At 44.3% G+C, this 144,179-nt stretch overlaps 1 protein-coding gene across 8 annotated transcripts; it reads left to right on the top strand.

The window, feature by feature from the left end:
- Positions 1–44,008: 44,008 nt before the first annotated feature.
- Igf1 (insulin-like growth factor 1 (somatomedin C)) lies at positions 44,009–120,331 on the top strand. Of its 8 annotated transcripts, none has more exons than XM_013518808.1 (5): positions 44,011–44,317; positions 45,680–45,790; positions 49,407–49,563; positions 97,778–97,959; positions 113,901–120,331. In XM_013518808.1, the coding sequence occupies exons 3-5, from the start codon at positions 49,413–49,415 to the stop codon at positions 113,958–113,960; spliced, it is 393 nt and encodes a 130-aa protein (XP_013374262.1). In that variant the 5' UTR covers positions 44,011–44,317; positions 45,680–45,790; positions 49,407–49,412; the 3' UTR covers positions 113,961–120,331. The 8 variants fall into 8 exon arrangements, with proteins under 8 accessions (XP_005374628.1, XP_013374262.1, XP_013374270.1 ...); XM_013518811.1 differs by lacking the exon at positions 44,011–44,317 and adding an exon at positions 44,564–44,670; XM_005374571.2 differs by lacking the exon at positions 45,680–45,790 and having other exon boundaries at positions 44,009–44,317.
- The last annotated feature ends 23,848 nt before the right edge of the window (positions 120,332–144,179 follow it).

Here is a 144,179-nt window from a genome sequence, read left to right as displayed (position 1 = left end):
TCATATTCATCACGGGGAGTTGGTACAAGTGCATAATGCATCTCTTTACACCCCTTTCTCCTTCCCTCCCTTCTCTCCCACCTCCTCCTACCATCTCTTGGTTCTCTGCTGTTTTGCAAGAGATCTACCCCCTGTGAAATTTTTGGAAGAACAACTATCCTGTTTTCTGTAGGTGCAGCACCGTTACACATCCCACCAGAAACGTACAAGCAGTCCAATTTCTGGGCCTCCTTGTCAACACGTGTTATTTTCTGTTGTTTGTTTCTTGCATAATGCGGCTTGGTTTTCCTTTCAGGTGGGCAATTTCTCTTTTCCTGTGTGAAAAATTTCCCATTCACCCTACGTTTGTCTGCCAGGGGAGGGGCGGCCGCCTGTCCAGTTGCAGTCTTGTAAGCCCTTTGGTGAACACCACAGACCCAACAGGTTTGAGCTGGAAACTGAGGAGCTTTTCTAGAGCTCAGAAATTGTAGGAAATCTGCTTTTCCTGGGAAGTCTTAGAGGTGGAGGCTTTTTCCACTTTTGCTAAGATTTCCTTTAGGAGGCATCAATTAACATGCACAAATAACATGGGAAGCAGGAGAAAGGCAAGCTGTGCAGTTGGACCTCTGGGCACTTGGCTCCTCCTGTCCAGGTGCTGGTGCCTGTGCAGTCCTGGGCAGCTGCTGAGCTAACGCAGCCTCTGTTGCCTCCCAGTGAAAGTGAATAGTCACCCTTGTGACATGATGCTACATTTAGCCTACAGTTTCTTCTTATGTAGAACAACACACCCGTAATGTCTACAATAAATACATACACACCAAGGCATTTGCATACACATATTATGCACACATTTTGTTCCATAAATGCTTCCAGGTGATTGATTCAAACATATGAACCTTTTAACCTTTTAATTTTTTTTCTAACGTGGCCTCTTCTTTTATCCTTCCTCCCTGCTCGCAAACATCAGGCCCCTCGTAACCTACGCAGCCCCTGTGAACTATCGCCTAGATGCCTTTTCCTGCCCTCCCCCATGCTTGCAGAACCGTACTGGTGAAGGCATATTCACACACGTTTGGCAGGCTGGGAGAGCCCTTGTGAGCATGGGATGCTACCCATGCTGCTCTGCATCTTGGCTTTCTCACGCGACATTTCCTTGAGGAATTCCCTCCAAATCAACTGGCAGACTCTCAGGCAGTCTTTGTAATGGCTCAATCCGTGGTTTGCCTGTGCTGTAATTTATTCAGCCGCGTCCTCTTGGTGGCCCTTCAGTTTTCCTGACTCCACAGTGCAGTGGAGTGCGGCTCTCGCGTGGTGTGTCCCTGCTCAGGGCCTCCAGGAGGCCCTTTCTCACTCAGAATAAGACCCAAAGGCCTCATGCAGGCCTACAAAGCCCTGGACGATCTGACCTCCCTCCTCCACTGTTCTTTGTCCCAGGATTCTCTGGGGCACTTGTTCTGCTCCAGCCATGCTGGCTGGCCTCCTTGCTGTACCTCAAACCTGTCACTCATGCCTCTGCCTCAGGACTCTTGTACATGTTCCTCTCCCAGATCTAGAACATTCTTTACCCATATCCCCCTATGCCCTTCCCTCACCTCCTCCTGTGCTCTACCTCTGAAGTTCCTCTACCTTCCTAGTCTAAATAAGGGCTTTCCTTCCCTGCATTTCCTGTCTCCTTTCCTCCCCTTATTTTCTTCCTAGCACGTAGCACTCTTTTATTTGTGTATTACTTGACTCAGCAGAACAACACGCATCACACTGCACAATTCTGTGTCCTCAGTTTCTGCCATTGTGTCTGAGACTTAGCAGGGCTTGATAAGTATTCAGTATATGTTGGATAAACATTCAGTGAGGGAATCCATGAATTCACCAGGAAATGAATGAGCAAACCACCTCCACAGGCCCAAAGGAACATGAGACACCATGGGGCATAGAGGAAAGAACCAGAGGACAGAACAGACGCCATGTCCACGGCCATAGCAGGCTAACGTTTCTCCAAAGTCCTAGAGAGGAAATAGTGGCCATCACAATGGAACTTGTTACAAGCAAGCACAGATGCACACACCCTGAGCTACTCACTGAAGTGGAGATTGGACATTTCCACCTGATTTTTTTGTTAAACTCAGTCTCAGACCTGTCTGGTCCCATTACAGCGAGGGCTGGATCCAGTAGGCTGTAAATGCACAAATTGCATGAGAAGATGGCACAGGAGCAGAGGGCCCTGGCCACAGCTCTTTGTGAGTTCAGAGGAATTACTTAACCTGTGTCCCGGCTTCCTATGTGTCAAGTGACAATAAGAAGAGTGTTTATATCAAAAGTTTCTTATTACAGCAGACAAATGCATTAATACATATAAAACACTTAATGTAAAACAAAGGAACAAAGAGGTTAAGACAGCAAATTCTGAAGACGACTGCCTGGGGCCACATCCTGGCTCTGCTGCTTATGGCTTTGGCCAAGTTGATTGATCTCTGTGTGCCTCAGTTTTGTCATCTGCAAAATGGCGAGAATCACAGTCCCTCCTCCCAAGAACGTTGTGGAATTTGAGCATGCTGATCATGATAACCAGCTTCACACAGTCACTGTGGGGATAGGAGGATAGCAGGGATGGAAAAGGTATCACCCAGTGCCTGGCATGAGCAGTGGTGGAGAAGGGGAAGAGTCAGGAGCACAGAACACAGGCTCTGTGGGGGCCAAGATAGAAAGGAGAGCTCAGAGGACTGTAGTACACTGTGTTATCTGTTCCTCCCTTCGGGGGAAGATTAGACTTATTTGTTCCTAGAAACAAGCTTGGCTCGATAACCTCTTTGGCCAACGAAATGTGAACAAAGGGACATATGTGACCTCTGGAGCCAAGCTTTGAGAGTCAACCTGTGATGCCCCATGTTCTCTGTCCTTGTCTCTGTCCTGTGTAACTGACATGCAATTGACAGGTAGCACATACGAGACACAAAGGTGGTTTTAATCACTGTCTTAGTTACTTTTCTCTCCTTGCTGAGACAAAATACTCAACACCCAAAATTAAGGAAGGAAAGGTTTATTTAGTTCACAGTTGTGGAGGTTTTAGTCCATACTCAGCTGGCTCCAAGGCAGAGTGGCATGGCACAGGGGCAACAGTTTAAGGCAGCAGAAGACAGCAAAAGCAACAAGAGCAAAATGAGAGAGAGAGCAGGTTTTCTCTTATATCTTTTCCTCCCTTGCATTGTATGCAGGCTACCCACCCACACGATCTTCACGGCTCCTCTTGCACAGGCTCAGTGTATTTACAAAGTGAGGACCCTGGCCCCCTGCTGAATCACTTAGTTAAGCTTCTAAACTTCTCTATTCTCAAGTTGACACAAGGTATCTACCATTACAATCACTAAGAGCTGGAAGTCTTTTTTACTGCAGCACAACCTGACCTGACCTGACTGATTCCTTGTGGAGGGGTACCAAAACCTCCCTGGAGAGTTCAGGCCTCCCGCCTTGCAATATGACACACAGATGCAAAAGAAAGACAAAGAGAGAAAGTTCTGCAGAGGAGGAGCTCTGGGATGGCCAGTGTTCTCTGTGGAACAAAAGGCCTTGAGTCCAAAAGCTCATGGTTTCCATTGGTACAGTCAGGGAGTTGGTTGGGTTCCTGGAGGAATTCTAAGGAGGAGAAGCTTTGCATGCATGGCTGTAATGAGAAACAGAGCAATTTTGCACCCGGCACAGGGGCTTCCAATCAGCAATACAACAGATAGCTTGATGTATGCAGGGTTGGCATGTTTGCTGCCAGGAAGGTATAACTCTTTTTGAGTCCCTGGGCCTCCGCTGAGATGCTCTCTCATCCCTTAGCCCAGGAATCTCACAGGCTCTTGCTAGAGCCCCCATTCCAGCCATCAGCGAGGGTGGGGGATTGATTCTTGTCCATGTGCTGCAATGAGACATGTTGGCATCTTGGCTAGATTCAATCACATTCTTTTAGCCAATTAAGGAAACATCTGGTTCTATATAGGCAGTTCTGCATATCTCAGTGAATACGGTTGAAGTAAATGTCAGGGAAAGTTGGAAGCAAGGGGCTTCGCTTCTCAGGAGAGCACAGCTTGGTGGTCTCTGACAGAGGGCCTCTGCTGGTTACCACTCCTGGCCTCTCTTGGCACCTGCAGACAGTCTTCCTTGGGGCAGGCAGTAGCTAGCCCAGGTGGGCTAAGGAGGAAAGGACAGATATTGATGGCTCAGCTGCTAAGGAGAAATTCTCACTTATAGTCCATCCTCAGAGGACACATGCAGTCTTCTCTCCGCCATAAGAGCTGCATCTCCCACCAGGGGAGGCTCATCAGTACCAGTTTACTTCACATTAAATATGGCTGCAAATGACAGAACACAACAAATAACGGTGGTGGTGATGGTTAAGTGACTTGGGAACTGAGCAGATAGAAGTTTATTCTTTGTCTTACATCAGTGAAATTCCAAGATAGACAGTTCAAGAGCCTTTCCTGTCATTGTTCATCAGTGCTGATGTGTCCTACAACCCCAGGGTCTGAGATCGCTTTGTGAGTTCCAGGGATCACACCCACCTTCCAGTTAGCAGGAAACAGGAAGAAAATAAAGATGGACGTCTCTCTGAAGACACTTCTAGTACTTACACAAACTACCTAAATCCTGTTGTCCAGAGATTAATTGTAAAGTTATGCCCAGTTGCTTGTTCTTCTAACCCAACAAGCCCACTGGACAGTCATGAGAAATGTGGACCGCTCCTTTGATCTGCTTCTTACGTGGTTCTGTTATGATTTTAGTCTTGGAATTGGAAACACACTCATGAAAGAAATGTTATTTACTGAAGTTCAACACCAAGTCCAAAATCTATTTCTTGAAGCCCAAAACCTTCAACATTGCACAACAGACCAGTAAAGATGGTAAACTTTATATATCTGCCTCAACTGTGCTCTAGAAACAAGGTACCAATGAGCCCAAGAAACACATCCTACTTCCTACACCCACCCAAACACTGGAAAAATTACAGATAATGTGGGTATGAAAATAAGGGGATTTCTCATGTACAATATAAGCACCTTACATGAGCAGCATGCAGCAATTCTGAGAGATTGCTCTGAAAGGAGATAAATAGACAAACATGTTCTTATTCCTACCCATCAAATGCTAAGACCGAAGATGCCACCCCTGCATCCTCAAAGAGCAAGGAGCTGATTCACGAAAGCTTAAGCACACTGTAATTATTTTATTTTTTTAGTAAAATGAGGCCAGAGCCAACCAACTTAATACAAATCACCATAATTATTTTTTTTACAAAAATTATATCTCTTTAATGTTAGACCACAATGCTATCCATCACTCTTGTTTAAAGGCACACATTATTCAGGATAGATCATTGCTGCTGACAAAACACATTTAAAGAAGTAAGATTCCTTCCCTTATTCACAGAATGATTCACTTCATGTCACACACACTTCATTTTTGAATCATAAATTACGTCATAACAGGCTTTGTAAGACTTATAATTATTGAAGCTATTTTTGTGCTGCTATTCACTGCCTTTTTCTCGGTCTTTCTGCGTGGATAACCAGTTTTTCCTCTTTATTATTTAGTATTCAACCAAATAAAATGGGTGTCAGCCAATCAGCCTCTTAGATGATGACTCATTTGCATTCAAAAGTTTAAAAATATTGGGTCCTTATCAACAAAAATTAAGCCTGCTGTTACACGCTGAGCACAGAGCTGGGTCAGGGGAAATGGCAAAGAGGTTGTTCCTGCTGCAGCTCTGGCCAGCTCAAAACTTCGGTGTCAGATTACAAAGCCACTAAGATCCTTCCATCACAGAGACTTAGATTTTAATGCAAATTAATTACTGCCACTGGTTTTAAGGCTTACAAACTCCCTTCATTTTTACTTAGCTCATCTGAGCTATAACAGCAATCTCAGGTGAGCAGTTTCCCCTTTATTAGATCTGGAACCAGAGGTCCAAGTTAAAAAAAAAAAAAAAAAAAAAGCTTGTGCCTCTGACTTTTAATTCAAAACTGTCTTTAAAAATCCCACTCCATCCATTCCTCCATCTAGCATGCTTTCCAGAAAATCCAGAGAAGAGAATGGAGTGCTCTCCAAGAGCAGTGCCTACGTTTTCCTACATCAGAATCACCTGGGGGTTCTTGTTAAAGATGTAGTTCCTGGGTCCCTCCCAGACCCACAGATCAGAATCCAGGGAGGGGCCTAGCAAGGTGACAGGTTCTCAAGCTCTCTCTGCAGGTGATTCTCCAGCCCACTGAAAGTCTGAATTCCACAAGGACTTGCCCTCAGCAGGTGGCAAAGCAAGTGTCGAACATTCCAAGAAGGAAGAAATAAGCAAGAAAACTTGGGAGTCATGAATGTTCATGGCAGCAACTGGCCAGTGCATTGCATCCATTGCTAACCACTGAGCTGAGGTGCTGAGATGCTCTGGGGCCTTCCGTGCCTCAGATCTCTGCAACACCTTTGGCAGCCTCCGTCCGACGCTGCTTGCACAGGTGGGAGGTGAAGTGTCTTCCCCTCCTGAGAGGAGAAACACCGAATTTAATCCCAGACACAATCTTTCGCTGGCTGCAGAAACCTGCTTTCTTTCTGGGGTAAGATTTTTCTAGGTAAGTTACATCTGGTTCCTAGATAAATTGCATGCCATAATAATCAGCATCCCGGCATGAAAGCCAGGTGGCTTGGGTTTGAATTCTGGCTCAGCCATTGTGGCCATTGTATCTATATGTTGGTAAGCCACTAAGCTAGCTCAAGCAAACAGGGGGATTGCTTCCTTGTAAAGATCCAGGGTGCTGCACGGATCCCCAAGGTAGATCCAGCCTCTGGGAAGACTATTCCTTATTCTCTACCTCAATTAACACATCTGCCATTTTTCTCTCCTTAGCCAGAGTAGCTTTTACTGCTGCCCCTTTTATGAGGTGGGACATAGTGGCCCCTCTGTGCTCAGTCAAAATTGAGCACCCTAATATGAAAATCCAAAACATTCTAAAATGCAAAACTCCCTGAGCCACAAATGGAAATTCCACACCTGACCTCGTGTGACAACTTGCACACTAAAAATATTATAGAAAACTTCTCTCAGGCCATGTCTGTAAGGTGTATGTGAAACAAAAGTGAATTTTGTGTGGACTTGGCTCCAATTCTCAAGATATTATGTGCATGCAAATCAAATAAGACCTCAGTTCACAAATGTTTCTCTTTGTGAACAATTCAGTTTGTGAACAGAAGCATTCAGCAACATTTTCCTTCCATTAACAAATTCGTATTGGGCAACAAACATAACCACAGCCATCATCTCCAGAATCATGGAACAAGTTAAGTTTGTGAAACATGGTACCATTGTGTTCCAAGCTCCAAAAGAATTCTGGTCCCAAGCATTTCAGGTTAGCAATATTCAACCTGTAATAGCTAACAGACACTACCCACTTACTTGGGTCACGCTGCCCTAGACCCTGAGTGTTATTCTATTTAATCACCACAGCTTTGCAGAAAGATTGTTATACTTATTCCCCTTGGTACAAATAAGGAAACCGAGGCATGGATAAATAAGTAACTTGCTCAAGAACACATAGCTAGTTCTGCGATGGACTCAAGTGGGCTGAACTCACTGCTGGAGGGTCTGTGACATGCCTTAGATTCTTTGACATCACACACAAAGGTTTAATGGGTGTCTCTGTCTAATTGTATCTCTCAAAGTAGAACCATACTGTCCCAGCCATGGGGTTGAAATCACATAACACAAGTAGGAGTGAGAGGGTTGTGCTCGCAGAAGTGAAGTGAAGGCCTGGGGAAGCCAGCTTGCCTGCTACATGTAGCACTTTCCTATGAGAGGCCTCCATGGCTCCTCCGTCAGCCATCCACTCTCCATTTGGGGCGCCATATTGTCCCACCATAAAATGCAGGTGCTGGCCTGGCTTGGTGTTTCCCAGAGGTGTGATGTGAGACACTGCTCCTATGAGATGCTGAACTTGTAAGTAACTATGGGACAGGGAAGCGGCTTCCTCTGCCACCCTCTTGGACATGTACAGCAAATGTTTGACCATTAAAGCCTCTGAAAAATCTGGTGAAGAACATAACAGCTTACTTTAATGCAGTTTCCAAAATACATCCAACTCACCTTTCCTATAGAAACTGAGCCTCCTACACACAGACACCAAGAGTTCAAGAAAGAACACTGTCCACTTCTCGTCACGAATCCACTCACACTGGTGGCTCTCCTGTCCTCCTTTACTCTTCCTGAAACAGCAGAGCCACTCCTTGGTCCTCTAAGGCTCAGAGGTGCCTCTCCTCCTGCCTTAGGAGTCACCTTGCAAAGTCCATTTCCACTTCACTCTCCTGGATTCTCAAACCACCAACCTCGTCCCACTCCCACCACCATAAACCATTTAAACACAATCAAGTGCCTCCCCTAGAAGGAAAACTCTCTCTCGTGGTCATTTCTCCTCCCATCTCACTCCGTTCTTCTGTTTCCTCCCCAGGAAGTTTCCCCAAGAGGAATCTACTTTGTGTCCCACATCTTTCTCCACACATCAATCCTTTTTCAACCTGGTTTATATCCAGCACCCCTTACTTCCAAAGTAGTTCTTGCTGGGGTTGGCCATGGCCTCCCCCTCGCTAAATCCAGTGGGAAATCTTTTGGTCCTTACCTTCCATCTCCTCCTAATAGCTGATCAAGCCCCTTCTCAAGATGCTTGTGCCTCGCAGGGGTTAAGGAATGTACCCCTCATCTGGAGCTCCTCCTACTCCTCTGGCAGCTCTTTGCAAGACCCATGGTTCTGGGTCTCACTGTTGAGCATCAGGATCCCCCAAGATGAGATCTCGCCATGCTCACGGCTCTGCCTGCACCACTGTCTCCAATCCACCATGCTCCCCTGAGCCCCACACTTGCATCTGTTCCCTTCCCGTCCCTACCTGGATGTCTCACCCCAGCCTCAAACTCAACATATCCAGAACGCGATCTTCCTTCTGCAACTTGATCCTTCTCCACTGTTCCTGACGTAAGAAAACTGGAAGACCATGCATCATAGCCTCCCTTCTTCATCACCACCCCCACACTGGCTCCAGCACCAGATCCTAACTGGTTCAGCTCCTTAGTCGCACTGAAATAAATCCAGTTCTCCCTATTCCTACCTCCAGCACCCTAGCTGAAGTTGCCCTTAGTTCTCACCTGTTTTCCCCTAACAGCTCATCCTGCTGCTTCTCTCCTCTTCCTTCTCCATGCCAGCTTCAATTAGCCTTGACTCAGACCCCTTTGGTAGCTTACTGGTGATTTGGGGATGAGAACTGGACTCCTTAACATGGTCTACAAGATCCTGCCCTGTTCTTAGGGCTTAGGAGTTGGTTTCAGTGCATCCCTCAAGGGTTCATGCATTGGAGGCCTGCTCCCTATTGTAAAAGTGGGGCACAGGTGGTGTAAAAGGCAGGCCAAGTGGGAGGTCTTTATGTAAATTGAATAGCATTTTCAGAAGGGATTGTGGGTCCCAGTCTTCTTGGCTTCCTGTCTGGCAGTGTGATCTCTTTCTCACACATCTACTCACACCCTAGGGGACCCGCCATATGTGACACACCCAAAAGGGCCCACACAAGAGCTGAGCTAATGCTGGTGCTAGTTCCTGGAATGTCCAGAACCGTGAGCCGAGTAGACCTTTTTTTCTCATAACATTAGCCTGCCCCAAGTATTTCATCATAGTGACAGAAAACAGACCAATACAGCCACCTCCCAGACAATACAGTCTTCCTCCCAGCCATTCCCTTTTCCACATGACCCCTTGCTCTTGACACTGCATGGGTAGAAATAAAGATTGATGATAAACATTCTGTCATTCACAGGACATCCCCATATAGAACTTACTACCCCCAAATGCCAACAGTGTCAAGGCTGAAAAAGTCCAGACTGAAGCTAATAATCCCTTCTGCCTTGCTAATACTTGGTATTATGGTTTGGGTTTTGCAAAGGAGAACAATATAATACAGGACACATATTTTATAAGATTGTTTATCATTGTCACCCAAAGAATCATATACAAGAGAGTGTAGGAAATCTGTCCACACACTAAAGACCAAAGAATCTTGACCAGCTGAGGACCTGAATCCCACAATAATGTCCTGAATGAGCCCAGCTGAAGACCTAGAGCCCATGACAATGTCTCATGGAGGCTTGTTTCACAGATCTGTGGAGGAAAGGCCTAAAGGTCAGTGGTGGAGGCAAGGAGGTCTGTGCCAGTGGAATGAAGGATCTGTGCTAGCAGGCTGAGGGATCTGCACTGGAGCCAGGAAGTGACACTCAAAATAAGAACCAAAGCTCTCCTGAAAAGTACCACAACTCTCTGCAGCAACAGTGAGGTCCGATGATGAAGACAGCCAAGAGTTCCCATCAGGAAAGCCAAGGTGACAAGCTTCTCCAAAAGAACCAACACTCCTTATAGCTTCTACCAGCTCCAACAGCCTTTTCCTCCTTCTTCTCCAGTTCTGCCTCTTATGCTGCTGGCAACAGTCCTCAGGTGGGCCCCCACACCCAGCACCATGATTACTCAGTTCAGCTGGGTGTTATAAGTTGACCACTAGTTGTCAGTCCACCACACTTGGTTTAATATTCCAGGTCAAGCCAACAGCACAAGTTGTCCACCTGAACACTATTACCGGTCTAGGGGTGAGCACATGTCCTACACTGGCTCATTTGGACTACAAAGATAGAAATCTCATTCCATAGTTTGAGGAAAGGTTCTGTCCCCATCCTTGATTCTGCTAGCTGGAAATATAGACAAAGAGCTTAGAAAGAATACCCAGGATGATGGAGGACATGCACACAGAAACCCTGAGTTGTATGGCATCATGAGTTGCTGAATCAACCAAAGCTAAAGCCCACCTTACTGCTGAATGTCTAATCTTATGGGATAAATAAATGTCTCAGGCCTAAAAGTTAGTTTAACTCATGTTTTCTGTCACTTGAAATACTACCAGACTGACCTATGATTCCATTCACCCTCATATTCAGTGAGTCTATGATTTAAGGTATAGCAAAGATCCTTCTGGGCCCGGACACCTTCAGTGGAAAGGTGAATAAATCTTGAAGGTTCTGGAAGGATAGGGCAGAGCAGACTACATTTTACACAGTTTAAAGACTACTGCTTTTCTCGTTTCCTCCTTGGGCAACTCCACATTTTCTGTTCTTTTCTGATCTATCTCAGACACATTTAGGACATGATGGAAGGTAATTTACTTTACTGAGATGCTGACAGGTGTGTGTGTGACCCCATCAACCTTGCCTTCTGCCTTTTCCTCTGGTTCCAATCCCAAACAGCTGCTCCTTTTGCCTTCTGTGGCTGAGGACATTCGGAAACCAGCTAGCTACCATGCATCACCGTCCTTCACTGCCCGGACACGGCACCAGAGACATCGGCCCCCGAGACAGCTGCTGCCGTCACCTACGCGACTGCTAGGCACTGAGGACAAACTGGCACACCGCTGAGTTCTGTGCTGAAACATTTGAACAATACCGGCGGTGCTAGGATTTTGGGTGCGCGTGATAGCCAGAGCTTACTCTACACTCCTTATCACACTCTCTCCTCCCAGGCGCCCTTTGATGCAGGCGCTATTATAAACCCTGCTTTCCAGATGAGGTAATAGGCCAAAGGAGGTTAAAAAATTTGCCAAAGTCCACACAGCTGGTAAATGAATCCCTGTTTCCTGGATCATAGAGAATAAAGGTAGAGGGAATGAGGGCTGTGATTTGTTTTGCTTTAATTAAATCAGTCTTTTCTAAATGTTTCCATTAAAAAACAACAGATATGAAAGATAACTTAAGCAAATAATGTAGCGTGTAGTCAGCTGGGAAGCACAGATCTCCTTTTCCTGGCCATGTCTTTCTAGTTGTCCCTCCAGCTCTGCAAGATGCTTGCTGCTAAATGGTCTTGTAAAATTCTCTTTGAATGCGCAGAGAAGCATTTTCTCCCTTAAGCCGTCTTTTCCTTCCTCCTCCTTTGTCAAGGCGGCAGTGCCGGGAATCATTCTTTGCCTGGTTCCTGCCTCCTTCCCACATCCCCAGGGTTCTTTCTTAGAGGGCAGGAACTGCCTGTGGCTGACGTCCACATGGTCACCTTGGGGACAATCATGGGAGGTGAAAGAAAGCGGAGGTTTCCTGCAGTCTCTCTTGCAGTGCCATCCGGGAGTGGTCCCTTTCTCTCGCCCGAGTCAACACCATAAATCCACAAGCCCTGCCTCGCTGCTGAAATGTCAGGGTGAACCTTCAGCTGGACAGCTAAATAAACACACGAGGTCACTGGCAAGGACAGACATTCCCAAGAATCTGCATCCTGGAGCTCTCTGAGGAAAGACAGGCTTTCGTGTTAATTCAGGGTTTATCCTTTGTTCTGCTTTTACCATGTACCACTTAACTTTTATGGTTGAGTTCAAAAGCAGCCCTCTCAAAAGTGCCTAAGAAATAACCCCTACGCAGGTGCTTCCTGAGGCATGAGCTCTTCCAAATGCCCACTGTGTTTCTGGAGGCACTTGGTCCGTCCCATCCACTGCTAACCCAGCCCACTTTGCACCCCACCACAGCATGTGCCAATAGCCTCAGCATAAAGAGTGAGGAAGAAGCATGTAATCTTCATGAAAACAAGTGGAAAGCAGACATTGGGTTTTAGAGCTCTCTTGGGCCAACTCAATCCTGTTCTGGTCTCAGAAAGAAGCTAGGTATTGGCTCAAGTAAGTGGAAAGAGAGCCCCGCATGAAAACCCAGAGCAGTCCACAAATAGGCCCATCATCCACCCTGAGCCTAGGTAACTAGGTAACTAAATACAAAGCCCTAATCTATTTTTTCAGTGTCCATCCTCTCCACCCTGAAGTGGTCCAGCGGACAAGGCATCTGGTACACCCTGAGCTGCACCACAATTGCCCTCTTCTCCTGGCTTCAATCTAGTGTGCAGGACTAGAGGATCACTTTCTAACCCCAGGAAACCTTGCATGGGTTGATAGTGCCTGCTCAGTGGACTTCATGAAGATTCAACAGGGGAAGAAAAATGTTGTTTTGGTCACAAAATAACAATAAACACGATAGGCAAGTAAATTATACAACAGGAGAAGTACATGAAGAAAGCAGGACAATATACAAGGGTTAAAGAGATCAGGCATGATGAGGGGGTTAGATTTCCATTTAAAATAAAGGAGGATTAGTGGGAAAGTGAGCATGTGGGTGGCACCTTACCCTTCATGTGAATGATGACCTCGGATGCTCATGGGAGAGGAAGGCCAGGGCATGAGTGAAAGGAAACGGAGGTCAGAGCCTGCAAAATGCCAAGAGAGGCCTCTGCCCTGCCCGGCACCTTGTCCCGTGGTTTCCCAATTTTTTCATCACTCCTCAGCTCCCAGCCCAGGGGTCTCAGCAGGACAGATGAAATTGCACCACCCAGGTTTGGAACACCCACCGCTGGTAAATCAGCATCCTAATGACGGCGACTCATTCACAAGCGGACATTTGACCAACATGAAGCTTAGCATTCAATCTTAGATTTTTTACTTGGGTAAAGAAAAAGAGCTATGATTTTGCTGCTTGAGTGTCAGATTCATATAGTATAAATCCGGGGCTTTCAGCAGCAAACCTAGAGTCAAGTTATGAACCCGCAGCTTGCTTAAGAATGACGCCGACACAGAGGAATGCACAGCCCAGGAGTGGTGGCATACATTCCCGAGGACATCAACTGAGCACCTGCATTCAGCCCTACCGTAGCTAGAATCCCTAGCATTTTAGGTTAGGTGTTAATAGCTTCCTTTGTTTTCTTGATCTACTTTCTCTTCCTTGAATGAGAAAAGTCCTGGTTATAACAGTACTGAGTGTGAAGAGTCGCCTTTTACAGCCGTCTTTGCGTCTTACCTGTTGAGCTAAAGGAGTTATCGGTGGGAGTTAGAAGTCAAGGACTAACGTGAACTACACAGTGACCTGGAGGAGAATGCAGACCACACTCCTGCCCTTTAACTCTCCCAGTCAAGAACATTAAATTCCCACCCGCAAGCTCCTTCTCAGATCAGTCCATGCAAAGCTTTCCAGGCAAGTGTGCAAATGCTGGAGTCAAGGGCTGAAATGAAGAATCACATAACTCTTGCATCTAAGCCCTTCTAATCCTGGTTACCCTGCTCCCCGGCCACTGACCTGTGTCCTCCGCCCCTGATGCCTGAGTCCTTTCTGGCTCTGAAGGTACCAAGGACTTGATTTCCTCCTCCTGGACCTCAGTCTCCCTGTGTGGGCCTTGGTCCTATTCCCCACTCCCCAGAAATTGTATGCTTTCCAGGGAGAAAGATGCTTTTGTAGCCCTTAACTTTGTGTTTGACCTGGACTTTTGCCCTGGCCAAGTATGTGAGGGTGGAAATAACAGCATGCTGGTCACACCTTGCATATACCTACTTGCGTTTTGTGCTTTTGGTATCATCATATGACCACACATCGATTCCCCCTCTGCTCTCAGGAGGAAGAGGAAAGCCAGCCGCATGCTTCAGGTGAATTACCTCATCCAAACCAAAGAAATATGGTTGGAGATAGAGCTGCTCTGCTCCACACTGAACCTGCACCATAAATGACTATTACCTGAAGGTGCAGAATTTGGGGTGACTTGTTTACAACAATTGCAAACCAACACACTGACCTCTTGATACTAACCAGCAACAGCACCCCCATCCTATTCCTGGACATTCATGGACCATCTCCACCTCTCAGATGCCCTGGACACACTGGAATAAAATATTCAGGCTCTATACATCTAAGAGGAAAGACCTCTCTTTTTAGCACTTCCAGGTAAAATACAGGATACCCAGCTTGACCGACACTTCCAAGAAAATTTGGATGTCTATGATATGATGGCTCCAGCAATATTTCCAAATATTTATCCCAAATTCCAATTTAACTTGGCAGTCTGTATTCTTTTTTTATTTGCCAAAGATGGAAACTCTATTCCTCTATGACTCACTCTGATTGGAGGGAGAAAAATACCTCCCTACACTGAAGGTTTAGGATCATTTATTCTATCGCTACGCAGAAGAAGTACTTGGGATGCAAGTGGAGAGGACTTGCTTTTTGTCCATCTGTTTGAAGCGACTGCCCTATGAGTGCTCTCCCCAGATACCAAGCCACAGAGGTGAGAAATACAGATCTGTGGAGTTTTGACTCCCTGAATTCAGTTGACTAAATCAGCGACCACTCTGCTTCTCAGGAGCGATTATGAAAACTTGTCTGTTCTCAGCACACCAGGGGTGAGACCCAGAGTTAAGCAGCAGCAGTCCCGTGTGGAGATTGCAAAGGGCTGCTTATCATTCCGCAGTTCATGGAACGATCCTATCTTTTCTTGTCAATATGATGAAAGGCTTCAGCTTCAAAATAAAACTTGCATCCAAGGGGCTTTCATTTTTCCTTTGATAGACGGGCATAATTCGCTTTTCTTTAATGTTATTCCAAATAGCGCTGTGTTACAATGGGGTTTTTGTGATGCCCCGAAAACATTTTGGAAGCTGCCCTTATCTCTTCAGGCTCCTGCTACACCAACCGTGCTGCTGTCTCGGGCATAAGTGCACTTGCTGTAGCAGGGACTCAAGAAATAAGTTTATGGCCCCAGGTAGTTAGTTCACTTGGCTGGAGAAAGGGTTGCATATAAATTCTTTTTCACAAAAGGCTTTATTGAAGGGCTAGAACACAGTAATTACTGCGTAATGACTCAGTAATTCATGCCAGATCCTTTTTCCATCACCATGTTGTACGCACCTACTACGTACCCAGCGGCTCCTACACAAGTAGCTCTTGCCCTTGACTACATATTAGAGTCATGTAGGGATCTTTAGAAAACACTGCTCCCTGGCGTGGGGCACAGCCTGAGCATCAGCACTGTAAATGCGCCCTGAGTTCAGAGGTGGCAACAACGATAAGGGCCGCTGATGTGCACAGTTCCCTTTGTTCTTGCCAGCAATCCGACAAGGGCGGTGCGGGGACTCCCGCGAACATATGTATAATGTGTGAGCGTGGCTCACTCTAAGGCAATCTCTGTGACCTCCTCCCAGGCTGGGGCTTACTTTATGCTCAATTTTGTGTGGTGATGGTTCATGTCACTAGGGCAATAAGGATTTGGTTTTGTTTTGTTTTTCACCAAGTCTTCAAAAATGAGCATAAATGCACAGAGCATCTCAGAAAATTCAACTCAACCTATCAAAATGCAATCTATTTTAAACTCTCTGTGATAAACTGTTTGGCAAATCATAAGTAAAGGAACAAGATAATTGGCCCCGTTCTCTGACATCCGGCTTCAATAATTACACACATTTTCCTAGTCTTGTTTCCTCTCTAGCATCCAAGTCTCTTGCCCTTACTAGATTATTTTAAAGTAAATCTTTGGAATCATATCACCCACCTGTGGGCATCTGTACTACCTGAGGACCTTTTAAAGTTGGGATAAGCATAACATATAAGCTCGCATTTCCATTATATTTATGTGTATAGTTCAGGAGCATTCAGTATTTCACACTGTTATGCAGTCATCACCACCATCCATCTCTAAAACTGTGTTCATCTTCCCAAGATGAAATTCTGAAACTAGTAGATACTAACTTCCTACAGGCCTCCACCACTGGCTGTGAACCACCATGCTGCTTTCTGTTTATAGAGGTTCTTTTGGAAGGAGGGTAGAGTCAGGGTCTCGCTATGTAGTTCAGGCTGCCCTTGAACTCCCTATGTAGCCCAGGCTGCCTTCAAGCCACAGTGGTCCTCCTGCCTCAGCTGCCTCGTCCTGGGATTACAGGAGTGCACCACCATGCCTGGCTTTTTGTCTATGAATTTGACACTCCTGGGGACCTGTGTAAGTGGAATCACATGCATAGTATTTGCCCTACTCTGCCTGACTTCTTTTGCTTACCATAATGCCATCAGGGTTCACACATACTGAAATGCCTAAGGACATTTTTCTGTAGCAAAACCACAAATTTAATTATATTGTCTTAACATCCTCCGAGTCTGGGTTCATTTTCCTTTGGATGCCTCGAAACTTTCATTTTACATCTAGTTTGTTGAAATGAAGATTTCAACTGATTTTAGTTAAATGTCTCTTCATTTAGTTGAATGCACCTTCACCCAAAAGCCACATACATTTGTGTGCTAAAGAAACCTGGGCCATCCATCTTGTAGAATTGCACACACTTAGAACTGGTGGGTTGCATTCTTTGCCCTATGAGGTGCTCAGCATACACGTCCATCCTCACTACTTCCCAGAGGCACTAAATAGACCTAAAGGTTTGACCAGGCTGCTGTACAATGTTTTGTCAGTGCGACTTCCAGGGCAGCACTTGCTATTGTTCCCCCCAGGAGGCCCCACCTCTGGTTGTCCTACTTCACTAATAGAAGGTGGCCTAGGTGACAGCACCATGAGTCTGACAGAATTTCCACACTGAGAGCAGCATGAGTTCAAGCTTATGGCCACCTGCCCAACTTGGCCTCTTTGTTTAAGGGAGAAAAGATCCAGAAGAAAAGATCCTTCCACGTCGATTGTGTTTCAGTGCCTTGGGGAACTCCTGGGAGAACCTGAGGTTCTCTTATATAAAGTCTGAGGTCTTCTTATATAAAGTTTATTATTTTCTGTGTGTTCCTTTCTCTTTGTTTACTTTCCTTTCTGTTTTACTGAAAGCACACAGAACATTTCCCTTGTCCAAGTCATGCATCTTGGTGGTTTGCATGCATTTACACACTCACAGTGCCATCCCGGGTCCTTTTATGTCAGGCCCTGACCTGCTCCTTCTGAGCAACTTGAACCCAGACTGAACCAGAGGTGCTGGACCCTGAATAAGTGCTATTTCTAACATGGGGGTGTTTTCCTGGAAGTTAGACATCAAGTGTAAAAATAATATGAGGTTGACAAAATGAGAATGCCTGGCACAGAGTAGGACTTGGATGCCTGAGGAGGGTGAGCAATGGCCAGGCATCCATCTTGTCCTCAGCTTCACCTGTTCCAAGCAATAGGAAAGGGGCTGGAAGGTTTCTCCTCCACAGAGTGGTGTGGTCTCAGTCTTCATGTTTTCTTCTTCTTTGACTGTATTTATGGAGTTCCACGTTGTACAAGTGTATGTAATATATAAGGATCACACTGGAAAATTAGTATTTCCATCTTCTCTGATATCAGCTTTATGTGGGGAACCTTAAAACTCTTCTACTTGAATTATTCTGAAGTGTGTAATTAATTGTTGTGGACTACAGTGGCCCTATGGAGCTATAGAACATTAGAACTCCTTCCCCATCATCACCCAGCTGTGTCGTGGTGCCCTTTATTCACCCTCTCACTAGTCCCCTTACTCTTCCCTTCTCAGCCACTAGTGATCTCTTTTCTTCTTTGTTTCTATAAGGCCAGCTTTTCTAGCTCCCACAAAGGAGTAAAAACATGCAGCATTTGTGTTTCTATGTCTGACTTAATTCACTTAGCATGGTGTGCTCCAGTTCTACCCACCTTGCTACGCTGACAGGATTTCCTCCCTTTTCATGACAGAATAATACTCTGTTGTGTTACTAAACCATATTTTTATCCATTCATCTGTTACTGGACACTGGAGGGTTCCAAGTCCCAGCCACTATAAACAGTGGTGCAATGAATATGAGTAGGCAAGCTACTCTTCGATGGTTTCACTTTCCAGGAAGACATCTGTGTTAGAAATACCTCTAATTTAGACCCCAAAAACCATGGTTCAGTTCCTGGGTCTGCTTCTAATTAGCACCATGACCATCAGGGCCATTTCAGACTTTCTCAGAGTTCTGTTTCCTCAGTGGCAAAATGGGTATCCATACTCTATATTTAGGATGAAAGGAGTTGATCTACATGGCAAATGCCCTCGCAATGGACAGGTTTCCTTCATCCCTCCTTTTGTTATAAGCTTTTTAATTATTCTCAAGTTTCTCAGCAGCAGCCTTTCACTCTGCTGGAGTGGACCCTTGTACGAAGAGGGACAAGAGTCAGGCATGAGGTCCATAGATACCATATTAAAATCCTCGGTGTATCTTTAGTTCCTTCGATCCTTCTGGATGACTCTGACCCTGAATACCAATGTTTGCTTTCCTGTTTAATTTTCAGATGTATTACAAACACAGCAGTATCAAAGAGCAATATCCAATTCCAGCAGCCACATCAGACTTTTCCACTTCCTGAATTATTTGGCTAGTGTGGTCACTGGTCATCCCTAATTGTCACCAAAACACTCTTCTATCCTGTTAGAGGAAGTATAAATTGAGAACACTTTTTGTAAGACAATTTGACCAAAATAACACCCAAAATACATATAAATTATACCCTAGAAATTTACCATTAAGAATATCCGGTTAGAAAGTAGTCAGAAATCAAAATATCTGGCAGGGAAGTAATTCATTCAATGTTTGTTTATTTAAAAAATTCAGGGAGAGGGAAGGGATCCCTCAGTATCCAAACAGAGAGGTATGAGTGGATAAATCATGGCCATCCATACAGTGCAATCCAATCGAGCCACTACAAAGCTCATGCTAAAGTGAAAACCTCATGATGCTAAACTGGAGAATTTCATTCTGTTTCTGAGTGAATATAGTGAATGATAAAGCGTCATTATGCATTTTTTAAATGAAATATACTAAAAGTTTAACAGTAGCAATGTCTGCGAGAAGGAATTATTGGTGAATTTTGTCATCCTCTGTACCTTTCCATTTGGATTTTCCAAGTCTTCTGTCATCTGTTGAAAGTACTTACAATGTTTTCAAAATCTGTGGGAGAGATGGGAATGATCTTTGTATTTCTGAGTAATTAGTTTATAGTAGTTCTAAATAGCATAAGACTCTCAGAGAATAGGGCAGAGACACTAATGGTCATTGTTACATCATGGTTAGGAAGGTCTACGGTCAGCCTTGTCACTGTTTCCCTGTTCTGTATTGGTACATGTTTTCTGGCTACATATGGAAGATTCTGCAGTGAGGTGCCCTCAAGTCAGTGCGCAATAAAGAGGCCTGTCAGAGCAGGAAGCAAAGCCAGAAACTGTTCTGTTTACTCCTCTACCCACCCCTCTGCTTTCTTAGATGAGACAGAGCTAGTCATGTCCTTTATACAAGATGCTCTGCAGTCCATACATTGGGGTTCACAGGAGTGAGAAGAGAATATCAAAGATTGAGAAGACTCCTTGCAAAACCTATCCATTTGCCACAAGCTGGTGTGCACAAACACACACACACACACACATACACACACACACACACACACACACACACACACACAACTGTGAGAAGACAAAAACTATTTTCCAGTCTTGCCCACCATGCCCTTCAGGAGAGCACTGTTTGTTTTGAAGAACACTGTGAGCAGCCCACATAGAGTAGAAGTCAAAGCTCTAGGGCCACGAGGCAAAGATGCAAAGGCTACAGGGAAGGAACAGAACCCTCTGCATAAGAGGAGAGAGTCCTATTTGTTCCAGCAGAGTGGCACATGGGGAGAAAGGAAAGAGATGATGTGTGCTGATTATGAATGTGGTGAGCTGGTTGTTTTTGTGAGGTTCGTGACCAAATAACTGAATTCTGTGTCTAAACTGAGGCAATAAGGAGGCTGACCAGTGCAACCTAATTTGCCCGAGATGTTCCCAGTGTTGGTAGGGCTGGCCCTCTGCTCCAAGCACCTCTCAGTCCTGAGTAAACCAGACTCATTAGTCACCCTGGGACAACGTGGAGTTAGAGGCCTCACCTGACATCTGGGTTGCAAAATAAAATTTTAAAAGTCCAAGACACTGTCAAGTTTGCAAAAACATTGTTAGTTTTGCAACAGGTTAGATGAGCAAAATAAGAAAGAGAACATCTCTGCCCACAGCCAAAGACTGTGTAATTTTTCAAAAGCCACTGCTTAATCCCTGACAAGGCTTTGAATTCCTTATGAATGTGAAAACCCTGACTAGAAAGCTGCTCTCTTGCCCTTCCTGTGCTGTACTGATGAGCAGTTCACCAAGCCTCTGTGATATATGTGGAAATCACAGCTCCTAGAACTAAAACCAAACCATCATACATAAAATGAAGATGTAAATGTTACACTTCTTCCAAATACTGAGGTTTAAATAAATCCAAGTCTGTGATGATGACTTGAAAATGGTTTCTCTGGGCTTGCCTGGTTGGAGCTGCTGTTTGCTTTTCTGTTCTGTCTTCAAATCCTCTGCCGATGTGTTAATACTAAAAGCAGCAGATGTGTGAAGGTAAAACTCGATGATGGATGAGGGCCAGAAGTTGCTCCTCAGCCCCTAGAAGCTGCCAGCTTTTCCTTCCTAAGTTTTCTCACTCCTTCTCCTCTAGTTTCTTCAATTGCTTCTCTACAGTTCCAGAGCAAACTAAAGAACAAACTGGTGTATATAAATGAGCCGGGCCAAGTGTGGTGGTGCACACCTGTGTTCCTAGCACTTGGGAGGCTGAGGCAGGAGGATTGTTGCTAGTTCAAGGCCAGCCTGGGCTACACAGTGAGTTCAAGACTAGCCTGAACTGCATAGCAAGGGGCTACAAAGTGAGTTCAAGACCAGCCTGAACTGCATAGCAAGGCCCTATCTCAAAAAGATCAAAAAAGGAAAAAAAAAAAAAATAGAAAAAGAGCCAGGATTTGCTGAATGTGAAAACGAAGAGCTGTGGGGAAACCTAAGCTTTGTTAAAGCAAGGAGGTCTGAGCTGAAACTGCTGGCTGTGCAGAGCTGGAAGTGCGAGGGAGCCGGAAGTGCAGCCTCCAACCCTACAGGAGCCATCATGGCTGAGACTGTGTAGAGCAAAAATGAGCTATCCTCACTGAACCCTGTTTAGACCGCAAGTCTGTTACCCAAACAGCTGACAACTGTTTTTCCAGCCATTCATGTTGGAAGGGGTTATATAGCCACGGAACACTCAACAAATGGTAGCGCTCACAGATGAACACAGGCATTTAGGCTGCAGAATCCATATCTACGGTTGATATGGAATGGCACGTGGCCCAGATCCCCATTCATGACTGAAAGACTAAGCCCCTGCAACACCTATAACTACTGCCCACCAACAGCTCAGTTCTCAGGTCTGTAGAGAAATTGCCTCTGGTGAAAGAGAGCCACCTGGCTCAGAATCATGACCCTTCCCAGGGGGCACTGTGGACCCAAAGCCTGGTTGATGCAGGCACATAAACACTCAGCCTCTTGTTCCCGACTTGGGCCAACCCTGAAGGACTTCACCAGCTTCAGAGCTCTCTGTGGGGTCAGCTGAGGCCTCACAGCTCCTCCGCAGCCCAACTTCTCTCTTTTCCCAATCTGGTTCTTTCACTTCCTCCACAGGTGCCAATCCAGAGAGGAAGCCTCCAAAATTCCTCACAAAAATCTCCACTGCAGGCTTTTCCTTTAGGAACTCAGCCTGCAGCCCTCTTCTTAACCATGAACAGAACAGTGAAAGTGGAAGGAGACTGCTGTTCACAAAGTGGTAGAATGGAAGCATGCAGTAGGTGGTACTAGATGGGAAAAGGGAAGAGGGAATTTAATATATACGCATGACTTTTATTGAATGTGTACTGCACATTTTGAATAGAAAGGCAAGACACTAGAAAAGTTCACCATCTAATAAAGAATATAGGCAAGGAAACACAACAGTGCCATACAGTGGAATAAGCACTATACTAGGGAAGGATTTGAACAAGAAATGGGAACATAGATGATCAGCATTTCTGAGCTCGGAAATATAGGAGGTTGGCAGACATTGCTAAAAATATAGAAGTATGGGAAACAGTAAGCGATGTGGCTAGAAAAGTGGACAGAGTTATGAACCATGAAAGACTGAGTACCCCAGTTACTGGAATGTAGAAAATAGAGTACTTTATACAGGAAAATAGACTACTACTGACAGGTTTCAAGAAATGGATCATTAGAGCTATTTCCACCTTTTAGGAAAATCTCAGCGGCTACCTCTTGGACGATGGTATAAAAAGTGGCATGACTAGACACTTGGACAGCATTTAGAGTTGCTATTATAATAATCCAGATGAAAATCATGGTCTTTGTCATCATTATTCAGTGGCGTCAGCAAAAAGAATAGGAATTTTGCACCTCCAACCCTACTTCTTTCCAAAAATTATTCCATCTAATCTTGGCATTCTATGTTCAGTATGGCTGATGGTACTGATTAAATTGAGCAGTTAGCTGATTAACCCCATCTTCCATGCAGAGGCTGAGATAGCAGAAGAAACAGAAGGAGTCTACCAGCCTCAAAGGGGGAAGTTAGTTCCTCTACCGCCAGCACTGCAGAGAAAGCCCCAGCTCCTCAAAATGAAGACATGCTAATTAGGCACTTCTGTGCCACACCAGTGCCCAGCCAAAACCTGAGATATTCTGGACACCTTCATGGAGGGACTATCCTGCTCCAGGGACTTTCTTCAAAGATGAGAACATTTCTACTGGCAATATATTATGAAGAACATTTAGTCTGATTTGAGCCAGAATTTACTGATTGTGTTTGTATTGACATTTATCAGCCATCATGTTTTTGGGTCAAATGAAAGCAGAGACCTTTGACAAATGCAATAATGAAGAATTCTAGTAAAGGACACTTCCCCAAGTGGCTGACAATGGAATAATCACAACGCCCTGGTATCCAAGAGCTCCAAAATTGGCCATAGTCCTTTGGGATCCAATTCCCAAAGGTATCTAGGTGGGAAATGAAGGCAGAGGAAGAAGTTTTTATTTTGTTTTATAACTACAATCTGTACACACACATACAACAATTCCAATTCATTTAATATAGGTTATAAGTGAACGTGTTTTAGAAAATCAGATACTACAGAATATTACAGTAAAAATAAATGTTTTTCTTCCTCCTCAGCTGCCTTTTCTTCCATTCCAATTTCTATGTCAGAGGAGTTTCTAGTTTCTTGTATATCTGTCTAGGAATATTCTATGTTGTGAAAATATTATAAGAATCTAAGGAATTCAGTTATAGCAGCACAGAATGGACTGTGACAACTACTCACTCCCAAATCTTTGAGAGTAACTTCTGAGAAAGCCCAACTAAAAGGTACCCGTGGGGGTAATAATCTACACTTCCCCAGTGCTGTCTGTTCCCCATTCCTATCCCAATTCTATGCCTGCTATCACTGCTCATTCATTTATTCATATGTTCATTCATTCACTCCATATCTTCCATGCCAGACACTTTCTGGCTTCTGGATACAGTACAGGCATGGAGATCTGGTGAAATATCTCTATTACCTGAACTCCTTCAACCTTTAACACTTATCTTCATCCATTTTGTGTTGCTCTTACAAAATATCGGAGGATTGGTAATTTATAAAGAAAAGAGGCTTATACAGCTCACAGCTTCAGACACTGAAAGTCCAAGAATGAATGTCCCCATCTTGTCAGCCTCTGGCAAGGGCTGACGGCATCACACAGTGAGAACGTGTGTGTGGGAGATCATGTGGCAAGAAGAAGTAAGAAGGGAAGGAAAGAAAACCTAACTCATGTGTGACAACCTGCTCTCCCAGTAGCTGACCCAGTTCCTTGAGACCTAACCTCATCTCGCCAGACTGGCATTAATCCCTTCCAAATGTGGGGCCTCCAAGATCTGATCACCTCCACCTCTTAAAGAGTCCATCACCTCTCAATACACCTTGGGGCCCAAGCTTCCAGCACAGGAGCCTGTGGGGATGGAGCTGTACAACCACACCAACATCTAAACTTCTTCTCTGGAAACAAAGTCCAACGCCAGAGCACAGCTGGAACAAAAGCATTCAAAGTCCATAATCTTGATGAAAGTGACACATGAATGAGGGATTCCAGCACTCCAGGCTCCGCAGTAACAGTACCACTAGGCCCTGGCCAGGTTTTCTAAGAGCTGGGAGTGAAGGGAAAAGGAGATGCCAGACTCCCGAGGTGGGTCTTCACTTCAGAGATTTTGCGTGTTGATCTAAACTAGAATCTGGTCCAAGACAAAAAGAAACTGCATACCAAGCAATTTTGTCATAAGGCTACAAATGTTCTGCTTTCCTGATTTATGGACATGTTTTTGTTTTTCAGACTGCCTGTTTTCATAGTAAAGAGTTTTATTCCCAAAACACTCACTAATGGAGGTATTATTGTCTTCAAAAAAAACAAGGAAGAAAGTCAGCCTTACCCTGGACAAATCCTACAGTCTTTTCTTCTGCTTCCAAACCAGAGCTGCCAGGCTTTGTTGGGGCGAGGGGAGGACTGCTGCTGAGCCCGGGGTGCACTAAGACTTGTGCTTGTCGGTTCCAACCCTCCCCTCTCTCTTTAAAGTGCCTACTCTTCCACCTTCTCCCTTGCTCTAAACCTTGGAGTCTATTTTAGACTTTAAGGAATAAATTGGCCAATTCAGACGTGGGCTCCTCCATAAACCTCTCCGTGTCCACCTCTGTCCCTGTTCCAGTCACTGTCCCCTCAGCCTGTGGACCTCCTTATTTTCCCTGGTCCTTGCCCAGCTTGTTTCACTAACACCCCCCAGCCCTCCTGTGACGGCACGGCCACGTCCTCCCATCCTTACATAAAGATGCTATCCCTGTGACTCCCTTTAGCTGACCTTTATTGTCCTTGTGCCGTTGATAATTTCCCATTTAGGACAATCCCCTCTTCTCACTACCTCCACGTAATTTCCCCTGCATCTTCTTCCTTCGGCATCACACAGATACTTTTCACATTTTCAAGTCCAATAAACTCTTTTTCAGATCTCACCTTACTCAAAATATCCCCATTAGTGGTTCTTACATGTAAAACATTAATATCACATGAGACCACATGACACACTTACCATATTGGCCTCTCCCCAGATCGGATGAGGTGAGGCCCAGTAATTTTCATTTTAGCAAGTGAGTTCTGTCTCTCTAATCTCTACTGTTCCTTTTTCTCTGATTTTATTATTTTTAGGAATATATGTTTTGATATATAATAATGACATTCATCATGAGGAAAAGGGTACATATTTGTATCACAGTTTAATCACTTTTATTTTCCCCTCCTCTCTCCAGCTTCCCATTTCTGCCCACCTCCAAATCCCCTTCCTGGTATCCTCAAAGTCCACCTCCCTGTTGGAAATTCCTTGATTTCTTTGACTACCCTTCTCCCTTTCTTGTACGTTTGAGGTGCTTTCTCTTGGCCTCCTTCCTCCACTGATCCACTAAATATGCTCATTCCTTACACTGTCTCTTCTGTCCACACGAAATTATCCACTCACCCCCTTGCCTTCACAACCTGTATCAGCCAGGACTCTTTTGCTTCTAAATGGCAGATGATGCAATTCCACCTCAGTAAAGTTGAGCAAAATTAAATGAAAGATAAAATGTACCCACTGATGTAACTGCTGTCTTGATCCAGGCTCTTAAGTCAGTTCATTAGGATGTGGCTTTATTCTTTTTCTCTCTCATCTCTTCCCCCATTTGAATTGTCATTGTTTTCAGTGCAGGTTCCTTTGTGTGGCCCTTTGAAGCCTCTACAGCTGTGCTAACATTTCCAGGGCCTTTTGCAGGCTTCACACCTACCAACACTGCTAGCGCCCCTCTTAAATACTGCTGGGATTTATCCGGACTCAGGTTCTTGTCCCCACTTCTCTCATCCATGCCCATCATCGCCTACCCGAATTTCCGGTCAGAAAATCATACGCATTCTTTGTGCGTCTAGTCTTGTCCTCTCCCCCAGCATTCTCTACACTGTTTCTGGAAAGGTCTTGGGTTTCCAGGTGGTCCTGAGTACTCTCCAGGTTCAGCTGCACAGGTGAGGACATGGGGTTGACAGAGACCCAGAGTTGGAGTTTGCCTGAGAAGTCTGAGGGGAAGAGGAACCACCGGCATGAAGGGGATGAGTTACAGAGGTCCTAGAATCTGAGGTAAGTAAAGGAGCAACTGAGGCCATATGGGGAGAGCAGACAGCATGGGAGAATCAAAGAAATGGAGATCCCAGTGGGAACAAAGAATGTGTAAGGGTGGATTATTGGAAGGAATGAGCTAGAAAAAAAATAACAATGATATTTAGGCAGCAGGATCCTTGACATGGAGATCTGGGAAGTAATGCAGTTAACCAAGTCCAAGATATGAGAAGTGGGCTCGAGCGCTGAGGTAGGATGGAGGAAGGCGTCACCGGATGTAAGGAGTCAAGGAACTGAGTGGTCAGGTTATCAGAAGGACTGTCTCCCTGGTGCTGATGTACCGAACAACAGTATCAAAAACAATGGTGGGAAGAAAGGTACCGATACAAACAAGAACTCTTTAAGGAATGGAGGAGAATAAAGGCAAGGGGTGTTGCCATCGGTGCGAGAGAAAGTGGCCCGCTCTGACAGCTCACCCTCCACTGGAGACCGAGACAGAGCGGTGTAGGAAAGAGACAGCAAAAGTCACCTGAAAGGAGTCCTAGGAAATAAGGACACCTAACCCTCATCTCCAGACACTCCTGCATGTGAAATATAGGAAGAAAAATGCAAACAGCTCCCACAGAGAGGGATGGACAGATGGGTTTTAGAGCAAATGGGGATCTAAAAGCGGGTGAAAAAGTGAGAGGTTTCCTGATGGTGTGGTCTGAGTGCCAGAGAGCGTCAGAGGAGGTTTGGGGGAAGCAGAAACCAGGCTAAAGACGGCCAGAGCAGTACAGGATCTCTGAGATGGGATGTATGGAGGGACCAACAGCATGCAGGCTTCATCATTGGTCTTTGAGGAAGTCAATAACCAGTTCTGACTCTTGCCTGCACCCTCCTTATCTGTTTTGTTTGGTTGCATCTTGGGTTTTACATGGGGTCTCACTATGTTACCCCTGCTAGCCTAGAACTCTTGGGCTCAAGCAGTCCTCCCACCTCAGCTTCCGGGGTAGCTGAGACTGCAGGCCTGAGCCCCGCACCAGCCCCATCCTGCTAAAAGAGAAGAATCTCTAAGGCAGTTCTCAGTGATGAGGTGAAAGTTGTTGGGAAGCAACACAGCCTGGATAAAACATGTGAGGACCTCTGTTAGTCTCATGTGGAACCCAGAGAGATTCAAAGGGAATCCCAGGGACCGTCCTCTTGGCAGAGACCGTTTACATCCTCAGAGAAGGCCATTTTCCCATAGGAGCCGGAAGGAAGGGATTTTGAGCCTCTTCATCTTGCCCCCTCTGACCCACGTCTAAAATACGCACCCACCTCACTCAGCTAATCATCCAGAGAGTTCATCTAACAGAACAGAGGTGACAGCTGCAACTCTCCTGTCACTGAATCATCGAAATGAAACAAATTCTCCAGTGTGGCTTTCCTTCAATAATTGATGTCCTATCCCAGTAAATTATAACCAGTCAATCTAACCACAATGTCACCATGATTGTGTATGATTTGGCCAATTTGAAATATATCACCTTGACTTTGACCCAACTTTTCTGCCAAGGACAGAAAACTAAGCACAGGCAACACTGATGTGGAGGATTGCAAACTGGAGAACATTTTGTTTAGTGGTTTGTATTTAATGCATCTTCATATTAATGTCCTCATATTAATAACATCTGCTCTACTAGCACTTCCTGCACACTTAGTATGTGAGGTGGGTATTGATATTCTAATGTTATAGGTAAGGATATTTCCAGGGAACAAATTACTTGCCCAAGGTCACATAGTGAGTGATCCTGCTGGGATTTCAACCCTCATCTGTCTCCACCTGAGGTTATAAGTAGGACGGCTCAGAGAGAATGAGTAATTTCCTCAAGGCCATAGAACTATTCAGTGTTGTTTCTAGGATTTGAACTTTAGCCACCTCAACCGCTTTGACACTTATTTTGGGGGACAGTTATTTGCTCTTTCCAACAGGATGCATTTCTCCCCACGCCTGAGACATCCTGAAGCTTGGCTTATCCACACTCCCCCCCAAAAAAATCTGTTTTTAAATTCCCTTTCTTCTAGGATTGTTTCTCTTTTCTGAAGTGCAGAAATCTAGGTGAAATTCTGCTCCCAGTCAAGTGCCCCTCAGTGTGTCCAAGAAGCCATCCTTTTCCTCCTTTTCCTCTTTCATGAAACACCACATTAGTGGACATGCGTAGCAAAACACCCATTTCTTCCTTCTTGGTCTCTTACCCAGTGGGGATCACTGTACCCCATTATTGTGTGCATTACCCCTCATCATCTCTCTCCTGCTCCATTTCCATCAGGTATCCAGTGAGTAGGCAGTGGGACCTGAGAGTGCTGCCGACTGAGGTCCCTTCCAGTTCTAAACTTCCACAAGTCTATCCATACCATACTTTTAGTTCTTGTCTTGAAACGGTACTGTACTCTGCCCTAGGGGTAGATATGTGCTTTCATTTCTCCTTGCTACCTATCCCCTGACAAACTGTTATATGAAGTAATTATTTTAAATGCTGGATTTCCATTTTTCTAGCTCCTTCTGCAATGTTAGGCAACCAGGATTGATCATAAAAAGAAAGACGGTCAGGGTTTTCTGCGTTTGCTACCAGGATTCCAAGCACTCAGCAGTGAGGTGAGATGATGACATGGGTTGAACTATCTTTGAGCCTGCGGGAAGCTATGTGTTTACCAAGTGCCTGTCTTCTTCCTCAGAGACCTGAAGACTGACCGTGTTAGAAACTCTCCTGGCTGCTTACTAGTCGAGCTTTGTCTACTGCAGTTTCCCACTTCCAGTGATTTTTCTCAAATAGCTACCCACCTACTTCTTAGACAATTTTGTTGCGATTCAACACAATCAACGCAATAAACTATTTCCTGCTAATGGACTAAAATCATCATGATTATAAAAACAGCAACACCTTATCAGCCAATGGCCTGTGTTCTCAGTGTTTATTGACTTAAAGAAATCAGAGCTGTAATGAAAAATTTGAGGCCTGGGGTTGTTATTCTTGCTAGACAAGTGTTGGGAAGTCACTCTGGAATGAAGTGCAGATTTTATCCTTATTTTCTTTCCACTGTACCTGCTTTGCAGAGGAAAATGGTTTGTTTCTATCCTGTGCACCAGTGAATTAATTCTACTGCTCCAGTAGCAGTACTGGTTTTAAGTAAGAGAAAAAGTACAACAGAACAATGCTTGTTGTAAGGGGAAGGAGAGAGGTGAGATGGCAGTGAAATGAGAAAGTAGAATCCAGGTAAAACTGTCATCAGAGTTATGCGGTGACAAGAATGATGTACCCGCAGGTATGTGCAGTGACTAGGATTCAGGGGAGAGAGGAATCCCCGTAGAGGGGCTTGGAGTAAGTCTGTGAGTAGTCAAGAGGGGCGCATGTGGAGGGCTGACCTCAGCCAGGAGCATGGACCTTGATCTCTACTAATAAAGGGCAAAACTGGGTAAGTAGGTAGGTAGTAGAGAGTAGGTGGGTGGTAGGTAGGTAGTAGACAGTAGATAGGTAGGTAGGTAGATGTGCTGTGTGGAACTTACAGAAGACCTCTTCTGCTTCTATCTCTTTGATGAAACAGCGAGATCTTCAGCTAAAATTGAGGGTGGTCGTTAAGGAACTTGAGCATGAGGGAGAAGAGAAACAATCACGTGTGTGGGGAGGGGAGGCCCCAGAAGGAAGGTGGAGCCTGACTGCCTTCTTTCTTCTGTGCTCAGCACAGCAATAAATGAACAACAATAATCATATAATTTAGAAGTTAATCGTGTATCCGACTTAACAACTCATGGTAATATCCTCTCTAATTTCTTTGTATGTTGCATCTCTTAAATAAGATAAAAGACTTCCCAGTGTCATAGATCCCATCTATTTGTGTCAATAGAATGCCTACCAAAGGGGCTGAGTAGACCAGATGTTCTGTATCAACTGACTACATTCAGTTAGAACTCTAACTGCTATTTCTGTACGGCCCTGGTATGGCAGAGCTCACAATCCTGACACCAGCACAGGCATAGTATTGCTCCAAGTGTTTGGTGTTGGGTTCCTGGGAATTTTTGCTTGGAGATTTTGTCTTGAGGGTCCTGATTAGGAAGACACAGGCTGAGTTGTGCACATTCCCCCAGAGAATGAACTGTCTGCTCCAGAGAGACTTCAGATTGCAGACTTCATGTTGTAAGACTTTCTGTGCTTTCATTATAGTGTCGCCTGGCCAGCATGATGAAACTGTATCTGGACCATGGTAAACTCACGAAAAGCTTTATCTGAGGCATGCATTCGTAGATGAGTTAACTAAGATTTATTCTTAATTCATTTGCTTGCTCATTTCTCAAGGACATTGCAATTTTTTCCTACTTCTGTGCTTTCAATTTACAGAAACTACAATTTTACAATTTCTAATGAAGAGAACATTGGATTCAGCTTGTCATTCTAAGTCTATTCTGCCAAGGTGGAGGTTTGGAGCAGCTTGAGATTGCATCTTTAAGATATGATTATTACAAAAGGCAATATTTTAAGAGCTACCTGTGGATTCTTATAGTTCTTATTTCAGTTTAAATTATCTGCCATCTCTCCAATCCAAAACTTTCTACCCAAACTTTTTTTAAAAAGTGGCTCGAGCTCAAGGTGTTTGGTCAAAGCCCACAGCAGTAACTTCTCCTTTGGGTTTCTAGGACCCCACTTTTCTGAATAGTTCAAGGTCATCATCAACTAACCTAGCTACTGACTAGAGTACAGGTGGCAGACAGTCGTACCTTTAGATATGTACAGATGACAGTCAGGGGGTTTGGGACACATTACCTCCACCTACACACCTTGGCAGTTGAGAAAACCACAGAAGCAGGAAAGTCTCTCTGACCTGTCCACCAAATGCCACTGAATTTGGTCATAAGAGCCTCTGAAATATGCCCTCCATGTGCCTGGAGAGGAAAAGAATCTAAACACCCAGGCCTTGCTCAGTTTCCCAATTTGTCACCTTAGATCCTGCCTTCTGTTCTCCACTTGTGTTTCTCTGCCACTATCTGCTCTTCTTCAAACCTAGAATAAAAATATACTTGCATGCTTCTTTGGGCCTTCCTCTCCTGATGCAAGCTTCCATGATGTGTAAAATTTAAACTAAATCAATCTGTACATTCTTGTTTATTGTTCTTTTGTCATAGTGATCTCAGCCATAAGCTTAGGAGACGAAAAGATCATTTTTGTGTTCCCCAGAAGATATCAACAAATACTGGCAGCCTCTGAAAGAAAACAAGGAAATGAAACAGCAATGTTTTCCTCTCCCTCACACAGGGGCATCTTGGGTCATTTTCATTCACTCTGGCAAAGTTAGTGTATTGAGTTATTCCAAATGTTCTTGCCCACTTTTCTTTGTTGTGCTTAGCACTTCTTGAAATTATCTTATTTGCAGTATTACTTAGTGCATTTATTTTCCACCATAAGCTTGCCAACACACACACACACACACACACACACACACACACACACATGTGTGGAGTGTAAGTTCCATGGAGGTGGTGACACTGTCCTGCTTCCCACTGTATCCCCCAAATCTGGAACGATATCTGGCTTGTAGGAAGGCTACATAGATATGTGGTAAATGCATGAATAAAGCATAAATGAATGAATTATTCCTCATCCATGCTGTTTTATGAAGAATAAGAAGGGGGAGGAGGCAAGAGGAGGAGAAAGAAGGAGGAGAAGGAGGATGAAAAGGAGAAGGAGGAGCAGAAGGAGGCAGAAGAGGGGGAAGAGAAGAGGAGAAGGGGAAGAGGAAGAGAAAGGAGGAGGAGGAGGAGAAGAAGGAGGAAAAGAAGGAGAAGGAAAAGGAAAGGGACAAGAAGGAGAAAGAGGAGGAGGAAGAGCTGGAAGAGAAGGAAGAGAAGGAGAAGGAGCAGAAGGAAAAGAAGGAAAAGGAGAAAGAGAAGGAGAAGCATAAGGAGGCAAAGGAAAAGGAGAAGGAGAAGGAGAAGGAGGAGAAGAAGAAGGAGAAGGAGGAGGAGGAGGAAGAGGAAGAAGGAGAAAAAAGTGATGACAATGACTGAGTCCCCACTCCAGCTCTGCCTAGAACTCTAGAAAACAAAGATAGGTATTGAGTTAAGCCTAAGAATAAGAGGCAGACAGAAACTTTCCCCTCTATGTCTCTGTTCCCAAAGGAAGACTCCTCTCCCTCCTGTCTTCTTGGTCCATGCTTTGATCAGGCATCTTTGTAAACGTTTCTTAAGGCCATAAAAAAACCAGCAACAACAACAAAAATGTGATTTCCCACAGAGCATGTAGCTCAGCTTTACGTAGGTATTCGTTAGCACGGTTATTTAATTAATGACTGTTTCCCTGCACTAGACAGTAAGTTTCACACAAGGACAATGGTGTGTGGCATTACTCATTATATTTCTAGTTCTCACTGTGTTGCGCACAATGTTCAGGACCCACCTTACAAGAGGAGGAGCTGATGAACATATGAATAAATGCACACCTTCCATATTTATATCCTTCATACCAAAAAGGCAAGGCACTAGCACGGTGCCATTGAGATCACAGGGATGGGCCACCCATCGTACTAGCTGTGCTGGTCTGCAGAGCCCCAAAGAAGAGAAGGGGAGAACTGAAGGAGACCAGGTGATAAATACTCTGAACTTCCCTGCTAAAGTGTCGGGCTCAAGGCAAGGATGCAAGTCCTTTAGGGGGCTCATGGTACAGACAGAATAAAACCTATTTAGGGCTCAGGGAGTAAGGAGTCCACACGAGGCCAGAAAGCCAGACCAACGTGAGTAAGGCACAGTTTTTGTTTGCAAAGCCCAGCTCAGGCTGCACTGTAAGGGACCGGGAATGTCATGTGGGCCCCATGATATCACCAAGAAGAGTGAGTGTGCTGCAGTGCACTGCGCTCCAGGGTAAAGAACACTTTGAAGCACATTGCTGTGGTCTGGAAATCTAAATACCTTTTAAAGGAACTAAACAGAAGGTGCCTACAATGAATTCCTTTTGGAGGAGAGTCTGAAATGTAAGCACTGTGACAAATAAAGGCCCCTTTTTCTGACCCTGCCAGCCGGATTTCACACAGGCCAGAGACTCAGGGACACAGCTGGTGGGGTCCACATCTACCTTTACCTGTCCCTGTCTCTGCACTTTCCAGCAAAGACTTCGTCTGATGGTAGGAAGGAACGCAATGTTTTAGGTGGAAGGGGGAAAGACCTCAGATGAAAATATCCTATGGTACTGCCTTTGCTTACCCTTCCTTCCTTCCATCTGCCGTATCTTCCTTCCTTCCTTCCTTCCTTCCTTCTTTCCTTCCTTCCTTCCTTCCTTCCTTCCTTCCTTCCTTCCTTCCATCTTTCCATCCTACTTTTCTCCTTTTCTTTTCTTTCCTTTCCTTTTCTTCTCCTCCCCCGATTTTTATCTGTTTCTTTTTCTTTGTACATACACACCTGCTTAATTGGGACCATGGGATTTAGCATTCTAGTGCACATTTCAAGTGTGTCTCTGCCTCGATTACTAAAATCAAACTTCCTGTGCAAAGAGAAAGCCTCCCTTTTGTCCTCAGTGAAGGGCTGGAATATAATGAACATCTGGAATGTACACTAACTTCTTCACATTATTGCTGCTAGACCAAATCCACTGTCAAAACCTGTTCACAGCTGGGCATGGTGGAGCACTCTTGTAATCCCAGCACTCTGGGAGGCTGGGGCAGGAGGCTCACAGACTGAAGCCTAACTTGAGTAATCTAGTGACTTCCAAAGACCCTGTCTCAAAAATATCCTGAAAGTATAGTTCAGTGTGAGGCCCTGGGTTCAATCTTTAATATCACACCCAAAAAAATCCTCTCAACCTAATTACATCACACACTTCAGCCGATTTGTACAAGGCACAAATCTGCTGCACAACATTTATTTTACAAAGCAAATAATTGACCCATTCAAAGTGATGTTGTAGTTCAGGGCATGTGCGTGAGACCAGCCTGGCATTCCCTGCCATCCTCTGGACTTCACTTGCTTGGCTCTGACCTACATATGCTTATCCCAACCCACTGGTCGGTTTGGCTTCCAAAGTCCCTTGTCCCCACTGCACTTATCCATGGGGACATCAGTCGGGGAACTGCCTGTCACTTGAAAACATTTACTTTATCTGCAAAATCCACAAAAGTGAAAGGTTTGAGGAAGGCCAGGTGTTGGGAGGTTTGACCTCAGAGTTCTCACTTGAAAGCCAGACTTCACAAACGATGCCCTTGTCTCTGGATACCTCTTGCTGTCCTACATAGGGAGTGAGCTTACCAGCCTGGCACCTTGTAGAGAAGCTCACGGATCCAGGATGTGAGCTTCTACCTCACTGGGGACCCGTGTTGGGAGGGAGGCTTCCGGGGGCTTGGCAGTGCTCAAGATCCCATTAGAATCCAGATATGGATCCTTTTGAAGAATCAGGGATAGGAAGCCAGAGAGCATTTCATTCAAAGGAAGAAGTTCAGTTAGTACCAATTACCCAGGGAAAGAGAAGGGGTAAAAAGAGGGGGGACCCACAAAGAATAACTGACAGCAAAATAGCCAAGACAGTAAACATAAAATCTGGTCCAACTATCCGGCTTTGAATTGCAGGAAAACCTGCAGGACTTCAAGAAATGTCTTTAATCTGTCAAGAATGTATCCCAAATAGGAAACCTAACAGCTTTCTGAGAGCCCCCAACCTGCACTGAGTTGAGGGCAGGCAGAGAGAGATTTTACTCTGTTTTCTTAGCTAAGGAAAACTAGATGCCAAAGACTTGGCTTGCCTTTGACCCTAAGACTGTTAAAAATTGAAGCACTCATAGTCATTAAATTGGGACTATCAAGGCTGTATGCCTCATCTGGACAAAGTTTACCCAAATGAGAGTGAGATTCAAGAGACAGATGTTTGGATTCCTGAGTTGCTTTACTGCAGTTTTCCCTATTACCGCTCTAGTAAGGAAGGCTACACTCTGGAAGCCTAAGCTGCATTCTTCCTGGAAGAACACAAGTATAAGCGGCTTCCTGTCTGAGTGAGTTTTGGCTGAGTTTCTGGTTTCTACTCTTTCTCTTCTTGCTTCTGGAGAGTTACTTTCTGTTGCTCTGGCTACTTGTTTGGTTTTATTGCAAGCAGAATAGTATAAGGGTAAGTCTGTAGGAACTTGGGTAAAGTAAGTAATGCTATCTGAGTTTAACCTGGGATCTGTAGTTTACTCACCATGTGATGATGTTAGGTAAGACATTTAATTCCTCCTTACCTGGTTTCCTCTTCAGTCACCTTACAAGTATTTCTGAGAATCTGGCATGTTCCAAGAACTGCTTAAGCACTCTGAAATGAAAATAGAAATAGATTTATTTCATTGAGGTACATGAGAATTAAACAAAACCATTAAAAGAATTTAATACAATAGGTACTCAGTAATCAGAGTTTTATCATTAGTTAGCAAATATTTATTGAACACCTATTAAGAACCAAGCACTGTGATGCAAGCTGGAAAGATGAAGAATAGCAGGTTAGTTATGAAGATGCCATCCTGGGCATTAGCCAGAGCTGAGGCTGGTGGAGAAGGGAATATTTTGAGGGAATGCAAGAGGAAAACACTGATGGGATCAGAGGACTCTGGGGACACTACATGTACCTGAGGAAGTGGGAGACCCATGACCCCCCTGTGTGAAGAAGGTGATTCCAGGAACCCAATATTGGCTGCATTACTATGGGGAAGGCTGGTTAGACGTTCATGTGATAGTCAAGAACTATTCATTTCCACGTGGAACATTACCAGGCAAATGGAACAGAGGACCATGTGCCTTCCAGATATTATAAAATAAAGTGGAAGGACAGGGTGAGGTTTGATGATGATCGAGCACATAGAGATGCCAGATTAGCAAGCCAAGACCAAGATAATACTTAGAGAAGTCAAAAGTCTTTGACAACTTCAGAGGAAAACTGAGTAACTCAATACACATTCACACAAAAGTGCGCAGAGATGCTACATCTTCAGTCCACCATAAGGACAAACAGCATAGGTCACGCCTACCAATGAGATTTTTAGTGGCCTTTTGTGAGATTTTTTTTCTGTCTATAAAAGTAATACTTGCTTAGGGAAAAAAACAGAATCCAGAAAAATATTAAGAACATTAATCTCTCTTGTCATCCTGCTACCCAAAGGGTCATGTCCCCACATAAGGCCACCCATATGGTCAATCCTTGGAGGCAGGAAGGGAAACTCCTCTCTCCATTTTGCCAAAGAATAAGACATCACCAATCCATTGCAACACCAGCTTTGGCCTGAAATTTCTCTGTATTGGTCTAAACAGCAAATTTTCCTATAAAGCGGTGACCACACTTACTATCTGGAGGGGCTAAGCATGGATATTTACGTGCATGTATATGTGTATTTGGCTGATGCAGGTATGCATGCAGGTGTGTACGTGAAAGAGTGTTCTAAGCATGTTTACCTTAGTGGTAGGAAAACAAAAACCCTGTCAGCAATGAGCATCATCTTTGTAAAATATTAATGTCATAGCCAAGGTCAGTGCCCCATGACTTCTTTTGGCAATGATCAGGGAACATCAAACGCAGGGGACAAAGGTTTCAAAATAATGCATGAGTTTTGTACTACTAATTTCTGTTGGTTTATTGAAGGGAACAGTTAATGCTTCATTTTTTTCTTAATTTTTTGACCAATTTTGCATGCTTTTACCTGGTAATCTGAACAACTACTTTGAAGAGAACAATATGTACTATAACAACCATTGTTGAGTTCCTACCATCTTGTTTTGAAATTCTGTATCTTTGTAACATTTTTATTAAGTTTTTATTCTCTTTAGAATAAAAAAATACATGAGGAGTTAGAAAAATTTAGAATTTAGGAAAAACTTAGAATTCGAAACATAATCCATTAACTTGAGTTTTCTTGTTTGGCAAGTGGAAAAATGATCGCTGTTACTACTCAGCTTTTGTGAGGGAGAACGAGTGAGTGCGACTTCTGAGAAATGCTAGCAGGATGGTTAATTATGTAGCTGTGCAGCTGGGCCACAGTACCCGGATATCCGGTCAAAGGTCAGTCCCAATAGTCCTGTGATATGTGGTGCTGTTGTTGCTCCTGTTGCTCAAGGAAAGTCTAACATTTAACTCAGCGAACTCTGATTCCCATCCTCACTGTGCTTGCATCTTGTCCAATATTTGAAGTTCTCACTAGGTCAGTGCTGCCCTTCTCAGAGGGAGAAGAGGGGCTGGGCCCTCTGGCTGCCTTGGGCTCTCAGACCTGCCCTTTGCTGCACCCTGACAGGCTGGTTTTCCTTGGATTTGCCATCCCACTGCAATGAAGTGAGCCAGCTTCTTAAAAGAAACCTCTCTATGTGCACAAGCGTAAATCCTGTGCATCTGTTTCTTTAGAGAACCCTGACTAGTACAATGGCGTTTACATTTTTGTTTGGAGCTTTGAAAGAAACTGAGACCTTCACCAAGACGCTGTGAAATGCAGCAAAGTGTGCTATGGCTAGGGCGAAGGGCGTGCTTATTTCATGTCTCAAGGTCTGTGCTGGGCAGAGGAGGAGGACCCATCCCCAGGCATGGTACCTTACCATGAACACTCCTGATGCAGAGGCTGTTCTCTGTGCACCTACGCACACCTCTGTCTAAGCAGGGGACCCAACAGGAAGCTGTCTGAAAGCCTCCTCAGTAGCCACTTTAATGAAAAGATTAAAATTGGAGGCTAAATCCCCCCCGAACACAATAACTTCTTTCATTACACACCTGAAGAGTGGGATGTACAGATGAGCCAGATTTCCTGCGAGTTTCAGGGCTTCCCAGAAGTCAGAACTGCTTGCCTCCACCTCTGTGGTGGAAGAGCCTTATCAAGCGTAGTCGGTTCCTCTTTCTGTGAGAATCTACTTGCTGAAGTACCAGTGCCACTAGGAAGCCCCTCGACACGGAACCTCTAGAAAGATGCGGAGTGGGTCAGCCTGCCTTCCCTGCCTCTCCAGGGCTCCTCAGAGGGATCTCAGCCATAACAGAATCTGGGTGTTAGGGCTCCATGCTACAGAGTTTGCGTGTGAATCCCGGTGTGCAAGGGAACACGAAGGAACGAGGAGCATTTTGCAGTCATTCACTTGTGTGAAGGAGTCTGCTGTGAGGGAACGGGCAAGACAGAGGACTCTGCACTGCTGGACTCAGCTCCACATCACCAGCACTGGGACCTCCTGCTCCTCCTCCGTGACTTCGCTCATGCGGCTCCCTCACCTGGAACAGCGGCCTTTCCTGTTCCCTCCGCCTTGGAGGTGATCAGAGTCAAGAGCAAGCCTCAAGCTACTCTCTCTGCCAAGGCTCATGCAGCATCTCCAGGCTTTTTAAAAGACTGGAGCGATACAGGAGTGGGCCTGAGGGAGCCAGAATTATCACAGACACGCTGAACACGTTTATGACGGTGGGAGCTTTTTCAATATACAAGGTCTTTTGTTCCCGGCTCTCCCGTGGGGGCTTTGTATCTGTTTTCCTAACACAGCGGCATTTTAGGTGGCGCGATTCCCAAACATCAGACTTTCAGCATCATTTAGACATTTGTCATCGCTCTCGACCACCTGTGATTTGTTTACTTACTCTGTCATTTTTTTTCTTAAGTGGATGTTTTTAAGACTTAGACCATACACATTTAAAAACTCAACCTTGAAATACTTATTTTAAATATAGCATCACTTGCTCTAAATAGAAGATATCCTAAAAAAAAAAAAAAAAAAAAAACACATGCCATTCTTTATGCTTAAAAAGCAGCATTGTTACGGTCTAGATAAAAACCGCCTTCTGCAAAGACTCTGGGGTTGAGGTCCACTTTCTTTTTGTTAAAAAGGAAGATGAGCTAGTGTTAGAGAGGCATTGAAAACAGCCCGGTACCAAGCCGGAACTTTCTCCTCGATAGATGCGCAATGGGAAGAGAATTAAAAATGGAATCGCTTCTGTCCTTAAGTGATTCTTTAATGCCATAGTCTTTGACCACAGGTGTCCTAACCCACATTCTGAAAACCGGTGTGATAAAAAAGCAGGCGGAAGACACAGGGAGACTGGGTTTGAGCTCCATTTCCAAGCACCTAAAACTGTGTCATTTAGCAAGTCGTTTCCAGCCAGCAACAGTCCCTGCCCGGTCTCGTTTTCTTATTCATGAAATGAGGAAGTTGGCCATTTACTGTCAGGAAGTTGGACTTTTAAAAATATTTTTCCTGTTTCATGACAAATGACTTCCACTCATCCATTCAACTTAATGTTTAGAGCCCGGTACGGTGCTAAAGACATCCATCGGCCCTTGTGGAGTTTACCATCTTTCCTGCCCCCACCCTTAGCTCTGCTCCTTTTTGAAGTGACAGTGAGTTCGATATCTACATTTTTTATTGCAAAACTTTAGTGAAACTACGGATGAGGGCATGAGTAAAGTACATTTGAATCCAGGGCTTTTCAAGCCGGCAGTTTCCTCGAGGACCACTAGAGGGTGCGCACATTGCTCTCTTTCCCCGGGAGCGGAGCCGGCGGGCGCTGCTCCTGGCTGTCGGTGGTCCTCGCTCTGCCCACCCACCCTTGCCCCATGCAGTGACTCCTCCTCTGCCATCCCGAAGGATTCTTTCGCTCTTAAAGCCACAACAATTTCGTTTCTGTTTCCAGCATTTGTCCTTTTGACATTTGGGAAGAAATAAGATCCAAGTTTGATGTTGAAAAGAAAGCATTGATTTCTTTAGTGAGAGGAGGTCTCTGCTCTGCTCCCACTTCCCCCTCAGCTGGGCCAAAGTGCTCTCCCACACCGTTAGAAGAGGGGTCCTGGCGAGCTGGAGAAAGGCTTTCTGGGGAGTCACAGTGTCCTCCTGGGATGACACTTGGAGGTGACATCGGTCCTCTCACTCTGAGCATGTTGAGTAGGGGGAGGTGCAACCTTTCCTTCCGACATCCTCGAGCTGCCTGCCTCCAACACTGGGGAATCCACTGCAGATCAGCCCTCGCTCAGTCCAAACCCAGGACCGACTCCCAAGAGTGTCCGCAAGCTCTATGCCTGGGGACTACTGGAGCCTTGGGTCACACCCTTTGATTCCAAGGGCTCTACTTCTCATCTCCATTCCGAACTTTCCAAGGAGGTCAGCAAAGACAGTAGGGAGGTAAATCGCAGCCACACCCTCTCGCACAGGGACATGAAGTAGCATTCAGGGAGAGCTCTTCTCCGAGAAACAAAAGGGAGACCTGAACAAAAGAAGGGGCCCCTGGGCCTCGATACCTGGACCAGCCTGCTCTTTTTCCATTTTGTTTTTCAAAGAAAGGTGTCAGAAGCCTTCTGAACCTGCAGCTTTATGCAAACATGCTACTCAAGTAGAAGGTGGAGGGGAGGGTTATTTATACCGCACAGGTGTTACGCATGCTAAAGGTGAGACCGCGAAACCCAGCCTCCGGTGGCTGTGCTCCTGACGAGCCCATCCGTGCAGGCAGCTATTCTGGTGACGCGCAGTTCCTCTCTGTAACTGTCAGATTTCTTCCAGAGAGGAGACTACATAATCATTCAGTCACTTTAGAATGACCCTGAATATTTCTCTCCGATGGGACTTCCTGACCTGCGCTTTTCCTGGGCAATAGATTTACTGCGCCCCTGGACTCCAGTAATGGGTGCCTTCCTTTCCTTCTCTCCTAAACAGGTACAGCGTACGGTCATTAAAAAGTAACAATGTGGCCATTTATTGCCCTTTCCTTTCCCTCTTACTCCTGCAATTTGCAAAGAAAATGGATATTTCTCCAGGAATTATTGCCCTGTTCTGTGGCTGGCTCCCCTCTGCAGCAATACGGACCGTTCTCCGCGCTGAAATATACGTTAATCACTTCAGGAAATTGCTTCCCCCGCTGGAAAGCGGGAACTCACATCAGAACGGTTCCACCGCACAGCTGATGGCAATTAGGACCCACTGAAATTTCAGTTTTCTTTGATTGTGACACAAGAACTAGGACATAAATTAAAACTCAATTATCCTTTAAGGGTAATTGGGGTTATAAAACCAAGAGCGTTGGTGTGCCGATATCGCGGGAGGGCAGTGTCTGGTGGAATCTGTGTTCTGTCCCCAAAGTGGCCTTTCAGGTGGAACGATGAGGAGACGGTAATCAGTCCCCAGGGCATGCCAAAGCCATCCGGGGCTCACAGACTCGGAGAAGAGTAGCGAGCTTCCAGGACACCTCAGGACAGTCACGAATGCTAAGAGCAATGAAAGGGGAGGGGCAAGGTGCCCGCTCACCTGGGAAGTTGTTTGGTGACTTGGCGACCGAGCAGGGGACTCATCCCCAGACCCTAGCCGTGCCCGACTCCCCTTGCTGGGGAATCCAGCCTCTTCCTCACCTGGGGGAGCTGTGGGTGAGATCAGGTCTCTGGTTCCGTATAATACATCATCCAAGCCTGTAAGTGCAGGCTGGACGTTGCTTTCTCATAAAGGGCATAACCCCGCAAAAGCTGGAGGGGGTGGGGGAAGATTTCTGGTAAATCAAGTCATAAATCAAATGCAGGAGGAGCGCTCTCCAAAGGATGCCTTGGATTACTTTTAAATCCAGGCATCCCCACATACCTGCTGATGGCCGCCGGGCCAACTCCTGGTGATGGATCTTTGTGTCTTTGGGTCAGATCCTTGCCGCCGAAACTGTCCAACCTTGGTCCCCAAAGCCTCTCCTAGATTTTCAAAAAGGCTTCCCTTCCCTCGCCTTGTCAGAGACATTATTGCTCCTTCCCACACCTCCCTAAACGTATTTTTAAAGAGCACGAACCCACCATGCGATGGTGACGTTTACCTGGCTGTCTCTGCATCTGTTTTACTACACCGTGTTTTTCTAATGCTGTGTGTAGTCTGGCACATAGTAGGAGCTCATAGAATGACGCTGAATATTCCTGCCCGGCACAACTTTGGATTTCTATTTATTTCTGAAAGATCAACATTGCTAATGATCTCTTCACCACACGGAAGATTTGGTCAAAACCAACCTCTTTCAAAACCAAACATCTCTTCCTTCGAGGGCCTCCACCTTTACAAACACATTGCTGGCTACAAGACAACATAAAAAGCCAGACAAGGGTTTCCTGCAGACCTTGGTTTTCAGTGGACGAATCAGTATCATCTAGTCCCCTGGGAACCCTACTCGAGTCCTGAGGCGAGGTCCCGCTGTGCCACCATCCCTGGGAAGCCACCCCCGGGGAGATGTCTGGGGAAGTCCTAGGTTTGACCTGGGCTTTTGCAACCCTATTTCCTAGCCCACTTTCTTATCTCCTGCCTCCCCAAACCAGAGAAAAATAAGTAAAAAGAGTATCAACGAAAGATCAGGACCCCACTCGCCGTGGCAAAGGCAGATATACATTATAAATAGCAGAACAGCTGGCTTGGACCATGCTGCCGGCCACTCACCCAGCTCGGGGATTTGCATGACATCATAACCCCTGAGAGGGTACTGCTAGCCAGCTGGTGTTATTTAGAATACAAAAACAAAATTGAAGAAAGAAAACATACACACACGCACATGCACACACACACACACACACACACACACAAGCACACAGGTTCAAGTTATGCAAAAAAAAAAAAAAAATCCGGGCAACGGGAGAAGAGACTGCTCCCTGCCCCTCGGGGACTCTTTCCTTGAGATGGAGAAGTGACAAGCTGCATAGCGGATGAGTGAAGAAAAAGATCACATTTTTCAGTTTGTTTTACAGCTCAGCATATCCTTTGCCTCATTCCTGGCAAAAAGCAGGAGATGGTGTCCTAAAGTGAGCCAACACAGCGTCGCCTCCCCCGTCTGTAGGTTTTAGGAAATGAGCTCACTCCCCTGGCTTGGCAAGTAGGACAAGGGGTCACCCACATGTGCTGTCTTCCGACCTAATCCACCCCGGTCACTTTGGGGTTAAAACTGTAGGATTCACTGGGAATGCGCTTTTTATCCTTTCTCCTTTAAAAAAAAAAATTGCATTGCTTCTAAAATATAAAATTGCTCCCCTAACCCCTGTCCCCGTTCCTTTAATTCTGGTAAGGTGTACAAGCAGACGTGTGTCTTCCTGCCTGGTAGAAAGTTAATCAGCAAACATCCTTATTTCCTATGGCAGCAGAAGCATTTTAATGTCCGCTAACCCTGTCACTAACACACATTCTTTTAAGGGGAAAAAAAAAATGCTTCTGTGCTCCAGTTTTAAAATGCAAAGGTATGATGTTATTTGTCACCAAGCCCAAAAAAGTCCTTACTCGATAACTTTGCCAGAAGAGGGAGAGAGAGAGAAGGCAAATGTTCCCCCAGCTGTTTCCTGTCTACAGTGTCTGTGTTTTGTAGATAAATGTGAGGATTTTCTCTAAATCCCTCTTCTGTTTGCTAAATCTCACTGTCACTGCTAAATTCAGAGCAGATAGAGCCTGCGCAATGGCATAAAGTCCTCAAAATTGAAATGTGACATTGCCCTCAACATCTCCCATCTCTCTGGATTTCTTTTTGCCTCATTATTGCTGCTAACCAATTCATTTTCAGACTTTTTACTTCAGAAGCAATGGGAAAAATCAGCAGTCTTCCAACTCAATTATTTAAGTGCTGCTTTTGTGATTTCTTGAAGGTAATATTTCTTACTCTTTGAAGTCATTGGGGAATTTTGTGTACATTGGGTACTGTGTGCTTCTGCCTTAGAACTGTTATTCACTTGAGAATTTTCATTGTTTCGGAACTAGGAGTTTATTTCTAGATTGCTGAACGTGCAGTTCTGTGGGATCTGACAAAATAGCTCCGGGAAATGGATGCATTTGCAGAGATAGCTGTAGGAGTAGAAACTATTGTAAGGTACTTATGCTAAATCCTCCACACTTCTGCAGGGTTCCGGTGTTGTCACTGTGGAAGATTCCTTTAAATCCTGCCTGTGGATGAGGGTTACCAAGCAGGGATACGAACTTTGAGATTTTTTCTCTTTTGCAGGTGCGGATGTTTTCTTTGTAAGACCTTGCTCCTGTGTGTATGTGAATGTGTGTGTGTGTGTGTGTGTGTGTGTGTGTGTGTGTGTGTGATTTGCCAGAATTTTATTTACAAGGCATGCCACAGGCAAACAGTTGCATTGTAGAGGATAGTAAAGCTTTTAAATATGATCTTTGGAGCTAAGGACCGGGAACTCTCTGCACTTATGCCCAGAAAGTCAAAGTTAGAGTGAAGTTTGATTTGCTCTTCCGAAAAGCAAAAGAGCTCCTTGACAATTCTTGCTGACCGTGCGTGTGCATGAGATTTAAACAAATGCATACTGTATGTGAAAGGCAGAAACTTTCTAGGGGCTGCTTGTCCAAATTTTTTCTTTTGGAGAAGACTTTCCTGGGCAAAATTCGGACTTGGGGTTTCGTGTCTAAAGCTCTGCTGATTTTATACTCGGTGTTGTCAAGTCTTTAGGTAAATCTGGCGGCCGCTCTCGGTGCACTGATTTCTCGTTTCTGATCCCTGGCCCCGGTTCAAGTTTCCATTCTCAGCAAAATTATATCCTTCAAGGCTTTTGTTTTTCTTTTTTTTCAATTTGCAAGCACTTTTAAGCCGCTGTCCCTGGCTCCGGAGGCGATTGCGGGAGGGCTCAATTCAGGAAAGGTCCCCGGCCGCTCTCAGGACAGCGTTCGTTTGCTGCTTTTAATACTTCACCGCCAGGGTTTGTCTTGGTCAAGTAGGTGGCTCGGGAGCTCAGGACGTGCCCGTGTCAGGCACCTGATTCTGCTGTCCTTGAGACGCCGGCTCCCCCGGCCACCGTGCTCTGACAGAAGTAAAGCCAGTGTGCAGCTCCGCTGTGTGGTCCGGCAGCTGGGGTTGTCTCCCTGCTCAGATGATCATCAAAGAGGCTGTGGAATGTTATCTCCGCATTGCTTACGAGTTTGGAAAATTGTCTCCAAATGAACTTTTCCTGCTGTGTGTGCTGAGCTAGCAACGCGTGGTTAACTTTTCCCTGTACTCACAGAGGGCAGCGGCTGGAAGCAGCAGTGTGGACTTGCAGCTGTAACTCAGTGCGTAAAGGTGTCCTGGTCTGAGTCAGAGCCTACAGTCTGACTGCAGCAGTCTGAGTCCCCAGGTACTGGCCAGTGTTGGAGCCGGGACGGGAATCCAGGCGTGAGCCGGGGCTCGGGCCACCCTGGTGGACAGCTACCGTAGGCTCACAGTGGGAGCTGGGGAGCTGGATGGGGAGGGGGTGGATTCAGATCCCAGCTGTGCAATTTGTTCATCATTTGAACGGACAAAAGGCAGTTTACTCAGACTCTCAGCATACCTGCCTCGGTGACCAAATGTAACTAGATGCTTCCTCTAACCCCACCCACCACGCGGCACATGTTTTTAAGTCTTCAGTTTTCTATTCACATCAGCCTCATAACACCCACCCTGACCTGCTGTAAAAGACCTGGAACAAACAAAAAAGAGTGCACCTACAGTGAGTATTTTCTTATGACTCCTGCCCTCGCATTTCACTGGGCTGTGTTCCTCACAGCCCAGACATCTGGAATCAATTGATATTCCATTTATTTCAGATAGAAAGAGAAGCCTTTGGAAAATGCGGATTTGTGAATGATGTCTGAGGAAGAGTGTTCTGTATTTTCTCCTTTTTTTCTTTTGCTGTTCTCTGCCCGGTTCTTCCTTCTTTCCTCTCTGTCATTATCTTTCTTTTCTCTCTCCTCGTTTCTCATGTGGTTGGCAAAATAAAAGGCCAAGGAAATCATGAACATATGGGGCCACTTGCTTCAAACTTTTAGCTCCTAAGCAAGTTCGTTGTTGTTTCTGCTGGGGGAACATAATGTGATAAATTCTCTCCTGCTCTGTGGGTGTGCTGGACTGTTCTCTGAGCGAAAGGGAAATGCGCTAGAGGTTCTATCTTGTCCTAGAACTGTAAGTGCTGATATTTATCTGACAATATAACTCGGCGGAGAAAGAAAGAACAAAGAAAATCTAGTTAAATATCTTAAGTGTTTGAAATGTTAGAAAAGATTTATATATACGTTCTTGGACTTCAATGTGTTATTCCAAAGGTAACTACTAAAAATGTAGTTCTGATGTCTACGGAAGTTCTAAACGCGCTGAAGTTGTAGGTTGGGTAACTGTTCCCCTGGATTTCATAAAAACTGAAGATTTGAAGGCATGTGCCAGGCAGGTGCTTGGCTTTCGGTGTCATCAGAAACGCCACAAAGGAGGAAGAGATGGAGAGATGGGTGTAGTAAAGTCAAATACGTTCTAGAACTGGCCCGTTGCCAGAGTGTGAGCATTTGTTCTGAAGACCAGTTCTCAGTTTGTGCTTTTGCTCAGGGCCATGAAAACCAGTTGGGTTCAATTTGTTGAGGCTTCCAGTGGAAATTTGGAGGGTAAAACCCTCACTCCCTTCTTTATATCTAACAAAAGTGAAGACTCGGTGATAATTTGCTGTTCACAGTCTCAGTGGCTTTGGCTTCGTCGGGGTGCAGCGTTTCCATGTGAAAATCTTCTGGAGAAAATGGAACAAATGCTCACTCGGCCTTTGCTTCCTCCTCTATTTTATGTCCCTCGTTTATGATGATTTGCAAGTAGAGGGTGCTTTTTATCTTCAGCCCTGTTACAAGTATTAACTAAATATTTACTTTGTGTTAACAAGAATCAGGGGTTTAGGGGTTTCCCCTCAATTGCTGGGGTGAAGTTCTGGCCACAAAAATGGAAATTTTAATTAAAATGATGGCACAGATTTTGCCACTGATGACCGAGTTGATTAGCCGAGAGTTCATGGTAGACAAGGAGGGTGGTCAGACAATAAATGCCTGGGTCTGCTTTTCCACAAGCGATGAGGTTGAAGGGATCTGCCCCTACTGCAAGGTTCAAAAGCAGCCTCTCTGTAAAATTATAGCTTCCAGCCTCACCCAGTGACCTTAAAATAGGGCCCCTCACCTAACATCCTGTCAGCGGCTTGTTCCCTTGACGAGTGTAGACACATCTACGAGAGGTGAAGCTACTCACCCTGGGACCCTTCCCGGAAGAAACCACATCTTGGTGGCACAAGTAGCAATATGGAAAAACTTAATGTAGTGGTCACCTTAGCACTTTCCTACTTCTTAGGGGGAGGGCGGAGACTTGAGACACAGGAATCCTGCTTTTGGCAGGGCTGCCACTTGGCTGGGGATTCCTGACTAAGTCGTGCCAACCAGGGGTCCCTGGGTAGCTTTTGCTATAAAATGGATACAGTGACACATAAATCCCTCCAACAGATGAAGTCAGAATTCCTGTGACAAAAAAAAAAAAAAGGAAAAAGAAACAACTCGGTAGGTTTTAAGCCCAGTGACCTGCATGTGGGAGAGTCTCTCCACACGTGTTGATTTTCTCTTGGCCCCGAAGGAAAGGGCTTTAGAAGGCAGACAGAGTGGCATTTATTTAGTGTAGGGGCTCAGAAAACCACGTCCTACCAGACAGCTCTTTGGCTTACTGACTACTGTGAGCTAAGGGGAACCGGAAGACCTCCAGAGCAAGGTCTCTCTCTGACCTTCTCCTGCCCTCCTTTCTCCTCCGCATTCTCCCCCAAGGCAGGTCATAGAAACTAGAAGTGCTCGATGTCAAAGCTAGCCATAAAAACCTAGAAATAGGACTCTGACCTGCCCCTGCCTTTCTGTGGAAGAGCTAGCCATAAAGAAGTTCTATGACCCGGATAGTCGTAGGTCCTAACGGACCTTGCTTCAGAGGGGTCCAGTCCTGTACCTAGGACACAGGATGCTACACAGAAGGCCAAAGGGGACCAGAGTGGCCAAACCCACCAGCTCCAGGGTCAGTCTCCCAGCACTAGTTTATACTACTTCTGGCTGATCCTATTTCTACCTGGCTGTCTGTGCGTCACTGGAGCATAGCATGAAAGGTAGGGAGTGTTCCCTGGGTTCAACAGCTTCCTTTCTGAAGCCTCTCCTGTCCTACAAAACTTGGATGAGATAAATCCACTATGCCTTTCTCTTGTTAACCTGCTCTGGGTTAGAGAGGCTCGGTCATAGCCTTAGGATGGGTGGGGGGTGGTGTCACACCTTTCCGTACCTCCTCCTGAAGCACGAGCCAGTTCCTCTCTAAATCCTCATCTTTTTCCTGTTTGTTTTTCTACTTGAGGTTGTGATAACTGCTATCACATAGATAGGAAAACTCTCTCTCTCAAAAAAAAAAATCTGTAATGATATGTACTATTTTTACAAATCCTTTTCTGACCACAATACATTCTTCTTAATCAGCAGCCAAGGAATGCTGTTCTGCTTAATTTAATATCATGGTCAATAATGAATACATATGCTACCTGTGGATGGCCAGTTTTTAAAGCACTTAAATTAACAAAACACACTTGGCTGCAAATACGTACTGGACACAATTTACCCTTTGATCATTCAAAAGTTTTGCCAGGATCTCAGAGTGGTGGGAAATCCCACCATCCTGCTGGCATCTTTCATTCACGTGGTGCTTGCTGGGCCCTCACTCAGCTGCAATAGGAACCCAGAAGCAAAAGTGGGTGGGGGGACTTGGCCGTGGGTCTGGTACTGAGGTGGGCAAGCACAGTTGTCTCTTCGCAAGGTGTGCCCTGTCGGGCCACGCATGCTACTTCCCCTCTGTGCCAGCTCAAGCTGAGGAGACACAGCCCCCAGGGGTTAAGGGGTGTCCTGAGCACACAGGGACCAGGGAGCCAAGCTGACCCTTGTCTGCTTCTTCTGCAGGGAAAGATGCACGCTGTGTCCTCTTCGCACCTCTTCTACCTGGTCCTCTGCTTGCTCGCCTTCACCAGCTCGGCCACAGCGGGACCAGAGACACTCTGCGGGGCTGAACTGGTCGACGCCCTTCAGTTCGTGTGTGGAGACAGGGGCTTTTATTTCAGTAAGTAGCCCTCCTTCTCTTCGTGTGGCCTGGGGTCCGGAGTGTGTGGTTCTGTGGAGTTACAGTCACAGGAGCCGTCCTCAGACTCCAAGACCCCTCATCTTTGAGTCAGTATCATGCTGCACCTGAGCTTCAGCAGGTTTTACAGATTTAGGGTGGAATTTCCTTCCTTCGATTTTCTTTACGTCCTGTGGAGCCTTCCACCCAGTATGAAGGTCTACTCTCACTCTTCTACTCCCGTCAATGAAAGGGCAGGACAAAATGACTTGGTACATGGAGGATTTTGTTTTCCAGACCTCTGAGCATGTGTATAGACCTATGAAGCTGCATAGGAAGGTTCTCATAGTGCAGATGTGAATAGCAAGGACTCTGTACTCGTGAGACTTGAGGAAAGAATTAAGGGGCACATTCTAGATGCTTCCATGCAGTATGAAGTCACCAGGAACAGATAGGAGGTTGCCTTTGCTCCAAGACAGATTTGCAAATAAATGAACAGCCTTCTCTAAACCCAGCCTGCACTGTCATTGCTAATATGCCCTCTGTGCAGACTGGCCTCGGCTCTTGTCCTGGCTTTGCTCTGAGAGCTCTTCTGTGGGACTTTCCCATGGGGTCTCCATCTGGAGAGGTGTCTGACAAGTGCAGAGTCACTTGTCTCATAAATTGGTCCCAGACAATTAGAAACTCAACAGTCAACAGCAGTAGACAGCTGTGTATGGCAACAACTGCAAAGAAGAAATGCAAACAAGCCGGTAGTACCTGAGGGAAATGACCCCTGTGTGCCACAGGACAGTGAGAGAGTCAAAGCCAGATGCTCTCTGCATATAATTGTTTGGAATCTCAGAGGGCTCCAGGAATCAGAGCATGAATCATGCTCCAAGGGTCACATCACTCAAGTGCAGACAGCTTCCCTCAGTTACCTACTAAGCCCTGAACAGCGCCTGTGATGACTCACACACTTGAAGCTGCTCTCATCTCCTTCCCAAATGTTCGCCTCTCTCTAGGCATGTAGAGAGAGAGAGGGAGGGAGGGAGGGAGTGTGTGTGTGTTGTTGTAAGACTCGAGTAGGGGGTTCCGCCAGTCTGGAGATGAGCAGAAAAGATGGGAAGGAGGAAGCTTGTAAGAAGACTGAGATCTGTGCTTACCATGGATTTGGCAAAAAAAAAAAAAAAAAAAAATGACAAGTGACAGAGAACCACAAGTACTTTCTACTGTTTGAATGGGCAGATTCCCACTCTGTCCTTCTGGCCTGCGGTTCCATTGAATGAGTGCATGTATTTTTCTGCAATAAGCAGTTCCCTGCAGTTCTCTCTTGCAGGGTGGTTGAAGGAGTTCATGAGTGCAGCGCTTCCAGTGGCAGTTTTGGTTTCCCTTTGCAAATCCCATAAAAAGTGAACATGGGACATCACCATGACCCTGACAGTAGCTGTTCTTATTCTATAATTTGCTGCTACCAACCCATATGTTTTTGAAAAATGAATACATTATTCTCACTTTTTATATCCACAAGGGCTTTTTCCTTTGCCTCTTTTGTGCAATTCGCTTCATCCAGTTCCCTAGGGAATTGCCCAGCCTACAAGGACTCTGTTCTGTGTCAGTTAGATTGTGATGTTCCACATGACATGGTCCAGGATTTCTAGGTACAGACCGTGGAAAATGGAGCCCTCTATGCCTGCAACATTTATATTAAATGGTGAAAAATAAGAATGGAAAGAATGATTTGGGCTAACTACTGTATGACACTTACTAGGTTCCCACAGACATTTAGGAGTGGCCTGAGTACAATGGGAAACAACTGCAAGTCACTAAAATAGTCCTTTCATCCTGTCACTACAATGATCAAAGTTTAGGAAATGTTTTAAAATTATGTTTTCATCATTTGAGAGGGAAATTATATCTAGCAACTCGATGCTTGGAGTGGCTTGGGAGAGGAAGTGGTTTCTTAAATTACGTGTTATTGTCAATACTGTCATTGAGAATGTGTATCTCATACATTCTGCCTTGCAGAACCCCGTGGTTAATCTCTGTCTGGCATGGTATTCAACACAAAAAACATATTCTTGTTAGCTAGCGTTCTGGCCACTGGGCAATCACCTTTGCCTTGAAATGTTAGTCCGTTTAACTTGTTTTACTTTACTTCAAAACACCAATGAGGTATGTGCTGTGTGTACAACACTTTAGTGGTGTACGCTGCTTTACTAGGCATGGATGAGGTGCCTTGAAATGAATAAGTGATTGACCATGACTTCAAGGGACTCACATGTTTTGAAGAGGCAAAAAAAGTGCACATAAGTATTGTCAAGTGTCATAAGAGGAAAATATCCTTGGGAGGGTAGATTAAACATCTGATACTTTTCCTGATGTTTTGTCCCACTTTTGCCCTCTCTCCCCTTGAGTAACACATGTCAGAGTGCCCCTGGATGCCAAATGCCATACCCATTTACCTTCAGTGCCCAGTGTCTAGTTCAGTGCCTGGCTGATATAGTAATTGATTATTGGACTGACAGGATGGAATCCAGTTGAATCTAACGGGATTGCTTATTTGAGCTCTTAGCCTTAAGAACCATCAAGCATTGGGTTGTCAAGTAGTTCAAATTGTCATATCATGTTTACCCAGTTGTTTGATAAAACTACTTTTCCGCTGAGCACAACGTACGTCTACTAAAAATGACCTGGAGGCTGTGCACGGGTCATCCCAGCGCTACGCTGATGGTCTGTTTTGTGTCGGAGCCAATTATTCTCACAGATATTAGCTGTTGTCAACAAATTTTATTGAGTTTCCTTTACATCCCCTGAGATTTACTGTGTGTGGAGAAGGCAGCAGCTCTAAGCATTTACGGTCTTTGAAATCCTCTTTGAGGGAAGCGTTCTTCCCACCCCTATGATCTGTCAGTTGACACTTATTATTTATTGTTTCTTGCTTTTATTTTTAAAGTTTTATTGCGACTGTACCTTTTATTTTTAGCTGCTTCAACTCAGTTGTGGAAGCCTGGATGTTTCTTCATAGCAGAAGGCAGTTTCTGGTCTTAGTTTGAACTTTAAACATTTAAAAGAAAATCGTCTTTGTCACGTATTCTTTTTGCCAGTGCAGAATGTTTAACCAGGAGAGTTTTCATAATTCTATTGGAATGGGTCTGAATTAAAAGTTTTAGTAAGGCTTATTTTGCATGGACTGGCCCAAAGTTATGAATAAGCTCATATTTCCCGTCAAGCCCAAGTTTCACTGGTGCAGTAGAAACAACCTTCCAAACTATCTGCACTGTGAACATCTTGCCAGCATATAAGGAAGAGTTCATCTATAATTAACGTAGCTTCCCCAGACATTTTATGAAATGAAAGATCCGATGAGGAGCTAATTACTGATTCTTCCGTCTGCACCATAGGAAGAGAGCCTATCAATCTGCCTTCTGCTCCCATATCCTGGGAAGACAATGTTGGGGTAATGGAGGAGAAAGCAGCTAGCTATTATCCTACCAGGCTGATACAGCCCAGGTACAGGGCGGCTCACTATGATCTCATGAAACACAGCAACAGTAAAATGAAATGGGAGAGCTCACACTTGCCATAGACATCATTTTTGACAGCCGTGGTGATTAACCATTTTCACATGGTATTTAAGAGCTTGTGGAATTCTTGTCCTTAGAGATATCTTAAAAATTGATGGACAACCAACCATTTTGGATGGTTTCAATTAAGCACAACCAAAAAGAGAGAGGGAGAGAGAGAGAGACAGAGGGAGTTCCTGAGGTCCTTTTTAGTTTTAAGAGTCTATAAACAGTCCCTTAAATAAACTGTATATGTTTTACCTCCAGCCGTCTGGGAGGAGAAGAAGTAAATCAATTAGAAAAGAAAGTTGGATACCCTTTCGGCCATTTCAGATTTATGGCTTTTGTGAAACATATTCCCAATGCATAGTTATTAAGAACAGGTCTCAATAAATGAATGACATTCTTGGTGTGTTAAAGCATACTGTTTTTAAAGAGTTTAAGTGAAACTTTGCAATTAACTTTCATTGTTATTGATTGCATAAACCTCCTAGATTTAGGTTATTATTATGAACTCAGCCTTGTTGCTTTGGATATATAGTCCTCGGAAAACTGCTTCCAGACCTGTCATTCATTAGTTGCCTGACTTTGGCAGACATTTAAAGTTTCTAGGCTGAAATGTCCTTGTCTATTAAACAAGGGGATTTTGTTAAAGTAAATGACCTAACTTTAACAGACCCATAGTCTAGGTTGTAATTAGCAAAGATTTGGTGCTAGTCAAGAGAGGAGACCCTTGGGTGTAAGTAGTGGCCCAGGAACACTCGACCACCTTTCTCTCCTTTATATAGTTTCTACTGATCTCCAAAGATAGAGGAGTCTACCCACTTGATGAAAGAGAAGCCAGCTTTCTTGTTTTGTTCAAATTGGACTCCAGCTCTTTAAGGGTAGGACTGAAACTCAGACACGACCAAACACTCTCAGGCCATTTACCCAAGGAGCACACAGCTCAGGAAAACACACAGCCCTGTTTCTTTGCTGGGGAGGATGAGCCGATGGTTTTCACTGACCTTGTTGGCCGTGAGAACAAATGGGTAGGTTCATTTTTAGGTGAGATGGGAGACACATAAGAATTACAGGAGACACATAGGAACCCATAGGCTTCGAAATGCCACCAAACACCTTTCCCCAGCCTGTGGGTACTGCCTTTCCAATTAAAGAAGAGAGCATACAATTTGGAGAATCCAAAGATTCACTCATCCACCAGCAATATTGTCTCAGACTGAGCTGGACTTGAGCCGCACCTCTTATATTCTTTTGCCTGGCACCCCTCAGACTCATAGCTATACATTTGTATGACTGTTGGTCAAAGTTAGGAGTTCAGTCACCATCTGTGGAAAAGCTAGTCTCTTTGAACCTAATTGGTACATGTGGAGTTTGACCTTATAACCTTGGCCTCATTAGGACCACAAAGCTAATAGGCCACAGATATCAGTAAAGACAAGCGCTAGGTTTTTATATTGACCCCAAATGCTTACTGCAATTCTTTAAATATACCCAGGAGGATCAGTCTGTGTAAATCAGAAAAGGAAAGTTTCTGTGAAATACTAGAAAATAATTCTCATTTTCATGGCATGTTAATGCTCTTTAAGGGCATCTTCTCAGTCATGGAAAATTACAAACAAGAGGATAAAGAGTTTAAGACCAAGAGTGTGGCCTCTATTGCCAACTGTCCAGAGTTTGAACCCAGGCCACACAACCTACTTGGTGGGTGTCCTTGAGCAAGTTACCGAACTCCCTTATGCCTCAGTTTCCTCATCTGTAAAATGGAACCTGCCTTTTAGTGTCAGTATTAGGATTAAATGAGTCCATAGTTTAGAAAAGGTTAACTTGGAGTACTGTCTGACGCACAGTAAGCTCTGCACACACATGCTAGCTATTATACTTATTATTGTCTTCTGGGATCAGCTGCAGAATCTATTGCAAAGGCTGCAAATATCTGAAGAGTCCAATGAATTGTATAGTCATTTTGTGTCCTTGGGGGCATCTGATAAAAACTATCACCGGTGGTCACAATTATGTAAGAAATATCAGTACTAGTCACAAGAAGGCTGTCTTACATTTGTCTGGTACATTTACTCCTTCAAAATCCAACTGCACCGGCTCTCTCACATGCTCTTTACCCCAGTCTTGATGGGAAAAGACGATTGGTGCGTGGGGTCAATGAGAATTTAGAGACACAGAGATTCTGTGACTTACTTTACTAGCTTGATCCAGAACCAAAGCCAAGGCTCCTTGACTCCCAGTAGGAGTTCACTCGGTCACTTTCGTTGTTTAGAAGCCTAATGTCTTATAGGAGAGGGAGGTGTTTGCAAAATCTCAGCCCTCTTCTGAGGCATAAGGAAAGGAATTTTAAGGTGACACAGTTGATTTTGAACATTTCCTCGAAATGAGCCATGAGGGAAATATCCATGGACTGACCCTACCTGTTACCTTCTGGGAAAATTGAGGAAGTATTAATACAGTTTCTTCAGGGATTCAAGGCTGCAGCTCTCCAAGAGCCTTCCCAGGATGTTAATCTGAGAGGACATGGCAGCTCACTTGTGAGCTCTAGGATCTACAGTATGTCCAGGGAGGCTCTGCTCTGCTCAAATTCAGATTTTCTTCTCCTCTGCCAGCAGACTTCCAGTGTTTCGTTTCTTGCAGATTTTGGTCTTGTTGGTATTCTGCAAGGAGCTACTGTGGGCGGGCTCCTCAATCAGATCAAACATCTCTCTAGGGGTTCTGTGGAACTGAGGGGACATGGGAGTGGTTAGGAACACCATGGTCTAGACAGTGAGCCAGGCATAAAGAGACCTCCAAGATCTGAACAGGGGAGGCTCCGTGGGAACATCCAGGGGTTTGGGATGCAAGATTGCTACCGATACAGTGCCATTCAACACATTGTTTGCAGACCGTGGCTATTGGTATGTTCTGTATCTTCAGTGGCTGCTAAAGTAGACATTTTGGGTCCAAAGGAGAGCTTGGGTGTTCTGCAAAGGCCATAGGCTTCTGAATACCTTGTCCAGAAATCATGAGCTGGCCAGCATTTCTCGGGCCTCCACCGAAACCCACCTCACTCCCCACAGCCTGCCTTCTGATCTCACAGCGCTCACCAGGGAATTAGACTCGCTGAGAACAGGCACAAGGCCTCCCCACTGCAAGCATTCTCATCATGCTCAGTAACAGGCTGCAAATGTTTCGCTCTTTGATGTAGCCAGACGTCTTTGACAACCATGGTGGCAAAAAATCATTTTTTGCACTGAGCTGCTACCCTGGCAGAGTTCCACCCTCTCCACGAAATATCAACAAGCTCTTACAGCCCAAAGAGTTACTTTTGATTGCCTGGAAAGTTCAAACCCCTTATTAGCTGTGAGACTAAGGAGATGACAACACAGCATTTTGTTTGTCTTTATCTATATGTGAGATCATGTTTAAAATATGGCAAAGAGCTGTTTGTGACATGCAATTCTAACTGCATTAAATTCTATGCCTATTTAATGCATTGTTTAGTCTCACATTGGCTAAAGCCACTTAAAGAAGCACTTGGCAAGCTCTAGGTTTCCATTCTTGGCATAGCTGCCTCTCTTACTTTTTCACTGAACCTTAAACACCAAGAAAAACCCTTTACTTCTTTACCTCTGGCGTACTGCTTTGTGTAGTCACCAGAACCTTTGCACATAGCCCTTTGCGTTTGTCCCAAGGTAATTAATGGCTTTGCAATATTTGATCAGCAGAAGCATGGATACAAAGAGAAATTGTGAAACTAGCAGAGACCATACAGTCTTTTAGATGAAAGCCTTTTGCTTTAAATGCTCAGGCATTCTGCAGGGATAAGGGCTTCAATTTTCTTTTTTTTTAAAAAAAAAGTCATATTAGATCCCCTGGGAAGATTATTGACCTGATTATTGATTAAGTATAAGTATACATCTCTCTGTCTCTCTCTTAAAACTACCTGATTGTTAAAAGTTGGAAGGAAATCAAATAAAAAATTGCTAGAAGTGTGGAGGCCCTTGAAAAATATCTTGTCAAGCACCAAGGCTGGAACTCAGAGAAAATTAGCATCTGAGGTCACACAGTAATTTGCAGCAGAAATAGAAGGAGATACTGTTGATTCTATTTCCTGATCCCAATGCATTTTTTTCCTCCATTTAGGAGCAATTGGCCATGCCTATGTCAAAGTTATCTAGTAGATTAAAATAACCAGGAAGGACCTCCAACCAACTTCACCAAAATAAACATAGATCTCAGTAGATCTTTCATCCCAATAAACTCACCTGAGACTTAACACTTTGGTTCTCTGGCTGCAGAAATTTGCTCAAACTAGAAATGATCCTCTGCTCGCCTCCTGTGTGGTATACAAACCCTTTTGATGTGTCTCGGGCATTTCAAGTCCACTTAAGGTCATCGTTTAGACTATTATTGTATATTATATTATTCTGACTCTCTGGTCGCTCTCTCCAATATCAACTTTGGTAGAACTGCTTTGGAATGACTTAGCAAAGCTGTGTTTCTGGAAAATCTGAAACAGCCTGACGAGTTGTTGGATCAGCCTTTTTTCTGGAGATTTCTCTGACAGTCTCGGGCCAAAGGAAATTTACACCTGATTTTTTTGCAGACTCCCAACCAAATACTCTATGAATCTCTCCTGATTTCTGCTTTCACTTGTGGCCTTTACGAAGTACTGGAAAGGCTGCTTGGGGGCCCTTTTCAATGCTGCCAATCTGTCAGCCTGTGACAGAATTGTCAGGCAACTCTATTTCTGGGAAGATGGAGCCACCTCTGTACCATTTACCCTGATGAAATGGGTCTTTCATCAGAACCAAGAGATTTAGAAAGTCTGCGCTGAGGCAGCCTACATGCAGCCAGCTCCTATGATCTGTGAAACCGGGGAAAGGTTAGAACTAGAAGAGTTAGAATTAAAAGAGTTAGCATTCTGGATTAAACTGATGTGAGGACTGCAGAGTTTTTTTCTACCTCTTCTCTGCCCCTGTCCCAAAACCCTTTATGAGATCAAGTGGCATGTTTTTAAATCTTATCGCACCCTGACTCTCCCCACTCACCTTTCCCAGAGATGCCAGGAGGGTTTTCAACCTCAGCATTATGTCTGCTTGGGGCCAGATAATAAGAGAAATGTCCTGTACATTAGAGCATGCTGAGCCACATACTTGGTCTCTACTCATTTGATTCCTGGGGTCCCCTCCTCCCAGTTGTAACGACCACAAACATCTTCAGACGTTGCTCCGTGTCCCCTGGGATGCAAAGGCACCCCCCCAGTTGAGAATGACTGCACTAGACAGGTCTCCAGAAGAGAAGCAACTAGAGTGGTAGGGAAAACGAGGCCTGGAACTGACTGATCACCTTGGGAGCCCTCTTCCGCGGCAGTTGTGGACCCAATTGCTGGTCACTGATTAATCAGGCACCTGTGGCCCATTGCCTGGAGTAAGCAGTGAGAAGAGTCATTGTGCTTTGAAAACTCTTCTCTGACAATGAAAAGCTCTTTCTATATGCCATTTCAAAGGGATTTGGAGGCTTTCCTTTTTGCCTTATAGCTTTGGAACTCATTTGTTTTAGTAAGAAAAGTAGGGGCAGGCAGAAGTGGTCCAGAGTAAGCCTGTGTGCTTAGAAGTTTGATTACGACCACCTGGAATCAATGAAAAAGAAGCTGGTTATCTTTGACCTCAATATTGCCGGCTGTTCCCTTCCTAGTCACGTAATAAATAAACTCTCAATTCCTCACCAGTGCAAAAGCGTAGTTCAAAGGTAGGAGTCACAATTTTCTCCTCCTTTCCTTGTGCCTTTCCCATCTGAGTATCACCAGATTTATTTTATGGCCCAGAAATGGTCAGCACTTCCATATTTGGGCCTGACCCAGACACCTTTCTGAATAGCTCTGTGATCTTGGAGAAGTCACTTAACATCCTTGGACCTCACATTCCTCATCATAAAATAGGACTGAAAATGTTAGACTTCAGAGTTGCCCTGAGACGACTACAGAAGGGTTTTGGAAATGGAAAGGACCCTCCAGTTATGTTACTAGTAATACATCAAACTGAATAATTTGCCCTGTCTCCCTTCTTATGGCTCACAGATTAGTTCAGTGGTTCAAATTCTGTAAGGCCTTATGCAATTATTATAATCCAGGAAAGCCAACCTTGGCTGTGGATTTTCTCAAACTTCTGGATCAAAAAATAATGCATTGATAACATCTAGTCTCATATCGCTTTGCGTTTAGACTCCCCAAGAGTTAATGAACAGACCTCGGGAGTGTTCACTCAGTTTTACTCCTCCTTTCCTTTCTTTGGAAGAAGTGAAAAAGAGACGGGGCCTATCACTTTACCACAAGGAGCTTGCTTAGAGAGTTTGACCTCTGTGAGGTGGTTATGGAGTCACTGAGGTAGTCCACATAAGCAAAAGATTTCCATTCTCCCATGTCAGCTATTGGTGATTTCTGCTTAGCCTAAAACAAAACAAAGCAAAACAAAACAAAACAAAACAAAACCTCCCGTGTTTAGCAGGGGGAATATACTCCTACTCAAAAAAGAGTCTTTGCCCTCTAAATTTCCCATCTGAACTTCATCTTGATCATTGGCTGAATCATAATTTTTTATTTGAGTGCATCTTCAATGGAATAAAAAATGTAGTTTTATAGTAATGTGGACCAATGAATAAGTCGTTCTTGCACCCGAGGAGGCTCACATCCTGAGTCTCCCAGACACAGATTTAACACTGCGAGGACACTTTTGAACCAACAGTGAAACCTGGTCTCTGCAACTGCAAATTTCATTTGATTGTGTTTTGAGATCATTAGGAAACACAGCAACTGATTTTAAACAATATTTTCTGGCTTGCACAGCATCCTGTGCTAGGCACTTAATAAAACTCCTTGATTTGTTATTGAAAAATTGATCCCAAAAGCGAATTCCTTCTTTTAGCCCCAAAATCAACCCCACAACTTTTCATTCTGTCACTGCCATCTTTATTGATCTCAGATTGAAGGAATAGGCGATAAAAGCCTACAAGCCCACTGGGGGCGTCATCTCTTAGTACCTCACAGATGTCCCACTGAAACGTCTATCACAAGAGTGAGCTGATTCCAGTCAGTGAGGGATTTCCAACTGCTGCCAGAGCCTCACTAAAGGTTCCACCTAGGCACATAATTCTGAAAAGAGAACGAATCTCTGCTCAGTTCCTCTCTCCGGTCCACCTGAGAAATTTAAAAAGAGCAAGGATGAGCAAGGTACGCAACAAATGGGACATCCTGGCAAAGAAGCCCCAAGCAGTGCCAACCCTTACAGGACAACACAGGCGGTTTCTATTTGCCAAAGCAGAATGAAAGAATTAGAAAGCTAGAGAGAACTATATAAAGCAATCCATCCACAGGGACCATGGGCCAGAAGAATCTTGACATGCATGAAGTCACAAAATACACGGGTGGGGAAATCCAAGACTACATTCAGTCATCTCACACTTTTCCAGTGCCCTTTGGATAGCCAAGCATATTAAACTCAACCTTGACAAACTCTTGTAAAGGTAGTCCTAATAACTACCAATCAGATACTCAAAGTGAACTAGCGTGTCACTTTCTGCTGGTGTAATACATCCGAAAAGTCATTGAAAATTCAACTCCTTAACCATTCATAGAAGGTTGTTCCCAGTTCCTATCACCCACTGGATAACACCACTAAGTCTCATTATCAGAAATCTGATCAACCTGAATGACTCTTCACGAACTCTAGCATTTTGATAAGTGGGGGGCTTTTTAAAAAAGAATAAAGAGCTAATTCCTTTACAGACTTCATTTTAATTTGAAGTCATGCAGCTGGTTGAGTAGTTCATGTATTTTGCATTACTTGCTAAAATGAGGAACTACCCAAAACAAAAGGTATTGTCTATGCATTCTGTCTGCACATGTTCCCGGCTTGCTAGTCTTTCCTGAAGGTCTTCCATGAAGAAGCTTAAATTTTCCTATGTGTTTTGAGTTTTATGTTTCTTTCCATTAAAGTTTCCAGCCGTTCATAGACATATTTAGTTTGGCAGAAGGTAGTGGTGACTCATGGAATGAAGAAATTTGAAGGCAAAGCTACTGAAAATGGATCTAATTTCTTTTTAGGGTAATTTGGGAGCAAGCAATTGATAATTTGTCTAATTTTTTCTGGTTTCATCAGCTGCCATGCTGCCAAATATTTGTTCCATATGGATGCTCTGTTATTTCTGAAACACATAACAAACTTCAGCTGCAACTATATCTAATATGGTCAAAGGGTAAGACTATTACTAGCTCATTGTCTCATTGTCTTTAGCTGGACACTCTCAATCAATGGCTATTGAGTGAAAAGACAGGATCAAATTGAAACCATTTTCAGCATGTTCCTTCCTATGGATCCAACCATTTCACGGAGAGTTTGTCCAGCACAGCAAATGCTCCCCATTAAAGGGATGACTATGTGTTCAGCATAGATGCCACTTCCACTTAGTTGTGTCCACCTTATCATTCCACTCTTAATTTTGGTGTAGAAGTATTTCTGGCTTTCCACAGATTCCTTCCTTCTCTGTTGATTCTTGCCTCCCACAGTGAACCAGATATTTGGCCATAAATTCTGAGATGATCAATGACACACTGGTAGAGAAAGCATCATTTCAGGTTTCCTTTAAGATAGACAATTCTTGAGGCATAAGTCCTATGAATAAGCTTTGTAAAAGGCCATAAGTCTGGCTGGCAGTTTAGGAGATTATTAGTGCTTGCATGCAATTATGAAAATCTGCCTTATTGGATAAGGCAGACAAGGAAGCATTCAGTAACTACACACAAGCACCAGGAAGTGTACGCTAAAGGCCAGGGAAGACGCCCTTCTGAATTGTTCTGATGTAGGCACTGGCTGCTTAGTCTTCGGTTCACTCATAGGGTGATTGGTTTCAATGTAAATGATTCTGATCCCACCATTGACACTAACACCGCTTAAAAAACAACAGCAATCTCAACGCAGAGGAAAGCCTTTCACTCAGAAGAAGCCAGATTTGACCAATAATTAGTGAAAGTATTTGGGGCAAGAAGCAATCTCTTGTTCACAATGAGTAAATTTGTTTTGATTAACAAATGTTCTAAGGGGCACATGTCAAGGTTGCACAGTGTGAAGACAGAGCCAGAGCCTTCCTACCGGGCACCCTGAGAGCATCCTAGAGATGCAGAGTCAGGGATCCCTAAGACCCCAAACCAATTAAACCAAAACTTGTCTGTTAAGCAGATACCCAGAGGGTTTATAGACACATTAGAGTCTGAGAAGCTCTGCTCCAGAGAATAATTTGTAACATTCGTATAATAAAAGAATCAATGAAAAATAGAGCTTAACAGTCACTAAAGATCTGAACAACAAAGTTGAGGCCCAACCTGCTTGTAGCCATTAATACGATGTAGGGTAATCCCCCGCCAATTCCCTCAAGTTGATGGAACCTGTCCTCAGAGGATATACAACTGCTCCAAGGATAACTCCATGGCCTGACTTTTCGTGAACTAGAAACTGGAACTCCTAATTGCTGTGGCTGCAATTTCCAAACCATCCCCGATGCCAGAAACTCAGCTCTAGCGCATTAGGTCTTGCCAGTTTCTTTTTCAACCATCGCATTTTTCAAGAATGGACAAGGAAGACTGCTTCAGATGATAAAAAATAGAAGATGGATAGATAGATAGATAGATAGATGAGTGCAATTGCATGAAGCAGACCAATGTGTTTTGCTCCTATCACATTGCTTCCTGTGTCACACTCAGCCAGGTTCTGATATGATTGCTTGCATGTCTGTGTTGATTAGATCCAGTAGAATTTCTACTGGATTTAAAAGAAATGGTTTGAAGATTTTAAAAAGTACATTTTGTCACCAACTGGGAGTGAAGGATAATTTTAAAACTGTTTTGCAAAGGTATCTAGCTGGTTTCCAGTCTTCACGAGACCCACTGTAGAACACGCGAGGTTCTCCCACCTGAGCCCATTCAGCAAGGACCAGGTATCTGAAAGATGTGCTTCGCAGGCACACTGTCCTACGGCAGAGCTGGTAAACACGAGAGCCAGACAGCTTGTGGCTTCTAGTCTTTGAAAGGGCACCAGGAAGAAACAGCAGCTTTGAAATGGATAGGTAGAGATTCTTAGACTTACCAAGAACTCTGCTACTAAATAACTTGGTAAATGTAGTCATTATATTAAGGTAAACCAGATATTATGCCTCTAGATGGGTAATTGTGATCTTTTCCCCAATTTTTCAGGGAGAAACATACGTTGTAAATAATACACTTTTCACATTTCTTCCTTTACATGTTCCTTGAATTTTGAGTATTTGCCACCTCTTGATTCTATTCAATCTAAGATAAGTTGGTATTATGCTTATATCAAAATAATATATTTGACTTTTAAAGGTTTAGTCCACATTTTAATACAATATCCCTGACTCCTTGGCACTCTACTTGTTGAATGAATGTTGACAAAATAACCTCAAAGACCTTTTCCGGAAAGAATATTTAATGTTGTTTCATGGAACTCTAGAAAATCCCTATCTCAGTTCCATTAGAAATTGATTTTATGGTTTGTTTCCTTATTAAGCAATCTTCTCTCATTACTTTTCCTTGGTGCTTTCACAAAATGTGTGAAAGTAAAATGACAGCAATAACCAATTTACCTATAGATCCTCTGTCGGGTCACATCTTAGTGCTAAACGGCACCCAAAATAGGATGATGCCTTCAAAGGGGATTCACTGTCACCTGGGGATGCCTTAATAACAATTGCATAACCCCAAGCTCGAGTCAGATGGGAACACTCCTCCCCTATGGACTTCAGTCTGTACCATCTATGGAGTACCTTCTCACCCAAACATTACAGGCAACAGGAATGAGTAAAGTACAGTCCACAGGCACATGGAACTGATATGCTAGAGGACGTGTCTCAAGATGGTGCCAGTCCCACTCTTTCCCCACCTGAATCTAGCCCACAGGCATCATTTGTTTGGTCCATTCTACATTTCTTTTTAAAATTCTGAAAGTAAATTAACAAAATCAAGAGGTTGTCAATGAAAGCAAAGATAGCCTCCCTTGAAAAATAGGCAATCTAGTATGGCTGGACCCACCCTTCTGGGTAGCAACAGCTGGCTGAGCCTTGCATGTCTGGTAGGTGCTACAGCCACTCAGCACAGGGCCCTAGGGAGCTCCCTTCCTCCATTTCTATGCCCACCGGGTTCCACATACACTGACCCTGGGCCCTTCTGCTCCAGATGTGCAAGATCTCTTTGGATAGGAGCTATCACCTCTTGCTTTTACTCCACTCACTATGCATTTACTACCTTTAGGCTAACCCCCAGCACTTGGTTTGCCATTGCTGGCTCGTGAATAAGACACAATTCAGAAGTCCGTAGCTCTCCTCCAACACACCAAGGCTACAACTCAACTAGAGTGTGAAAGATGATCAAATCCCCCTTGTGAAGGAAGAACCCAGATCTGAAAAACCAAACATTCAAGGATTTAGAGATCATCAAAGGGGTATTTCTTCAAGAGCAAGTGGCGTTTTGGCTAGTGACCTTGTAAAGCAGGAGAGACCAGGTTCCTGGCCAAGGTGGTGGATGGTTTGCGCAATCTCTCACAGTGTTTAGGACAGTGGAGACCATCAAACCCAGTGCTTTAGACAAGGCAAGCTGTAGCATTATAGTTTGTTTTGCACTAAGATCCAGAACAGCTGTTACCAATTCACTGAAAGATTACACATGTGTCCCTCCTGCCAGTCCCCCCAACCTCTCGGTCCTCCTCCTCACTCACCAAAACAGCTCTTCAGGGGTGGCTCTGTCCAATCTTGCCTAACACCGGCCATCCCACCCATGAGGTTACCCCATCTCAAGCCCAGCTCTCATCGCTTTATTCCTTTTCTAAAGAGCACCCAGTGCCCATCCATAGCTGAAGAGACTGCGTCTGAGCTCCATCTGACAGCAAGGGCCGTGGTGGAAGGCCTCTATCTGACTTTCCAGTTGCATTTCCGAAGGTTCCCATGCAACAGACCTCACACTCTGGCAGCCTGTAAGTCATAGTCAGTCTTCCTAAGTATTTTGTTTGGCAAACAGAGTGTTTTTATAAAAATTGGAATCATCTGCCGGTATTTACCAAATGACTCTTCTCTTCTTACTGGCACGTGCTCTCCACTTTACCAAGCCCTCGCCGCTGCCCACTATCTGACCCTGGCCCACTTCACTGCCTCAGACCACTTGCTTTACGCACTGACTCAGTTTACCGGTAGGGCCAACAGATGCACCCTGCACACTCCAACATCCAGCCAACAGGACTTATGCTGCACGTTTTGCTTCCTTGGACTTTCCTCCTGCTCTCTCAAATGTCACCTCCTCTGTGAAATCTTCTGCCAGACGTCAGCTCTCCTTCCCCAGGAAGAAGAAAGCAGTCATAGTCTCTTAAAGCTCTTCTAGTCTGGTCTACGTTGTGTCTGTTTGGTGAGCGTGCGTGCCTTATACCATCTGGTTAGCTCTACGCTCCGCGAAGGTGAGGGCTGTGTGCTATTAATCTCCACAAGCCAGCTCCCCTTGGCTCCCTGACGCCGCACAGCGAACGCCTGCATGGAATTAATTAAGGTATCCATTTTTCTCTGGACTTGCAGGCCTCGATTAGCGGTGTGCGCCCTTAAGAAAGCAGTAACTCATTTGAAAGGCAGACATGGCTGAGTGGGAAGCCCCCATGGACTTTCAGGCCTTTTCAAATAGAGGGAGAAATGCTGTATCTCAAGGAAACTACTGAGGGAACTTAGGTAAACAGAACATGATACTTTCTGTTGGAAGCTGGCAGTGATCTCCAGATTAAAACACTACTACATACCTCATGAAGAGCATCAGCAAATCCTCCGGCACATTCAGCTTGTGTCAGAATTCCAGGAGTTGATCCATTCCTGGGCCCGGCTGACGCAGTGAAGGGAGCCAGGTAGAGCACAGATACCTCTAGACAGATGAATGCAAAGAGATCTGCCCACTGCCTTCAAAAGCATCCATTTCTAAAGTTTCTGAATACCTAGGAAGGAACTCTCACTCCTGGGTGCCTCGGCAGAGAGGCTATCAAGAAGCTGGAAGGTTATAGAGACAAATTTCAAACTTAATGGATCCAACTTAATGAATTTCATTGGGAATGATCATCTGTAAAATACTGACCAAAGAGAAAAAAGATTACTCTTTTAAAATGTAATTGAACTCAGCAATGTTTTGTGGGCTAGCATATACCTAGCCTAGTGCTAGAAGCCAAGAAAAAGCTAAAATAAGAAAAGCAGAGGAGACACAAGTATTCATGAGCACGCCCCATAGTCCCAAGGGGAAATATAAAAGCCCCAAGGTCCTTCAATATGCTTAAGACAGCAACCCTTACCCATATATAGGAATCATCATCCTAAACCTGTACGATTAAAGGAAATAATAATATGTCAAATAGAATCCTTTTTCCTCCCAGATACGGGAGATTTCCAAACATGTTCACTGAATTTCCGGTGAGTACGAAGCATTTTCATTCTCCCCTCTTACAGCCAGTCCTGTAAGATCTTCCGTGGAGATGTAGGAGTAAGGTAGACTTTCTCACTTTGTGCACTTTCCGTGAGTCTGGGGCCTTAGCATGGTAGAGGTATGGGTGTTCTCTGTAGCCTGAGGGAGGCTGGCAATGCTGTGCTGGTCTCATCCCGAGTTGACAGGAAACTCATCTGTAAAAACGCCTCTTTGTGCGAAGTTCCAGGCCATTCTTTCCTACTCAGTCTCAGTGACTCATCCAAATTCTACCTGGAACCCTGAGATTCACTTCCCCTCTGACCTCCACATCCCCTGGCACAGGTAGGGCCTGAGGCAGAGAACGTGCCCATGTTGCTTCCTTTGCTTTTGGCCCAAGGATTCCTCAAAGCAGATTGTTCTGAAGTAAGCAAAAACCCAACTGTGATTATCTGAATACACTGGAGTCAGGTTTATTTTCCTGGTGGAAATACTACATGGAGTAGTGAAAAGAGCTCTGACTCTCTTGCAGACATCTGGAATCCCTGCGGAGCCTGGAATGAGCTGGTCATGAACTGTGAGCCTTGGGGAAATTCTCTCCATAAAATGGGTATACTTGTACCTACCGGCTTACCAGACAAGGTCTCTATGCATGCAGAATAGGGCAATACCTGTGAAATTATCACAAAAGTCTCAGAAAATCAAGCCCCACCAGCCTGTTGCTAGAGATGATTTGAGTGAAGAGTTGTCAGAACTGGAGTGCTGGGCTAGAGCGCGTTCAGGCGTTGAAAGTGGGCTAGCCACTCACACACCCTCCTCTGAGTGGCAGGACCGGCATAGATTTTTGGGGTCAAGTATGACTTCCGTGGACCGGAAGGACATGGGCAAAAGCAGGCGTCACTGTATCACTGGTCAGTACTTTTCACATTCCTGCATCCCGCAAGGAGGGGTAAGAGGTTAATTAAATACATCTCTCGGGCAAATGAAATGATCAAGGCTGCCCCTCGAACACAGTTGGTTGCTTCAAAAAGTAGGCTTTTGTTTCAGGGAAAATCTCCCACAGAGAAACGTGGAACACCAATGAGAACTATAAATAGGACTATCATTTATGTCAATTATAAATAGGTTTGTTCCCTTTTGATTAGAAGATTAATGCCAGCTGAAAGTCTGTCGTGGAGCAGAAATGAGGGAAGAACTCCTTGGCAAAATATTATTACATACTCAAAGTCAGAGTTGATACATTTTCCCTCCCAAGGCATTTTCTCTGATTTCCCCTACATGAAGACTTTCTTCTTATTTGAATTTAGAATTCAGGGCTGTCTTTGAAGTACGCCTGCTCATACTTCATCTGCTCTGCATATACTAGCGGTGCACATAACGATCAAAGCTAGAAGGAAACTATCAATGGAGGAGAGTCCATGCACCAGGGGCTGCCGCCATGACCACATGTTAGGCATGGAACCCTTGCTCCTCAGTTCTGTGTGGAGCAACACCCAGGAGAAAGCCCAACTCTCAGTCTGGTTAGCCAACTCCTTGTCCTCTGCTCTCGTCCATGACTCATCTCCTCCCAGGGCCAGGGAGAGAAGTAGCAGCTTCCCACCCGAACTGTCTGCTAGGTTCATCCTGGGACATGAGGCCGGGGGCAGAGCTGCAGGGTGCTTCTGTCCTGTACAAGGCACCATGGAATGCGGTGGAATGTGTGTCTCTTCCCTGCTGGGATGAGGGGATGGGACATCTTGTCGGAGTCAGTGCACCTTGTCTCTGGAGGCTTTTGATTTCAACTGCCCCAGGTTTGGCATCGAAGAAGGAGCTGTAGGTGAGGATGACTGGGGAAGAGCTGAGGAAACCGGTGGGGACCTTTCTTGGAAACTTCTCCCCCACCTGAAATGCCCTATCCTATTTTCACTGTGGGCTGTTTTTAAATAAATTCAACTTGTCAACTGGAAATTCACTGCCTGACCTGAGATTCAGGGAAGATTTCTGGACAAGCACAAGGATTTGGAAAGCTTGGGTCCCAATACATAAAGAAATGTATTAAATATTTTTAAAGTACAAAATTCTTAGAACCGTTGGACAGGTTTCTGCAGATGACCTCTCTCTTCCAAGTGGCATTGCTCAACAGCCCAGCTCCCGTCCGAGGGCTGACATCATGTTGTTGTGCAATTCTCGGCCCCAGCACTGTCACTTTGCTAATTCCACTTGCTGTGCATTCGTCTACAGAGGAGCCGGGTGCCTTTAAGTCTTCAGTCAGAAGTTCTAAGCAGGATCATTCCCCTGAAACCCGAGCCCTTCGTTCCTCTAAAAAGTCAAAATGCATTTGGATCTAGCAAATCGAGAATGTCAGAGCCAATATTTTCCTCTTTAATCAAAGCCCAGGAATGGCACAGTGGGTGGCTAGGGCCATGTCCTCTTTCCTTTCCTTTCCTTCCCTTCCCTTCCCCCACACTCCCAGACTCTCCGGGCTGGGGAGCTGACCCGACAGAGCAGCCCAGGCCTTGTGTGGTCAGCCCCGAACCTCTCTGCCAAGCACCACATTCATGGCGACTCTGGCACAGTGGGACATGGAGACACGAGCCTGAGAACACAGATTTGTTCCCAGACTGATAGGTAAACAGCAATCAGGACACCCTTCTTTCCCTGCCGTGCTCCCCACAAAATACTTGGGACTCTATGCACCAGCCCGACCCTACGTCAGCCCCAGATTCAGTTGACCCCTGGATGAGGAGTCGTCCATCTCTGTTAGGTCATTCCCCCGGCTCCATCTATGAGCAATTTTCAAAATTGAAGAAATGAGGCCCTTTTCTATTCTTCAACCGACTGGCCTGAATGTTCTTGGGCATATCCTAAAGAGCACCGAGTCCTGGCTTACTCACAAAGGTGGCGATGGCCTTCAGACTCCGTTCAGTGAAACATTGGCACATGCAGGTGATGGCTGATGTTAGTGTTGATCTTGTTCCTTCTGTGCTGCTGTCATCTTTCAGGGAAATCTAGGAATAGCAGGAAGATGAATTCTGCCCTTTCCCCTGCTGTACCAATCCCCTGGGAGAAGGAAGGGAAGCCCTGTTGTTTCCCAGACCTCATGAATCACTCTGGAGGTCGGTGGTAGGTTTGGTTCATGGCCAGCTGCAGAAGCAGAGCTTCCAGTGACTGTCACAAACCCCGGGCAAGGTGCTCACATTTGTCGGGAACTCATCAGTGTTTATATAAGTGGGTAGAATGCTGACAGGGAAGAGATTTGGGCAGAGAGGCTAACGCGATGAAAGATCACCTAGGACCCAAAATATGGAGAACGTTTTTAGGTGCATGAGATACTCAGCCAGCTGTTTGAGTTTTGTATTAGTGGACAGCAGCACAAGATAAGCCCCAAAGATAGGTTGGCACAACACTTATTCTGAAAAATAATAATACTAGCACTTTCTGAGCTCCTGTTTTTCGCATGACCTGTTCTAAACACTTACATGTATTATTAACTCATTTTCCCACTTTACAAGTGAAGCCACGGAGGTATAGAGAGGTACATTATATGCCTGAGGGCACTTAGCTTCCAAGTGTGACAACCGGGCACCCAAGCCAGCGGTCTGGTACTGAGTAACCTTGACAGCAACCGCCCCACAGTGTCCTCCCTTCCTCTGCACCTTCTCCCACTTCCCTCCCCTCACTGCGGAAAATCTGGGTAACCTCCAAGGCTGGGCTCCCGTGCTCCTTCCTTCAGCTCTCCTCCTGTTCCATTTGCAAGAATCCATCGTCCCTTCCCAGGAGCCTCTTCGCTGGTACACACGGTCATCCCCCGCCGTAGTTATGTGAGAGTCCAGTGGGTGTTCATCTGTGAATTCTTCAGCTCACAATGAATATCTCGTTCCTCTTTATCACCTCAGAACCTAGGACAGTGCTTCGCATTAGAAAGTGCTCCATGAACATTGCCTGAGTTGAATTGAATACCGAGGGCCTCTGGTTGATCCCTAAGGAAATGTTGCCCACGCCTACCATATGTTTTTGGAGCTATCTTCCCAAAGTCAAGACAAAACCAAAGAAATAAAATTAAAAAAAAAAAAACTAAGAAATGCTGAGCCCCACAAGGATCCCTCCCACTCCTAAAAACCAACAACCCGTAAGAAACAGTTTGCAAAAGCACAGTACAGACAATCCCAGGCCACAGACCGACTCTCATCCCAGGCTTAGCCTTGCAGGCTGCGGAGGAACCCCAAGGCCACAGTGGGCCAAAGGCACGACTGCAGCACATGCAGACCACCGTGGCTCCCAGGGCCGCAGGGCTTCGAATAAAGTTCTCGGCTTCTCAGCCCCCAAACCCGACGCCCTGAGGGAGACTCAAAAACACCCAGTTTAATTAAAGCCTCTTCTCTTCACGTTGAAGTCACAAGTTTCACAGGGTACAACGTGTTGCTAACCCAGCATTTTCCAGACTAGACTGAGACTGCTCAGCCAGGCAGGTGCTGTTTTCTTTTTAGGATCCATGTTCCTCAGCTGTTTGGCTGTGCAAATATCTCCAAGGGCCCGATCTCCAGCAGGTTCCAGCCCAATCCCTCTGTCTCTCTCTGTGTCTCTCGCCTCTGTCTCTATGTCCCTCTGTGCCTCTCTGTCTCTTTCTGTGTCACTCTGTCTCTCTCTCTGTCTCCCTCTGTGTCTTTCTCTGCCACTCTCTGTCTCTCTCTGTCCCTCTGACTGCCTCTCTCTCTCCGTCTCTATCTCTGTCTCTCTGTGTCTGTGTCTCTGTCTCTCTGTCTCTCTGTCTCTCTCTCTCTCTTCTCTCTCTCTGTGTCACATCTTTTCTGGCCCAAATATTTTTTCTCCCACAAGTGAGGTTAGCCAGGAGGAAAACAGTCATCTTTATTAAAAGTGCACTTGTTATATTTTTCACACCTATCTGCAAACTCAGAGCCTCTGTCCCAACCGTGAGAACAGCACTGCACACTCGGGAAGGAGGTCACACCCACCTGTAGATGGCTGCTAGTGGTCTCACTGACAAGACCAACCTGACCTAGTTTGAGGGGCACAGATGTCCAGGCTTGCGTGCTAAAATGTGATTGTAAGTACGTTGACAGACACTGAGCATCTGTTGTAGGGCAGGCCTGCTGGCAGGTGCTGAGGACCTGATGCTGAACTGAACCTGTCTTGGGTGCTTAGCATTATCCAGAAAGGTACAGATGGAGGTGGCTGGTCTTAAGGGAGACCAAGGAAGGGAGTGAATGCTGTCACTGAGCTCCCCTGGTAAGAGACAGGTACGCTACCTTCCCCAGGTGCCTTCTTCCCCAGCTGTTGGAATACCTACCTCATCAATCTCTCATCTTCCTCTTTCCTCTTCGTCTTAGCACCCTCTCAGCCGGCCCGGGAGCGCACTCCCGTTACAGCCACTGGTTTTGGATCCATTGTGCTAAGGAAATTAGGCTCCACTTGTGCTCTTGACCTTGCCTGTTCCTACCTCTGCTCACCATGGGATGTCACTAAAATTATTCCTACGTTTTCCTACATACATTGGAATATTCCAAGTGCACTATAAGTTTCTTATCCTGAGAAGGCCCATAACTCTCAAAGCGTCAAGGAAAGGAAACAGTAAAATCTTCACGGCACCTTGAGCTCAAGCTTTTAGACATGCTGGCTTCCTGGAGACGCCTTATCCACAGTCGAAACAAACAAGATAGAAAAAAGTTGAGAAAACAGTACTTATCACATTGTTTGGTTCACCTGGAAGAGTTCTTTGACTAGAGAAGCTAGACGAGCTGCGTGGAACCATCGATAAATTGTATATGTAAATCTGTGACCTACTCAGCATTACAGTGTTTTGACATTTGCTTCTTTTCTCACCAGTGGTCTTCTTAATCTCCCAAAAGTTCTTCTGCTGTCTTTTAAAACCATTAGACTAACCTACTACTGTAACATGATCCTCTGAAGCCTCATTCAAGACTGAACCTCTGTGATTCTGTATCCCTAGATCACAAATCCTGGCTCCAATTAACAGATATTTAGGAGAAATGACTCAAGACGTTTCTTCTAAAAATCAACCTAATTGATTTTTGATTGGAGTGTTATTAGAACTGGAAAGAAAGGAGTTAAAAGTAGACATATAGTTGGAACGATATTATCTTGGTAAACAGCATGGAGATACTGAGAAAATTCAGTATAGCAAGAGCACTTCTTTAAGTGTACCACATGAGCTGGAAAGAAGGAAAGACAGAAGTGGGGCTGGGGATTTAGCTCAGTGGCAAAGTGCCTGCCTGGCAAAAGCAAGGTCATGAGATCGATTTCTGGTACCGGAAGAAAAACAAAAGCAAAAACAAAAAAAAAAAAAAAAAAAAAGGAAAGAGAGAAGCATCCTCTACCTGTGTTTGCCAATACAAGGAAATAGATGACACATAGCCTCAGCTTTCAAACAGAGGGTGAAACAGAGTTTGAGAGGTTTAGAAAAGCAGCATTTATCAGGTCTAATGCAGTCCCAGAGCTATCAGGAGCCCACTGGTCTCCAGATGGGGCCCAGTGTGGAGGCTATGTCTCCTTTCGTGTCACCTGCAGAGCAACAGGCTTCCCAAAGAAAGTCGGAGCCCAGTAGTGAAAGGCACCCATGGTCTCTCTCACATTCAAAAGAGTTCACTTCACTCTTTGTGCTACTTTCTTACTCTGGCATGGAGCAATTTCTAAGAGAGTTGCGTAAAAGTCAGGAGATTTTAAGCTTTGAACAGCAAATGAGCAAATTGGGTAAGGAAAGCATAAAATTAGTAAAGTAAGAAAATGAATGGCAAGGGACTAATATAAAAGCCCTCAGAAAGAGCGCTTCCCCGCTAGAGAACTGACCACGTAAAAATTCGCACCTATAAAACTCTGGATGCATTTTTTCAGTTGAGAAGAATCCATTACTTTAATTAAATGTTTTTTAAGACTCCATCTGATGACCTCACGTCTGACGTGGATGATCACGGCCTTTCATCACGTCTGACGTGGATGAACTCGCACTCTGACCATACAGCTGGGTGAGAATAAGGGAGAATCCATGAGGTTGGACTCCTTGAAGGTCTCCCGGTCTCCCTGCATTTGTGCTTCCCTTCAACCAAGGGCTATAACAAGGCAAGATCTAGAGGCCCCAGGCAACCCAAGGGGTGCGAGTTTGTATTAAGAGTAGAAGGAAAAGAATCACCCAGTTAAGTGTTGGGCAAGACTTTGAACTCATAAAATCCCTCTGCTGAGAAGATAATCCTTTTCTCCACATCCTGCCCAGAAACTCTTCCAGGATGAGGGACAAAACACTCTACTGCTTCCCCTGACCTGCACACAGGCACTGGACCAGGGGAAAACCATGTCCAGCAGTGAGAGTTGACTCAGTAGAGCTCCTCTGCTGAAGTGTCCCTGTGTGTCCCTGCCCCTTGCTCCGCCTTGCATTACGGTTATCTATGGGCTATCTCATCTCACCCTGGGTCATAAACTCCAGGAAGGCTCACCTTTGATTTGCCTATCCATTGTCTATTAACACGGCCCTTAGGTCTGTGCCTTTGGTAGGCCAGGAAACCAGTAGTCTTGAGTGCTTTTTAAAGTGAACTTTTTAAAAAATTGATGTCAGCTTAGCTCTGCAAGAAGACTGTCTAGGTTAGAAATTACTTTCCACCATGAAGTTGAATTCACTTATTCTTTCCTTAATATTTAATACATTCAAAAGTATGCCTGACACATGGTAGATAGCAAGTAAGTTTGTTGAATGAATTTATGTGTAAACAAATCCATGAATGAGTGCTCAGGGAGGCACTGCCATTTTTGCCTATGAAGTTGAGGCACTGCTGGGAATAGGTTTTGTCTGAGCCTACTTCTCCTGTTTCAGTCTAGCCTTGCTGATACAAAGGTATCATCATTGCTGCTGATCCAATACTGATGTAACCTGAACTTTTGCTCTGTGTAATCACAGATCCATGGTGAATTTCCTAGAAAAGAACAGCCCATGGGCAAAACTGTGAAGTAGGAAAATTACCAATTGGACCTCTTCTCTCCAGTGTCAAGAGCAAGGTGGACCTAACTCTGCTCCTCCCCCTCCATCCTACCCCCTCCCCCCCAAGAACAGGACAAATGCCAGATATAGGATTGCATAAATTTCACCTCTTCCTACCCCCTTTATATACCTTGGGTGATCTGCTACCTGTCTGCACAAATCTCTATATAAATATATCCTGATTTGACAGGAAAAAACAGTCATGGAGACATTTGAGCCACCAGTAAGCACCTAGTAATCTATTACTTTGTTCACTCAGCAGTAGCCTAGTCTGAAAATACTCCATGCACAAACAGTTCCAGGATTGCAATGGCTTAACCAAGACAGAAGCTCGTTACTCTCATATAATAGTCTCAAGATAATTGTGGCCGCTGATTATCTGATCTGCAGAGCAGCTATGCTCTACAAAATTCTCAGGGATCTAGCTTCTTCTAGCTTTCACCATCCTTGCCTTGAGTTCTTCATCCATAGGGCGCAAGATAGCTGCTGGAGATGCAGCATTACACTCATGCTCCAGCTTGTGGAAAGATTAAAAAATATGATGCCTTCTGGCAGTCTTTTAAGAAAGGATCCCAGAAGTTGTCACATGACACTCTCACTTATATTTCATTATCTAGAACTTGTGCATGGCCACACATAGCTGCAAGGGAGGCTGGGAAATTAGCTGAAAGGTAGGATTTCTATTATTACAAAAAGAGGGAGAATAGATACTGGGCAATGATCAGGATTTCTTGCCAGACTAAACACCCCTGAGCTCTTTAAATTTTATCTCTTAAGTATCCAACGTTAAGGCTCTGCAAAATCAAAGTTTGATCCAATGTCACTCATATCTGGATGCCAGTCCTGCCAGCACCACTTAATGAGCTGTGTGGCCTCTGAAGCATTTCCCACACCATCGCACGTGGAAATCGTACCTCCTTTGGTTCCTGAAGGATAAGCCCAATGGTAGCTAGTCAAGTGGGAGGCATACAGTAGACATTCAGTCCACATTTATTGCTGTTATCATTCTGCCTGCATGTAAGGCTGTCTGTGCTCCAGACTTCAGATCAACTTGGGCATGAAAACATTAACAAAGCTCCTGGCGGCTGTGTTTCTTGAGCAATTTCACACCCTATCCATTAGCCAGATGCATAGAGAAAATGAACCGCTGCTCAAGAGAATATCTTTATCCTCATCTGCCCTTTCCTCCCTTTGTTGGATGGTGTTGAACTAGACAGAAACAATTAATAAACTTCTCTGTGCCATAAGAGATCACAATTAGGATCAGCAGAGCTCAAAAAGGAGTAGAAAAATGATGAAGGTTGGGGGTGGTGGGCTTTTTAGAATGTGAAGTGTTCCTTCTCACTTACTCCGCTTATCAGGCCAGGCAAACTAATGTGGGAAGTCACTATGGAAAACCATAAAAAGAAATCTATCTCTTTTGACATTGTTCACTATGCTACCATATCAAGTAAATGAGTTAGGAGGTGCCTTGGGATTTATTTCACATTGTTGTGTGCTAAGTTACTCTTAGAAAATCCTCTAAGATGTGCTAAGCTCTTCTCATTGACTTCTGCCCCAAGAAGTTTCTACTTAAATTGAAAAGCAATGTAGTAGAATGATTTGGTGCTTAGAAAAACCACTGAATTTGAAGCCTGACTTGGTCACTTCATAGGTGGATGATTCTGAGATAAATGGATAAACTTTTCTAACGTTCTATGTTTTCAGCAGTAAAGTGGGAGTAATAATAGTGTCCATCTCATTGATTGGTATTAGCTCTAAAGAAGACAGTGGTACCTCTCGCCTTTCCCCTCCCCTTGGTCCCACCTGTTTCCAATGTTTATGTGAAATGGCTGTGGCTTCTTTCCATGTTCCACGCTCTGCCTAAAGGCTCTGAAGATCAGAACATATCCTTCTCCCAAGCTAATCCATTTCACGTCCAATTCCCCGCTATTTCCTAGTTATTGCTCTCGACCCCTGCAACGGCTTCAATGACTCCTGCGTCCTCCATCACCTGCCTGCTTTGCTTTAGCTCACTTGAAGTTTGGGGAAAAGTTGGAAGGAGGATTATGCGTGGCTAGAATTTTGCAGAAACAGTAGGAATGGGAAGTGAGAAGGGGGCCTGAGACCTAGTCCAATGGGAGACTCAAAGTCCTATGATGCCTCCCTGAATAAAAGATAAAAAGAGTAGAAAGCAATCAAAGATGACTTGAAGGTAAGTGAGAAGACAGTATTGTATGCATGCGCAAGTCTGGAAGAGGGTAGACTTTAGTCGACCTGACTTTAGCCAAGGGCAGATACTGACTTTGATTTTAGAGATACTGAATCATAATAAAACATTCAGAAGATAATTTTCATGGGTCATCACACTAAATCTAAAGCTCAGAGAAAGGATGGCCCAGAAGTCTAGGATAAGGAGTTCCCATGCACCTGTGGCAGCTGAAGCAGCACCCTTGCATCCAGCAAATATTAAATTTATAAATGATTTTTAAAGCCACAGGTAAAAGAATATTGTCATTTTAGAGTCTCAAAAGGACCAAGCACCACTCAATTCCATCCCAAATGATCTCCCAAAACAACTCATTTCTGTAGAGTAGCAGCTAAATTTCTACCCATTATTATGTTTGTAACTAAAATTTCAAATCAGGGGATCCTAACATTGCAGTTGATGTTAAGTTTTTAAGTGTTCCTGGCCCAAAGGCCTCCCTCACTGTGGGCAAACCGACCTCCTGGAGGGGAGGGTGACCTTGGCCTTCTGCCTCATGCAAAAGGAATTCAATGCTGCCAGAGCTCCGCTTGTTAGGATGTCTGCTCTTCCTTGCTTTCTGCTTCCCCAGCGGCCCAGCTATTGCAGATGACATTTTGAATTCTCTCTCTGCGTTAAGCGTCCCTCATAACTGTAGCACAAACCAGGAGAGCAAGGAAACAGTGTGGGACAAAAAGCCAGAAGGACCTGTAGTCCCACACAGAAAGAGTCAGATGTGGGACTAGAGAAAGCCATGCAATCTTCCAGTATCCTCATTGGAGTAGCAAGGAGATAGGTCTAGACCGGTGCTGAGAGGTCTTGTGGCTCTGACATTCTGTGACTCTTGTAGGAATCCACTGTCTCCAACTCCTTCCCCATTTTCCAGTCCCACACAAGATGGAGAAGCAGGCCCACCCCAGCATTCAGGGAGGCCCAGCAGGACAACGCTGGCCTCTCTCTGTGGGGGCTGGAGAAAGGAAGCAGCTGAAGCAACACTATCAGTTTCCTTCCCGTTCAGGAGAGAACAATCGAGCTCCTCCCAGGGGAAGCCACTCGGATCTTGACAGTGTGGGGTCTGTCTTGTGCCGGGAATGGAGGATTCCTCTGGAGTGGGTGTGCTTGGTGACTATGACTCTGAACGCAGAGTCAAAGATGGAAGGAAAGCCAGGAGGTCCTTGGGTCCGGTCCCCTGCCTCTATCTGAGCCTTCCAAGGCAGATGGTTGTGATCCCACTTTAGAGATCTCCAGGGAAGAGCTGCTCAGCTTCCCACAGTGCCCTGGGTCAGCGTGTTTGCCTTTGTGATCAAGAACTTCATCCCAATACTGAAGTAGAAATACTTCAAGAGGAGCTGGAGCCTCATCTATTCCTAGAGGGAGACGAGGAAGCCTGCTGCGTAACTGGAACCCTTCTCCTACCTGCTAGCAGTAATCAAGTCACCGCTAAGCCTTCTCTTTCTTGGGCTACATCTTAACTTCATTTCCCACCCAGTTAATCATTTGTTTTTACCCCTTGCTGGAACCTTTCCAGCGCTTTCAAAATGAGTCTTAAAATAGGAGGATGAAATCTGAGTTCCTACTCTAATTAAAACCTCAGCAGTGCCAAGTTTTGTGGAAAGATGACTCTCCGGGCTTTCGTTTCATAATTCCCCGTGTACGCCCGCCTCGGGTTACAATGTCTTGTGCTTTCTCACTCGCACGGAGCCCAAGCTATGTCACTGTAGTTCTTGTCTCTGCCAAATGGAGCCCATTTCTGCCTGTTTCAAACATCTTTCTGTTTTTAATGACTCCCCCTCTCTAAATCATTAAAGGTCTCTGTACGTTCTAATCCTACCTTTCAACATTTTCAAGATCTTTTCCTGACTCATTCATTACAATCTGAAACAAACATTCTTTTCTGTTACTTGTAACTGAGGGATGAACCTTGATTCCCGACAATCCTAAACGGGCCTGAAAATCCCTTACTTCTCGCAATACCCACAAGCATGGATTAGGCATAAAAAGTAATGCAGACCACCCCTCTGCATTCGTGTGTTGGGCGGACATCTTGGGAGCACCAGAGATGGGAATACAGAGGTGAGCAAACCAGTTTCTCTACCCATCCACTAACGTGTGCGTACATTCACAGTGCATTCCCGAAGCACTTCCTGTAGGCAAAACTATGATGAGCGTGGTGGCTACAACCGTGCACATGGAATAAAAGCTCTTGGTTCCATGGACATCGCATTCCAATGGGCAGACCAAGTACATGTCAGGGAACCACCGAATAGGACCCCATCAAGTCTTGATAAGGCTCTTGAAAGAAATGACAGGGTCATAAACTCGAGGGTGAGCTTACATTAGCACAGGCACAAAGCCCTCCCTGAGGAGAAGACCCTGAAGATCTCACCCCTCCGCAGAATTCCAGCCTCCCTCACAACCTCCGCTCCCAGCCTCAGACTAACGTCTACTGGGATGGTAATGGCTGATAATGTATTTTTCCTCAGTTAATTATTTACATTCCCCAAAGAGTCTTTCAAGCTCTTTAGTCCCAAAGAAGTGATAATGGAAGGCACTTCAGAACACCAGTGCCTTAGCTCTTCAGGCATTTCATAGACATTCCTGGGAAACAGGATCCCAGGGGTTCATTAAGTATGGAGTTTGGTGCCATCCAATAGATTTCTCCACTGTAGACCTTCTCACAATCTTGAATACCCTATTGGGCTTGGAGACACTGCAAAGTGGGATCATGTATGCAGCTTTTGCTGAGCTGTCTGCATGAGACCTCTCAAAAAGTGCTGAGGACACAGCAGAAACAAAACAACAGGGAAGGCAGGGACTTCTGATTGCCTCAGTTTCTCTATGAGGCTGGGCCTGTACTTCTGTAGTTCCTCAGATCATGGGGCCTTTTGAAAACCTTTTGGTTGTCTGAATTTCCATCTTCTAGGAAAATCCACAACTATCCATGACACAAAGGACCCACAGGTGTCCTCTACTAAATTGTACCTGTGGACCTATCTCATTCTCCAGTTTACATTAAAGCTTGGGCTCTTGGATCATGTTGACCTTTTGGTCCATGTTGTCAATCATCCTGTACATTCTTTGGAACCAGACTTAGTGTCTTACCGGCTCTTAGGACTTCCTTCATCTTAGTGGAGTGTTCATTATCCAAAGGTCGCTCATCCATATTTCCTTGTCTGTGGCAAGTTCTCCTCAGAGAGTCCTAAGATGGCTGCTATGTGAGAACCAGCCATGGAAGAGAGAGAGAGACCCCTCAACACAAAGGCCCAGCCAACCTTGGGTATGTTCAGTTGGCTTCTTAGTGAGCAAATTAGGTCATCTTCCCTTTTATCTTTGCCAGAAATAGATCCACGAAGAAGACATGTGTTGAAATGACCCAGGGAAGGAAGTGACTAGAAAGTGAATCATTAAAAACCCAAGTTTTTCTTAAAAGGGAAATGGAAACAGGGACTTGAAGGAAAGTTGTAATTATGGAGCCAGTGAGAGGACCAGGGCCCCTGCCTCCCCCCCCCCCATCTACCCAATTTGGATTTCCTGCCTGCAGGGCACAGTCTGATTTAAAGCTCTGAGAACCTCACACAGTCTCTTAAGAAGACTGGAAACTCACTAGAGCACCACTTGCCCTCCTCCTGCCTCTTCTATATGGAAGCACTTGGATTAATTAATCCTATTTCTTCAGTGAGATTCATCCTAAAGCACTTTTGAGAAATGTTGATAATTATGTATAGTCTGACTGACAGATAATGTTATAATTTTTCCTTTCTGTAACCCACCGTAAACACCTTTCTGAGTTGTATAGCCACCTTGGTTCTATCTGCAATCATCAGTGGTAGATTTTTCCTTTTCATTCTCCTTTGCCACAAGTTTTAATTGATCTGTGAAAAGATGTTTTGAATCCTGAAGGTATGCTCAAAATCCACCCTGCTTTCTTGGTCTCTCTCCATTTCTCTAGCAGGTTACAGAGGTTGAAGACATAGAAGCGGTTTTCAGAGAGTCTGTCCTCTGAGCTGTTTCACAATTGAGCAGATTGGCTTGAAAAGCTACCTGACAGCTTCAGAAACTTAAAAATAAATTGAACCTGGTACATAGGAAAGGCTGCTTTCAGTATCAGAGGACAGCACTGTGTTTCTACCTTCCATTTGGCTGGGGAACTTGTGAGGGCTCTAATTTCCTTCCCCGAGATCTGGCTGGGTGTCCTCAGGTGCGAGCTGAAATTCAGAATGACACAGACAGTGAAAATAAAAAGCACAGGAAAGGGAAAAAGGTCAACATGTGTTTCTTGTTTTAATTCATTTTCTTTCTTTGTAGGGCTCTGATTTTCTTCTCTCTGTTTTGCAATAAAACGGGTTCTACTACCAGACTAACATATGGATACCTTTACTGGGCAATTATCAAAAGAGAGGTGAAGACTTTCTGGAATTTTCAAAGCAGGGGAGGCCTTTCTCAGGCCTCGTTGCATCTTTCTGGCCCTCTAGTCCTCGTCCCGTGCCACCTTAGACCCACTGAGAAAGAAATTCTGAGGGAAGGGACCTGTTGATCCATATCCTTTTGAGCCCTTCAGGTGATGCATTGTGGCTCAGTTTTGAAAACCACTGATACTCGTTGCCTGTGGCATTGTCTTGTAGCCACCCAGCCTGTGAGATACTGGTCCTCTTGAGCCACAGCTGTTTCAGGAAGCCCATAGATCCATGAACCTGAAATTCATCTTTCATGGGGCTCAGGGAACACAGTTGTGGATGGAAAAGCTTTATACCCTCGAAATCCAAAGAGCTCCCTGATTCCTGAGTCATCAAAGCACTCCACTTCCTCATCTATACATGGAATTATTCCACCTGCCTCACAGGGTTGTTGACATGGTTGAAGGACAGAGGGTGCAGGACAGCGACTGTCCTGCCAGCCACTCTTGCAGTTAGCTGGGGACGTGGCTATATGGATCGATAGTGCTGAAGTGCATTAGGAACTGCAGTTTCCCGGGGTGGGGGTGGGGGCAGGGACTGTCTCTTTTGTCCTCTTCTGCGTCCCAAGCCCCAAGTGCAAGCCCACGATGGCCAAGGTCTGGCTGTCTGTGGAATAACGTGTACTTCTGTTGGTAAGTGTTCATCACGCATTCATTGCCAGGGCCTTGGGAGGTGTTTGCCTCTTTGCAGAAGAGACCTGAGAGTTTAGTAGTTTACCCACCGAGACCACATAGCTGGACATTGGTGGAGCCCAAGTGTGAGTTCAAGACAACGGGCTCCAGAGCCTGCGTGCTCACCACCTGGCCATCAGGCTGGGCACTCGAGTCCAAGTGGTGATGCTGAAGAAGGTAATATGAGATGGCGCCCTGGGTGTACATGCTGTGTGCCACGTGCTGTGCCAGGCTGTCTCCGCCTTGTCTCCAATAACCCACCACAGTGGTAAATAACCGCTCTTTCACAAGACAGGAGAGGGCAACACAGACACCATCCCTGGTGCTAGGTGTTTTGCTGTTTTTGTTTCTATTTTGGTTTTTGCTTGTTCGTTGTGGTGCTCAGGATCAAACGCAGGGCCTGAGGTATGCCAAGCAAGAGCCCCACCACTGAGCTGCTCCCCACCCTCCACCCCGGCCCTCGATGTTACCTTTCCTCTTTTCAATGCATGGATTTCCTTTGCATGCTGCTTTTTCTTGTGGGCCGCTGAGGCACCCACACCACTGATCCACCTGTCAATGGGCATTTAAGGAGTATCCGTGTGCCCAGAGCTGTGTTCTAGACCTAGAAGCATGAGGCTGCAGTGTCTGCCTGCAAGAGGCTTAAAACCAAGTGGAGGAAATGGACTGGTTTTCACAAAACAGGAAAGAAAGACTGTTAGCTCGCCAGGTACAAGTTGTTGACGCACAGAGTAATCATTCTATAAACTCATGGAGATGAACAGAGGTGACATAGTTGGAGCGGAGAGAAGACATCTCTTGCTAGACAGACATCAAAGCCTGCTGTAAGCCATGGTCACTGCACTGCAGTTCAGCATCCCTGCGCTACCTTTTCTATTAGGACTACGATGGTAACCACGGTCACAAGGAGATACTGACCTGTCTGTGCCGTATGTGTCTGTTTTATGACTTCTTTTCTCAAGAACTGAGAAAAGAGTAGAGTAGGTAGAGCGCTTACCTGGTGTGCCTGAGGAACATTTGTGACTGATGATAATAAGAGGAGAGGAAGAATGGGAGAAAGGAGGACAAACGTAGCTGGCCAAACTTTGGGTTTAATGAGAATGCAGATTGACGGGGATATTATGTCCCCCAAGACTGAAAGACATCAGGTTGAGTAGGAGTCAGGTTCTCTGGAGGGGACCTCAGTTCAGAAGGCATAGAGGAGCAGAGCTTTAGTTATTTAGGATGTGGACTGCAGTGTGGCTCAGTGACAGAGCACTTGGGTGGCATGTGCAAGGGCTCGGGTTACATCACCAGAGCACAAGCACGCACGTGCATGCGCATTATTTAGGGTCCAAACTGTCCAGTCCATCCACAGGGACGTAGTGTTGTCTTGACAGTGGTGATCCTCGATCCCTAACTTGAGAAGAAACCTTCCAGGTACTTGGTGACTCTGAAAGTTGAGACAGGGTCTCTTGTCACCAATTCACTTTCCTTCTACTTAAGAAACCTATGAGCGCCAACCCAAGGTCTTGGTTACATGCCATGCTTCCTTTAGAGGGAATTGGACTGGTAATTAGAAACAGGAATTGATTCATTTATTCTATTTCATGGGATGCAGGTAAGACTCTTGTTTGTACTCCACCTTGGCCACCTCATTTCTAATCCTGGATCTAATTCTCGGCTCTGATGTGTAAACTCTTTCTGGTCCTTAAGCAAAATTATGGGCTTTCATCAAAATAGGCTGTCTGATATTATCTATTTCTCTCCCTGAGACTTTATTCTTATACATGATCTATGAGTAGAATGTTATTTGTACAAAGACATCTACTGCTGCATTACTTTAAATAATACTGGAAATAGCCCAAATATTTAGCAATAGATAAATGAATAAAGAAGCAAATGATGGTAAATTAGCAATATATTCTGCAGTTTTGAAATTATGAGTGTGAAGGCTATGTAGCAATAGGGGAAATGCTTGTGATATGATGTTAAGAGGAAGAAATACGATACCATATTAAGTTTGAGCTGTAATTGTAGCTGTGTCAAAATGATATGCACCTGTGGATGAGAATAAGAAAAAAATAGAAAAATGAAAATAGTATGATTTATTAGGGTATCAAGATTGTGGGTTAAGTCTGTAATCCCAGCAAGCAGGAGGCTGAGGCAGGCGGATTGTTGGGAGTTTGAGATCAGCCTAGGCTACAAAGTGAGTTCAAGGCCAGCCTGAACTACATAATGAGACCCTGTCTCAAAAAGACAAAAAAAAAAAAGAAAAAGAAAAAGAAAAAAAGATTGTGGGTCAAATCTCTGGTTTCTACTCTCTAAGTTGTTTAACTTCATACAACCCATGGGAGCTGGGAACAAGCTGGGCTGGCCACCTGACAGGGCTGCCTGCCCTATCTGAAATGGAAAGGGTCACAGTGTACGGCGTGGAATGCCAGCATCCTGTCTCCAGCCAGTCTGAAACTGCAGCAGTGCATCTCCTCTCAAGGGCAAAAGCCGTGCCTGTCACTCCCTCTGATATGCTCCAGAATTCTTGGAATGCCGCTCTGTCTCCTACCTGTGCTCCAACCCTGGGGTTGGGGGGACAACTTAGAAGACCTCGCTGGGGTCTTTCGTGGATGTTAGCACCACATGCCTTCAACCATCCCAGTAATGGCACCTACCTGGGGGTCTTTCATCTCCAGAGGATCCTCTCACGTTCAAGGCATCCCCACTCCAGGTGGCCTGGCAGTGCAACTTCCTAGACGTGTGATTTTGGTCCAGTTATTGTTTTCCCTTGCTAAGCCTCAGCACTGAAATATGTGACATGGATATGTTAGTGCTGTCTACTCCATGTAGCTGCTGCAAGGATGTAATTCGGTAAGACCTGAAAAGTAGCACTGACATGAAGCGTAAGAAGACATGAACAGTAGTAGTTGAGTAAAAGGCACTCAGTGAAGAAAAGCCTGGTGTTGGATTACTGCAGAGGCCCTGACTTTTCTAAATGTCAAAGAAAACCTTGAGTTACTGGGAAAGTTTCCAAGTCCGTCTTGGTCAGGTCTTTGCGTCCCACTCTAATGCCTTCTCTCTCAGGAGCTAAGCAGTTTCCTCCAGATTTGAGCCTTCTGGATTGTTCTTGCTTTCCTGGAGGTGTCTGCACTACTCTGTTTAAATCACATATGCATCTTAACAAGGCTCAGAGTCAGGTAACATGGTCTGCATAGCCCCGCTGCCCCTTGAAGAAATGCAGACTTGCAGGCCAGGTAGAGAGCTGGTGATGCCGCCAGTGACAAACCTGGATAGCGGACAGGGCAAGGCTGGGGAGCTGAGAGCCACTGCCAAGGACTGTGGGGGGATCTGGTTGGACAGAAGAGTGTTAAGACATTCTTGGCCTGTAAAGGAAAGTACGGGGTGATTTGTGGCCTGTTGAGTACCAGGGGAAAAAAGATGTGGCAAAGGAAGGCACAGCTGTTCTGAAGAATGTGAGGAGTTTATGACAGTTCCTAGTCTAACTGCAGGAAATGTCTGCCAAGAGCAAGTCTCAGTAGGCTGTGGGAGCACTAGCCCAATGAGAAGGCATGAAAAGATGAGGACTTCACAAGTGTCCTTTATGCCATAGTACCTTCTAGAACAGGAAGCAGAAATGATGAGGACAGCAAGGAAGTTTCTGGAGAGTAAACACAAGTTAGCAAGTCTTTAGAAGTAGAGTAAAATGTTCCTGAATCACAACAACTCCCCCTCCTGTCATTTTTTTCTTTAAAAGTCACCTTCATCCTGTTATCACTAAACTCTGGGGGCTGAGGCAGGAGGATTTCAAGCCCTGCCTGTGCAACTTAGAGATCCTATCTCAAAAAAAAAAAGAAAAAAGAAGAGTCTAGGATGTAGCCAATAGCTCAGCATGAAGGCCCTGGGTTCAGTTCCCAGTACTGAAAAATAAATAAATGGCTTGACCTTGTAGTTCAGGACTGGAGGGATGTATAGCACTCTTGTCTTTTATCAGAACTCCGACTACTCAGAGTCAAAAGCCTAGCTTCTTTCCTCCCATCCCTGTGCCTGGAAACTGCTACAAGGCCTTGAGAACCATTTCTTCTCATCACCCACAAGGTTGGTACATATGTGCATGTCTACAGTTCTTGCAGACATTTGAGATTATACAGACTGTATCCACCGTTAGCCCTATGGATTCCATAGCCTCCTCCCTCCCTCTGAATGGGCTCTGTGAGCTCCATAGTCTTCTTCCTCCCTCTGGGTGGGCTCTCTGAGCTCCATAGCCTTCTTCCTCCCTCTGGGTGGGCTCACTAGGAAGCAGGTACCAGCTGCAAGTCTGGAGAAGAGGATGCAGGCTGCCCTACTTGTTCACCATGGGGCCAACAAATTCTGCAACTGAGGTTAGATTTTGTGATGCTTTGGAAAATGACTTCTGGGCTAACAGTGTCTACTTCTCAGAAAGGAAATTCACAGAAGTGAGCCCAGCCAGAAGGCCAAGACCCATTGCCTCAGAGCAGGTCCCAGGGTAGAGCAAAGTGGCCTTTCACAGTGCGCTTGAGGGTGTAAGGAAAAAACACAAATAAAAGTGTGTGATTTCTCCAGCCAATATGACAAGCCAAAATTTTTCTGTGCTGATTTTAGTACAATAATTAGGAGAATCCAAGCTTTCTCTTGGTGGAAAGTTATATTTGCTAAAAAGCATTTAATGAAGTTGGGGATGTATGCATGATGCTGGTCCCAGGTGAGAGGAAGATGAGAACATGATTCATCTTGGGATCAGGCTGTCATTTCTCTCTCTCTCTCTCTCTCTCTCTCTCTCTCTCTCTCTCTCTCTCCTCTCATTTATTCATAGTTCATTTTTTCAACTCAGGAAAATAACATTGGGGGACAGATTGGAATAAGCACAGTGGCTGAAAGCTCACAGGTTCAATGATTGCCTGAAAATTACTATAAAACCTCTTCAGCTGACCTTGAGTTTGCTATAATGTCCAAAGATGTAGGAAACTCTAAAATGCAATAATTTGAGGAAAGCACTTAAGATATCCTAGTTATACTTAGGCAATCAAATATTAAGGGAGAAAGAGAAGTTATATGATCAAAATTCCACAGAAAGATAAAATAATAGCCTGAGTAGTCTAGATTTGATGCAAATTTTTCATAAATAATATAATGTATAATTGCACTGCAAATGAACCACTTGGTCTTAGTATACATATTTGCTTAGTATTTTGATGAACATTGCTACAACTTGCTTGTGAACTTCTTGTACCGATTTTTAAATTTTAGTAACTTCGGCAATAATTTATTTTTCCAAAGAAGGGGAGGGCATTGGGAAAACTACCCTTATAATCTTCATCATCTGACTTTGTTCTCCGGGCACATGTCGGGTACCAGCAACATAGATGGCCTCTTTGGAAGCCCATTCATTTTATCAGAGCTGAGATGACACCCAGTTGTGGCTGGGCACGTCATCCGCTCACCTGAAAGGAAGGGGACGTCCAGCACCAAGGAAAGAGAGATAAAACGCTGGCCTGTGCTGGGCGCTGGGCTGTTGTATTGTAGTCAACATTACCACCTTCTCCAGGCGGAGTCACTGAATTCACCTTTCGACAAAGGAACTTTGTAAGGAAACATGGTAAAAGGCATTGGTGAAAGGATTTCTGAGAGATGCTCTACATGCTAAATCTCTTTTGCAAGTGCCTAGAGCCCCGGCAGCGGTTCCTCTTCCCTTAGCACCGTGATTGTCAAATGGAACTTGGTTCTGTCTGCTGCTGGAACTCCAACGAATAACTTTCTGAAGGCTCTTTCCTGTCCTCCCCCGGTCACAGCTATAGCCCCAGGCGCTGGCTCTGTGGGCCCTGCAGATTGGCCTCTGCAGATTGGCCTCTCTCCTCCCCTCACTCAAGTCAGCATCGACACTGGACCTTTTCCTCATTTCTCCTCATCAAATCCGTACTGATCCCCACTTTCCTTAAAGTCAGCCTATAAATCTTGCCGAAGCTGAACAAAGAGGAAACTCCTGGTTCTCCTGTCCACGCCCTCCCCTCTGTCGTACATCGCCATGTCATATGGATACGTTGCTGAGTCAAAAAGTGGGTGGCGTAAGCACCCCAAAACACTTACAGTCATGATTTTAGGAAGGGTGTTTGATGGGATCCAGTGCTTTGGGTAGTCTGGCTGAGAAAACTGAGTCTCAGAGAAGCTGGGTGACTTGGGACACTGTTTCTAATATCCCCTATCACCTTCTTTCTGGCCTTTCTGTCCCCTCTTGGCTGAGGTGCTGTAGATACGCTCCCCAAGAACTTTCAACCTGGGTACCACATGGCTGACACACCAGCATGACAGGGGCATCACACACAGCCCAACTGGCACTCAACACACACAGGTGCTTGTTTCCGTCATGTAAATAGTGGTTATTTACGTCATAAAAATGACTTTTTGACTCAGTAATGTACCCAGCCTTCTCCTCCTCCTTCTTTCCTCTCTCCCCCGGGTTCAGGCTGTCGCTGGCTCTGGCAGCCTCCTCCTCTGCATGGTGCCAAGCGCAGTCTCTGCCACCCCGAGGCTGCCTTCCAAGGGCTCACTCCCTGGTGCTGCCCTCCCTGCGCTCACCCTCACCAGGCCAGACTTCCCTGGCAGCCCTCGGCCCTTCGCCTGCCATCCTGACCCTGTCACACCCGCCCCTGGGAAAACGTCCAGCGGTGCCCGAGCAAACCACAGAGGCCTGAGTGAGGAAGCTGATGGGGAGCCGGGCTGCTGAGAACACAGGGCAGATGCCAGGTTGCAAAGAGAAGCGATAGGCTGTGGAGTGAAACTAAAAATAAAGAGAATGTGCTTTAATACCCCTTTGGCTGATTCACCTTTCTGTGGCACCGGAGAGCGGGGCGGGGCCGAGCGGGCATGAATGCCTTATGTTTTGCCTGCCAGGTCTCGATTCTCACATCTGAAAGAGTCCACGAACAGGAACAACGCGGGCAGAGGAGATAACATGGGTGGCATGGCTACAATCGCCAGGTTGGAGCCAGGCTTTGCTTCCAATTTTCGTCACAGTCTTTCTCTAGGAAAAAAACAAGAGGGAGATAATTGAGGTTCACAAATATGACTCCTCAGTCACCCTTTCTTATTCTTCCTTGTGTTGTCTGTTTGCATCTCACCCGGGCATGAGGCCAGGATGGAGTAGGGATCGAGTGAGCCTGGTGACACCATGTCCTCGTTGATTGCTCTTTCCCAAAGCAGAGTAGGCAGGAAAGGGAGCCCTAATTTTCAGTCATTCGAGGAAGGGGACTCACCTCTAATCCCTAGCCTACCGTGAACCTGCATGGCATGAGCTTCTGCCTTACACTCACCGGCGGAGAAAAAAGAACGTCAACAGCAGATAGGAAAGGAGAGAGAATAAAAGCAGAAAGAAAGAGCCCAGCCCTAAAGTGGAGGGAGAAGAGAAATACACACGCTGATTGAAAGGGACCCGTGGATTACCGCCACCCGCCTCAGACCTTGCAGCAGTACTAAGAATGAGACGGGTGGGTACGAACATGAAAGAACCAGTGACGTTAACCGGTGGGTTATTTGGGAGAAAGCAGAGGTGACAAGGTGTCAAAATAGGCTCCTCTGGCATTTTCTTACCAGACTTGATTGAAGGATCCATTCTCATAAATTTGAGTCATATGGAGGGAAACAGTTGCACCTTGAGACCAAAGCATTAAGTGAAACAAATATACCATGGTTTCTCTCACATGAGAAACCCGAAGTATGAATAAAGAACAACATAAAAGATAGATCATAGAAAACAGAGATAAATATTCCACAAATGGAAAGAGACCAAGAGATGGAGAAGAAGGGGAGGGGAGGAACAAAAAATAATAATTATGATGTGTTATGTGCAGGTACCAACACAATGTAATCATTATGTACTGCAAACACGTACCCATAAAGATAAAAATAAATCAATGAAAGGTCTATTCGCAGAGAGCATCTGGATTAAAGCTACTCAAAGCAGTCTATACACCATAAAGTTGGAGTATCCTCTCAAGGGCATGGTTATTCATTTATTATAATGGAGAACAGTCCTCTTTTATCTAGAAAAGCCATCTGTTTTAGTCAAACTTTGGAGTGAAAACAATGTATTTTAAGAGTTAGGAAGCTACCTGCCCAGCTAGTTTGTGAGGTAAAGCAAGTTCATAATACAAATAGCCAACATGCATTTCCTACGATGCTAGACATCGTAGGAAACACACTATACATTCTCAGCTAATCTTCACAAGACTTCCAGGAGGTATTTTGCTTGTGCTCATTTTACATTGTAAGCATCTGGGTCTTAGAAAAGTTCATACTGTGGCGAATCTAAGGCACATAGTGCAAATGTGGCAGAATCTAGACCTGCCTGACTCCAAACCCTGTGCTTTAAACCACTCCACATCTTGTCCCACCACGGGTGGGACAGACGTCATGGGAGATCTTACTCAAACTCCACAGTAGACTCTAAATAAGAGAAGCAACATACACTAGCAAATGGTAGCTAATTTATATAGCAGGACCCACGGCAATAATTCAGATATAAAAATGATCTCTTGGCATTTGATTAGCTTTCACCTTAGACTCTGATAAACCAAACCATTCTCTTAGGACAACATTTCTGTGCAGCAAAGCATTTCTCTCGCCAAAGTATAATTTTGTTGGCTACTTCTGTCTCCTCCAGCCCTGGAATCAGCCCTAAGCTCGTAAATTGTGCTGTCCTGGCAAGACGCTCCTCCTCCAGGGCATTGTGTCGGGCTAAAGTAATACATCACGTTGCTTCCCACTCTGTCGGCCCATGTCTCCAAAGAGCCCTAAAACAGTGATGTTTCTGCTTTGAATCTCCAGTTGCTCTTGCTCCCAGGCATGGTGCTTTAGCTTCCCAGCCTTGGAATCCAAGGCCAGCTGAGCAGTAGCATCCTTTCCACACCTGCCCTTGAGCTGGACTCCCAAAAGAAGAAAGGCTCTCAAAAAAGAGGCAGCCACTGAGTGCACTGCTTTGTTCCTCTTGGACCCAGAAACACAACATTTACAGATTGGGTAACAGGAAGACTTTGGTCTTTGGGGTGAGGGATTTGGTAGCTAAGGAAGAGTTGCTGAGTGGCAGGGGTGGTGGCTGGTCATGTAGGGTCATGATTCCTAGAAAAGTAGACCCTGTCCAATTGGGAAGTAGTGAGGGCAGCAAACACTGCCAATTAAAAATTAACATGGCCAGAAGTGAAATCGATGCCTGAATTTGATAGGTTTTCAAGAAAAGTTTATGACACACAGTTCATAGAATGGAACATTTTCTCAGTGTTCAATTTTACAGATGCCAAAGGTCGATCTTACTTGGAAAGATCCTTCCATACAAAAGCAGAAATATAAAGGGTTCACTAGCAAAGTAGAAGGAGATAGATAGATAGATAGATAGATAGATAGATAGATAAATAGATATTCTTCAACATATATGTATGTATATATATATATATATCCACATCATATATCTATATGACATGTGTATCACTTCTTCAAAAAACAATCCTAAATTCAAGATGTTTGAGATCAGCTTTGATACTGACAAAAACTCACTTCAATCCCTGACATGTGTTTGTGTCTATATGTGTATGAATCCATGTTACTCTAAATACACAATGAAGTGACCCATAGTCAAAGTTTCTTTCCTTATCTTTACTAAGCACAGCCATATATATTTCAAGGTTGCTTCAAATCAACCTTGTGTGACTTCTATTTTTAAAAATTTTTTAAAGAAAATATTGACTCTCAAAAGTTTTAAATTAAATATAAGTCCTATGAATGTAGGCAATATCAGCCATTCAGTCTATTGTATATTGAGTCTGAATAACTGTTCCATCATAATGTTTCTGATATTAGAAGTCTGGTTCTCCATGTAAACCCAGCAAGTATAGGAAAGATTGGACTATGACTTCCTTTTCCACAGATGAAAATTAAAATGCTAAACTTCAGGACTGGGAATGTAGATCAGCAGTACAGCATATGCTTAGCCAGCACTAGGACCTAGGCTTAGCACCCAGAACCACAAAAATAAATAAATAAATAAATAAGGAAAATCCCAAACTTACTGCCATAGTACACAGCTTTCTTACTAGTAACCCACACAGAATTGTCAGTTGAATGACTTTTTATAAGGTAAGGAGTCCTGCAACACAGTCTGTCCCTAAGATACCAACCATTCCAAGTTAGTCTAAATTGTCAGTGTGTCTGGAGGTCTCAAATAAGTCATTGATGGAAGACAGCAAATGTTCTGGCATCTACCGATCTTAACTGTGATCTTCCATTTGGCAGTCAGTCAATCCTTGGTTCCTCAAAGTTACATGAAATTATCAGTTAACAATTTTATTCATGTTTGCTATCAGATATATAATTGAGAATTTTCTAGAAATAGCCTGCAAACCCAACTTGAATTGTCTTTTATTCTGCTTTCAAAAACATGATTGACTATGGAAACTCTCCTGTTAGCAAATTTCTAGAGAAAAATTTTATTCCATGGAATCCAAAGAGTAACAAGTATAGGCCTTCAAAACTAGACGTATCGCTATTTGGGAAATGTTTGCATTTTTCAGTATTAGATACTGATTCTTCAGTGTTTCCTCTTTCTGATGATGGAATTAAAATAGTTAAAGCAAAGTTTTCTCAGTATGCAAGGCGGGAAGTCTTAAAGGAAACCACAGTGGAAGACAGTGTCCCAAATGCATTTCCATAAACAAATAATAAACCCAAGCTTAGACAGGCACCAGCAGAGGTAGTTTTACCAGTGGTGAATGACCAGAACTCTCTTCTCTAGGAACAATGACCCCAGTTAAATCTCAGCATCACACATTTCCCCTCAGTGATGGAAGAGAGCAACTTGCTTGCCTCCATGACAAAATGTGAGACTCAGCTAATCAGTGTGGTTTTGATGATGCCACAGTTCTGCCCCAAACCCTTGTAACTAGCAAGTTTGCCCTGAAGATTATTGAATTACTCCCCTGACCATGCATTATTTAAAGGGAAGTGCTGTTATTATAGAAGCCAGCTGTTTAACCATTGGAATCCTGTCTTTTGGCCAACTTTCAAGATGCAGTAGGGCACTGTGACTAAACATTATGTCTACTCCTAGAGGAGTCAAAGTCTAGGTTAGGCAGTGGCCAATCTTCGGTCTACATGCTAGGAAACCTCTGAAGCAAAACTACTGACAAAGTAACTATACCAAAATATACATTTTCAGTGTTAAGACTGTCACCAAGAAAAAAATCAGTGGAATGCTATGCATGCCTGTTCATGCCAGGTGAGTCTACAGACACTCCACAAAGCCGGCACAACGGAACTGTGGGCTGAGTCCCACTGGAGAGGGACCGTCCCACTCCCCTGTGCTTTGCTGCTGCATCGAGGAAGAACAGTAAAAGATGTTCAAGCATCTTGGGAAACTCAAAGAATAAGTAGAAAACAAGTTTTCATCTGCTAAATTTGGAAATATTTCAACCTCTTTCCTGGAGACGATGTAAGCGGCTTCCAGCCCTACTGAATAGCTAGCCTATGTCGACTTTTTCCTCCACCTCTTTATAAACATTTCAGAAAGGAGGAGACCATGGTAGTTATCTACTGTGTTCGACACAGGAATCTGCTCCAAGGACTCTGACAGGTTCATATAGCCTTTATTTGATGGGTCCCTGCAGACGGGAGTGCAACACTTTTCAAAGAAGTATGTCCCTCTTTTAACATTTTCAAGTTCAAATTGTTCGGTGTTTCCTCTTCCTGATAACAGAATTAAAATAGTTACAGTAAGCCCTCATTTCTTCCGTTCATCTACCAATTCTGATTCTACCCACCAGAGCAGAGTTACAGCATGAGGAGTTTTTAAAGTTAAGGATGGAATAATTAGTCTGTCTCACTTAAATATTATAGAAGTCAAGGTGACTAAAGTTAGCTGTAATTTGTGGTCACTATACTATTTTTCTCAAAATTTATACTGCTAAATTGTTGCATTGCTGTTCTAATAAAGTAAAATACATTGGGTCAGGCGTCCTGTTTTAACCCATAGAGCAAACACCTTTATCTCTAAATAACAGCAAATAACAAATTTCTCTAGGGTACTGGAAAAAGAAGAAATATGAGGCATTTTAAGATAATGACAGAATTTTGACCCACAACTGTGGCCTCCCAAAAGGTGAAAAAATGAGACTTTTTTTAATTGAATATCTTCATGTAGAACCAAAAATCAAGCTTATAGGACCCTTCAAAGGTTGAAGTAAATTTTAAAAGGCAATAGGTAAATGCTTCTTATATTCATATATTCTGACTAGAATACAGTGAGTCCATTGTAGGCATTATGAATAGACAATGAAAAACATCTCCCTGGGATTGTGGTAGTTAGAGATAACTGGTAGTTATCTTTATGGGAAAATCCAACTATGCTCTCACTTTAATAAAAGTTTAAAAAACAGATATGGGCATAAGAACAATGCTGTCTATGGAAAAGTATAGAAAAGTCCTAAATTGTTTCAAAATTCATGAGTCTATGGACAAAAAAAAAAAAAAAAAAAGCACAGCTACTTTATAGACTGAACTGTCAAGCCCTGAGCTCTTTAAGAGAGACAAAAGTCCAAAGGCAGGGTGGAGTGTATGCTGTCCTTTCCCACTGTGATGATCATCACTGTTTTACAAGAGGAAATCAGCCCATGGTGAGTGTCCGGCTGTTGATAGTTCCAAGAAAGGAATACGAGATACATAAAAAGAGAGAAACACTCAGTGTTATCTGAGGATGAGGGTTGGCGTCTTCCTTCTGGAGCAGACAGGGATCACACAAGCAGAATTAAGTTAGAGACATCTAAAATGGACACGCTAACCAGGTCCTAGAATCTCAAAACCTATCCCACTAGATTTTCAACCCAAATGCCTGAGTTTTGAAATCCATTGTTTCTGAGTCGGCCAAGTTTGAAAGTTTCTGGATGCACTCCTCCACCCCATCTCCAAGTATCAAATTCCTCTTCCACAATCACAAAACAAATCCCAATTACAGCCCATTAAGAAGCCCAGTCTCAGCAAAGAGGAGCCCGTAGGGGACACAGGGACAGTTGCCACAAAAATCACGGAGTCACCTACTCCTTTCTCCCTATCCCAAGAGAAAAAGTCAAGTGGATCACTGCTCTTGACCAGCTAGCCACTTAGTAAAACGTATGCGGAAGTCCTTCATGGGTTACAAAGAACTATGCAAGCCCATTTGTGTCTCTCCTCTAATTTATAGTCCCAGGAAAAGATTATAAAAACAAAACAAAAAAAACCCACTGTTTACATTGCTCAGGGGACCTGGAATCTCGGCTTGCCAGGGCCTGGCCAAGGAGTCCACTTCTTCACCAGTCCTTCCTCCCCTAGCGGGAGAGAGCGCTGCTGAGGCTCAGCTGGGGCCAGCTGCCGGGTCCCTCCCAAGCCCCATGACCAGGAGGAGCCCCAGAGCCTGCTGCGAAAGAGCACAGCAGATCCTGCCCAGAGACCACAAATGAACCCTCACCAAGATACTACCACTAGCTGCCCCCAGGATGACAATAAACCTGCATTACGGGGGAAGCAGCCACCAGGCTCCTGTACCAAGCATCAGGAAAGCATTTGCAATCTCAGTGGATGCCATGGGCAGTTGGCCCTTCCAGCAGCGAGGTAGCAGGCCGTGTCCATCCGGCCTGATCTCCCCCAGTAAGGAAGTGCAAGGGTTTTGACTTTCAAATCCCCATCCTTAAGCATGGGATCATTGTTATGCAAACCTAAGAGGTTTTTTTTTTTTTAATGTAATACTTTCTTGGGTCAAGAATTAAGATGGAGTATATGCTAGATCGCTTATTGGAGTTTTGCACTGGTCCCTGCTTGCGGTACACAATGATTACATGCCCTGTGTGGAGCTGTTGCCTGTACACATCACATCTTAATTCTTCCTATCCCATTCCCTTCTCTCCCCCTCCCTTCACCCACCCCTTGATCCCCTTCCCACTCGAGAAAGATCTCTCTACTTCCTATTATCTATATTTTGTTTTGCTCTTTGCTCATATTTGATTTTCTCATGTAAGAGAAACCATGTGATTTTTAAAGCCAGGTGTCTTGTTTATTTCACCTAACGTCATGGTCTCAAGGTGCATCCACTTTCCTACACATGACCCAGGTTTACCTTTATGGCAGAGTAGGGCTCCAGTGTGTGTAAATACCACATTATCTTATATCCACTCATCTGCCGGTGGATCTAGAGGCTGGTTATAAGATTTAGCTACTTATTATGAATTGTGCTGCTCTATGTGGATATTCATGGATCACTGTAATACGATTTCTTTAACTCTTTCAGGAAGACACCTAGAAGGGGAATAGCTGGGTCAAATGGAATTTGTAGTTTTCTGAGGAATCGCCATACTGATCTCCATAGTGATTAGATTCTTGGGGTCAGTGGTTCGGAAGTTTTCTTCCATGGATCCTGGAAATCAGTGGAGAAAACCTGGGAATCTCAATTCCTGAAAGAGGTGTGGGAGATGAGGAAAGACCAGGGTCCCATCTCCTTATCATCTCTTGAGTCAGAGCAGCCTCACTGTTGGTCTGTTAGATAAACTGGTATACTGGCAGTATTTGACTTAACAAAAAGATCCACTGTGACAACCAGCTTACAAATAATTCAGGTACAAAGTAAATTCCATGTAAGCTTATTCCTTGGTTGCTTTTAATTCTAAAAGCAGGAAAACTGTGCCCTAACCAAAACAGAATAAAACTAAACCAAAGCTACTTGCCAAGTACAGAGGTTCAGTGGATGTGCAAATATCAAAAGGAATTTGATCATGGTGTTGTTCTCGCTGGGCAATCAGAATCACATGAAGGGTGGACATTTAGTTTATTTCTTATTCTACAAGAATATAGAAATGTTTATTCTGGTCTCTCTAGGGTGATGGGGGGGTCCTATTCTGATGGTGCTGCTATCTGCCCTAAGTTCCAAATCTTTTGCATGCGGGCAGTACTAACACAGTTTCTTCACAGACCCTGTGAGACCCCAGAAAGAGTTCTCAGAGGAAGCAAATCAATATTTATTAGGGACCTACTATGTGCTGAGTATTGTGCTAGGCACTCTTCAGACATTATTTCACTTTATCTTCAATTCTGATGAGCAAAGTATTATTAACCCCACTATACAAATGGGTAAACTGAGCCCCAGGGAACTTAAGAAACTTGTGTACAGTCATACAACAGGTCTCTCAGGCTTCACAGGAAGTAGATTTGAGTTCAAATCTGACCTCACCACTAACTGTATGAAATACCTCAAGCAAGTCGTTCCCCTCTGTCAGCCTGTTTTCCCACTGGTAAAATGTGGAGCCCTTTCAGACTTTAAACCTCTTTCCTCTTCAGTCTGATTTTACAGAGGAAGCAAGGAAGAAAGCAAACTGAGCTGTCCTGCATATAACAACTATGCATGTTTGCAAAAAAGATTAAGGACCCCAAGTTCTCCCAGCACCATTCACAGAAAATAGTGCTCTTTCCAAAGGTGTGAGATGATGAACGACCTAAATATAGTGAGACAACCACTAACATACACATCTGCCAAGACAGCACAGTGAGCCCTGTAAATAGGCATAATTATTATCCTTCCATTTTTAAATAAATAAATAAGATGAAGGAAATTGAATGGATTCTTTCCTTTCAATGAGTACTCTTGCTGGCCCCCAACGAAGCCAGGATATTCTTTAAAAGGCTAAGACTGGGCATTAACAGTGCCCGACTGCTGGTTGCTGAGAACCTGGGGGGGACAGAGAGCAGGCTGCCCGCGGATGTGTACGGAGTGGGTGTGCGGACCGTGGGTGAGTGGCGGGGCATCGCGGCAGGATGACAGATGGTGAGGACCCCACGATGCACCCTAACGCCAGGCCATTCTGCGTTTGATTTGCAGACAAGCCCACAGGGTACGGCTCCAGCAGTCGGAGGGCGCCGCAGACGGGCATCGTGGACGAGTGCTGCTTCCGGAGCTGCGACCTGCGGAGGCTGGAGATGTACTGCGCGCCCCTCAAGCCCTCCAAGTCGGCCCGCTCCGTCCGCGCCCAGCGCCACACTGACATGCCCAAGACGCAGAAGGTAAGCCCAGTGGGTTCCAGCCGGCAGGCTATCCTTTGTGTGTGGATGGCCGAGTGCAAATGCTGCTCCACACTCTCCTGGCAGACAGGTCTAAAGATCTCCCTTCCCACCAATAGGACAGGATCCATCCATCCATCCATCCATTCACCCACACATCCATCCATCCACCCATCCATTCACCCACCCACCCATCCATCCACCCACCTACCAGCCCACGCATCCATCCATGCATCCATCCATGCATCCATCTGCATATCCACCCACCCACCCACCCACCCCCACCCACCCATCCATCCTTTCAGCCACTGAGTATGCAAAGACTCCCTCCATTGCCCTGGCTGATCTGGTCGCTGCAGGACGCCTCACAAACATTAACTAATAGGGGCTTTGGTTTCAGACTCAACTGCAGTCCCTGCTGAAGCCTCTTGGCAAATAACATAACTTATCCAAGCCGTCACTGCATCAGTAAAATTGGCATAATAGTAATATCTACCACAGCAGATTGTTCTCCAAGCTAAGTAAATGAATGCACGTACTTCAAGATGCTTTCCTCGTGCCCGCACAAACTAGCTGTGGGACCGCTGCTGACATCCGTCATAATTAGAATGAATACTAGCACTCTCAGCCCTAGATTGTGCAGCGGAGCAAAGAGGAAAACACTTTCATCGCAACTCTTTGAAATTCATTACAGAAAAAGCATTAAAAATAGACATTTCTATTTGGTTATAATAATTCCTAGAAACTGCTAAAGATCGAGGTCTGTAGATACATTTTCCATAAGAATTAGGTGGTAAGCAAGGGCTACAGGTGCCCTCCATGCGGGCAGAAGGGCATGGAGCCCTCGAGGCACTTTTGTGATTGCTGAGACTTTCACTGAATTGGCGAATGAACAGATGAGCATGGTGTCTTAGTAAAATTTTAGAATTGATGAGAACCAGAGAGGAGGGAGGAAGGAAAAGCGGAAGTGAGGAAAATGAGAAAGCAAAGAAAGAGATCTCTTTGGGGTCTCCAAGGACACTGGTGAAAATTTTAAAAAGTCAGCATGTAGCTTTTCGTCATTTAAACTGAAATTGCTATTGTCCAGAAAGCCCGAGAAGATCACAGTGACATCTTTGCTGCGTCCTTGTCCTAAACCACAGCCGAAGACCATGGTGGCTCAGTAAAGAGGTCACCCCACCCGGGGACCGCCCCAGGGACACAAGGTCCTGGTGTGCAGAGAGCACAGAAGCCGACACTGCTGTAGGCAGGGAGCAAGGGCCCCAAAAGCAGCTCACAGGTGAATGAGGCAAGAGGTGCTAGAAGGTGCCCTCTCCCGGGGGCCCAGCGCGTTCCGAGTTCTAACTGGAAAGGAAGTGGGTGTAAAGATGAGTCCCCAGATTCTGGGATGCGATCTTGTGGCTGAGGCGTAGGTGCTTCTCCAGTGCTGGGGCTACTTCCTGCTTCCTCCGGAGCCCTGCATTCTGGGATGACCCGAAGGCTGTGTTTGGGGACACCAACGTTCTCAATGCAATTGTTTCTGTGATGTTTGTCGTATGAGCCCCGACCCACCAACAAGGAAACAGAGTCTCAGAGAAGAAGGAGAGGGGGGCCACAGGCGCCCCCAGCAGGGAAGCAGATCAGAGAGAAGAAGAGCAGAGAGGAGAGACTGGAGCTAGAAACTGTCCCCTGAGGCAAACGAAGAAAACTGGAGGAGAGGACTGGGCAGAGAAGGGATGAGAAAGGAACACACAGCGATGCTGACAAGCGGAAAATGCTCCAGGGCAGATGAAGCAGCCCCGGCGGAGCTAGATAATACACCCGGTGGACACAGAAGTAACCGGCTACAGAAGGTGCCCAAGAAAAATGGAGAAAGTGGGGAGGTAGTGCCCGAGAGAGTACAAAGACAGGGGCAGGAATGGAAAAAGGGAAAAAATAATTACAAAAGAGGCAAGCAAGACTCACCCTCTCCCTTGCCAAAAATAAAATAAAAGAACTCAAATCAAAACCAAGGCTCTGACATGCATTTTTGAATTTTGTGCAGCCATCCTGTAGAAAAATTGCCCATGTCAATATATGTTCAGAGTTAAATATTAGCCCCAAATTATCAGCAAGACTGAATTGTGTCATAGAGGTTCCCAGATTTTCTTCCTGCAATGCCATTGGAGTCTGCATTTTTTAGTCAAGTCCAGGGTTTAGGCCAAAGAGCATCCGGTATTTACCTAAAAGCCTGTGAGGTGACCTTTGGGTGGTTACTGAACTTTGTTTTTTCACTTTGGAGTCAGATACAAAAGTTGTATTAGTCTGTGAAGGTGACCATAACAAAGGACCACGGGCTGAGTGGCTTACACTACAGGTCTTTTCTTTCCTCACACAGACTGTGAGTCCACACTTGGGTGGCAGTTCTCCCAAAGACCACTGAGAAGGATCTGTCTCCGGGATGCTCCTCTCCTTGACTTAACAGATGGCGTCCTTCGGGCCTACACTGTCTTCCCTTGTGTCTTTGTAAATATCTTCTTTGTCTAGGACACCAGCCAGACTGGAGTCGGGTCTACCCTAGGGACCTCATTTTAACTGAGTCATTTCTATAAAGACCCTATATCCAGATGCAGTGGTATTTTGACATCCTGGGGCATGACACTTCAGTGTATGAATTTGGGTGAAGAAGGAGGACACAACTCATCTCACAATGAAGACCTCAGACATCCAACTACTGCACTGTGATTGCCTATGCTAGAGAGCTCTGTCTCTCCCCTCGTCTCTCACCAATCCCCTGCACACAGCACACATACAAATCTAGACATTTAAAGCTGAAATCCTGTGAGTTTCTCTTGGTGATTCACACCAGGACTGTGTTACAGTAGAACTGGAAGAGGCCTCAGAAGTTACTTGACTCCATCCCTTCACTTACAAGACCAGACCCTGAGGTCCACAAGTGGGTAAGGACCAGCTTGGGTTCTTTCCTTTGGACCAGCAGACAAACAACACATAACAAAAGAGAGTCGACTAAGAAAGAATTTCAAAAGGAAAAGAGGAGGTGGAAATGGACTCATGAACCCTGCCACTCACTTAATCTGTTCCCACCAGAAGGAATGCCACAAAACCCTAAGGACAGACAGTGGCTATGTAGCCTCACGGAGGCAGATCGTAGAGATCTCCTTCACTTCCCTTGACTTCACCAGCAGAAGCAATGTCTTCACCGAGAAAAAGCAAAAAGTCTCGACATCAAATTGGGAATCTTATCTGCTAAGAGACACTACAAGACAGAAGCTCACCATCAAAGCAAATGATGACTTTGGTGGATAGAAAAACGATTAAAACTCATAAGGGAAATTTCACATCCAAGTAGCTTACTTTAAATAAGTCAGGATAGAAAGAAGGAAATGTCCTTCCTGCCTGGTCCTTGTGTCCTTGCCATGCTTTCTGCACCAGGATCCCTTCCCTGCATGGCTCACTGAAACTGGGGATCCCTTCAATATAACAAAGATGGCCAAGGTGCAATCCATGAAGAAAAGATCCGATCAGAAGCACGTCAAAGCTACAGATGGGGGCTAAGCCACAACTGCTACAGTGGCGAAGTAGACCCTGGTTTAAGGGACCAGATGAAAGCCAGGTTAGTGCCTGAGCCACCTGATCGGTCCCCCTATTCAGGAAATGCTGAGTTCTCTTGCTAAGACAGCACACTTTGGGCTGGCCTCAGGCACAAGCCAATGCACTGCCTATTAGAAAAGTCCAGGGGCTGGGGACTTAGCTCAGCGGCAAAAGCGCCTGCCTGGCAAGTGCAAGGTCGTGAGTTCGGTTCCCGGTACCGGAGAAAAACCAAAAAAAACAAAAAAAAAAAGAAAAGTCCATAAATACAGATGGCTGTCCAGTGGACCACAGCAGAAGAAGTCAGAGTTTATGTGCTGTGGAAGGTTTAGGTAAACCATAGATATACCCAGTCACAAACTTTATTCAGGAAGAACTTTTAAAAAACAATAGAATTTTCTAGTAAAAGAAAGTTCCCATAGCCCCAGAGTATGCATTAAAATGTTTCCTTTTGGAATGGATTTTATCCATTCTCAAGCAATTCTTTTGATTGTATGCATGTGATTACCATACAGTAGGTACTAAGAAAATAGAAAGAATCAACAGTTGTCTTTCCAGCTCCTTTTTAATATCAATACTAAAGGACTGGTGATACATAGCATGTAATACTGGATGGGTTGGGGGATGGATGGATGTTGGATGGATGGATAAGTGGATGGATGGATTGATGGATAGGGGGGTATGGATGGATGGATGGGTGCATGGCTAGATGGATGGATGGGGGGGTGGATGGATGGACAAATGAGTAATACATGCAGATGAAACTGGTAGAAAGGCAGGCCATGTAAATAAGTTGTACTATTGGGGAAAATACTTTCTCTCATCCCACGTATGATAGTAAGTACAGAGTGAAATAGAAAAGACAAAGGAGCTTTGCTGACACAAAGCTTTTGTGTTGGGAATGTCCTTCTCCAGCCTAAAATGAACTTGTTCAAGGACCTCCTGCTGCAGGCGGTAACTAGCTAAATATTTACACTGAATGTTACATACTAAGTTCCTTGGATGTCTTTGTAAAGCACACAGAGTAGTCATCATCATTTAAAATTCCCATGTTTCAACTTCAACTTTTTCTCTTAGGGCAAACTGAGGACTGTGGGTAAAACTAATTGGAATATAGGTGAATTTGTGATCATGAAGTAAAATTGTGGGAAAATAGTTTTGCTGATATCTACAGTGCACAAACCCCTGTACTAAGCATCTGGGAGACTTATACATACTGTATTGGGAAGGCAGCATACTACAGTTATGAGAAGTACAGAATGTAGTATCAAGCTGGCTGAAGTCAAACCCTGGCTCTTTCTTTGGCTAAATGTGTAGTCTTGAGGAAATTTTGTGGTTTAGTGAGGCCTCAATCTCCTCATTTCTCAAATAGGGGTAATAAGCGAATCTACCTCATTCTAAGCTGTTCTAAGGACTTCCTGAGATTTTATGCATATATGTGTACGTACAGATGTGTAGTGGTGTTCAAATGGTGCATGGCACATAAACACAATTAAAGTATTAGCTGATGTTATCATACGTACTTCTCAAAATTAGAACCATCTGAAAAGGAAGTGGCTCTGAAATGGAGGAAGGTCTCATATCACCAAAAACATCAACCTTAAGCTTGCCAACACTTATCACTGATGTGCTAGTACAATCTCAAGTGTGTGACAAAACAGATCTCAGTGGCCTGGGAGCCCTTCCAACTCAGAGAATCCCTGCTTCTATGATTAACTCCAATTTAAATGGTGGCTTAGCTCTCCCAGCAAGTAAAGAACCATTAACATTTATTTCAGGGTCATAACAATGAACTTTTCAGAAAACTCCCATTTTTCTCAACCAGTTAACATCAAATATAATATGTATTTTCATTTCATGGTGCTTAAGGAAAGTTTAATTGTAGCATGAACTCCAGCTCTTGCTAGTTTTAAGTAAAATTGCCAAAATAAATAGAAATGCAGGATATTTCCGGGCTCACACAGCTTCCGGGACACTTCAGTTTCTAGGACCGCCAATCCAGTGTCTTTCTCAAGCATTTGATCTTCTTTCATATATCTCTTGAAAACAAACAAAACCTCATAGAGCTTCAAATGTCTGTGCTGTTAGGGGGTAAGGGTAGAAAAGAAGGTAGAGACTCAGCTCCCAAAGAATAACTCCCCTGCTGGCTCCTGATTTCCCCCTCCCACCAACAGGGGAAACAAGCCTTTCTCGGGTACCACTTTTCGCATTTTCTTAAGTCTGTTAAGAATCCATGGGAGAAGATGAGACCTATTCTCTTTTCTTCCCTGTTCAAAGGAAAGGAGACTTTTTGCAATATTTAGTAAATAGCATGGAGTTGCCTTTTAATCCGAGGACAAATAAAGCTGATCATCCAAACTTAAAAGTAAAACTTTTGGTAGCAGTGAAAAGATAAACAGTGTGAAATGAAACAGAATCCCCTTTTATGAGATTTAGAATATCCACTAGGAAGTTCTCAGCATAGACGCTCACCTCACCATTGAAAGCCCGGTTATTGAGCCCTTTGACGTAAGCAGTTCGAGTCCACTGTTAAAGAAGGAAGAACTGACGTTAGTTAGCAAAAGTTCCTCAGGGGCCACTGAACTTCCGGACATCCAAAGTCAAAATCAGCTTCTCTCTTCTCATGTCCTAGCTGAAATCAGAATTTTTCCCTATTGCCCATCTATTTGGGAATCCTTCTTCATTGAGACTTCCGCATACCTTTAGCCTGACCTCACTTTTACCCACCAACCAAAAGAAGATAATTCAGAAATATTAACTTAGAATTCAAGTCCAGAAGACAGAGCTGAAAGCTGAGAACTACAGGGAAATGAGGAGAGGTGTGGGCCAACTGGTCTACACCTCCATGTGTGATACTTCAAGAGAGCCCTAGGACAGCTGTCACTGGGAAATCAGTTATAGCTTCCCTGGGCTACCTGTGGATGAGTAACAAGAACTGCAAAATGTTTCAGAAATTCCCGTCTTCAGGTCACTTTTACGGTGATGGTTTTGAGCAACATTGATCAGGAAACTCCCTCATAAAAAGGTATTTGGTAGTTAGAAATAAGAATACTAAAGATCCATCCAAGCAGTTTTAATTGTGAATGTTTGGGGGAATAGTTTAGAGTCTATAATTAACTATAGCAAATAGTTTTGTGGAAAGGGGGAACTATCTCTGTCTTTCTCTGTCTCTATCTCTCTTCTCTCTGTCTCTCTTCTCTCTGTCTCTCTGTCTCTTTCTCTGTCTGTCTCTGTCTTTGTCTCTCTCTGTTTCTCTCTATTTCTGTGTGTGTGTGTGTGTGTGTGTGTGTGTGTGTGTAGCTTTGTATTCTAATATTATTGTACCCAGTAGGACTTTCCAAAATTAGGAGAAAATAACTCTCCTAACTTTTCCTTCAGTGAAAGTTCCTTCCTCTGTAAAAAGTAGTCATCATTCAAGAAAAACTGCAAGATTTCTTCATCTTCTCAAAGGCTCTAGGTTCCAGCCCTAAATTAAACATTAGTTGGGAAATAAAGGGAATAGGTTTGGAAGGGCAGAAAGAAGTTGGTTTTGCTTCCATCTTATCCTCTAAGGATCCAGTGGCTTCAGCTACCTCCCATCAGATTTACTGAAAACGACTCTGTAGATTCTTTTCATCTGAGATCACAGGAACTTTCTGGAAACTCTAGAAATTCGGAAGTCTCATTCTTGACCCATTGGAACCAGCAGGCAGTGTGTCCACCCCATCTTCCATCTATCACCCTTCTCTTCCCTTCTGTTAGAGAGCAGCATAGTTATGAAAACAATTCTGTGCCACTTCTACTTTTCCCTTTCTTAAACACAAACCCTTAACTTCCTCTATTCACCCTGGATACACTTTCTTTCCCATTAAGTCCGATAAAGGAACACAGATATGGTTGAACAGGTATGTGCTCTTTGTACCCTGGAAACAGGTGGTAGTGGGTTATAACGTCCACCTTGATTTCTCTAACTGGCATGGTCAGAACTCATACAATAAGATGCGATGTGAAGAATAAGACCTGTGAGAGATTCGGCATGATAGCAACTCCTGTCTTTGGTGAAATAGCTCCAAAGTTCCCAGTGAGAAACCAAGACATTTTACACTGAACCCAAACTGGCTGAACGGCCCAGGCTTCCAACCTAGGCTTCATATGCTGAAAGGCTTTGCACAGTTCTGTGTAGGATCTGTAAATGTTTGCCTGGAGCTTTCCGTCTAGTCGACACCAAGAAGTTCAATAATCAGAGACTAACCAGCCTTACCATCTGTGAAAATATGATGAGCTATTTTCACAGCTGTAGATGACAATTATGGCAAGAGAAAAATTCCAAATAATTAGGAGCAAAACCATGGCAGGTCGAGGGTCGGGAAGGTTTTCTGATCACTTGACAACTGGAGACTTGGGAAGGTGCAATGTTGATGTCATGGTGTGGCATGCTCAGACCCATGCAGGCTGGTGGGGTAGGATGAGGGAATTAACAAATACACAGCATCGCTGCTGTTCTTTTGCCAGGGTTAGTAACCTGACCACAGTTGGATGCTCTGGTTTGGCTCTGTAAATACTGGCGTGGAGGTTGAGGTACTTTGGGCACAATATGATTTTGACTTCTGAAGCTCCTGGCCATGCAGGAAGGGTCCTTGCACACTTTTCTGCCCTGGAAAAGCACTACTTGGCATCTCCTGTGTTTCCTTTCAGGGGCTCAAGGCTCCCATCAACCTAAACAGATGCAAATCACTTCAACTCGTCATAGTGTTATTTTGTTCATCCTAAAAGTTCAGAACAGTCTCTAAACTTCCAAAATTTCTCTCAATTCAATGAGAAGGAAAATTCACAACACAGAGTTTGAATGTTCTGCCCAGATTGGTCACACACACACACACACACACACACACACACTGGAGCAGGGAAACACCCTTTCCTACTAACCTTGTGAACTCGCCCTTGAAATGCATTGAAATGCCACCAAAAGGCACAAACCACAGCCTTCCATCTCTCCAGTTGCAGTAATATAAATCACCACATGCACTAGCTTAAGCCACTGTAGCGTAAGTCTCAGGTCAGAAGAAACAATGGCATTTTGGAGGCATAGAAGAAAAGGAAATTATCAAACCCAATTCGTAGGGAAGAATGTGCTGAACCTTTAACACATAGCAGGAAAATTGGTAGAATCTGGTGTTTCACTGTTTTAAAATACCACAACATTTGAACTTTTCAGCAATTCCAAAATCAACTTCCTCTGGAAAAGATAGTCTTCTTAAATTGTTTTGTTTTGTTTTTTAATTTAAAAATCTAACACAAACACAAATAACTAACTAAACAACCTGCCCATAAAATCTTAGACTCCCTGAACCTAAGCATTTTACATCCTTCAGGACTGCTAAGACAACATAAATACCTCTTGCCAATGAGGGAAAGTACCCTTCAGAATCTTTTTCCTCTTCTTCCTTACTTTTTCCCCTCCGGGCATTTAAGCCGTTAAACCTGCGATTTCTTACATCACAGGTGGAAATTTTTGAAATAGGGTCAGGCAGTGTCTCTGGAAGAGTAAGAAAACTGCTAAATCAAGGTAATCTTGAAATAATGATGGGATGGATACAAGCTCCCTGATTCCCGGGGACTCCTAGGGTTGTACCAGCCAGGAGGGGATACAAATCTGCTATCCCAGCATTCAAGGAAGCTCTGGGTGTCAATAGCTACTCGTTTCTCGTAGTAAGCCAGGAAAAGAGTAAAGCATGGCAAGTTTGACAATAGTAACTTAAGAAAAAAAAAAAGGCAATTAAAAATCTGATGTTTATTAGACATATGCCCTGCAGTGAGGGCTATAGTCACTCATTTAATCACCATAAGCCTGCAGGGTAATACTGTAGGTAAATTGTAATTATCTTATTACTGATAAGAAAACCCTGGCTGAAAAAGGCAAACTGCCTTGCCAGTGTCTCACTCTACCCAGGAGCTGAAGCAGAACACAATACTGAGAAGGAGGCCGGAGCATTCACCACGTTCTGCACGCTCTCTTGCATTTCTTAGTTGGAATCTACTTTACCACAACCTGTCACTGTAAATTCCAAGACAAGAGAGGGTGCAAGGATATTTGCTCTTGTACCAAGCACAACAGGAAGTAGGTAGCCATGCAGTGCCTGCTGTTGACCTAACCCTTATCCCATCACTTCTGTAGGAAATTTAAATCAATTTTATATTGATTTAAAATTTAAATCAGCATTTCCTATTTGCTACTATACTCAGAGTACCATGCTTAGATCTGGGGAGGATACAGAACTAAAGGAAACTTGCTTCCTCGAGGAGCTTAGCTCTCAGGGGAGAGAAAAACACATGCAGAATTACTATAGAGCATAGCAGTGTTCCCGCAAAGACAGAACCAGACTGGGCTCCAGCAGTACACAAGCCAGAACGCTCTGACATTGCTAACAGTCAAATCTACAACATGGGTCTAAACCAAGTACCCTTGAAGGAATAGATTCTCTCATACATAATGATAGCTATCTCTCTCCATCAGGTAAGCATATTAGAGTTATTACACTCAGTCAGAGCTACCCTTTCCATCCACAGAAGAGGAAACTGAGGCAGGAGCAAGCAGTGAATGTCAAAGGTCATGCAACCCGTGTGGGACAGGGGAGGTAGGATCCATACAGGGCAGGTCAGCCCACGTCCTTTAATAAACAGAAGATGATATATGTGCACTCATGTTTATAGCAGCACAATTTGTCATAACTAAATCTTAGAAACAACCCAAATGCCCATCAACAGAGGAATACATAAAAAAAGATGTGGAGTTTTTTTATATAATAGAGTGCTACACAGCCATAAAGAAGGATAAACTGGAGACTTTTATAGGAAAATGAATGCAACTGGAGACTATACTCATAAGTGAAATAAATCAGACCCACATGTGTAAATATCATATTGTCTCCCTAGTGTAAGCAGCTGAAAGAGTAAATAAAATCCAAAAGGTACAATAGATATTGTGAAAGAGAAAGAAACTGCTAGGGAAAGGAAAAAAGAAAGAAGGAAGAGAAAAAATTATTTATATAAATATATACATACATAGGATAACTAAGATAATTGTACTACTAATTTCTACCGGTTTATTGAAAGGAACAGTGAATGCTTAATTTTTTTGATCAATTTTGCATGCTTTTATCTGGTAATCTGGACAACTAATTTGTGGACGACAGTATGTAGTATAACAACCATTGTTGATTTCCTATCCTCTTGTTTTGAAGTTCAATATTGTTTTTAATGGTTTTTTTCTTATTTTTTATTCTCTTTAAAATAAATAAATATATAGAATTTAAAAATCTAAAAAAAAAGAAGACAAAGAAAGAAACAGAAGATGAGCCGGGGGTCAAATGAGCAAGCATTTTATTGGGGGTAATACGCCTGTGAAAAAACACAGAGGGGACTTGGAAGACTGGGTGAACCACGGGAGAGCAGTGCAAATCCGACCCCAGGAGGGAAAGAGAGAGGGGAGCCTGGGGGAGAACGTCTCTGGGGATGACAGGGTCTAAGGAAAGTGCCGCAAAGCCAATCAGGAGTCCTGAGCCAAAGTTGGCCAGGACAAGAGTGTGCTTCCCAGCAGTGGGTCTGTGGAGAGAGCTCTCCCCCAGGTGCAGTCACTGCTTATAGCAGCAGCCAGGCCATCACGACCACGGGAAAGGGTCATCCTGGGGGGAGCATGGCCATCCCCACCGTAACCACTCAAAAGATGAGCTGCGATGTCTCCAGAAACCAACCTGAGGTTGGACAGACCAAGTATGTACCTCTCACTCTTTGCTGAAAAGACAGCCAGGCCACCCCCACCTCCACCACACTCCTGCAGAGCACAGGTCCCTCGGACTGAGCACCTTGTCCTTTGGCGTCCAAATAACCTCCCAAAGCACCAAGCAGATCACATGACCCTCACTCAGCCTGGCTCCCAGAGACGAAAGGCTGACCTAACTCCCGGAATTTGAACTTGTGATTCCCTGAAGTAAAGAGATAATCAAAAATGGATACTGAGACATCCAAGCTACTCGCCACCATTTCACATGTCCCCAGGACAACCCCGAAAAAGAGCTATATCACTTCCTTTTCAACAAGTGAAGAGTTAACATCTGGACCTTCTCTCAATCATCCACGGTCACCCCCCACTTTGCCCTTTTGGGGAGAAGGCCAATGCTCAGTTAAGACTATGTGTTCTGTAATAAACTACTAATATTCCATGCTGGACAGTATTTCCCCAGTATTTTTTATAGGATGCCAGGCTTTTCTTAGACTTCATATCATACAATACTTAACTTGTTTGGAATGGGTGGAGATGGAAACATAGTCCACTGAAAATATCACTGCTTCCTCCCTGAAATTTAAAGAGCCTATTGTCATCCTTCTTTTAGATTCTGTCTTTTAGGCTGAATCTCACAAAGATGGTCAGGAAGAAAAGAAGAGCTTAGGATGCCCAGGAGGGGGTTAGCTTTTGCTGACTGAATATCAGACTTCTATAAATAACCATATAAATGGAGCTCAGCTCACAGTAGTGGAAAGGGAAGGCACCCGCTCTCTAGATCAGAGTCCTGGACCCCCAAGACACTGCCTTCGTCTGTAAGCCCACACCCACCACCAGCTGGGATCATGGATAGCTCACAACATTGTCGACTACTGCTATCAGAAAGAGGCTTGGACTTTGAGACCACAAATACTGTTTGACCTCTTGGAGACCAGCATAGCAGAGTGACCAATGGATAAACTGCCAAATCAGAAAGAGCTAGTGCAAATCCCAACCCATGTTCCACCTTCACTATAAGAAATTAGGCGAGTTCTTTATCCTTTCAAAGCTTCCCAGGTCAAAAGCCAAGATGCTAAAGCTAGCTCACAGACCAAATAGCCACGATGCGACTACAACAGCCCTAAGGAGACCGTGAGAATTAAATCAGAAAATATACACAATGAAGAGGCACGATATAATCCCCAGCATAAAATTCTTGCTCCAGTGATAGGAACTATTATTATTTTAGCACTAGGGTTATCGAATTGCTCCTGTGTGACATCTCTAAATCCCAGTAAGCCTCAGCTTGTCAATGGGACTGACGTAAATAACGTCATCATACCAAGTGATGATGCGGATTCAGTGAAACAATTTGGGAAACCATGAGGCTTCTGCGATTATTGAGCAAGGTTACCATTATTTGCGTTGTTATTAGCCTTCACTGATCTTCCGCCCTGCAAAGGCTGGGTAACTTTCCAGAGGAAAGTTTGGAGCTGGGAGAAGAACCTAGTTCCCGGGAGGGAGTGAAGGGCTGTTTTTGGAGTAGACGCCCGGTATGTAAGGGTGCGAACTGCAGATTCACCCTGCCCTAGCTTGTTCGCTAGTGAGTTAGTTAACCCTTCCTTCAAGTGGATAAATTTCTTCAACCAGATCCAGTGAGCTGGAAGACCAACATTTTAAAAAATAGTCTTGCCTTCCCTGGTGTTAGTAGGAAACAGTATTTACTCACTACTGGGGTTTTTGTTTTTTTGTGTTTTTTTCAAAAATCTGTCTAGCTGCAAACTAGAAACAGTTTCAGCTGGCTTGTTTGTCTTGGACAGGCTGTTGAAGTGAAAAGTTACTGCTTGGCTGAATGCGGGGCAGTTTCATAACCCTTCATGGAGCGCATGGAAGGTGGGTGCCAGCTCCGGGGATGGGCGCATCTAATTGCATTCACCACCCCTGGCCAACAACGACTGCGTAATTAAATTAAGAAAACGAGCAAAGCAACGATGCAACTGAGACCAAGTCCCTCGTGCTTTTGTTTTGTCACTGTCATTGTGTGCAACAAAGAAGTCACGTGTGAAAGCCCGGGAAGAGTGCCAAGTCCAAACCAGATGAATCCCAGCTGGTTTGATCGGCCCCCACTGTACACACGTGTGTGTGTGTGTGTGTGTGTGTGTGTGTGTGTGTGCACGCGCCCGCACGCGCACACCTGCATGTATGGGAACCATGCTATTTGGAGAAGCAATGGGTGTTCCTGCTGAAATAGATTCAGAGGAAAAAGACAGAGAGAGAACACCTCTGCTCAGACTTTCTGCTTGGAGGGAAAGAACACAAAATCTCTGCTGGGAGCAGAAGACAAGATCTACAACACTGGGCAATCGAACCTCAGTTCTTTTGCCACCTGTCTCATGAATCTGAAGAGCAAAGTGCAGGACACACCTGAGTGTTTCCTTCTACAAATTTGTTTGTTTGTGGGGTTTTTTTGTTTTTGTTTTTGTTTTTGTTTTTTTTGGTACCGGGAATAGAAGTCAGGACCTTGTGCTTGCCAGGCAGGCACTTGTGCCACTGAGCTATATCCCCAGCCCTCCTTGTACAAATTTGTAATTTATCATCTGCAGGGGAACAATGAGGGATAAATATCTCACAAGGCTTTCTCTGTGTTGCTAATATTTCAGTCTTGAGTGTTTTCTTGTTTTCAGGATTTCAGATTCTTAAAATTTTTCCTTTCTAAACCGCTATGCATTTTAAATTTAAATTTAAAAAAAAGAGTAAAACTCAAATTACTGAAATTCCATGTGTGAGCTAATTTGGTTAGCAATATGGTTGAAAGGTGGTAGCCTTAACAGCTGTGGAGCTTTGATGGGCACATACCATCCACCGGGCCACACAGAAATGTCTTACAGAGTTTGGGCACATTTGTGATCCTACCCTGTGATATTCCTTCATTTTTCTACAACTGGTCCCAGCAGCCAAGATTCAGAGAGGAATTTAGTGCAACTGGATCTAAATAACACCCATGCATTGTGAAACTATAGGAAACATCTAATGAGTTCGTTCTGCGTTTCACAAGGGGCTTCTTCCTGACCACGCGTTTGTGCATTGTAACCCTTCCCCTGGATGTTCGCTGAGCACTTGCAGTGTCGCGGGCACTCTTCCGGGCACTGGAACTGGCACAGAGAATGGACAGACAAGTCCTGCCCTCCAGGGCTTCTGATCTAAGCAAAACTCCATGTTCCCTAGACAGTCACCTTGCTTGCTGAAGAGCAAAGAGTTCAGAGTTCTTTGGGAATGACCACTGAGTTCTTTGGGAATGATCACTGTCCAATAAAGATGACATAATAATAAGAACAAAAAATGAGTAGCTACCAATACTAACAACACCTGCATGCACATTAATTGCTGAATGTGTAATCCAATCAGATAGGTGCTATTACTGATCTATCTCATGAATAAAGAAGCTGAGGCCCAAGAGACGAATACTTGCACAAGTTTACACGGTAGAAAGTGAAAGAGCCTGGATCTGAGCTCAGCTCAGGGTGTCTGCTTTTACAGACTCTGAATCGGTTATGAAATTCCAGTCTTCTACTCTTAAAATGTGGCCTTTCTCCAGAGGGGAGAAAAAAGATAGGAAGAAAAAGAAATAGTTCATTTTTATAAAAATTAAGACACAACAAACAGCAGTAAAACAAAGGAGGGTAAGCTGAGGAGAGTGGTGCTGTAATCACAGCACTCTGGAGCCTGAGGCATGAGGATTCGTGAGTTTGAGGCCAGCCTGGGCTATGTAGGAAGATCCTGTAAAAAAGAAGAAGAAAAAGAAGAAGGAGGAGAAGAAGGAGGAGGAGGAGGAAGAGGAGGAAGAGGAGGAGGAATAGGAGGGAAGAGGAGGAGGAGGAAGAGGAGGGAGGAGGAGAGAGGAGGAGAGAGGGAGAAGGAGAGGGAGAGGGAGAAGGAGAAGGAGAAGGAGAAGGAGAAGGAGAAGGAGAAGGAGAAAGAGAAGGAGAAGGAGAAGGAGAAGAAAAGAAAAGATAGAGGATCTCAGAATCTGGTTTGTTTGTTTTTCCTCACTAGGAAAAATGGCTACAGGGCAAAAGGCAGGAATTTTCAGATCCCTTCTCCTGTGAATAAGTCTGAGACAGGCATATGGGTAGAAATACTTCTTTGTGTGATGATAAATCTGTCATATCCATGCCACCTGGTGCATAGAGAAACTGCCCATATGAAATTTGCCTAAAGTATTAACTAAAGGCCTGTCCACCTGTACGTGTCTTTTGCAGAAAATCCAAGGCTCAAAGCCTACTGTTGTCTTGGTTGGTAAAAGGTTGAGACTCAACGTTAGAAATTAATGATTGCAGTTGGCAGGAAGGATGAGTACTGGTCTCCTATAGCACAGCAGCGTGACTATAGTTTACAGCAATTTATTATGTTTCATAAAGAGGGCCACGGCAGTCTGAAATGTCCCCAAATAAAGAAATGGTAAGTATTTAAGGTTATGGAAATGCTAATTACCCTGTTTTGATCATTATACATTGTATACATGCATTAAATGATCTATTACACTATGACCCATACATTGTCCTATTTAAAAAAGATTAATATTCTATGAAGAAATAAAACTTCATCTGCTTAATGTCCTTTCCCCCCCTCTGATTTATAGGAAGTACATTTGAAGAATGCAAGCAGGGGGAGTGCAGGAAACAAGAACTACAGGATGTAGGAAGACCCTCCTGGAGAGTGAAGAATTAACATGTCACCGCAGCATCCCTTGCTCTGCGCAAGTCACCTGTTAAACATTGGAACGCCTCCCAAAAAATAAGTTTGATAACGTTTCCAAGATGGGCATTTCCCCCCAGTGAAATATACAAGTAAATATTCCAACATTGTCTTTAGGAGTGATTGTTGTAAGCTTTGCACTTGCAAAAATGGTCCTGGAGTTGGTAGATTGCTGTTGATTCTTGTCAATAATGTTCTATAGAGAAAAGTGTATCTATCTTAGTCCCTGCCTCGCAAGAGCCACAATGCATGGGTGTTGTTTAGATCCAGTTGCACTAAATTCCTCTCTAAATCTTGGCTGCTGGAACCAGTTCAACAATCTGTCTCAGTGGTTCATGAATTGTTTTCTTATTTGCACTTCTTTCTAGGTAACACAAACTGTTGGTCTTACAGTGTCTACTAATCGTTGTCTCCCCCCACCACTCCCTCCCCACCATTTGCAATTTGGCAAATGTGGCCTCCTCAAAAGCAGTGCTAATAGGCAAGCCACCCACCAACTTTTAAACTACCGGACTCCACCTGTGGCGTTTGTACCAAACAGAAGTTGATGCATTTATTTTACACACGAAGCTTTAATTTTTTTCCACATCATGCCACACACACACACACACACACACACACACACACAATTTCAGGCAAAATGTCACAACTTTGAGGCCAATCATTTTTAGGTGTATGTTTGACACATAGAAAGTCTCTTAAACTCTCAGCAGTTCCTGTGAAGGATGAGTTAGTGTGCAACCTGATTGTCCTTCTCTCAATTTATTTTTTCCATATAGAGCACTATATAAATTTAGCATATCAATAATACAGGCTATATCAAACCGTATGTAAAACTCTGTTTTTTTTAGTACAATGGTGCTATTTTGTAGTTTGTTATATGAAAGGGTCTGGTCAAAACGGTAAAAGGTGAAAGCAAAACGGAAGGGAAAGCCTGGAGCCAAAGATGGCGCAGAGGAGCAGAGAAGGGAGAACCCCATCCCTTGGGGGAGAGTGCCCAGTCTCCCCAGTTACCCTCCCAGGGAGCTTCAGATGCGGGAGTCCACACACACAGACTCGACCAGGGAGTGCAGAGGAAGCTGTGGAATGCAAAGAGCAGAAGGCCAGCCAGGACTTTTAAGTCCTGGTTTCTTTTTCTCACTGAAGAAACAAACATCTGTGAGCTCTGCCATGGACTCACCACTGCATAACCTTGAGCTAGTCCCTTCACCTCTCTGTGCCTGTTTCCTCATCTGAAAAATGGGGGCAATATGTCATCTACCTACCTCAAAAGGGTGGTATGAGGATTAACAAGATAAAGGTTCAGATCTTTACCCAGCTTTGTCACGAGGGTGCTACATCAGAGCCCCTGAATTGCTGGGCTGCAAGGAATTCCACTAACAACCCATTCCCCACACAGCTAGAGAGTTTTTAACTGAAAGTTCCTGCTATCTCCTACCATTCCAATCAGTGCTACCCAACTAATCAACTAGGTTTGAAAAGCTAACAGCACAACCTCTTTCAAAACACTTCCCAAACTTTTAGAAACATTTGCTTTACAATTTGCTTGTGAATTCTACCTTTGAACATATAAATGTAAAGCTAAGTGAAAAAGGAGAAAGGAAAAGTAAAAGAGTAGAGAAGAAAAGGTCTCCACCAGGGAAAGGGCAATTGATTATCCATTAGTTAGGTCTTACTGATTCTCTCAGATAGCTGTAATCAATCTAGTAACACCTCTTTTAATATTATAAATTATACTCTATTTGTTTTGAAAAATACATTTTTTTCTTCGCTTTAGACAATATAAGAAAAATGTCCTGAGATTTTACGTATTAAAATAATATCTAATAAAAAGTCACAAAAGAACTTTCCTTAATGCATTTTATTCTTATCCTTTGTTGTATATACATATATATATATTTTAACTTTGTTAAAATATGCTAAGTAGAGTTGCTAGTTGAGGTGCAAAAAATTTGTGCTTAATCTTGAAATTTCCCCTCCTGTCTGCCCGGCTCTTTCTCTGTGGCTTAGACATTAAACCCAACACTGGCGCCCTGAAAATCCCTCGGTGAGGATAAGCCATCCACTGGAGCCTAGAAATTGCTCCTGGTCTCTGCATCAAAATTTTCCTTATAGAGCAATGAATTATCCAGCATTCAGATTTTCATCTGCCTTAGACTTTTTGGTAAAGAGCTCAGCGGGTTGATAATCTCACACATATTATATGCTTTATATTGTTGACAACTGTATATGAAAAACGCAATTGACATCTTTCATCTCCAGCTCACTGGGTTAGCTCAAGGTTCAGAGGCCAGAAAGGGAGCAAAGCTTTCCTGGCTCCGTGGTAGAGTAGAAGGAACTGTTCAGTGCAGCCTGCCCGGCCTATCCATTAGAAACCCCGGGCCCCAGGGTCCCCAGTGCTCTTGGAGCTGTGCCCCTTGGCGAGCTCAGCAAGGCTCTGACCGCTCTGGAGAGGTCACTCTCACCCTCTGCCTGTTCTCCAGATTGTGGGCTCTGGGGGGTGACCTGCTGGCCTCCTTTCCCGGATGGCTCCTGGGATTTTGGTACTGTTTCCAGTGTGAGCTTTTTAAAATTGCTCACTCCCAAGAATGCTTTGCAGGGAGTCCTCCGCAGATTCATGGGCTCCTGACGAGGCTGGGTGTGATAATTTTAAGGGTGTCTGTGACTTACTTTGTTCATTTAATTCTACAAACAGTCAAAAACTTCCATTGAATTCTACAAACAGTCGAAAACTTCCAGTGAGGAAAGCTTAAATATACAATACCCTGTTATTTTTATAACTTTTTCCAACATATAAAGCTCTCCAACCGAATCACAATCAACTACTAAAAAAGTAGTTATACTGGCTAGGCATGGTGGCACACGCCTGTGATCCCAGCACTCCGGGAGGCTAACTCAGGAGGATCATAAGTTCAAGTCCAGCCTATGCAACACAGTGACTTAGACCCTTTCTCACTCAGTCAATCAGCTAGCCCAGCATTTTATTTCCAAATAAATTAACACTAGAAGACAAAGTCAATGTATGCCCTGAGGGTCGATTGATCTCTGTATACTGCAGCAGAATGATCCGAAATTAACTGAAGGAGGGGAGCACCTAAAGTGTCACAACCCTTCGAAGCTTTGGTATGGAGTCTTAAGAGCTTTGCCACCTAGAAACGGGGCCATTTGAAGATGTCTAAGAACCGTAAATACTGAGGAGAATGTGCTTTCAACTAATAGGCTTATTTCCAGTTTAACGGGTAATACTCAATGCCTAGGACAAATTTTGGTCCTTCTTCCCCAGATACTATAAATTACTATTTCAGCTTTTTAGATGAAGCAGTTTCCACTGAAAAAGTTAATTCAGCTCTGTGTCAGAATCCACTCTTTTAGGGTAGAAGAAAAATTCAATAGCCACTTTACTACCCCTCTCTCTCTGTCTGTCTCTCTCCCTCAGACACACACACATACGCACACAGAGTCCAACAAAATACTAAGAAATCCCTTCCTTGAAAGTTTTCGTAAAAACAAAAGACCAGAAAATCCCTGCCCCCGTCCTCCTTCCCCCCTTGGGAGGTCGGTGTCCTGCAGATGAAACCATCTCCGTGCTGTGGCTCCAGGGTTTCTGTTACTGGCTTAGGCACTTAAGAAAAGGCTTAGCGAGGAAAATGTAGCATATTTTGCTCTCCCATTTACTGTTTGGCCAGCTATGCCAATGTGGTGCTATTGTTTCTTTAAGAAAGTACTTGACTAAAAAAAAAGAAAAAAAAAGAAAGCATAGACATATTTTTTTAAAGTATGAAAACAACAATTCTATAGATAGATGGCTTTAAAAATAGCATTAGGTCTAGTCACCACCACCTTTCAACTTTTTGTCACTTCTAAGTATTGTTCACCAAATGATGAGTTTGGGATACAGGAGCAGAAGATGGGAAATTAGTAAAGGTGAAAGGCTCCGTTATTTGTTGGCTCTCAAACTCAGCAAAATTCACAATGTATTATCCAATTTGAAGACTTTAATGAAGACGATGGAGTTTATAGAGGGGGGAAAGGATCGTATAGGTAAATGGCGAGACTAAAAAGGAAGATTCTGTTGCTTATCAATTTTCTGTACTCCACTCTAAAACAGATATTCAAGCAAGTACAGAAAATAAAAACAGAGAGAAAACTACATTGATTCACCTACTACTAAAAATAGCTTCTGCCACATCCTCCCTGGGTAGGCTTCGGCGTTGACAGCCTCCCTTTGCTCTAACATCTCACAGAGCAGCAGTGCTCAGAAAGCAATCACTGATCCCACTGGGGAAGGAGGGAGAGTATTTCCTCATGAGAGGGGGTTATCTACTGATCCAGAAGGAGAAGAATTTATGAGAAATTGTTGAAAGAGATGGCTAACGATCTGTGAAGATTTTTGTGTTTGTGGTTTTGTTTTTGTTTTTGTTTTTTACTTTATACAGTCTTTATGAATATCTTAATGTTCAAAAATGACTTGGTCTTTTTCTTCTTTTTTTCATATTGGAATAAGGGATGATAAGTTAAACCCATGTAGGCTTTTTAAACTATAGGCTAGATAGGAATGTATGTTTGACTTATTGAATCAGACTATTTAAAATGTTTTGCTATTTTTAATCTTAAAAGATTGTCCTAATTTATTAGAGTAGAACCTATTGGGCTCTTCTCATATGAAAGTGCATTCCCATTCTAAACGCACAGGCTCTCCCAGCAATGTTTTTTTAAAAAATCTGATTTATCTTTTGGCATCATTCACTTTAAAATATAGTAGAAAAATGTGCGTCACTCTTCCCTTCCTCTGCAATGAGTATAAAGCCCAAGGTCAGAGGGGGCAAAAGCAAAAGAAAAATTTTGTAGATTCTTGTGTTTGTTTAGATTTTGTGTTCAATGCTAGTGTTAATCCTATAATACCTATTTGCTTATCGCTATTTTGATATTCTATAAGATTTTCCTGTTAGGTATTAGAAATTGATACTTAGATACTGTTTTTGTGTGATTTCTATTTAAAAAGAAAAGGGAGACAAAAGAGATTTAAATGCATATGGTACAGGATAAAGATACCAACATAAGTAACAAAGTCTGTTTACAGAGTAACCTCCCTACACACACACACACACACACATACACACACACATTTTTAAAAAGGAAAACTCTCACAGATAAAGACAGAGGCCCAAGGGATTTTTGAAACCACCTTGACTCCTCTTAATTTTTTTTTTTTCAGACTCTCCATCAGTATTGTATACATTGCCCCAAGCTGAAACCCTAGAAGTAAAAGAACCTCTTTAAAAACACATATTTCCTGATTACCCTGATATGAAACAAGGTCCTTCTCTCTTCCTGTTTTCAATTGTCATGGATATGGATGGTCCCAAGGGAAATTTTTTTAATTAGAAAACAGAGAGAGAGTACAAAAGTCCAAAATGTTACTGCCCAATTGAAATATGAGCTAAGATGGAAATAGTTTCTCCTGCCTAAAAATCCAGGTTGACTCACCTTCACAATGACCTTCCACAATCCTTAGATTTTTGCCTTTGTTTAAATTGCCAGAACTAAAAGCAAATATTTTTCATTTTCTTTTGCCCAAAATGCACTGATGTAAAGTAGGAAAAATGAAAATGGGGCTCTGAAATCCCCTTCCAAGCCACCCACTGACCCACTCACCTGGAACAGCAAAGTCACTTCTGTTGCTCTCTTAATCTAATTGTGTTTGGATATTTATCTTGTACCTGCTGCTAAGTACGCTGCAGGGCGGAACTCTGAAACCTCAAGCTATCTACTCAATATCCCTTCTCTTTGTCTGTGTATCATTAAAATGTCTATTCACAATATCAGAAACGTTCAAACATCATGCAGCTTATATTCAGTTGATACAAAAGCCCCAAATACCACGTTGGATCTCTTTTTCTGCTAAGAGAGTTAATGAACTATGAGAATTGGGATTACATCACGTATTTTGCTTCATGTATTTTTATCACACTTATAGGCCAAGTGTGATAAATAAACCTACAGCCACTGAATTAATTTTCCCTGCCACTTTGAAGCCAGAAAAGGATGATTGGTCATTCACTGTGTCTAAGTTCGAAAGCGTTTTCTGTATTAAATTATTTCTGATTGTATTTGAAATTATTATTCAGTTCATCTATGGCAGAGGAATATCAGCCCTAATGACTTCTAAAAATGTAACTAACTGAATCATTATCTTACATTTACTGTTTCATAAACATATTTTGAAAATGTATGGCTAGAGTGTCATAATAAAATGGTATATCTTTCTTTAGTAGTTACATTAAAATTAATCATGATTGGTTAATTGATTCTTTTGGATAATGTTGGTGTAAAGTGTCATTCCTTAAGAAGTCTACTGTTAAATAGCATTTTTATTGATTAAAGTCTTGCAACAAATAAACATGAAAACCTATCCAGAAAGTAAAATAAATAATACAATAAAATGAAGATATCTTATAAAATTTACAGATTATATTTAAAAATAAATATATTTCAAAGGACTTGTACAAAGCATTATGAGTAAGAGATGTATGGATCTATGCACTGACGATAAATTAGAAGCTGACCCCTCTCACTATGACCCAAAATCTATGAATGAGCTATGATGCAAGGTGTTTGGGAAAAGATTTTCTCACCAAACTCTCTAAATATATCATACAGGGTACATAACATACAACTGGCATGTAATGCACACCCATACTCAGAGATTTTAGAAGAATGTGATCTCCCAGCACTGGGTTTTTATTTCAATAAATCTAGTTCTTTTACTGAATAGGTACTATAGCTGTCAAACTCACAGCAGCATTTATAAAAATGCAAGGTGTAAAGATTTATAGTTTCTCTCCTTTTAGAAACATATAATTCCATTTTCCTTTTTATAAACCCCATGTTAACTAATCCAAAAATTGATAAAATGTGAAAATAAGGCTCAGGACTTTGTACTTGCCTTTCAGGAAATAAGAGTGAAGTTTCCTTAGTACTTTCCACAGTGACAGCCATAGCTCAGCTCCCCGTCAGGTCTCTCTCTCCCCAACCCCTCGTCTCTCTTAGAATCTCCAGGGACCGCCCCTGGGTTCACATTATTTAGTCCCTCTTCCACCAAACATCCTACTCACACTGTCAGCATTTTGCTTCCCTTGGCCAAGGTTTTCCGCAACCCCTTCCTCCACCCTCTTCCCACAAGGATTCTGTCTCTTTCCCCTCATTCACACCAGGCCGATCTAGTTAGACTCTTTGCTGAGGGTTTTGTAGGGAATGAACTGGAAGGCAATTAGTCACACAGCAGAAAACAGCTTTTAATTCAGCTGTCAAGCATCACTATTCCTACAAATCCATTGTTGCACTTTGGGGCTTACAAGGGGAACAATATAAGACATATAATTTATAGAATTGTTTTGTAATAGTCACCCAAAGAGTCATAGACAAAAAGAGTGCAGGAAACCTGTCCACACACTAAAGACCAAAGAATCCAGCTGAGGGCCTGGATCCCATGGCAATGTCCTGCAAGAGTCCAGCTGAAGATCTAGAGCCTGTAGCAATGCCTCCCAGGAGTCCCACTGGAGGCTGAGAGCCCACAATGCCTCATGCAGGCCTGTTTCACAGATCTGCGCTGGGAGGGCCCAAAGGTCAGTGGTGGAAGCTAGAAAGTCTGTGCCAGTGGGATGAAGGAGCTGTGCTAGCAGGCTGAGGGATCTGCACTGGATCCAGGAGGCAATGCTCAAAGTGAAGGACCAGAGCCCCACTAAAGTGAATCACAGCCATCCTCAGCAACAACAAGGTCCTGAGGTCCTTCTCCAATGAGAACAGCCAAGTTCATCAGGAAAGCCAGCATGACAAGGTCCTCCAGCAGAATAACCCTAGAGGACCAGCAGCCCCCTAACAGCTTCCCAACAGCTCCCTACAGCTTCTAAACTTCTCCAGTTCTGCCTCTTATGCCGCCAACAACAATCCTCAGGTGGGCTCCCACACCCCACACCGTGCTGGTTCAGTTCAGCTGGGTGTTACAAATTCACCACCAGTTGTCAGTCCACTGCAATCCACCCCTGGTCAACTTGCTAACCATACACGTTTCCTTAAACTATAGTCTCTAGTGGCAGACTTATGAAAGGTTAACATGTCTTGGTCTATTCAGATTTACATTAATTTCACAATTACATATATATAAAAAATTCTTATTGCACTCATTCCCACACCAAAAGCAAACTATTTAAAGGGTGACCAAAATTCAAGGTTAAAACAGAATACTTTGATTAAGCAACCTGATTACAAACATATCTAAAAACAACATTAAAATATGATGCTTTTATATGTTGACCTATTTTATTTATTTACCTACCATAAAGAGTAAACTTACTGGGGGAAATTTCAGTCTGTCAGCACTGGCACCAAGTGTACACAGCTTTCTAATTCACAAATGACTTGGACATGAACGAAATTATAAACTCCTTTTTAAGTTCTCACACAATGAATAAACGTGTACTTCTAAATCACACAAAAAAATTATACAAAAAATAATTATTACAATCACAGTCCTTGCTGCCCATTGATTTTCACAATGTACGGCAAGACTAAACAACAGGGATCTCCTACAATTTAAATGCACTCTTATCTTCGGGTGAAAGGCTTCAGTTCATTTTTTCATTGCCCTGTTCTTAACAACCACATTCTCCTCTCTTTCATCCTTGCAACCCAACGCTCCATTACAGCCTCCCCTCTGGCCAAATGTTTCATATCACCTTCCTGGCTCTTTGCTCTTAATTTCAAATATATATCTGGCCAAAATCTCTCAACAGTAACCATGCCACCTTCCCAACAGTAGGCTGCATTGTAATTTTTCTTTTTCAACCCAGGCAGTATCTCTAAACACAAGCAAAATGCAGACCAAATTTCTGCCAAAGCACAACATACTACCTGGGATCCAGCAGACAATCCAGTTCTTCTCTATTGAAGCCTCCTGAGATTCATCTTCACCGGCAGCATTTCCAGCAGTACTTTGATTTTCCAAGGTCCAACCAGAATCTCCAATATAGTTTACAGCACACAGCAGCTGCCTCTTTGGCTAGTCTCTCAAAAACTTTCCAAATTAACACCCAAGGACTCTCAAGTCACATGACCAGGCAACATCACAACAATGACCCCACTCTCCCAGTACCAGTTTTGTTGTAGTTTGGGGTTCACAAGGGGAACAACACAGGACATATAATTTATAGAATTATTTTATAATAGTCACCCAAAGAGTCATAGACAAAAAGAGTGCAGGAAACCTGTCCACACACTAAAGACCAAAGAATCCAACTGAGGGCCTGGATCCCACGGCAACATCCTACATGAGTCCAGATGAAGACCTAGAGCCTATAATAATGTCCTTCACAAGTCCAACTGGAGGCCAAGAGCCCATGACAATGCCTCATGCAGACCTGTTTCACAGATCTGCACTGGGAAGGCCCTGAGGTCAGTGATGGAAGCTAGAAAGTCTGTGCCAACAAGATGAAGGATCTGTGCTAGCAGGCTGAGGGATCTGCACTGGAGCCAGGAAGCGATGCTCAAAGTGAGAACCAGAGCTCCCCTGAAAAGTACCACAGCCATCCTCAGCAACAGTGAGGTCCTGAGCTCCTCTGATTGTCAGGACATCTGAGTTCCCATCAGGAAAGCCAGTGTGACAAGCTTCTCCAGGAGACTGAGCAGTGCACCATCTTCCCCTCTGGAGCCAGGAAGCAATCAGTGTTCACAGTGAAGGACCAGAGCTCCCCCAAAATGAACTACAAGCCATCCTCAGCAACAACAAAGTCCCAAGCTGCTCCTCCTCTGACAAGAACATCCAAGTCATCAGTAAAGCGTGCATGACAAGGTCTTCCAGCACAGTGGCCCAAGAGAACCGGCAGCTCCCTAACAGCTTCCCAACAGCTTCCAAACAGTTTCTAAAATTCTTTCTTTCCAGTTCTGCCTCTTATGCTGCCAGAACAATCCTCAGGTGGGCCTCCCACACCCAGCACCACACTGGGTCAGCTCATTTGGGTGTTACAAGTTGACCACCAGTTGTCAGGCCACCACATCCACCAAGGAATTTCTGGCAGTTCACAGACCTTTCACCTTAATGAGATCCCCTCCACTCTTTCTGCAGACTCTGCTGAGAGTGACAAGGCTTCCTATCCAGCCCTTCATCCCCTCCCTTAAGAAGAACTTACAAGAAGATTCCATTGTGTTCTGCACATCAATCTTCCATTGCAGCTCAGGCCAGGGTAAGGTAAGGGCAAGACTGGCTCAGCTTTGATTACTGAAGTTGTTCAGAAGTTCTTTTCTAAAACAAAAGAATAACTCTACCCTTAGGAAGAATTCTATATTCCTTCAAGGTCATCTAGGCCAAATTACCAACTTTATGAAAATAACACTGCTTCCTTCCTGTCTGTTCTATGCCCATGACCATTACCACTGCTGCAGCAATACTGATGGTGGGTGCTCGCTGACCACTGGCTGTGGCAGTCACTTTGCCGAGGGGCCTCCTATACCGGTCATCCAGCCACATACAAAATCCTATGCATCAGGAGCTATTAAGACACACAGTGTCAGCCTGCAGCCGAAGCTCTCCCAAGTCTGGGTCTCCCCTGAGTGTAAACACTGACCACTTCAGGATGCTTCTACCGGAGCCATGTTTGATCATTTCTAGCTGGTAATGCAAGTTATTTTATTACACAAGGGTGATCAAATACACAGTGATTGTTTAAAATTTACTGCAGTAAAACACACATTGCTATGAATCCCCCTCAAAAGCCTCCTTGCTTTGAACACACTTATTGTTCTTGCCACTTTCTAAAGCAGCTCGGGAAGTCCTCCTTTTGGAGTATATTTAGCAGGCATCAAGAAAATGATGGATGCTGTTGCCAGATGCAGTCCAATGGAAAGTCAGGCTCATGAAAACATCACACGGTGTCCTCATCCACCCGTTCTCTGCATCTGGCACCCTGTAACTTCTGGATCTTCCTCACAGTCAAAATGACCATGAAAGGGAAATGTGTTAAATCCATTCAGGACACTGAGGCAGCCAGGACAAGGCAACTAAAGACACTCAGGAAAGAGGACTCCAGAGCTGCTGCTGAAAGTGGTAAGGGTAATGGGATGAGCGCACACAAAGTGAGGAAGGAGTATTTTCAAGGAGATTCATGACAACGTGTCTTTTCCAATAATGGCTTTTTTTAATTTAAGCATTCACACCTCGGGTGTTTTTTTTTTTAATCACACTTCATAAGCTCTTTTCCTTTCATTTCTTCCTTTTATTACATTTCAACCATCATTATGTTTTTCACTGACTTTGTATATGTTGATGTTACCTATGAACTTTACATTGCAACAGTAAAGGGTATATCATAAAATATTCATGATAAACAAGGTTTGGGAATGACAGGATTAAGCCAGTGCACTATGGACAGTGATGACACTGATGACACCCTTGCATCCTAAAGACAGAGCCACTGCTCCCTTAGCAGCAAGAGACCCTAAGTCGAGAGCAGAGCTGAAAACTGGTCTCGTCCTCACCTATTTATGGATAGAGATTAAATCTCTTTGGGATCCAATAAAGGATAATGGTTATGGTTAGTACAACATCTGGTTTATGAATGTTCTTCCCTTCGCCGTGTGATGGGATGAGATGATTTCAACAAGAATAAAATGATCACTAAAAACAGAAACAGATGTAAATTGGATTTGAGACAATTATGCAGTACATCAGAAGTAAAATTTGACCTTGGATTTCAACTAAGGTAGGAAATGTGGTGTGGAAGGGAGTTTCCTCTTTTTAGTTAAAAAGAGGGAGAGTTAAAGATTGAGTAACTTTCCTGTAATTTCCTAATTCTACTTTGTTTATTTCACTCCCAGGCAGTGGATGCAAAGGGCTCTCAGTCCAAATAGAAATCAGGGGGCTTAGAGGGTCTCAGCACGGCTACTCATTGGGCCAAACCCTGCGGTGAAATCCGTCCCGCGCTCCAGGAACACGTTCTGCTCTGCCCAAGCCCAGAGCTCAAGAAGGGAAGGCGGGGGCTGCTCCTCGAGGATGCAAAGGAGACAGCAGTCAGAGATAGAAGCAGAACCAGGGTTATGCTTTTCCTTCTTACTTGGCCTAGAACATCTACTGCGGCCGCCCTTACATAACCTGAAATGCATGAATGTGATGCTACCCACAACCAAATCGCCCTTATTTCTTCTGCCTCTTTCTGTTGTAAAGGTCATGGGAAGTAGAGGCTTTCCTGTCCCTCTGCCGCAGCCAAATAGATTCCCATAGACTGTTGATATTGCACACTCCCTCTGGTTGGCCTCCTTTTACCTCACCACTCTAGTAAAAGCTACAGGGAAATAACTGAGTACGGACAGATGCTAGAATGTGCCGGTGGCTTCCCTGCTCGCTCTCTGTCTCCCAGCGTTTCCTGACTGTGCTCTTCCACACGGAACTACTCTTGGAGGCACCTGCCCGCTCTCATCTCTGGGCCAGCCTGGCCAACAGGAAGCACCCACAAGAGACTGAGGAGAAGAGGAAGAGAGAAGCCAAGGCTCTCCCCTTCTCCCCGGCTTCAGGTAGCATCTCCAGCAACTGCAGCTCTTCCCTCTAGGGTCCCTGCCCTCCCCACCCCAGCCTAAGAAGCACCTGCACCTCTTGACCAACCCGATGTAGCCAAGCTTCTTTTCCCAAATGGGGAGAACACTCTGTCTTCTCTGTCCCTTCAGCCCAGCGATAGTTACATCCTGACGATGTTCGTTCCCCTTCCATACGTGGTTTCTTCTCTCTTCATTGCCTGCGTTCCATTGTGTCTTTCTAAAAACCTAGATCAGGTTTTGCTCCCTCACCAGACCCTAGCAATGTGAACAGGAATGGCATGGCTGTTCCTGTAAGAAGCAGGAACACCGGAATCAGGCAGAGGTGTGCCCCTGCTGTGGCTCTGATGCTTCTAGCTGGGTGCGCTCAGCAAATTAAATCCACCTCTATGCAGCGCAGCTTCCTCTTTTTAAGTTTGTTTTCCATTACTGGAGAGTGAACCCAGAGCTGTTGCACTGAGCTACATCCCCAGCTCTTTTTTATTTTTTATTTTGAGAAAGTTGCTAAATTGCCCGGGCTGTGTTCAAATTTGAGATCTTCCTGCCTCAGTCTCCCAAAGTGCTAGGATGACACATGTGTACCATCACATCCAGTTTAGGTTTCTTCTTTTTTTAAATGGTAATCATAGTAATATCTGTCTGATATTCATGTGAGGATTAGACATATCATGCAATAGTTCTTAAATGCCCAGATTTCTCCAAATAGAAAAAATTTAAGAGTAGAAATTCAGAGAGTTCACCTAGAGTGGCATAATATTTATCAAAGACATAAAAAAAAAAAACCCATCTGTTATCACCATTTGTCAGGGAAAGGGAGTTAACTTCTAAAAAACATGGTATGGATGCAATCTAAGAAGAGAGGGCATTTCTCTAAACTGAGTAAGTGTATGGAAAACTCATGACACTGTCTTAATTCTTTTCAGCTCTAGTTTCTCTGGGGCTGGGTGGAAACCATGAGCATGGTGTAGCACCAGTGTGTTCATCAGCTCCTGTTTCCATAGCTCCTGGAAATTTTATCAGTACTTTTATTATCACTACCTCTATTGTTACTATCCAGACTCCGAACACTGGTGAAGGAGCTAGGATCCCCACTGGTCCAACCTCTCCTTTCCTAGGCACACCCTGTCTCAAGGGCCCTGCCTCTGGAACAGTAACCAAGTGACCACGTTTCCCCTGAGCAGAGTCTCACTTGGCAAAATCACTTGGGAAAGTACTGATGCAAATCCTTGCCCCACAAAGCAAATGTAGAATTTCAAGTTTAGCGTTTTCTTGCTGTGTCATTATGATGCGTTCTTTTTCTCAACCCCAGCCCTGCCCAGCCTGCAGAACTGCAAACTTCATATATAATCATTTTACCTCCTTGTGTGATCTCTTCAGGATATCTCTATGCAGTACCAAAATAATTATTCATGTCACTGTAGTCAAATCAAAAGGACAATGTGAATACATCAGTTGCTGTTATGTATAAACCTAATTCCAGTAATTTTTCAACCAGCTTTACTGGATTCCCCAATATACAACTACAGTGACTTTGTCTTTTACTTTTGGCCAGAGTCATCCCACAGCAAGTTCTTCTCCAATATTACTCTTATTCTTTGTGATCTGCTAATGGCATTTCATGATCTGGTCTCTTACTCCTTATTCTTTTGAGTTTTTCACAATGTCATATAATATAAATATCCCTAATATGGAAAATGACAATTCCCTGAAAGAAAACCTGAACCTATTTTTAAGTCCTTTCAAATCCTTGTGAAGATTTATTCTGAGTCTTTCACTATGTGTGTAACATTATTCCAGATCTTCTTCAGTGTCACTCCTGTACAACCCAGGGCTCAATCTGTCACTTAGAGAAGCAAATTGAGATTTGGATTAATTTTTGAAACTGCAGGATCCTCAGAAACAGACTTCAGATGTTATCCCAATGAGTTCTGGTAACTGTACTCATGCAGAGGGTGTCTTCCGGGGTCTTGTCTACGGGCCATTCTGTGGGCGCTGTCATGCCTTTAAGAATGCCAGCTCCATTCTACGCTGTGTCCTTGTATGACCGTTTAACAAGAACTGTGAGTGTGGACTTGTATTTCCCAGTAAGAGTAGGCAGCGAGTTCAAGCAGTCTGATAAGATAAGGAAACTGCCAGTAAAAGGTTTGCTTGGAGTCTTTTGGACACATTCATGCTCTGCAGGGTTTATTTGTAAGCCAGTTCTAAAAGTCAAACTGATAATACACCACCACTTGCTAGCAGGCACTTGCGGGGAAACCCCACACGCTGACGAACAATCCACTGCCCTCGTCCTGGGGAGCAGAGCAACGTGGAAAGATGCATGTGCACGGAGAAGCACGTGCCCGTTCCATGTGCATTTGCTCATAGTTGTCTCTAAAATGTTATCTGTCCTGAGAGCTGAGGGAGGAAAGCAGACAAAGCCTCCTGAAGGAGCGACTCAGATAAACCCAGGGCGCTATTTCCCAGTAGCTGCAATGGATCACACAGGACCATTCACTCTCTCACCAGGGCCCCTTGGGACAGTGTTACACAGTGTAGAGACAAGCAGAGAGGATTAGGGGTGAAGTCTGTGAGCCACGGGGTGCAATTTTCCTCTCCAGGAAACTAACTGGCCCTCCTGCGGATCCAACGCATGACCTGGGACTTGTTACCACGCTAACCAACCATACCCAAACATATGCAGGTCTGAAGCCAGAGGAGCTTCAAACCACCCCTAAGAATATAATCAACGGAGCCACAGGAAAACACAGAAAGTAAACACTTTCTATATAGGCGGAAAGAACAGAAGATTTGGAAAGAACCTACATTCCCTGCGTTCCTCAGGCATCCGAAGGCTTACTGGAAATTTCCACTTGGATGTTGCCCAACACTTTGACTTCAACCCGTTTTCCTCCCTCAGTTCCTACCTCTAAGAGCACTTTGCTGTTTGGAAATTTCAGTCTATGGTGGTGGTACTCCGTGGACCAAGTTCAACACATTCAGCTGTCCAGCACACCTTCAGACGAAGGCAAAGGCCACTGAGACCATTCACTCTCCCACCAGCCCCTACCAGCTCCTACCAGCTCCTACCAGTTCCAGTCTCTGCATTCATTTTATCTACTGGTCCTAAAATTCTGCTTAGCACACCCTGGAAGCTTCAGGGGCTACCATTCCAACTCAGAAGCTTACTATTTCTCAATTTATATTGCAACTAAACTATTCACATGCATCCTGCTTTTGCATATCACTCACCCCACCTGGAAAATGTTCCCTTTCTCTCCAAATACTGCAAGGTGAGCCATGCTTTAAGGCATGGACCATGTCCCAATTCTGTCTTTTCATAGCTACTTCTAACTCTGTGGATCATTCTTTTTATCGAACTCCTGGATTCCACATTCGCAGTCTCAGCCATTCTGAGACTGGTTCTCTGCTGACCGATCACCAGGGCGCTTTTCTTGTATGTAATTCTTCTCTGCCAGCTGTACTGTAAATTGTTGGGAAACACAGATTTGACTTTTATGTCGTGGACTTTCACTGAACCCTCACCTGTGAGAGGGACTTCTCTGGAAATATAGCCAGGGGAAAACCTGACTTACACCACAATAATGGAGAAATGGACAATTAAAAAAACATAAACAAGGTATGTGTAGATAGTAGAATAAAGACAACAAGAGGGCAATATGATAGACAAAACACCAGTAAGATGAATCACTACTCACAATTCGCCTCTTTTCTTTGGCCAAGCAGTCCAGTGGGGAAATCTATACATGATCTATACAAATCTATACAATCTATATACAATATAATCTATACACAAATCTATACAATCTATACACAAATCTATACAAAATCTATACAAATAAGGTGCTCCCCAATTCTGTCCTAGGTCCCCTTTCGCTGTGACACTCTCTCCCTTACAAATACCACCTTTCCTCCTTCATGCAGATGAGGCCAGACTTAACCTTCTCCTTTGAAACCCAGCCATTATCACCCACGGCCGGACAATCACCTCCCCTTCATCAAACTCTCAAAACAGAGCTGCTACCAGTTGGGGTGTCCTGTAGCTATAAAATACATCTCAGATTTCAAAGATTTAGAAAGAAACAAGAGTACAACATAATTAATAATCTTATGCTGATTATTTCTTGGAATTATAACATTTTAGCTGTAATGAGAAAAATATATTATTAAAATTAGTTTCATCTGTTTCTGTGCATTTTTTTTTCTAATGTGGCCACTAGAAAAATTAAAATTCCAGATGGCTTACATTTGTGGCTCTCATTATATTTCTACTGGACTATGTTGACCCAGACTATCCACCAGCCACCCAGACAGGAAGCCCTTAGAGCCTGCCATGATTCTACTTGGTACCTCGCATCCCATGCTGCCGGGACATCACCATGGAAAGGTGAAGAGGGCGAGCTTGTTCTCTCAAGGGTACCACTCTACATTCTAGCTTCCCCATCTCCATCAAAGTCTCTCTTCCAACTTCCCACACTGAGGAAGTCATAAATCCTTGTCCTTTCTCACAGCTCATTGTTCTACAAGTCTTTGCAGCTGCCGCAGTAGCATCTTCTCCCTTTGCTCCCCACCCTCTGGTCTCATACTCTTGGTCCAGCCACCTCTCAAGGGACAGTTTAGTGGGCCCCTTGCCTTGTCTCCTACCCTCTGTCTGCTGCCACCATGCCAGCTCTCCTAATCCACTACCCTGATACTAAAACCAAAGACTGGAACCTGGGGAATCTTCATGGATTCCTTTCCAGGAGATGAATAGAAGAGATTTATGGAAAGAATATCATGTGTTTGCCACCAAGTATTCCGTATCTCACATGCATAATCACATTGTCTTGTCCCAAAAATATCGTGAGAGAAAGTTTAGGCACACCTTGCAAGGTGGTGATCTCAAGGTCCAGGGAAACTTAGTCACAGGTCTCAAGGCGCAGAACAACCCGTGAGAACAGTCTGCGTGATCTCAGAGGACTTACGCTTAAGTTTTGTGTTCCTATGGAAGTAACTGCAGAAAGTCTTCACAATCGTCTTTCCTCAGCGCTTCATTCTCTCTCGATGAGTAAATGATTCCACTGCTCTTCATTGCAACACAAAATGCAGAGTGACTTTTGATGACTATACTCTGGATTCCCAAATCCAACTCCCCACTACGACCTACATCTATCCTTGTAGAGGTCTGCCATGGCTCACCCAAGCTTTTAATTTGGTTCTTTGCCACTGTAGTAGATTGAATTGTATCCCTCAAAAAGATATGTTTAAGTCCTACCCCCCACACACACGCCTATGAACAAGGCCTTAGAGATTTGCAGATGTGTTAGGACTCTCAGAATGTAATGATCCGGGACATGGAGTAGGCCGTAAATTCAATGACTGATTTTTTACTGAAGCAAAGAGAGGGCCCTTTGCACACATAAACATGCAGGGAAGAAGGCTGCAGGAAGAGGAGGCAGAGATAGGAGTGATGCTGCCACAGAGCTGGAAGAGACGAAGAGGTTTCCTCCCTCAAACCTTCAGAGAGTGTGGAGACCTTCAAACTTCTGGCCTCCAGAACTGTGAGAAATAAACTCTATTGTAGTAAGGTATCCAGGACTGAGACAGGGAAATCTTCAGTGTGATTGACAGGTTGCTGGATACTCAGTGCTAACAAATCTAAGAGCTGACAACTCCAGGGAGACGTAGTCCCAGGTCCCAACAACTACTGTGAGATTTCCCTCCAGGTTCAGCCAGCACCTCACAGTAAACATCTGATAAAGGTATTGGGGAGCACTTTGAAATATAATAGAGCATTCTGTCTTTCTGCAACAGAACTGACCTCAGGAGAAACTGGTTCAGTACCATCTAATCTTTTGAAGTATTTTCAGAGATTAACCTAGCTAGGGGAAAGGGAATACCCAATCCAATCATTTGCAGCCTTCCATGTGGGAAAGAGGAGCTACCCAGCTCTAGCATACTCCAGCCATTCTGCCACATATGGAGAGGGAAAATGAACTCAATACCTGTGGAAAAAAAGGAGACAGTAGGTAGGCGGGGTAGGGGGAGTAAAACAAAAAAAATGACCAAGATGTTTAAGTATCAAACACTCAAGCTGAATATCATCACCATGTGTCATAAACATATACTAATAAAAAAATAAAGTGGATACTGAAGATGGGAAAAGAGAAAGAAAGAAACCAGAACTTGTGGAGTTGATAGCCCAGAGGCTCACTACAGACTGAGACTCCATCACAAAGCTACCAATCACTTCCTTTCTGCAACATCAGTTATGGCTTGCATCTAGATGTCCCCCTAAAGACTTATGCACTCATAGACAGGGTTTTGGGGAGGTAGTTGGATCATATGTGTGTATGTGGTACTGAATTAAGGGTGTGATAACTGGATCAGTCTACTGATTAGATTAACATTGTTCTGGGTGTGGCTGAAAACACACCTTGGGGTGAGTGGCACCAGCAAATAGGCTTTGTAGCCTGAACGGACTAAAAAGGGAAAGGGAAGCTCACTGCTTGCCTGCCTACCCTACCATGGACTGTTTCTCCTCTGCTATGCCCCTCTTCTGTGCTTGGAGCCAGATGACTATGAATTGAAACCTCTATAAACAGTGAGCCAAAATAAACTTTTCTTCCTTTAACTTGTGGGTGCCAGCTATGTTGTCCCAACAGCAGGGAAGTAATTCAGACAATATTTTACCATCACATCACTGAAGGCCTAATTATAGCAGTTCTTTTATCCAGTACATCATGTCTAGCCACCAAACATTACAAGGCACACTAAAAATCCACACAGGTTAAAAATACAGAGCAAATACCCATACCAGACATGAAAGGTATACTGATATTATCAGACCAGGAATTTAAAATAACTTTGATTATGATGAAAAGTGCAAATCTTAAAGAAGTACCACAAAGAAATACTATATGAAAAATATTGTATCAGAAACAAAGAGTACATTTGCTGAGGCGAGTGTTATGATACACTGAACACAGCTAGGGACCATATCTCTGAGTTTGAGGATATCTCAGCAGAAGCTTCAAAAACTGAAAAGTAAAGATGATAAAGTCTAGGGGGAAAACAACAGAACAGAGTATCCAAGGCTTGTGGGTGGGATAACTAGAAAAATTACAACATATGCATAATGGGAATACCAGAAGGACAAGAAAGAGAGAAAGTAACAGAAGAAATATTCAAAACAGAATGTCTGAAATTTTCCCCCAGATTAATGCCAGACACCAAACCACAAATCCAGGAAGCTCAGAAAACCCTGTTGCATTTTACCCATAATACTGGCAACACTTTAAATTTAGTCATGTCAAGAATTGACAAGAGTATGTGCTGAACATAGAACAAGAGAAAGGCTTCAAGCCTGAGGAGAAGGAAAAGTGAGAGGTGGGAAAAGGATGCAAAATATGAGGAAAACACTGAAAGAGTTTTGACCAAGAAAGACTCAGAGAAACAGAGGGGTATGGGATTGACAGACTGATTGATTGATTCACTGATTGAGGTGCTTGGGATACAACCCAGAGCCTTGCACACTTTAGACAAGTGCTCTACCTCTGAGCTACATCCCCAGCCCCAAGAGCTTTATTTTTAATGGAACATGCTAGGAAGGGTGTGTATACTAACAGAAATAATCCAGTAAAAATGTAGATATTAAAGGTGAAAAACAGAGTGAAGGAAAAATTTTAAAAATTAAATCTTTGTTGAGGAGATGTAAGATCGAGACCATTTCAGGAAGAAAAAAAAAATCGTCTTTGGCAAATGACGAAAAAGAAGTATAGCTACAGGTGCATTTGTAGAGCTCAAAGTATTGGGAGAATTTTGAGGAGGTTATTGATTCACTGGCACTCTCCCGGGATGTTCCCTATCCCCGAAATAAGCAATATCTTTTTGTTTCTACAAAAGAACCAAGAAAGAATATGTGCACATGGATCACCCTCGATTCCCTGCTCCCTGTCCATGCCCCCTACCAAGTCCTCCTTCAAGTGCTCTTCATGCTCATCCCTCATGCCACGGCCCCAGCTCATCAATGGGACAAAATCTAGTCTTAGGTCCCCACTGGAATCCGCTGACCCCCACTCAGATTAGCTCAAAACTCCTGGAAATTAGGACCCTGATATCTTCATTTTTTTAACAAATTCCCCAAGTGACAGTTTTTTAGTCAACATCTGTCCCCATTTGGAATGCATGTCTCTCTGCCATATGCAACATGTATTCTGAGCTTCCTTGACTTTAGAAAAACAAACAGGAAAACAAATGTGAGAAATCAAAAGAGGATTTCCACTTCTGAACCAATTAAGGATATCAGTGATAACCACCGGAGTCTAAAGTACAAAAGGCCACTCTGTGTACAAGAATTAATGGTTGGGGAATGAATGAAGGCATGAGTAACAGCTGAGCCCGCAGGACTGGGTGTGGAGGAGCTTCATTCAGTGAAGGTCTACAGGACGTGTCAGGAACCATGACATCCTGTGTTGAGGGGCCGCCAGGGAGAAGAAACTCCCAAGGCCAAGGAAAAGTTGTGTAAGAGGAAAGCTTAAAGAGCAGTATGAAAGCTTGGAAAGAGTCGCCTGTGAAATAAAATGTCATTTATTCTTTTCTAATCACAACTCAGTTTAATGAGGAGATTTGGCAGGGAGGGGCCCTGGGTGGAATAAAGATGCTCTATTAACCAAAGAAGCAGGCAAAGAATATAGAAGCCAAATAGACCATATTGGCCTGCCCTAACTTACCAGCTGTTTCCTTTCTGGTCAATGGAAACAGAAAAGTTAAACTTTTTAATGCAATATGAAAATAATTTTCTCAGATTCTACAGAGCACGGTCGGGGCCTTAGAAGAGAAACAACTCAACAGTGACTTCACGATGCATCCCCAGAATACAAATTGGAGGGGCCAGACATGGCATGTTCATCAGCCTTCCTAATGACATTCACAGTTATTTTTATGCTTAATCAAATGAGTCTCAGACAACTTTTGAATATGGAAAGGATGATACCCAAATGTTTGTGCCAATTTCTGGTTATGCACTTTGCTTAAAAATTAACTTGGACTGGCTGAAATGTTGGCTGGAGTGGTTGCTCGGTGAGGACACTGTAAAATATCCAGGCATTTCACCCAAAATGGGAGAGACAACTCTTTGCTTTGAGTCTTGGGGTTGCAAAAGGTCAGCTAGGTGACAAAGTGACAAATTCTCATTACACTATTTAACAAGATTTTATAGATTACATGTTGGAGGAGGCAATTTCCATTACCATTTCCTGGATGGGGAATACGTTGAAATCCTCTATTAAAAGAATAATAAATGACTCAAAACATAAAAATTAAAGCCTGTTCCCTTCATTGGCTTTTGCCTTAGAAATTCAACTTTGTAGCATAATATAATTTAGAACTAAGAAAGACATAAGAAAACGTCTAACTGAAAACATTCATTTCACAATGGAGAGAAGCTGTCACAGTTAGTTCAAAATGAGAGGCTCCAAGAGGTGGCTTAGCACGGAACCCCGACATGTGGAGGGGACCGAATCTAGTTGCACATAGAACTAGTACCACTGCCAACTTAGTACGACTGAGACTTCTCATTATTCAAATATGTTATATCTTGGGAAAAGAGGGGCCCCCAAATAGCAACGGATAGGCAGCGTCATTCCCCTCCAATTCCTTGCCTTTGTATCTTACCGGTGTCTAGGAAATACCTGGTAGAAGGAAGCAAAGGAAGAAAAGGAAGACCCCGGCAAAATCTTACCAAAACTAATCCATTTGAAAAGAAAAAAAATCATTTTTTCCTTGGCTAAAGTAATTCGGTTTGGCTTTCCACATGACCCAAATTCACCAGATAATTACCCGTTCTCTGTTTCTCTTCGTGCCGTTTTGGTCTGGCCTCTGAATCCTGGGTGTACCCACAGTCCAAGGGATTAACTGAAAATTTCCCCTGACATTATTAAACCCATATACCATGTATTTTATGGTCTGCTGCAGGACCCCATATTGCCAGCACTAGAAAATATGCTCAGGAGACTGGCCCAGGCCCCCAGATCAGATGAGGAGAAGGAGCTGATAGGTCAGGAGAGTTGGTGTTGTAAGCTACATGAGGTCAGAGATGTGCCTATCTTATTCTACTTTATTCTCAGCACCCAGTACAGAGCTGCCAGGGGCTCAATTAGTATTTCTTCCCTTTCTTTTCTTTTTTTTTTGTGTGTGTGTCCTTTTGAGACAGGGTCTCACCGTGCAGTCCAGGCTGGCCTTGAACTCATTTTGTTGCCCAGACTGGCCTCAAGCTCACAGTGATCTTGCTGCCTTCACAAATTAATGAAAAGAAAACCAAAAGAACAATCCTAGAAAGTCGAGATAGTAAAGATGTAACTCACCTCCTTCGGCTATTGTAAAAAGCTTACCGGTTTTTCAGCTCTGTACTACAGAAACGCGCGCGCGCGCGCACACACACACACACGTGAATTTGCCCTCAAGGGGCTGAGCACAGGCAGTAAGAACTACAACTAGCAATTACCGCACTCTGCTGTGCACCAGGCATTGTTCTAACGAAGTCCTTCGTGTGCACTAATTCATCTCATCACTGCAAACCCACATGGCAGAAATTATGATTATGCCATCTGCAAGACAAGGAAGCCAAGGCTCTGAGAGTTTTAGAAACTTCTCAGAGTTTCTCAGCTAATAAGGCGAGAGAACCAAGATATAGGGCCCAGCTCCAGAGACTAGGCTTTTAATCACCACACTGTATTAACTTCCAAAATAAAACCTACGGGATGTGGATGGCCGTTGGATCTGGGACACCTGCTGGGAGCTTTCCCTTCACGTCTCCAAAGACCTTCATGGAACCTCTGTCCCATGGCACTTACTAGTGTCCTTGGCCATTCTAAAGATGGCGCCTGACTGGATATGAAGCTTAGAAGAATCAGGCACTGTAGGATGTCGCTTCTGCTGAAATGCATGGACTGACATGCAGATAGTTGCTTACAGAAGGTTCTCAACACAGAACACTGGAACAGCTAAGGCGGCCCTCCATAAATGTCTGCACGCGCTCAGCAGGGCACACCAACACTCCATGCTTGCCAGGGCCCCTCCAAGGGGTCCTTCAGGTCCAGCCTGACTTCCCAGCCCCCACCCCTCCGCGTCTCCTTCCTCTCCTCCGGTCACGTGACTACCACCCACCAGCCCAGAGAGGAAGTGGCATGATCTTGTTCATTCCTCTCCTCTTTCTAACCTAATTTTCCATTACAGACTATACCTTCTTCCTGAAGGGCCTTCCCTTTAGATTCTCAAGAACATTTTCCTCTCTACACAAAAATCTGGCTCTTGTAAATCAAATCTTCCATTTGAGCTACACGAAGCCACTTTACAGGTTTCCTTTCTTTCCTTTTTCCTAACTGTCCAAACTCTCCTCGAAGCAACAGGGATAGCTCTGGCTAAACAGGGAAGAAACCCTGAAAACGCAAGCAGAGACTCATACTTCAAAGCAAAAACCAAAACCTTCCTTCCGTGCCAGTCAACTCAGCCACTCCGTTTAAGAAATCACCGAAACATACTAAGTCACCTTGTTTTGTTTCATTTTGTTTATTTTGATTTGCTTGGTTGCCTCCTTCCATAATGAGTAGAAGCAATTCTTGGACATGGTCCCGTTTGCTCCGGAGCGGAAAAGGCCCCTGGGCCTTAGCCACTGTCCTAGGACCATGAGCGCCTTGCTGCAAAACTCAGGCAAGCCACTTTTGTGGACTTGGTCATCTGTCCCAGCTGAACAGTCCATGGGGAAATCGCCTCACCCGCTGCTTACAAGGCAGACACTGCTTCCCCGGGCCAAACCCTCTGTGGAAAGGGGTAGGTGGTTGCCTCCCATCACCTTATAAGAAGCCTAAGAGTGAGCAAGGTCTTTTTATTCCCATTTTTTAGATAAGGCAGCTGAGGCTCATCACCCAGGTGTTGTGATAAATTCCAATTCAAATCTGAATCTGCTGGTCTCTGAAGTTCTTTGTATTCTACAACTATATTTAGATTAGTTCCATTGATGGGTGTGCACGTGTGCATGCATGCATGTTTGTGTGTGTGTGTGCGTGCGCATTTGTATGACTGCAGAGATGCTAATTCTATCATAAAGGAAACTTTGATGGGTACAGACAAAGCCTGAAAGCTCTCTGCACAGTACTGGGAAGGGAACACTTCATAGTTGATCAGCACTCACAGCAGAGCCATGGGCTGATAGCCTCGTCCAAGAAGATACGGGCAGCAGATGTGAGTGAACAAGCACATTCCCTTCGGTTGACCAATCTGGATTGATTATGATGATGGGATAATTTTTCACCCTGCTAAGGGGAGCTCGGAGTTGCAAAATCTTGAAGAAGGGCAAGGTAGAGACCACAAGCATTCTGGCAGACTCTGCTTTGCAGTGGCGTCTCACTCTGGTTCCTCTCTACTGAAACGATAAGGCTCTCTGGGCAGGAAACTCCAGCGCTGAGGTGAAAGAAGTGGACGACAAACCTTATGCAACCCCTGCCTGACACAGCCAAACGCTCCCCTCGCTGTCCGTAGAGAAGTGGTTCTCCCACCGCACGCGTGGGAGAGATGACGCATGCTGTGACAGTAACTGCGAACAGGTGGGGCAAAAACAAGGGCCACTTCCAAGAGGTCTGTTAAAACTTTCCCTTTTCAGAGTCTGAAGAAATAATAATGCGGCTGTCCAAGTGAAAACCTATCTGTTGCTACGCATTCGGTGTGCACCTTGCTCATGCTCTCAGAAGCCTCAATGAGAATCGCAGCTGTTATTTGTGCAGCAGGTTCGGAGGTTCTCTCACAGTCGTGGCAAAGGAACAAAAGCGAATGCTCTTGCTGCCTGCTACACCTGCGGCTGGGATGAATGGCGGCTGATGTCAGCGGCAATCGCATTGGATCTGGAATAATTACGATGCCTTTCATTTGCTGACAGCTTTACCATTCATGAAGCCCTTTTCTGTGCATTTCATGCATTCATTAAAACGAAATATGGGGGCCCCTTACAGTAAACAAAGGGATGCTTTTCAAAGCAAGCTTCTGCAACCTATATATGACCAAATGTGTCCAGAGTGTCTGGCAATGTTTATTGCATGGCCATAACCATGACCCCATGACCTCCCACCCAACAAGTTCTTCTCCATTATGACAATGACAACAAACACCACATACACACACGCACGCACACACACACAGAGTATGCATCCCAGTTTTGGTTGAGTTGTATACTTTGCTTATTGAGTTGTAAGAATCATTTGTACATTCTTAAGAGTTTTTGTCAGATATTTTGTGAATGTCTTCCAGTTGCTCACTGAGTCTATAATTCATACACCATTTGTTGACTTTTAAAGTTACAAAAATTGCTAGTGCTGGATGTGATAGTGCACGCCTGTGATCCCAGCACTTGGGAAGCTGAGGCAGGAGGATTGCTGTGAGTTTGAGGCCAACCTGAACTACATCATGAGACCCTGTATCAAAAAAACAAAACAAAAAATTGCTAGTAATTCTTTAGCCCAACTTCTTCATTCACAAAAGAGAAAAACAGGCCCAGAAAGGAGGTCATATAGCTACCTAAGTGAAATATTAAGATTAGAACTCAAATCTTCCGACTTTTTCTTCTGCACTCATAAGTTCTTAACTCTTGTGATAGACAAACAGTTCACATAAAACAATGAACAAAAAACCCTACCGGTGGACAAAACCCCATGGATGGAGCTCAGAAATAATGTCAAAACTTCAGTCACAGATGCACAATCATACATTATATGATTCATTTACATAAAGTTTACAACTAGGCAAAACAAAGCTATAGTGATAGAAATTAGACCTTGTCCCTTGGGAGAGGCCAGGGGCTGTCAGAGGGCATGAGGAACTTTCTCCTGTGTCAAAACAATCCGTATTGATTTGTGAGAGAGCCGTGGGGGTAGATACATAGGTGAAAGGGCATCGGGTGAGACACTTAGCATATGCATTACACTGTATGTAACTTAAACACCCATAGAAAACAAAGAAGAAAACCAAAGCAAAACAGAGACTTAACTATTCCTTACTAATGTGACAGATATTTAGCAAAAGAGAATAATTCTGGCCCTGAAATGATTTTTAATCTGAATTATTCTTTCTGGCTGACTTTCTCCATTACACAAACCATGAAGTTGCCAAATCTGCACTTCTTTGAATAATCTGGCCCTTGCTTGAATGAGCTGTGGGTTGGGCTCGTTGACCTTCAAAGTCTCTCCTAGGTCCAAATTTCTGGGAATTTTTTGAAAGATGCCAAAGTCTATATAATCTCTGAGTGGGAAGGAACATCCGAGGTTGTCTGGTTCTTGTCTGACATTTGGTAGGAGACTGGAGTGAGCTTGGAGACTGGAAATGACTGGTCCAAGGCTGTACTGGTAATGGCTTGGTGCAGATCTGCAGGACTTCTCTCAGTTCAGTTCAGCAAATTAGCCTTGAGTACCTGCTGCCTTGGCACCTAATCAGACACTACGCTGGGTTTCCAGACCCCACATAAAGATAACAGAGGGTTTCCATGTGCGAAAAGCCATGGGCTCATCTCCCAAGTGCTCACATCAGGCGCCAGAGGATGGGGTCAAAGACTTGAAAAGGAAGCAAGACCAAGGCCAAGTAACAGAACCACACCGTGTCTTTCTCTGCACTTGGCCGTGCTACTGTGAAACGAAGCCCCTCTTTGTCCTAGCGGTATGGCTCTGGGACTCTACAACAATGGCAAACAGTAATTTTAGAATCTACTCTATAAAAATTCTATGGCCTAAAATAAATTCAGACGGCCTAAAATACACCTATGAACCTGAACCGCTCTCTTTGGGAAGTTTTGACTTCCTTCATTTGAAACTTCTGTTGCTAAGCAAGGTACTTATCTTCTTTGGTGAACTTAGCAAACATGATCATCTTTCTTAGAAGGTGATTGTAGAAACCAAACACAATGCATGTGTCCCTCAAGGCAGGCAAAGCATAAGAATTCATCTTGGTCTTAAAAGCACAGTGAAATAGGCACAGGCTCAGAGAGAAAGTCAGAAGACATAGTTCTGTCTTAATTCTACCTCCACCCAGCCGTGTGACCGCTGTCCCAGACAATCACTTCCCCTCACTTGATCTCTATTTCTTCATTTCCAAATCGAACAGATTAGACCAAAGAGGCAGTAAATTCTCAGCTTGAAGATCCAACACAGGCTGTGCCTCAAGGGCCCTGCTTGTTTGAGGAGCATGACAGAGAGCGTGGAGGCAGAGGGTTAAAGAAGAGGAGAAAGGACAGAGAGATACAGGGGAAGGAGAGATAGCCGAGGAGACTCTGAGACAGATGGATTCCTCAGAGGTCTGTGGGACACGCTGCTAGACAGGGCCTCCAGGTGCCTCTTCCTGTGAACCCCGGACACCGTTTCCTGTTCCTCCACACCGACACTCACTGCGCAGCTGCTCCTATCTTGACGATGTTGGCCCTAAAGTTCCAGGACCTCCTCCTGGGTGGTGACGGCTATTTTCCTGTATTTGCTTCTTCACTTCTGACCTCTCCCTTTTCCAAGTCACTGTGGTCCATCCCAAATATTCCATTTTGTGTGTCTGTGTGTGTGTGTGTGTGTGTGTGTGTAACACACATATACTTCCTTCTATTCTAAAACATCACAGACTTGGTTGAAGTCCATGGGCACCATGCAGTTGTGTAACCCACCACCAGTCTCCCTCAAGGCCCTCCTCCTTGAAGCTTCACGTGGCTCAGAATTTACCTGGGATACAGGTGAGGGCTCCCAACAGTGGGCACATACTCAGTGCCCATCAAGAGCCCAGCTCCCAGTGAAGAACAGCTACCCTGAGGGCACGGTTGAGCCCACTTCACGGAGAAAAATCCTAGGGCATCCCTCTAGGATTGCACAAGGGTATATAAGCCAGGCTTTAGTCAGGTTTCTTCACATCACCACTTAACAAGACAGAAGTAGAAACGCAGGTTTGTCGGACCCACCTCGTATTTTCCATCTCCTGCAAAATCAAAACCAAACTCCCACTCACAGCATGGAAACCCGTCACGGGCTTCTTCCAACCCCATCGTCATTTGTAGCCATCTTGTGGGTGGAGTGGTTCTCTGAATCCGAACCAACAGGAGAACTTTAAAATCTAGACACCTAGGCCATGATACAGGTGGCGGTAAACCTTTTAGAGCTTCCAATGAAAACAAACAGCCTGCTGCGGCACGCGTGCCATAGGTTCGCCACCACTGCCTTGTGTTCGTTAACTGAGTATATCCACCAGGGGTGAGAGTCAGGTGTCCATGTTTCCTGAAACCCTCCCAGTGACTACAGTGGGGCCAGAGAAGAGGCACTGCTCCGAAAATTGAAGAATCACTGAGGAGACTGGCAAGAACACTGACTGCCAGGTGCCACCCCTCAGCCTCCAAATCCGTACTAGGTGGAGACTTGAAATGTGTTTTTCCAATCGCCTCCCCAAGGACTTCCAAGGCAGATGGTCTGAGGGCCACACTCAGAAACACTTGGGCCAAGCCACCCGAGCCCATCAAGCACTCTCCCGCTCCTTGGCTTGGCGCTCTTCCTGGAATGCCTCCCCACCTCTAAGGGAACTTTTGATCACCTCCCAAATGTAAACTCTCCTCTGTGACTTTCCCTGACCCTTCCCAGGAGGAATTAATCACTCCCCCGGCTGAGTTTTCATAGCACTCCACACACGCTTCTGCTAAAGCATTTATCACTGGGTATTACAGCTGTGGCATTATGCGGCTGTCGCACCCTTTAAACTGTACTTTCCTTCTTTCACCTCACCAGTGCCTAGCACAGTGCCTGGGACCTAACTCAAGTCAGCAGATGTTTATTGAATTAAATGGGATTGTTGGTGGGATGGTCATCCTATCAGGTGTCTGTCCATGTGTGGCAAGACTACAGACGCTGGTCTGGGGCACAGAAATTGTGCTAGTGCCAGGCAGAGTTGCAGGAAGAGCCAGCCCCAGGACTAGGGCTAGGGCAAGGCCTCCGCCAACACTGAGGGTATATGAAACAGCTCCAGTTTGTTTCCTGGCACCAGCAAGTGCAAGGAGGGTCACTGAAAGTCAGAAGGAGATAGGAAGCAGAATGGCACATTTAAAGCTAAAATAAAGTAGATTAATGAATCAAAGCTCTAACATACAATCAAAAATTTCCATGAGACATGCTAAGAATCTGAATTTTAGCAAGAGCCCCAGTAACTCTCATGATCACTCGTTTTGGGAAACTCTCAAGTCAACCTCAGGAAGTGCAGAGTGGGTCGAAAAGTGATCTGCTCCATGTTACTTAAATTCCTGGTCTGATGGGAAGTGAGAGAAGTTTAGTTCAGAAGAACTTGGCTCAAGTCACCCCTGGGGCCCGGGAGGCCACATGTGAATGTGGTGAACCCTCATAATGAGCCACAGGTCTTCCCAGTGTTCCTTCTCTCCTGAAGCCTGGAGCTGGAACACAGCTGAATCCAAGAAGGGACATCAGAGGAAAAGGGAGCAGAAGCTGAGAGAAGATGTGAGGAAGAAGGCAGCACTAAGAGTGGGTGGGAAAATAAATCAGAGCACAAGCAAAGGTCATCCCTGTCTCTCCCAAACTACAGCAACCCAAGGTTG

The sequence above is a fragment of the Chinchilla lanigera genome, unplaced genomic scaffold, assembly GCF_000276665.1.
Source record: "Chinchilla lanigera isolate Chin_1 unplaced genomic scaffold, ChiLan1.0 scaffold00004, whole genome shotgun sequence".
Lineage (NCBI taxonomy): Eukaryota > Metazoa > Chordata > Mammalia > Rodentia > Chinchillidae > Chinchilla > Chinchilla lanigera.
This window is presented reverse-complemented; position numbering and strand designations above follow the sequence as displayed.

Coding starts and splice junctions, on each gene's coding strand:
- Igf1 (XM_005374571.2), top strand. CDS start 44,255: ATGGGAAAAATCAGCAGTCTTCCAACTCAATTATTTAAGTGCTGCTTT. Junction 44,318..49,406: donor GCTTTTGTGATTTCTTGAAG/GTAATATTTCTT, acceptor CTTCTTCTGCAG/GGAAAGATGCACGCTGTGTC. Junction 49,564..97,777: donor AGACAGGGGCTTTTATTTCA/GTAAGTAGCCCT, acceptor TTTGATTTGCAG/ACAAGCCCACAGGGTACGGC.